This window comes from Trachurus japonicus, chromosome 24, assembly GCF_045865225.1.
Source record: "Trachurus japonicus isolate A0001 chromosome 24, Traja_1.0".
Lineage (NCBI taxonomy): Eukaryota > Metazoa > Chordata > Actinopteri > Carangiformes > Carangidae > Trachurus > Trachurus japonicus.
Window position 1 is genome coordinate 16,020,925 of NC_140930.1, and position 144,179 is coordinate 16,165,103.

Sequence of the window (144,179 nt, forward strand, 5' to 3'; positions counted from 1 at the left end):
CACTGCTAATGATTCCTTTATTAAAATTCGGCTATGTAGGAAATACTTTCCTTTCACTGCGATACTGATCCTGATAAATAAAAAACATACAAGAAATGAAGAACTCACTGCGGTAAACTTTAACAGTAATTTGTGTTTTTAACATACTGTATTTTCTATCTACCCTGTGTTTCACTCTACACGCACACATTGAACACTGTCTGCATGTGTGTCTTGCGCAGTGTTTTCTCTGCTCATAAAAGTGTGCTTCTGTGTTATGTGTGTACTTCGTGTTTGGTTTTATGTGTCTGTTCAGTCTGTCAGGCCTCATCTAGCCAGCCACTATTTCTGCTCTTGTAGCTGCATGACAGAGCTAATCCTGAAAGCCTTGTTCCTGGCACAGAACATTCCCTCTTGTCTCTGCACCGTTCCCCCTCGCCCAATTCATTTCTTGCTTTCTAAAACATCAGCTGTTATTTGCTGTTTTCTGTACACCTCAACCCCCCCTTGTCCTCCTCTGCCTCCACCTCCCCCCCGTCTTCCCTCCCCAGTGTGCATGAGGTATAGTGGTTGGGTGTGTGTATGCATGTCGTTCCATTTTGTTGTTATAGAGAGAGAGATCACCCGACACTGTAATTGGCATTGATGTGTGTGTATTAATGGAGAGGCTGCTTGCTAATTGGCAGCTGTTTGCCAGTGGTTTGATGCAAATGTGTTGTGAGCAACGGAGGAACTCTGGTGTAACCTTGAAAAACAGGGGAACAGTCGGCCATTGTGTGTGTGTGTGTGTGTGTGTGTGTGCATGTGCACATTTGACTTCCCACAAGTAATAAGAAAATATTTGATTCTTAAATGGACCCACATAGTGAGAGATGATGAAATTAAGTGAAACTAGATATACATTCCCCTAGTGGTGTGGAGACTGTGGTGGCTATTTAATTCACTTTCCATTTTGGAGCTAATAATTCAAGAATGCCTTTATCAATTTCTTTGCAGTTACTTTTGTAAATGATGAAAGGGCGCTCTAACCTGTGGGTCTATTTATGTCTCTGCTCCTCTCCTGATCTAATCTATACTAGATTCCTACAGTTGTCATTCAATGAGCTAACATGTTATTTCTTCTTGTTAGCTTCATAATTCATAAATGCCTTGAGTCCTACATGAAGTTGTTAGTGTATAAGGAAGTAGTTGAAATGTCTGAACTGTGGTGGTGCAACAATGTAGGTTGTTATCTACTCTGTTGTATGGTACAGTTACGACAGAAGTTGAAGCAGCAGTAGTTTGCTCTGTTAGCTCCTCCAAGTGCAAAAGCTGGTGAAGACACAGTACTTAATTAAGTCTGACACTAATGTGTTCAAGCTATCAATAGGAAAAAAAATGTATCAATTCAGATTTACTCAATAGTCACTCTCTTGGACACCTGTTAGTGGCATGAGCTGCAGCAACAAGGTCAACATTTTTTAAGGAATACTTTTTGAGAAACAGCTAAGCTTATTTGCTTTCTTACCGAAGGTTAAATGAGAAGATCAATACCACTCTAAGCTCCTGTAATGACTGGAAACTGGGAGAAAAAGATACCAACAACTAGAGCTGGTCACTGGCATGTTCAAAAGATAATCTGAACAAGTAATTGCCTTTTTCTTTCACAACGAACTCCATTCAATCTGTAATGTGTTTAATGAATATGCAGTGTCCTTCTCATTTTCAAGAGCCTTATGCTCAGTTTGCTCCTTTTACGTTTTCTTTCACCTTTCTGTGCCCTGGACAGACACACACAGGCCCCTACACATGAATACGCACACACATACACACACAAACATGCACTTGCAGCTGGCAGGGGGTAGATCCACGGTCCTTCAGCTTATTGGCTCAACATGGTATACAGCATTGTCCCATTGGTTTTGCTCCCTCCCTCTGGGACTGAACGTCTCACGAGGTCTGTCCTCAGTGCTCAGTGCTCAGTGCAGTCTGTGCTGATAAAACACAGAGGAGCAAGACTTTGAAAGGGAGAATCCCGTTCTGCTATGGCTAAGACTCAGCTCAGACGACAAGGAGCACAAGGCCAAGTCTTTATGTTGACAGAACGATAGCACTGAAAGGGAAAAGGTGAGCACTCACAGATTGACGGCCAGGCTTTACTGCAGTAATCCAAACTCCCCCTGTAACTCCCTCTAAGACACACGCACACACACACACACACACAGAATCTGCAGCCAACGCCATAGGCTGGACAGAGCCCCAGACTTGCAGACACAGAAATGCTGACCTGGTTGCAGCCTCATTCTCGTAACCCAACCATTTCTCTCCCCTGCCTCACCTTGATTTGGCTTCACTCTCTTTTCTCTCTTGTTTGGCCCACTCTCTGGCACCTACACCTCCTCTCTCTCCACTTCTCTCTCTCTCTCTCTCTCTGGCCAGCACTGCACAGCTCTGCAGACAAGTTCACAAAAAAGAAAAAGAAAAAAACTGCAACACTTCAGATTCGTAGGTGCAGAGGTAATGAAGCACTGAGCACAAGGTCACGATCAACAAAGAAAAAAAACAGTGCTTGTCATCAGATTTAGGCGACAACACACCCGGAGCATGATAAATCCTATGTAAAAATGTGTTCTTTTGTAACTTATACAGATTAGTTTTATCATCCTTATTTCCCCATGGTACTAATTCATCAATGTCTACAAGAGCCTCCCTGGACTACCAGTTAATACTTTGTAAAGATTAGTCTGTTCCTATTTGAAGGTCAAACTGAGTCAATATTTAAGCGAGGCTGAGAAACTGAATGGGGGAGGATCTGGATAAACTGTCTAAGGATCAGCTCTGTGTACACTTAAAGATTTGACAGTGACAGCAGAGATAGACAAGTTGCAATTCAAAGCGCAGGCCTGGGTTGACAGCTGTCCTTCACTCAACACATGACTACACAACTTATTATTTTTTTTTACGGTGGAGGAATCGCTAAATGCGTGTCCGCACATACTGATCGAAGTTTGTCTCTGCATCCAAGCTGTCTTCTGGGATATTTTAGTCACAACTGACTGTCACACTAACCACTACTGATATATTTGGTGTCCGTCGTGTGCTGAAAGTTGCACATGTCTATAGTTATTACAGAGAAGTCCCTGCGGTTGTCAGGATGCAGTTGATGTAACTTCCTGTTATGCCACACTCTTTCCAAAGTGTTTATTTCAAAAGATCTTTGAATTTAAGATCACATCAGATGTAATTCTTTGTTTGTATGCAAAGATAATGCAATGCATTACAAATGTGCATGGTGTTAAGGAAGACTTTTTGTTCAGCACAGCACCAATCATGCATCATTTGTTGTCATCACTTCAAAGCTCTACCTCATCTGACGCATGGATGAAAGCTAATCTAATAGATAGGTGGCTGAATGGGAGGATACACAATTTCCCTAAATAGCATCACAGCGACTGCTTGAATCGCAAACTAATTGCCTTGTGTCGGGGATGATTGCATTAATTCAACAATGCAGACTCAGTTTACACAGCAGAGCTTGGAGGTGTCAGGTTGCCAATAAAAGCAGAGTGTAAGTTTCACCCCGCTTTATTGGAATCGTGCAGTAGCCTTCGCCAATCACAGGGGATGATTGTGTGGCTTCCATTTACCATCAGGGGATACAGAACGATGGGAGTGCTCTGTAAGACGGCTCAGCATCACAGCACTGTCTTCCTCAGGGAGGAGGACCTCAGCCTTCAGTGCTCATGAGCCCATAGTTTCACTGATTCTCCCGTGAGTCTTCCCTGACAGGATAGAGAGGACTCCCAGTGTGATACCACGCTCCACTTCAGCAACACACACAGACATGGTCATGGTAAAGTGCTGATTTGATAAGGTGTGAATTGATTAAGGCTAAAAACCAACAGGGGGTGAAGAGGAGTCATTGATAACCTGTCCTGCGCTCACCATTGATTATTACTATCTCAGATAACAATTGTAAAATCATGGTAACCTCTCACTGACTGTATTGGATTTCCCCTCTGATTCCTGGGACGGCGGGGACTGACAGTAGCTGTGGTCTCGACTCATTGAGTCAGTGACATTGAACTGAGGACAAAGTGCTGTTAACCTCTTGTGTCTCATAAACCTCCGCCTGGCTGGTTTAAGTAAACTTGATTTTGGGCTGCAGCCTCTTTCTAGGAATCTGCCCTAGAGATCCTGTGTCACTGCAATGGCAACACTGGCTTTGCCCTTTTCCTTTAATAACGGCATCCATCTGTTCCACTGTATGTACGTGTGTGTGTGTGTGTGTGTGTGCGACTTGATGGTCAGCTTATCGCCTAGGCTGATTATTGATACCAGCTGTGCCGCCCCAAGTGGAGACAAGCTGACATTGTGTCACGTCCATCCCCGGGGCTGTTTAACACAAACATGCCTGTACATACACACACCCACACATACACACACACACCACAAGCCACAAACTGCAATTTCTCTCATCTCTATCTCGTTAGGGGCGTATGACCTTGTGACCTTGAAAGCTCAATCAAACATGTGGTGGGGGACGGATCTTCTGTTGCAGTCTAGTCTCAGAAATAACGTGTGACATCACAATCATGCTCACGCTTGTATGAGACGCGAGCTTTTTGATTAGGAGCGCTGCGAACGTGATGAAGGTTTTATGGTGTTTTCAATTTCTCCACCCTCCATCTCATCTCTTTTATCCTCCCATCAATATTTATAAGCCCCTCCGTAACCATAAGGAGTAGGAGCGGGTGGGTGGGTGGGTGGGGGGTGTAGAGGGACGTTTACAGACGCACCTCCAAGCATTGTTACCTCCTGCATGCAACACATCTAGCTACATGTGTGTTCGCAGTGGGAATGTTTGACATTGAAAACATCCTCATATGTAACCAGGCAGAGACAATCAAGTATTCCCTCAAGGGCATTGGCTCATTAACTTGCAATCCCTCTGGTGTATGTGTCTTTGCGTGTTTGTGAAGTTCTCACGACCGGCAACTTGTCTTCTGCTTTTATGTGTGATGATATTGTTATGTCCTATCACTTGTTAGCTTACTGCATACTTGTTGTATAAGGACACAGCGGTTGAATGCTGCAGGGAGGTGTGAGGTCATAAGCCTTAAACTCAGGTGTGCTATGATTCGCTTGATTAAGTACGGCTGTCAGTGAGGTTGGAAGGTCCTTGTCCCTCCAGTCCTTCTACGTGACAGGCAGACGCCCTGACTCTTTGAGACCTGCCGTTGTCCCCTGTGTCCCCCTGGGTTTCTCACTTTTTCCCCGACAGCACGGGGACTCTGCTGCTGTAGGGGTCGAGCAGGGCTGACTGTGATGCTGAGCTCTGTGCGGCTGCGCAGTGAGGCGCCGGGGGAAGGATCGGTCTTGAGTGTGTAAGAGTGTGACAAGGTCTATCTCTGTTAGGTCATCTGTAAGATTTTAAGTGGCTAAAAGCAACCAGAGGTGAATAGTCTTGTGTGGAAGGATACTTGCTGCATATGTGTATCGTTGGAGAATTGCTTGTTTATGGAACATCTAGTTTAGCTAAATTTAGAACAGCTGGAATCATAGAAATTACTAAAAAAAATGCTATGCTAATGCTATGCTGCATGATCAGAGTAATAAGATGCATGTAGCTATATGTATGGATGTGCATATTCATAAGCTTTATGCAAACATCTGTGTAATATATGCAAATTTGCATGTGTGCGTAGGTGTTACCACTTCACTCTGCAGTCTGCTGTCCAACAGTTCACTTCACCCTCAGTTGTTCCAGTGTGCCTCTTTAAAAGGTGTACAAAAATGTGTAGTAGATAATAAGGGTCTGTGCACAAATGATTTTGCCCAAAACAGTCTTGCTGATGTATAGTTAAGTCATTTGACTGAAGCCAGTGGACGCCACGCTAATGCACTCGCTGGCTCATGCAGTCAGTCATTGTTGCCATGTCGTTGATGATGCTGGCTCGTCCATCCTCACCTCTAACCTGGGATTAGCGCTGAATTAGCACACCGCTCTTGTGCATGACAGCTGATAGATCTGTATGTGCTCAATTAGCATGTTTCCCAGGGCTGTTGTGGTGAATGCTAATACATAGATAATGTAGTGGACGTTCTCTACTGATCTTGTTAGTCCACACAGTTGATCCCAAGATTGAGTTAGGCATAGGCATGCTGTAAAATATAGTTCAACCTAGGCTGTGTCACACTGTTCACTACATCTCATCAGAAAAAAGACTTGGGAAAAATAAAAAACCTGGTTACATGGTCACATCGACCCAGGAAGAGACAGTAATTGTACTTCCAGCAAGAGTACAGTGACCAGCAGGCTGTCATACTGTCATGCAAGAAGACCGAATCAGATTATATACTGCACAGTACATTTTCACTGCCTGCGCTAAGATCCTGAATCCATGTTCTGCTCTACTCTTATCCTCTGCATTTTCAGTGGGAAAAATTTAATTATACAGGTAATGAGAGAAAAAATTAGGACCAAATATTGGTCAAATTAATAACTCATCACCACATCACCTTAACTTCAAATGGGATTTTTTACTCCTCCTGTTCCCCCCCTCTGTCTTGTCTTTATGTCCTGCTCACTTTGCACTTTGGCCTTTTACAACAACAAACAAAAAGAAAAAAAAACAGAATACAGCGCTGCCTCAGTGGAAAGCCTTATCAAAGAACACAAACACAGCAGTCAGACGCTAAACACAACACACACACATATACACAATGCAGCCAGATGAATGGCCTGGCCCCAACACAATGGCGCTAAATTAAATCACTGATGTCAGAGTTGCCAAAAGCCCTCCCCTCCCACATCACTCCCTCACTCACATGCAAGGATTGACTAATAAGGACTTCTTTGTTTGCCTGTGTAATGTATTCAGGATCAGGCGATATCACTTGAGGTTGGAAGGTGGGTATGGTCAATTTCAGTTCATTATGCAAATCAGTAGAGCAACAATTGTTCTCAAGCCTCCCTGGTACGATTACTGAATTAATAATTTGTTCCCTCGTCCTCTTCATATCTTTTTGTGCCCTTCTACTCAATAGCATCTTCATTTCCTTGATGCATTCTTTGCATGGGCTGCGTATCAACAAAGGACAGCTTGCGTAGACGTAGACACGTACAGGCTGGCTCTCATAATCAGCATTGATTATTGCAATACACAGATATGGTGGACACAGAAATGCCCTTTTTTGGACTTTCTCCAGTTTGGGACTGAGTTGGCATCAGGTGGTGTTAGCAAGAGCGCAGGCACGGCCATTACTTCCACTGCAGCACCCCTGTCCCTGGTGCCGGCGGGCACCTGTCGAAGAAGAGTGTGTTAGCAAACAGCCCAAACAGGTGGCGACGTCAGTGTCACTCAAGCATGAGCAGCCTCTGCTGAACTGAGCTTGTCAGGGCCGGTACTTTCATCTGTGACCTTACCACCACAGACAGCCACCGACTGACTGACTGAACTCAACTCACTTGAGGTTTTTCGTGGGGGGGGGGGGAACAAAACACAGCCGGTGATAAAGTCGTCTTAAGGGCAGATCTTTGTAGCAGCTGGTTCAGGTGAACCGGAGGTTGATGGAGTATCATGAGGGAAGCCACTGAGTGGTTGGTGTTTGTTGAGGTTATGTTTTTACACTTATAAAGAGACCGACTGTGAGCTCTTGGCCTCAGCCCAGAGCCCAGGAGCTGGCGGGGGCGGAGGGTGTTCATAAATTTAGAGGTCTGGAGCTAGACAGAAACTGTAGAGCATCTAGCAGGGTGGGGATTTTAATGACACATTCAAGGCCTTAATTACTATGACGGCTTCTTTTAGTGATAATATAGCCACCCGGCCATGTGGGGTCAGGGCTCAGGACACTCGGGGTGAGAGGCCACGTACACCTTCATCTTGAACATACTGTAGGCTGGTTTTAAATAAAGATATTACGGCCTGTTGTGGCTGATACTCTGTGTGTTATGGTCGTGTCGGCGTTAACGTGATATCACCCAGTCACTGAGGCCTTTCCTGTATCCATCCCTCGTCAGTAGCTCCTCACTGTGAAGTGTTACTCCTGCATGAAGTCACACTTGCAGCTGTGGCGGCTGCTCCACTCCACATTAACATGGAGGGTATAAATAACATTTAAATTGTGGGACTCCTCCATGAGCAGGACAGAGTCGTCACCATGGGTACTAACGGACTGATTGCTTGCTCAGCTGTGGAATTATTATGTGCTGTTTCCCTGCAAATGCACCCTGTAGCTTCTTTGATAGGCCTTTTAAAATGGAGGACTGCTATTCGTTCCCCCTTTTAGTTAAATTTTGACACATTTCTTTGAATTGTGTCTAGAAATCCAATTGATCAAAGTGTTTTTTTCTTTTATTCCAGACCATAGTGGATAAACAGTCTGTCATTCAAGCTCCTACATCCTTCAGTCAGTCGTCCTTGTCCTGCAACTGGTCCATAATGCTGCAGCTCAGTTGGTTCCACATTACCCCTATCCTACCCTTGCTCCACTGGCTCTCTATTCTCCATGATACATTTTAAGGTTCCATTGTTTGTCTTCGAAGCCATTATAGGATCACCTTCCCCATACATTAAAGACCGTTTACCCTCCTGCCCTACATCCAGACCCCATAGCTCACCTCATCATCCCTCGCACACTTACCTTAAACACAGAAGTGATCTGGGTTTCTCACTCATGGCCCCCAGATAAAGGAATAACCTGCCCATGATCTGCTCTTTCCATCCACCGACTCCTTTAAATCCCATCTCAAGACACATACATGTAGCCCTTCTCATTTAAATAAGCGGTCTCCATCATTTAGCCTGTTACTTGTTTTTATTCTGCTAATTTGCTGCTAAAAAAACAACCCTGTTTTAAAATGTTCCTTATGAATACATTATGATTTGATACTATATCTACTATGGATTGATGATGGCCTTTACGCCGGCACGCAAACAGATGCAGGGGCGGTGTGTATAATGGAAAGAATGGGACTGTGTCCTGTCCGTCTGTCTCCACACAGACAGTCTCACCGCTGCAGCATCCCAGCATCACCAGGTGCAGTGGAGCAAAACCTACTGTGTGCGTGAGAGAGAGAGAGAAAGAGAGAGAAAGAGAGAGAGGGAGAGAGAGGAAGGGAGGCGTTGTCGCTGGGGGCCAGATGAAAGGAAGAGAGAGGGAGAGAGAGAAAGAGAGAGAGTGGGCTGGCAAGGTGGCGGGATTTGTGTCGAAGCCTCTGCTCTGTCAGACATGCGCAAGAGCGTCAGCAGCAGCAGCAGCAGCAGCAGCATCACCACCATCACCACCATCACCACCGCCGCTGCCGCTGCTCTGCGTTTCCGCCTTGGCTGAGCGGCGCACACAGCCGAGAGGGGAGGGGAGGGGAAGCCGAGAGAGGAGGAAGAGCGGAGAGCCAGCAGCCACCAAGACGCAGTGGGGGCACAGCACGGACTCTCCTCTGTGTGCGAATTATACACCGACGCACCAACATCCCAGCAAGCAGCACGCCTCCAAACTGAAAGACTAGAAAAAAAATATAACAACAACAGCAGCAGCAGCAGCAGCATCATCTCTCCACGTCAACAAGCGTTCCTGAGCGACGCGCGCCACAGCCTTCCAGCATGGAGACTGCGCTAAAAAACAAGCACTAAAAATGTGAGATTTACAGAGGAAATCAGAAGAGAGAGCGAGCGAGCGAGCGAGCGAGCGAGGGCGCGTGTGTATAGCCTATGTGGACGCGTGTGTTGCGTGTGTGTGTGTGTATGTGTGTGTGTAAGTGAGAGAGAGAGAAAGTGGCTATCCCCCTGTATCTCTTGCGGGTGATCTCAATTGTGTGCTCTGCAGTCTGAAAATGAAGAAGTTCAACATCAGGAAGGTGCTGGACGGCTTGAAAGAGGCGTCCTCCTCCACCCCGTCTGTCCAAGTGGGACCACAGGAAAACCATCTGATCCAGGAGACCCTCCAGTCCGAGCATTTCCAGCTCTGCAAGGTGGGTGAGACCGATGATGTTACACCATGATCCGCATGTCCCTCCTCCTCCTCCCCTCCTTCTGCTCCTTCTTTCTGATGCTGTGTTTGCCCTGCACTTATCCCATCTCAGGACACAGCAGGTGCAAGTGAGCTTCACAATAAATGAAATTATGGGCAATGGGCGTTTTTCTCTGTAGTGTAGTCTCCTGAACTGGTTGAAGGTTTATTTAGCGTTTGTTTGGCTTGAGCCTCATGTCAGAGAGAGGATCATTGAAGCCCTCTGTGCTTGTCCAAGGCATGCTACGTTGTATACCTCCCTACAATGCGCATGCTGTGAGCGCGCAGGATAATAAACATGACCAAGTTTCTATCTGGTGGCATGTTCTTGCTTGGATTTTAAATAAAACGTCTAGTAATATTGAAGAATAGGCGGTATTACCCTCAGTGGAAATACCATCGTTTGCTCTGTGTGTGTGTGTGTATGTGTGTGCTTGGCATGAACTGTCATATGGAGGGGTTGGGCCAGACTGATCCCCTCTTGCATAATGTGCTGGGTTTGGATTAGCAAAACGGTGGTTTCTGGTTGATGTGTGTGTGTGTGTGTGTATGTGCGCGTGTGTGTGTGTGTGTGTGTGTGTGTGTGTGTGTTCGCTTTTCATGTTATCTTTTCCTCACAGTGTCTCTGCATGCACCCTCTTCTCCCTCTCCCCCTCTTTTCCAAACATCTTCACACACTCCTGTTATCCTCATCATACACACACTCCACTTACCCCCACATCATTGATCTATTGGGGACTGATGGCGCCTGGAGAGAATAAGGGGGGGCGGGGGAAGGTTGGCCCCTCTGCTGTTTAAATTGGCCTCAACAATTAATGGGGTTTATAAACACTCATGCATTTTACATGTACATGCTTAGCATTTTAAGGCACTGCTATTTTAAATCAGTATTTCTCCAAGTGTTCCAAAATGCTTTAGTGTGGCCTTTTTTAATTTACGCCACTGCTGCGGCATTTGGATTGGAACAGGCTTGTTTGTGTTTTCCTTTCTTTCTTTTTTTTTTATTCAGTTGTTTTGCAATTGTAAAACTGCTGCTGAAACACAAGCTGCATGTCTGGTAGCTGCCACAGTTCATTGCCACTGATGGGCCACTTAAAGCTGTGTTGCATGGCGTAGTCTTTGTGTGCCTCTGGAGGTCAACATCATGGAGTCATGAGTCATATGATTGTTACTATTGGCTGCACTGTAGACAACAACAGCCAACCAAACACCAGCACTAGGTGCCGATCTCCAAATTTAGGGGGGGTTAACTTTTTAAAACTGTAATCATTTTAACATTGGTCAGGGGTGATAGATTAGAGTGCCTGAAGTAACAACTAGAAAACTGAAGAACAATAAGTCAACATACCTGAGGGCGTATGGGAATATTGTGGATTGGAGGCTCGGGGGCCCAGAAGAGACATTGCACTGGTTTGATTTCCACTGCAGCCTAAATATGTCTATCAGCAGCCAGGCATCTGATTGAAGTCTCTTTGAAGCCGACTCCTGCCTCCCTCCTGCACCTCCACAGTCTGTCTGGACAGAAAGTAGCTGTAATGTTTCTCTGTGAGGAAGGCAGGTGTTTCTGCTGTACTGAGTGCTTCTTATGTAACGTGCTTTAGCCTTCTGCCGCTAAATAAACAAATCCAACAGCCCACCACCGGCTGACTGATGCCATAAAGCTACAGTGGCACACTTCGACATGGGCTGGTGGACATAAAGACAGACACACCTCGCTCCTATAGAAGCCCCCTGCGACAAACAGTAACTAAAGTGTTTTTCACTGATGTGATTTCTGTATGTTTTATTTCCAGACTTTGGTGTCATCACGACTTCATGTGGGAGGAAGCGAAAGGAGATAAAAAGAGAGAAATGAGAGAGAAGAAATCTCAAAATAGGTTCATAATTATAAAAGGCTCCTAAATAGCAGAAGCCAAATATCAACCTGTCACGAATAACAGGGTGCCCATGCATAGAAAGAGCATTTGTTCCTCTCTTTCATTTTCTCTTCTCTGTGCAATTTCAGGCTTTACATTTTTTGTTGTTTCATAACATCTCCCACATCCATCTGGGCTGTTTGTTTACCCAAATCTGGGTGTGTGACATCCTCTGACAAAACAACACCCCTGCTGTGAAATGCAGATTGATATTCTGTCTAACACGTTGTCTTTTTTTTGTTTTTTGTTCCATCCTCCTGCCTATATCTCTCAGACCGTCCGCCATGGCTTCCCCTATCAGCCGTCGTCCATGGCTTTTGACCCCGTGCAGAAGATACTGGCTATCGGCACCCAGAGTGGAGCCCTCAGATTGTATCCTTTCAGTTGCCATTGAGCAATTATGAGGTGGTGTGGGCCCGTGGCAGCTCCTGTGGGGTATCTGCGTCCCTGGGAGGCAGCAGCAGGTAAGTGAACAGATGCCTGAGCTGTCATAGTCGGGTGCTGATGTAAGCGCGTTGGGCTTCAGCATATTTGTGGGGCGTGCAGGGGAGTTTTCAGTCGCATCCGAGAGTTGACAGTCCCCCGGAGCTCTGCATGTGCTTGTGAGTGTCAGCGTTGAGAGTAAAATATTCAATTTATGCTAAACCTTAAAGTCCAAAATCCAGATGTTGTCATGTGGTATGACAATGCTTTCCACATACACCAACACCTTAGGACACGCTGTGCTGTATCTCCTGCATCCCACATTTTCGCTGACATTGCCACACTGTCACACCTTCGCTCGCACGTTTAAAATCACAACACAAGTTCGCAATTTAGCCACATATTGTACACGGGATGCAGTCGAGGTAGTTTTGCATCGGCGTTCTTGCAATATGAGGACGTTTACATAAGCAGGGACAACAGCTTGCGATGAAATGGCACCGCAGGGAGTCGTATAGCTTCAGAGAACGCCCGCGAGCTCGCCTGTGTCAGGCTGCTTTTACAGGTCCTCCATGTGTTCTCCTGCCTGTCCGACAACCTTTGCCAGCTCGTTACGGTGTGATGAAGAGCTGTCCGCCTGTCTGTACCTCGTTCCCACCTGCTGGCAGCTATGGCTGTGACTCAGTCTCGTTCACCTGCACTGGAAAGGTGAGGATGCAAAGAGAAATTCTTGCAGGTGGAGGGGGGTGAGCATAAAATCTACGGAGCTGTGTTCACCAGACTTATGAAAAGACGTTGTCGGGCAGTTAACATACCATTTAATATGGTTTCTACTTCTTCTTAAAGGCAGCCTGAGACAGACAGAGGATATCAGGTTGCACTTCAGTTTATAGTGACGACAAATTGTCCCTAAAGATTTACAGATTCCACTGAGACCACGCATTTCTTCAACCAAAGCAGAGCAGATTCTGTCTGTGGTACATGTATATGAGATGAAATCCCTTCCTGTGGTGGAAGAGCTATGCAGGAACTGGTGAATAAGCTTAATGGGGCTTATGTCTTTGCTGGCTAGTACATTACTCCTTTGAGCTCCAGACTGGGTAAACTTAGTGTAAGGAAAAGCTTAAAGAAGCCCAGAACCAAACAGCTTAAAGATCAAAATGCATCCTCTCTCCGACTACCCCGAATTCGGATGAAATGATCTTGTCAGATGTTTCCTGCAGGCTGAGGCTGGTCACTTTGAAATTGAATGAACAGAGGAATCTCTCTTGTGTTTGAGTGATGTGGATCAGATAGAGTCTTATCAGAGTCAGGGGAAGGTGAGTTGGGAGTCATCCATTTATTCTTTGGTGCTGGTTCTTTTCCCCTGTCACTTGCTGTTTAGTCAGCCCTGTCTCTTTATCTGATGACAATGATACCAGCGTGGCACAGATGAAGGGGGTGGGGGGGCATGATGCAGATTTCATGATTCATAGTCTTTGTGTCGCCATGCTGCAGCTTGTGGGTTTTGCGCATGATGTGTTTTCGTTTTGGCAGGTTGCATGTTTTGTGAAAAACATCCTGGGACTCCTGTGCTGATACACATCTATGTCCTGGAGGTCAATATTTTTGCAGTTAATGGCGACTTGCGGCTATCGCTGTTGATACACGGTTGTGGGTATGTGTGCTTGTTTGCCTGGCTGGCCTGCCAGGACATTTGGCTGCACCCCTCTCCCATGGAGGATTACAGGAAGTGGCAGATCAAGGGCCTCTGCCTGGCAGTGTGGCAGAGTGAGTGAGAATTACAGCAGGAACAGGAGGTGCGTGTGGATGTGTACATGCGTGCGAGCATATATGTGCTTATGGGTCGGTGTGCGTGCGTGAATCCTCCAAGGAGACGGCTCATCCCTCTAGCCATGGAGCCAATCATTTCTGTGATCCCCCCCAAAAACTGTCCGGTGTTTGATGCTCACCACCGACTCTGCTGATGCCTCCACTGTCCAGCTGGGAAGATGACAATGTCCCTTTGGTGTTGTCTGGAGGAGAGAAAGAGGGGAATGGAGAAAGAGGTCGGCGGGAGAGCTGGCGGACACAGGACAGGGCCGAAAGACATGGAGGAGCAGAGAGGGGGAATAGATAGGAAGGAGTGAGAGAGGCAGGCTATCCCCTGCTTCAAGATCTAATGGCCAAGAATAGAATCCTTATTGATCTGTGTGTGGTAATGCACTGAGACAGATATGCGTGCGCACACGTTCATGCGCACGCACACACACACACACACACACACACGCAGTGCTCCCAGTTGTTTTCTCCATATTATCTCAGCAGTAAAAAGAAGTTGTGAGCATTTAGAAAAACAGGTTTCGCTGTGCAAGCAGTCCATGCATATTAACTTTCCGCTGGATTAGCAGTGTAATTTCAAAAATAAGCAGAAAAGCAGCATTTTAAACTGTGCAATGAAAAAAGAAAACGTCTCGGTTTTCAGCGTCGGGTAAAAAAAAATGTGTGATGAGAGGTGGGGCTAGAGGAAGTCGTAGGAACCTTCCAACTCCCTGGTTTAGTTGAAACTGTGGCACAATAAGCACACATGATGTTAAGGTTGAACATCAGTTTCAGGTTGTTGACACTAGTTGTAATGCAAAGCCAGTGGCAACAGATTTAAAAAAAACAGGGCGTCCAAAGCAATCAGCTACGTCCATGTATCAATCACACAACGTAATGATATTAGGAGCCTTTGTGTGTTGGTGATGTCGACTGAGATCCATCAGTCTTCAGAGGAAAGAAATGTAATTACTCCATGCACACAGCTTTATCTGTGAGGAAACACTTTCAGCTGTATAAAAGCTGCACCTTTTTAGAATTAAAGTATTGCTCATTCTGTCAAATACTTGACTTTGAATTGCATAATTGATCATTAGATATCCGTCCAAAAGGTATAAAGAAATGTTTTCTTAAACAGCAGGAGGTGCTCAGCAACCTGTAATGCCGGTTATGGAGAATCAATGGCTTTTGAGGACCAACCAAAATGTCTCTATTGACCCAAGTGTCAAAGACTGTGAAAATCTCCCTGTTTTCAATCAGTTTGATTTGGACTCACTGAATTGTTTGTTACTTGTGTTAAATGACACATACTGTGCAGCATATGTTGTTAAATATGGAACATGTTTATAGTAAGTTACTGGCTCACATTGTGTGTTAAAGGCAAGTATAATATGACTGGGTATATTATGTATCAATGTGTATGTTTTTGTGTGTGTATTTCCTGGGTGTTCAGCAGCTGTGTGTGGGTAACATTGTGGCGGTTCACCTTTCTTTACTGGTGGTGGCCACGAGAGATGGCAGCACTATAACTCAGAGACTCCCTGTGAGCCAGCAAGACGCAGATCAATAGATCAAATTGTCACTCCATGCTCTGCCAGATCATCTCATCGGCAGGCACAGGACATCATAGGACACACACACACACACACACACACACACACACACATTTCAGACACTAGGTTATTAATTCAAGATGCGTATGTGACAAAGGTAACACACACAGTTGTGCATTCACACATACGCACACACGCTAGCATTTGATGGTAGATGACTTATACAAATGTTAGTGGATGTGCACACACAAACACTGTATGTGTACTGACACACTGTACACAGACTGGCAAACGTTTGCACATGCAGGCGGACACTGGTGCACACATGTTTGCAGAGTCAAGTTTGACCACACACACACACACACACACACACACACACACACACACACACACACACACACACACACACACACACACACACACGTGCACGTCGCAGTGGCTGCCTGACATTGTGTCTGGCAGTTGCCCTGTGCAGCTTTTCATAGCACAAACTGTGACATATCTTCATCATTAATCTTCCTCCTGATTCACTCAGTAGCTCTGTTCCCCTTCAAGCTTTGTCTGCAGTCAGAGGAGAAGCTTACTGGGCCATGAGCTCATGGACTGGACCACTGAATGGGAATAATTTTGAGTGTTGCATCAGAAATTGGAGCTCGGTAGTAGATGTTGCAGTTTCATCGGTGTAGAAGATGCAAATGAAGGTGTTTAAAATCTCTAGAGAGCTTCACAGAGCATTTTGAATGCGTACTACTGGTTGTAAACAAATGTATTTCTGTGAAATTCCTAAAGGATTGTAGTATGAAATAAGCTTTTGTTTCACAGAGTAGTGTAGAATGTAGTAGTAGTACAGTGAAGTGCACTATATATAACTGTAACTATAAATCTGTGGTGATGCGAGGGATTTTGATTGTAATGAGTGATAACGTAACAGCGACTCACAGCCTCCCTGTTTTTGCACGTCTGTAGGATCTTCAGAGACAGAGGTTTAGATAATGATTGCATCGAGCTCTCTTTCCCCAGTCTGTGCGAGCTTACGCACAGTTTGTTTTTTCATTTATTTTTCTGTTTGTTTTGTCGCATCTTTATTCTCTCTCTTCTTTTTTTTTCCTTCTTATTTTCGCTCTCTTCCTCCGTGGGGCTGCCAGTTGCACGCTAACTCTTCTAGATGGCACTCTATAGTGCAGATCAGGCCTGAGGTTGTGTGTTTGTGTCTGCGTTCAGTTATGCAATGTGCCAAGATGAGGCTGACTGAGACAGCAACAGTCTCATCAAAGGAGTTAAGCCGCTGTTGTCACCACCGCGTTGCGTACCACACAGTCATGGTATATATATATGCAGATGATTTAAGCATGCACATGATGTGTGATCAATACATACACTTGTCATATCCTACAAAGTACAGCATGAGATGTTGTGTCTGTTCTTCTGTAGTGAGTCACTCCTGTGTCAGTGGTTAGTGTGTTAGCCAGTAGCAGTAGCATCGGAGAGATAAAGGATCGGGGTAAGAGGAGAGGTATCAGACAAAATGAAGAGGGATGTGAATTTCATCTCAGTTGACCTCATTTTACTTTTCACACAAGTGGGACAAGGATTGTGGAAGAGAAAGACTGGCTTGAAATGAAGTCATCTTATTGCATCTGATATGAGAGCTTAATGTGTGTGTGTTTGTGTGTGTGTGTGTAAAGAGCTGCTGGTACAGTTGGAATGGGAGTCAGCCTGTGTTTGCCAGATGGTATTTTTTAAAAAAAGGGTTAAATCTAGATTCCATGTTGAAGCCACCAGAGAGCTGCTGGTGTGTTGCTTTCATGTCAGTTCGGTGCACATCAACTTTACACCATTACCAGAACAAAGGACGTGTGCGTGACTGTGAATGTTGGTGCGCATGTACCTGTGCACTGTACTGAAGTACTCCTAATCAAAGACCCCTTGTGTTCCAGGTTTCATCTTTCATGCCCTCCAAAAGCACTCAGCATCCCCCCGATCTATCGGTTCTCAGAAATGGAAAAACAAATTTTGCTGCATCAGTACCACAACAATGTGTTTGCTGCTCCTCTCTGTCCAATATCCTGATAATGTGTCCTGCTTAAGTCCTTTAGCCTTGAGAAACGCCAAACGGGATCAAGGTCTAGGATGATTAAAGTCATGCTGCCATGTTGCTTCCCTTCAATAATTTAGTTTTCATTTAACTGCAGCTTTTATTTTTGCTCCCTTATCTCTGCTGGCTCCTGTCTCGCCAGAAATGGTAGTCCTACACGTGTTGAGTCTGCATGTTCAAGTGAGAGATATGACTATTAAGCCTAGTTATGTTTTACCAATCCGCTAATGGAAAACTACACTTACACACACAAAAACAACATCCATCCATGCACAAACGCATTCAGCCTTTTCTTCCTGCAGTGAGTCATCACAATTCAGGAAGCAGTGTGATATTTTTGTTCACTTGAAAGCAATGTTATTGGAGGACAAGAAATCTTGATGACCTGGAGAAAGGTTAACAGCTCGGGCTGCCATTAGAGAGGAATACTAAAGAAGTGCCGTCTGGAACTGGGTGTGTTTCTTGGCCCTAGCGTTTGAGGCTCTTTGTAAATTGAAATTTTACCCATGAGATACAGCAGGATGTTTAAAAATCACCATGCCTATATTTCACCACCCTATAGACCCAAACAATAGGGAGCAAGCTGTAGAGTAGTGCGTGTGTGACGCACAGCAGCAATGCCTGAGAGGTCACCAACCTGTGCACTAATTATTCCCAACAGACGGCCGGTCACGCTTGAGTGGCTCATCGTAAATACACAGTGTCATGTGGGCTGGAGAGAATAAATGGGTTCAGATCTGCACACATAAACTCAGAGGGCGTACTACCTACTGCACTGCTCCATGGTTGGCTCCATTCTGACTGTTTGTGGACGGGTGAAGCTACAGTGTTTTGATCAGGCAAATCATGTTGTGTTTGCCGCTCTGGCATTGCTTGTCATAATATTTTGAAGCGCTAATTAGATGGCATTAATTGAAAGTAAACACAAAATAACTAAAATTACATTCAAAGTTGACGTGAGACTTGATGAGGGACACTGCAGCTCTGTAGGCATCGTGTTTTTTTTTTTTTTTTTTACTGACGTGTAATCCTTTCAGTTAGAAGTTGCTGAAAGCTGTGGGTCTTTGAATAGTGGTAATTAACTTGGCGGTGGAAGTGAGGAAGCGTGCACATCGGAGCTGCTTGTGACAGCTGATGGTGCACAAGAAACTTCAGCTGTGAGCGGTGGACAAACTTAGCAGAGTTTCCATGGTGACACCATGGGAAATGTCTCAAGAGGGATGTTCACCATCAATTCATCCTACTATATTAAAAAGGCTCCCTAGATTACTACAATTTGGATCTTATTTTCAAAGTTTTCACTATCATTACTGTTTGTTATAACAACCCTGCTCTTACCAAGTTAATTGAAGACCATCAGGCAAGCTGTAAACAAACCCTTAGATCAGTCGGAAGATATTACAAAGGCAAAAAAGTAAAATTATTAACCACACTGGTTCAACTGATTCTCAGATTGAGGACTGAAAATTAAGATTGAACTGCCATTAAATTAAAGATTTAATTCAACTGAGAGCTAATTCATGTTTATGTCAGTATAGCTGTCATTATTTTCCATGGACTAAGCTGTAGCATGCAAACCAGCATGCAAAAAAAAACAGGACAACCATTTGAATATTTCTACATTTTGTTATTGCTACATAAGCCACCAATGTGAGTTCAGTTCATCATCAGTCTCCAGCTGTTGTAGCACTGAGTCACTGGAGCACCCAGTTTGTCCTGAGGAAATAGGGCTGTTCAGAGGGACTATTATAACCCCTTGTATTGTAAATGCATTGATGTCTGAGGCTTTTACACAGACTGGTAATTAAACAGATGTTAATTGGCATTGGCTCTGTAGAATTAGCAAAACTTTACAAATAGTCCCTTTTAAACCAATGAGCTGTTTATATCCTGTCTTTGTAACAATTTCCCATTGATCCCAGATCTTAACAACTTTGATTAGTGCAGTTTTATCAGAAATACACGAGGAACAATGGCCTGTGAAATACAGTTATTCATTTACTATTTAGAAATGGTGGTGGTACTGAGTCAGAGCTCCATCTCGGGTGTAGCATTCTTGGAAGCAAAGTCGCTGCACCCCTCGGCCTTGCAGAGAGTGACAACCAGGGACACACAACGCTGTCAGCCTGTTTTGATTTATGACAGGGTTTACTTCAAACAACTGCTTTTTCAGCACTGCCGGGGCCACTTGTGAGGGCCATGTTCCTACTGTATTGATTTGCACTTATATTAGTCATGGTCAATATGCTGCTCTACTGTAACACTGCTCTCGTGACCAAAGGGTTTGACCACTGTCCAGTCCCCACACCACAAAGGTCCCTCATCATCAGGTCAAGTTTCCAGAGTAAATGAGCCTGTGTGTGCACTCTATTGGATTTGCTTTGATGTCACTGTGCAGCCTCTGATACAGACGTCATGTTGTGTGTACATAGTATCAGGTGACACTATGCATCCTATTGAGTGGAAATTGTGGTTCATTTGTAAGTCTTAGGCTTTAATTATCAAGACACTTTCTTAAACTCCCTGAAGATTAGATGGTAGTCAAAGCATATTACCAGCTACTTCTATAAAACCGTCGGAACTGAAACCGACTTTGTCTATAAATGAAGCAGTGTTGTGCAGATTGTAAAGTATAAGTTGTTGCAACTTTCCGTGAGCAGATTCTGGTATGTGCTGATAGCTCTTCCCTGTCCAGTGAAATGAATATCATTTCCCCCATTACGTGCCGTAAATCCAGCGTTTCAGTGAAATGTCCCAGTCACCTGACAAATCATACATGACAGTGACGGAGAGTTCGGCTGTACGGGATCAATTCAAATGCGTTTTTCGAGGTTGAATGAGAATGTGATGCCTTTCAAGTACACACAGTGTGCGCTCGGGATTGTTGAGAAGCGACATCTGGTCTGCAAGCATGAGCTCATCCACAGGTCTAAGAGTGAAGCCGTGTACGTATCCTGCTGTCGAGGAAGAAGAAGGAAGAACTGAAATACGCAGTGCTGCCTGCATTTGTGTATGAAAATGTCAGTGAATCGCTGTTTGTGTTTTTTCTCAAGGTGACCTGACCGAATCAAAGGCGGCCGCCCCTTGACCGAATGAAAATACTGCATTTCACCGAGCTAAATCAGATAACAATGGAAGAGCGTCTTCTCAGGTGCTCGTCTGAACGTAATGTTTGTGTCAGTGGCACGATGACGCTCGATGGTGGTTTTGCTCGACATTTTCGTCGAGGTGTGGAAGTGTGGCAGTCGAACTTGCGCTGTCAGGTTTGCACCGTCCCCTGTGGTGCTTGTAAGGGGACTAGCTTACAGAATGCTGTGAACCACAAAGAGTTTGTCGTCTCGCTTTTCTCCCTGCCCTTCATGTGACCTCTAGGTCTCCACGGGGCTTCACCACTCAAATGACTGTGAAGTACTTCTCCCTTTTTTTCCCCCTCCTCTTACCTCATCTCCTGTCGTACACCATGCTGCTTTATTTTTTTTCTTATCTCTTTCCTATAATTCACATTGCCAGGGATATAATTGTCTAGTTCTTTTTAGAATTGCAGGGATTTTCTAATGGGATTTACAGATTTTTTCTGTATTTTATTTTATTTTTCTGTGCTTTCTGTCCCCCTGCTGATTCTCTGCAGCTCATTATTTTTGTCAAGCTACTGTAGGTAATCTTCCACTCTGTCCCTGGGGACTGTGCTCCCTCCCTATTTTAATGTTCCACATTTTTTTTCCTATCATTTGTTTTTGTAACCCTTCCTCTCCCAAGTGCCACAACCAAACATGCAGAGGCTGATGTGGCAAGAGGTTATATGTATTTAATGTTTAGTTATAATTAATTCTCAGACATTTCTCTTATCTCCCATGTAAACACATAGGTGGCATTAACATGAACCTGACATGAGAAAGAATGACAGAGCTTTTGGCTTTTAGGGCACACATTTATGCAGTGAGGCATGTTACAGTAATATCTCATCAGACATCTATGCTACAGATGCAGAGGGAGCACTTTAACTATTAGGATCTTCTATCATAATGATGTGGTGTCTATATAAACATCATCAGGCATAAAAAAGAAGGTTAAAGGTTTGCCTGCTCTCCATACGCTGCACTGTAAGTATAGTGGCCGCTTGTCCACATACAGTACATATGAGCCGAGAGTTAAAGAGCAAATGAAAATCTTAAATCCTTTTAAAATCCAGATTACAGGTGAATCATGGATTATTGCTTTGTCATTTAATCTCTGCGTTGACATCACCTGGAAGTGAAGGCAAGCCAATGGTTTAAGTCTGCCTCTGTGCATCTGTTGGCCTCTGTTTGAAAAACACGACAAAAGGTGAGAGGCTCTGCTTACTGTTAAAAAAATAAACAATTAAATCGTTTTCAAGAGCCCATATTGTCAGAGAAGCTCACACTGAAGACATTATATAAACTGGATCACTGTAGTTAGTCATAACCATCATAATTAGGGCTTCATCTCATATTTATTCATTATCTTTATTTATTTATCTGTTGTGTTGGTTAAACATTAATTAAAATACTCTAAAATGAGAAACCATTTCTCAGGATCTAGGATGTGTTTAAATAGCTTCTTTTGTTTAACCAGTCTGAACCCCACAGATATTCACTGACAACAACCATATACAAAATAAAAGTAGCAAATTCTCACATTTTACATCAAAACCTTATCAAATCTGTATTTATTGATAAGATAATTGACTGATAATTTCTGCATTAATTATTGAACAATATCCTTGGTGTGTCAACTCCATTGCTTTAGAATTGGCAGTCCATTTTATTCTCGCTCTTCAGGATGTCATTTTCAGTGCTGTTTGATGTGATACTTCATGCTGCTTGATATTGTGTCGGTCAGGTACACACTCACACACTGGGACATGGTTGAATTGTGCTCTTGCAAAAGCCTCTTTCCTGAGCTGCTGTGTGTTTGCAGTAGAAAAGATGTGGTAAGAAACAGAAACTGTTCTGGTCTGAGAAGTGTGCATGCGACAAACCCTGAGCACCTAATGGCCATGGGCTGTGTAAATGGTTGGTTATGACCTTACTAAAATCTAGACACTCAGTCTCTGTCTGACGCACATACACATACATACACGCTCACACACAGCTCTGAATGCACAGTCACACACACACACACACACACACACACACACACACACACACACACACACACACACACACACACACACACACACACACAGAGGAGGAAAAACAGAGAGGTTCCCAAGGTACCAGTCCTTGAGGAATTGCCTGTCAGTGTGTTTGTGTGTGCGCTGAGATGTGGGTGTGTGCATGTGCCAAGGCTCCTGCAGACAGTGACAGAGCTGTATGTGAGTTCAGCTGCATACATACAAAAGCTGTGTGTCCTTTTACCTGTGCTTCTGTATTTATGTGAAAAAGCCTCAGAAAGACCTTAACATCCATCCAAATGTGCATCCAGGTGAAACAACTGTTACAGCACACACACACACACACACACACACTCGCACTCACACACGTCTATTGTTTCATCACTTTAAAGCTCAAGTCCCAGACATAGTATTATACAATTTGAGTCTGACTGTTCCATTTCATGCTTTTTTACCTTCTTTGCTAAAGGCTAATTTCTACATACTCAACTAAACCAACTCCAGCTGGAGAATATTAGTGTCTGCTGTAGCTAACAAGCCCAAACTGCCAGTGAGGCCATGTGGGTAATGTTGCTTATAGGCATATTATGGAATACATACCATAACTTGTAGATATTTCACTTGCTACTGTTTTAACTGCACTAAATCCCCTTAAGCAGAGAGAAACACTTCCCTGCTTGCAGTGCACTCTCCTTGTTGCACGCTAAATATTAGCTATTGTTTACCTTAAGATTGAGTCATCTGTTAAACTCATGACTGTGCTTTCCCAAGAGATACATTTCTCATTAAGGTGGAAAGACCTCTGAAACTGCTTGGCATATTTTCAGAAAATGAATGGATGTGAGGCTGGGGAGGGGGGCATGTTGGGAGTTGTGGTTCTGTGCTGGGCTATGACATTTGTACTGCTAGATGGCTTACTGTACAATGATTCAGCAAGACGAATTTACCCAATTTTGAACCCATTTAGGTCTAGGTATGATGTCATCGAACTGGATGGAGTCAAACCAGCATTTAGAGACTAATCTCACATTTATAAATTCTCCATGAGGGAATGTTTGCTACATTTACTTGATTGTGATATGTTAATGTTGTTTTTGTTTCTGCTGCCCTCTAATGGTTGTAGAAATTGCCACTACAGGTTTGAATAATGTAAATTTCGAAATGTCATCCAGTTGCACTAAGGAAACAGTGATTCATGAATCATGTTCTTTTTTAGGAATCTTTTACGTGCCAGTAAACAAACGGGTACGTCAAGATGCTTGGACCGGCTTCAGCCTCAGTGCTTGTTAGGGACAAGGTTTGTGTGTGAGTGCTGGGCTGTGCCTACAAATGATTTTTGGTGTAAATACTCTACCATTTAATTTGTCTGCTTTGACTGACAGCCCATCATGGGCTCACAGTGTGTAATCTTAGTAGTGGTGCTTCCACCTCTTGCTGACAGTAGCATCACCAACAAATGTTCTTTGAAGATCCACTCGGTGACTGCTGCCAACCTAAATAGACGGCAGTTTTGTGATGGTCTTTGCTTGACTACAGCCGTTGTCCTGGACCAACTTTAGCTGACTGAGGCTGTGATCCTGCCCAGGACTTGGCTCAGCCTCCGCCTGTCAATAAGAGCTACGCAAATCTTGACGTCTTGCCTCCCTCCACCCTGCTGGTAGCTACGATGATATTTACCCCGCTGTTGCTCCTCTGTAGGCTGCCCTTCAATATGCCGTCACGCCGAGTGCCTGTAGGGAGGACGCGCACACACATGTCGCATGATGTGATGACTCAGGCCTTAATGCCCAGCCACATGGCTGTCATGCATGCCGCCCTTCCCCCCGTCCTCAGCTCTCAGCCTGTTGGTGTGTGCGATATATTGTAGGCTTATATCAAAGTGTGGTTGATGCTGTTTTTGTCCAGCGTGTGTGTGTGTGTGTGTGTGTGTGTGTGTGTGTGTGTGTGCATGGAAGAGGGGCTGTTTGTGTTTTTCTGTCTGATTGAAGCAGAATGTGGATTATGTTGTAATATGAAATGTGTGGAAGGTGGGGGGAGGGGCAAAAGGGTTGAGACTGACATTTTAAGATTGAGGGGACGTATGGTGAGGAGGGAGGGTGAGGGAGATTAAGACAGGAGTTACACTTGAGTTTGTCCAGAGACAAAGAACTACAGTTTGCTTTAGCATCATCCAGAGTGGGAGTCAGCATAGTGGGCGGGGAGGGTTGCATGTTGTTTTCTTTTCTTTCTTTCTTTCTTTTTTTTTTTTAAACAACACCAGAGATTTCTAGCGTAGCATCAACCTGGTGCGAAACTGTACAGATACAAATACCTAAAAATGCTGCAGATGTGTCCTTGGTTTGTCATTCAGTGCAGCAAAACCAGGGTCTGAATCCCTGCAGCTACTGTATAGGAGACCAGAGAGGAAAAGCAACAGGAAGATTGGAGGGATGAAATCACTGCAGACTGACGAACTTGCGTCTAAGTTTAGAAAAGTGAAGAGGAGGAAGAGAAATTAGAAGGAGATGAAATGTACCGTGGGAGTGTCTGCATATGGAGTGGGGCCAGAGTGGTCGCAGCCATTCAGCTCCGTGACTCAGAGCCCTGATGTTGTGTGGGCGGGGTTTGCAGAGATTTCAAGGGCAACAATTGGCTCCTGACCCAACTGTAATCAGACTGCTGTCCAAGCAGAACCCACCACATGTTTTCTTTTTTTTTTTGTTTTTAGCCCACTGTATGAGCTGAAAGAAATGTCAGACCCCTAGGAGGTGGGAGACGCCCACCATTTCTCACCCAGCACACAGAGCACTGCAGAGTAGACCCCCCTCCTCAACTGTCCACAGAGCATCCTTTCTTCATGCATTTTGCTGCTTTGATTCATAACAAGGACGGCGTGTGAAGGAAAGGACAACCTTGCAGCTTGTACGTCGCTGCTTTCACTTCAGTGATGGAGCAGCTAATTTGTTTGATAAACCAGAAGCCCTCGCCATCCCGCAGACTCCGGCGGGAGTGAATGATGAACAGGCAGTGCGAGAGGTTTCGGCTAGCTGCGCCACTAGGCCCCCATTAAGCCTCGATTGGGGTCTATTGGCCTGATTTCTCTTCCTGTCTGGTGCTTGGCAACGCTTTTGCTTTCACATTAGATGCGGGTGTCGATGATTGCTGATAACACGATGAAGGAGGACAACGGTGAGCGCATTAACCCTGGCTGCCACTGCTGCAGACCTGACAATATTAGCATCCAGAGAGATAACACATGCTGTTAACCCCTTCTCGCTCTTCCTCTCTTAAGTCACAGACAATGAAGCGAGGACTGTCTTTAATGTAATTGGCCACGCCGTATACTTAACAGTAATAGCGTTTTGATGTTGTCTAGTGCTGAAATGACATTGTGGGAGTGATTTCACTTTGCATCTTTGCAGGTCTCAGTGAACCGATCAGCATCTGGCCCTGGTGCTCAATTTTAGAAACTGTTGCTGCAGTGCCATGCATTTTTAATGGCTGAGGCCATTGTAGTAGCCTGTGTTCTGCGTATGTGTGCATTTACTGGCCGTGTCTATGTATGTGCATATGAATATGAGTGTTGATGTGTGTTTAAATATAATGTATGTCCTGTGTGTATATGAGGCAGCTTGAGTGCCACTGTGTAGAGAAGAGCCAGGTAAGAAGCACTTTTGCTCAGTTGTCCACCGTGCGTGTATGTGTGTGTGTGTGTGTGTGTGTAAGCCTCTGTCAGCATATATACGCAAGCGTCTGTTTCCATTTGTGTTGGTACATTGTCTTGTTTGCTATCAGTGATTTGGACACTAATGTGATGTGACAGTTTTGGGCCTGAAACACGCTCCCTGAATAATTTTGAATAAAACCTGTGGGGCTCAAATTCCCAGAGGTCTCTCTAATAATGCTTACACGGGTTTTGTGCAACTCTGCAAAATTAATTTGATGCTTTGCCAAAGAAAAAACTAAACAAAAGAAGAACTGGCAAAATCTTATGGAAAACAAAGTGAATGTAGCCAACCAACCTTATAGACCCAGTGTTCATATTTTGTGGATTATGTAGTAAGAAATATCATCCACCTTGCTCTTGTTAGACATGTATTGATTCTGCTGCTGAAATCCTCTTTTCCTAATAAATATGCAATATCATCGCTGCATACCAATAGGCTGAAAGAACTCCAGAAATATGGTACTAGATGCTCCATAATCTGTACAGTAAAGAACAAGCAGGAAAATATGTATTGCAGCTTTAATTAATCCAGGCTAATATAGTGTTAGCCAGTACACAGCGTGATCTTTTAATCCTTATCTGACTTTGTTCTTTGACTGCAGAGGGCAAATAGATTAGTTGAACTTGAAAGTAGTAATCTTGGATAAATGCGTGCTCCCTTTCTGAAATACAGTATGACTGGAGAGTTGAAGTCATGATCAGCTGTCATATTCCCTCGACATGTCACTGGTTGTCACAGCTTAAGGCCATCGCATGTTTGACACCAGCGTGGTAAGAGGTAATAATTTAAGACCAAGTGCCGAGAGAACCAAGTGCGTCTTATCAGGAAGGATATTAACTGTGTGATGCAGCTGTGCTAAGAGAGTGAGAGATGATGACACGCAGCAGAAAACTGAACATGAATGACATGCATCCATTAGCTCTGTAAAACTACTTCACTTACCCAGTGAGGAATTATTGTAGTTGGCCGTTGTTTAAAGGGATAGTTCAACGTTTTGGCAACGTTTTGGCCCATTGCCATAATCTCTGTAGTCTATCTCTATATGCGCAGGTCACAACTTCTCCAAAAAAGGGGGTGGGCGGGTGGTATCGAGGGCTCGTGGTGGAAACAAAGGAGTAAGCTCCAGGTATTGCGGGGTGCTCTTGAAGTTGAAAAAATTGAGAAACGAAAAAAGCGCAAGGCTTGCTTCAGGCACTCACACGCACGGAGACAAGGTGTTGTGTAAAAGGCCTTTAATTAATCAGGGCATAGATAAAGATAAAAAAGACGCCGACCGGTTTCGACCGACACGGTCTTCTTCAGGGCGTGGGTCAGGGATCAGAGACACAGGTGGGAGTCCCTTATATCGACTCTGTGGGTGGGCCAAAGGCTGGCTGCTAATCAAAAACAATAGTGATGAATTAAAATAGTTAAACAATAACATGTGTGTGCGTATCAACCAAAGAATATAATAGTCAAAGAATATAATCAAAAAAATAATATATAATAATAAGGGCTATGTTTATAAATAATGAGGACATGCCAAACAAATAAGAAAAGTATGTCCACACTAAATAATCTAGAACAAAAAGAATACGGGAGTTGTTGGACTGTGTATTTTATGTGATTGCTGAGGGACAGGGGACTACTGTATCTAACGTTACCTGAGCAGCTTGCGTCTCTGCCTCATGGATCTCAAAACAAAATGCACCGCCAATTAAAGGTAATTATTATCTACGCCTATGGCTATAGAGATTATGGCAATGGGAAAATTTGCCAAAATGTTGAACTGTCCCTTTAAGGTTGTATTAGATTTTTGTTGGTTTTGTAAATACTTCAAAAATGATCATTGAAAAACAGTGGAGCACTTTTATTAAACCTATGATAGATGTTTTTAAATAGATACAGGACTTCACTCATACTTCCTGCTCCGTCTAAGGTTGGAGATGGAGATACAAAACTACCGCCATGTAAATCTCTTCAGCCTTACTGAGGAATTGTGGGATTGATAAAACCTGCAGAGAGAATATGACCAGTAGATGCTTCAAACAAATCTGTGCACACACACACAAACGCACACACTGACATTGCCTTCCTGTTTCTAAGAACAGCACCGGCGTGGTGCCAATACACAGGAATCACTTTACTGCAAGTCATGTTATTTCCACAATCTGAAGCAAACGGCTCCACCTGCAGTGGAGTTACAGCTCCAGTGTTTGTGTGCAATGCATGCATGTGTTTGCTGGATATCGGCCGTCATGGTCGGGTTACCTAGCAGACATCCTGGAAGAGCAATGGAATAAATGGGTAGAAGGAAATAAGAAGAGAGAGATCAGACAGAGAGGCGATGGAGATAAAAATGACAGAGATGGTATGAGCGAGAGAGGCGGAGAGGCGACAGAGGGGATTAGCAGCAGAGCGAGGAAGACACTCTTTCTTCTTCCTGCTCTCACTCCTTTGCACTTTCTCTTGTCCTCCATGTACACTATAGGCACTTTGCCTGACACACAGTGATGAAACAAAATACATCCTGGCCTGTGTGCTCTCCACACTGCACGACACATGCCTGTAAGTGCACACACACACACACACACACACACACATACACAAACACACACACACACACACACACACACACACACACACACACACACACACACACACACACACACACACACACACACACACTCACAAACAGGGACAATCCTCTTGACTTATGTAATGCCTTTGTTGCACTATGCACTCACTCTATCCCCCTCCCCCTGAAGGCCTGTATATGGTGTGTGATGTGATTACGAGTGTGTCTGTCTCTTCTCCATCCTCTCTCTCTTCTTTCTTAACCTGCCTGTTTTAATCCCTGGCAAGTGGCAACCACAGAAAAATAAGGTAACGCACGACAAAAATGCGCTGTGGTATTTGTGCTCGAGTCATGGGCACAGTTTTATGTATTGCACAGATGGACGTGTGAGTCATCAAAGTGTTGCAGTTTAATTAAGGGCATGGCATGTTTGTCTATGTGAATGTGTGCTCTTTTTTATTAATCCTGTCATTCAGAAAGAATATTTCTCTCCCCTAAATTACTTAATCCAATCTACTGCATCATGCACATGAAACAACAGTCACCGCCATGCAGCTGTTTTTGCTCATCAAGTGAAATGACTCACCTCTTTAGAACACAACACAATAGTCTGATATTAGTTGTTGTATGTGCAATATTTAAGGTAGATAAGTTTAATACTATATTATCAAACAATGTAAAGTATTTTTAATCTCTGTGGCAGGCTGAAAATGTTTTGAAAAGTGTCAAAATTTCTCTCATATTCATCCATTCATTTATACATCTATTCATTCTCTATTCTTATTCTTATTTACCAGAGCTTGTTTAAATCAGCTTTTGTGGCCTGAAGCTCTTTGAATCTTTTTGTTGCGCACAAATGTTAGATTCCCATTGAATCTCTTATGGATATTTATCCCCAGACAATGATTTGTAATGATTTTGGTGAACCTTTGGTGACCTTTAAGTCTCGTGCCAGTAGTAATATGAAAATGTGAGGGCTAAGATAGATTAACGTCAGCTCTCACTGGGCAGAATAACAGCCTGATGTACTCCAAACAGGCATGGACACAACAGAACAGTGGACATCAGAAATTGCGCATGGTTATTACAACAGGGCTGTAGGCGCCTTCAGTCTGCACACTTTTAAATGCAAAGGGGCTTGACGACTGTATGTATATATATATATATGTATACACATATACTGTCTGTCATGCCCTCAGCTATGTAGACATGCAGAGTATGATTTCAGATTCATGCTCCAACTGGAAGAGAGAATTTGGATTTTAATGACACCTTAACCCTTCATCTAGCGCTCACGTTAATAACAAATATGACCTCATGCCCCCAGTTATTGTATGGCTTCAACAGTAGCAAATCATGTGTGATATTTGTTCCATCAGACACCCTTTCATATTTCATTCTCTGCTTTGTTTCACTATGCAGCAGCAGCAGCAGCAGCTTCTCTTGTGTCATTTCAGGTTTTATTTGTGTGCGTTTTTTTTTGTTTTTTTTTTGCACTTGCACTTTTGGCTACCAACCCAGGCAAACATTGAACCTCTGTCTTCCAGTTGAAGGACAGCTTCCCTACTGTCTGTGTCACCTTGACGCCATTTGACTCTGGTGTGTGTCAAAAAATCAGGGTGGAGACAAAATGCAGATGCTTCACAAAGTGCAGCACACACAGCAGCCCCCCGCCCGGCTTCTCTGTATGTGCGTGTGTGTATGTGTGTGCATGCTAGTTCACTCACGGCCCTCTGGTTCAGTGCTGGAGATACTTGGCCTTCTGTCTTGTATTAATCAAAGAGCAAAGGACAGCGCTCAGATTAATATTTTATATGCTGCATGACACTTTTGGCAAAGTGCCCTTCTCCACTGTGCTGTTGGCAAAGTGACAACCATACAATGTACCGACGGTGTGTATAATTAGTCGTATAGCAGACACAACAGAATTCATGCCAGCAGGGAGTGCTGTATAGATAACGCAATCCATCAGTCTTAATTCATCTATAGATGTCAGCGTTATAGGTCTTTAAAGTCATCGCAGTGCCAGTGTTATGATGTGACTTCTTTTATTTCATTAAGAATATACCGACAGTAACCGGCACCACACTGTCAAAAAGACCATGTAGTTTTTCCCCTTCTGTTCCAGGTGAGTCTGTCTCAAGCTCATGTTTCATTTGACCTCTTTACTATCATTTTCTCTGACTTTGTGTGTGTGTGTGTGTGTAGCACATAATGCCCAGACGATCTCCGAGCAATGATTTCTTGTTCAGCAGTCAGTTTTCTTACACATAGATATACCAGTTTCTGAGTATACAGCCAGTCAAGTGTTAATGGACGTCTTGTGATATACTGACTCTTGCTGTGCTGGCAGTGCACACAGATACCTGTCCTCGAAAGCAGGGCTTGGCTCTGCACCGGTTGGCACAGTGAAATATATTGGAGGCCAGCAGTGGCTAATCTCCCGTGGTCCTACCTTTGAAAAGATTTGTTTGATATCAGTGCCAGAGCTTGCATGTGTGTGTGTGTGTGTGTGTGTGTGTGTGTGTGTGTGTGTTCGTGTCAGGAGGGAGGAGGGAACAAGTGATTGCACACACTCTCTCACACACACATGCATACACACTGCTTTGGGGTAGGTTGGGGGACATGGTGAGGATAGCTCCAGGAACAGGCTAAATGGTTGTGTTGGTTTGTTACAATGTTTTTTAGTGTGGTAAATGGTGCAGCATTTATTTCAGTACACAGCTATCTAACCAACGACACCTGCAGATCCAGAGTACAGTGCAGTACAATACAGTACAGTACCTAGCCTTGTTCTAATTAGATTAACGGAAGTGTTTGAGAAAGCTCCTCACTCAGGATGCTTTTCATTGCCTTTGGAGCTTGTATTAAAACAAAGACACATAATCTCACAGTGTGAATGTGTTAAAGGTTAATTTTGGCATTAAGTTACATTCTAATAAAACATTTTCCTCCCCACCACTTTGAGAGGGTAATACATAAAGCCATCTAAATGCATATGCTGGCTCCCATTCGCCGCCTGCATCCATTATTCATATACAGGAGAAAACCCTGTCACAGACTTTTAGTCCTGCAGTTGCTGGTCGTCTCAATCCTCATCTCTATTTCTTTCTTTTTCTCTCTATTTTCTCTCTCTAGATAGCCAAACCATGTTTCCTCTTAAATTATTCGGCCCCTTGTCATTTTAAATGTCCACTTGGGCTTTTGTCTTTGAAACTGATGTACTTTCCTCCCTCTGCCTTATGGTGTTGTTTCTCTTGGTCCTTAATTTCTCAGTTGTGTAAGGCAGACATTGATCGTAACAGGGTGAAGGATGGAAACCTTGCAAGTCAGAGAAAATGACTATATTACATTTTGACATTAAATTATAAACATATACCGTAAGTGAGTCCTCACTCGCCTCATCCACATGAAATGCTGAAATTGATCAATGTAAAGGACAGTTTAGTACCTGCTCCTCTCTGCGGTCTTTGCTGGCATTTAATACCCCACTGTTTGCACTATTTGATCTGTCTGCTTATGGATTGAACACTCTGTTTTCATCGTCAGTATGTGCAGTCTGAAGACAACGGCGGGCTTAATGCGTGAGGCGAGAAAGAGCAATGAGCTATGTGTGCAAAGGAATGATGAGTGTCCCTTTTGAGACTTGAGCCGTGCCGTGGTTCATATTTCATTTATATGAAAGATTTCACTTGTTATGTAAGAAATGTGAGGCATACTGTATATATGTACAGATAAAAAGCCTATATACAGTAAGCATACATTTAGAATCTTGTTTAGTTTAATATAAATGAAGAAAAGATGATTTGATTACATGCAAATTTCACCAGAAGGACGACACTTAATGAATGCTAATGTTGCTCTGTTGTTTAATAAGCCACTGCTTGAGAACACATTATCTTAATCAACTTAAAATGGTGATAATCTGTCAGTATTGTGTTCACAGCTTGTTTCCACCACTCCCAAATTCCTAGAAAATCAGTCATTGCAGTGAAATTTAACATTAAATGGCTGCACACAAGAGATGCCTGATGACCAGTACTAGCAGTGATAGAGCCACATTTAGTCCAGATTGTTTTTAGACTAATGATTTAATCTGGACTCACTTTTTTTCTATCACATGTGATGGATATGGACATTGAAAGGCAGAGAAGCAGGGGAAGTAGTGCAGGTGGGAATTAATCTGAGGCCAGCAGGTGAACCTGTGGCTCCAGAGGCGACAGATTGGACCAACCGACTCTCCTTTGCTACGTGATAGATTGTATCTGTTATGGGTTCCAGCACAGCACCAATTTGTTTGCTTATATTGCCAACTTCATGTTCTTTCCTCTCTGGTCTGAATGTTACTCAGACACACTGCAGTCACAGCTGGTAGAGTCACCAGAGACCAGATGAAGCTTGAAACTGTAGTAAAGTTAGGACCTCCTGAGGGCAGATTTCATTCATTCCCTTCAACCTTTATTTATTCTTGAAAAACGACAAACAGATGGACATCGTAGAACACAGTTGAAAACAGTCACATAATTTATAATCATGGTTTTAAATTGACCTATGGGCACAAGTGCGTTGAGTTTTAAAGTGTGTTGTAAAGTGTTCCAGATATGTGCAGCACAAAAGCTAAAAGCTGTTTTTCCAAAATTAGTATTTTGCATAGGGGACTCTGAGTGTTAACCAATCAGCTGAGCATGTTGAGTAATTACTGTTGGAGTAAGAAAGTGATGTATGATGGCAATTTTCCATCTAGAGCTTTATATAGATGAATGAAAAACAATCTCTGTTGCCAAACATTTATAGATTCAGAGTTCAGACAAATCCTCCAACTTAAGCAACCGTACAGGTTATTAGACCCTTCCCCCTGATAAGAGGGAAACTCATTCAAATGTTAAATTGTTAAAAATAAAAGTTCAGTTAGGTTTAGGCATAAAGGCAAGGCAATTTTATTTGATTGAATTTGTCTCAAAGGGCTTTACATGGCATCATTACAACATCCTCTGACCTTAGACCCTCACATTGACTGAGGAAAAACTCCTGGAAACTCTTTTAACAGGGAAAAATTGTAGAAACCTCAGGGTGAGCAACAGAGGAGCAATAGATGTTGTATACAGACAAGAAAACAGTTTTATAGCACAGAATATGCAACAAGAGTTGAGGAAAGCAACAACAAACAACATAAGAAATGCTCCTGAGCTGTGCTTGTTAGGGCTAGAGGACCCATGTTGTTGCAGTTACATTTATCACCACATGATTAAGATTATGGTTCAAAGAAAACATAATAATATAGAAGAATGAAACGAACAGTGGTCTCCATTGTTTCCATTATTGTGTTAACCCCCTCCAACCTCTGAAGTAATCTGACTTCCTCCTTTGCTCCTGTCAGAGCTCCTATGGCCACTGCAGGGCTTTGTCAGGGTTAACCTGTTGGTTTGGGTTTCTTTGAAGACTGATGCCATTAAAAAAAATTGATGTGTGACTCAAAATTATGCTGTAGTTTTCTTATGGGAGGAGTCTCCCGAGTTCTCGCTATAATTGGCCGAGTGAGGTTCACCGGTGTGTTACAGGCAGACAAAGGCGGTGTCCTTGTACTCGTCCACTGAGGCAAGACTCATGTTTAATACATTATCACTTTTGCACCCTGCTGATTATGCTCGCTACGTGAGAGATATGCAGCAGTTCTCACTCAAAACCAGTGTGAACTCCACCACTCACCCAAATCCAAATAGATCATTGACTTTAATTTGGCATGAAATTGTCCACTAGACTTGTTTGCTTGCGAGAAACACAGCGCATTGCTGCGTCTAAATGGATAAAAATCGTAATCCTTGTTTTTCAGAATCGGTTCAGGACAGGACACGATAAGAGTAAAGTCACATTTTAAAGCAGAGACTGCAGCCCCCTGTCACTTGCAGCGACATCCTTGTGCCTCGCTGTTGTGTTCAGCAGCATCGCCTGTTGGAACATAATCCTTTAACTGGCTTTGCATCGCTATCACAACAACGGAATTTCTGATTTTCGTTAAGCCGCTGTCTGTCACACAGTTTGACGGCTGCAGTAACATACTGTAGGTAAAAATCACGTCTTTCTCTCCTACCCAAAGACTTTCAGGGCATAGAAAGGTCCAGCTGAATCGTCTTGTATTTTCTCTTTTGCACTGACACAGTATCTCCCTCTCTGTAGTGAGTCCATTCACTTGTCTCTTTTCCTTTTGTCGCACTTTCCTCCTCCTGTCTCTTCCAATTTAACCACCTCTACCCCCTTTTCTTTTTCCTCCCCCGACATCTCATTTCATCTCATTTTCGCTCGCTATGCTACGCATGCTTTTGCAGGGGGTTTTGGCCACAAGCTGTTCTGCTGACTCTACATTTGTTCCCTCATAGTTTACCCCTTTACTCTTCCCCCGCTTCCCTCCTATCTCATCCTCGCTCCTCCTTCTCCGCTCCCACCCCTCCCCTTGCCCCTTCTTGCCTTCATTCCCTACAGCCAGCGATATTTCCAAACCTCTTTCCCCACACTTTTATCCCTCCCCCTCTTCTCTGTCTCATCTCTTTTCAGATATTTGCCTCCGAGTGGCCGTACAGTAGCTCAGTGCTGAGTTGTCCTGCTAAAATTAAATGATGTCCTGGGTTATTAACACCCTACTACTGGGCAGAGCTGGCCAGGCTCCAGGAACCAACAATCCACATTATCCCTACAGCATACTGTAGGGAGGTTACAGTTTTTACTGTGCATCACCACTGTGCGTATACCTCGCCTGTGCTGGCGCTGACCCAGACTAATTCACAGACAATATTTCTTAATAGTGTTGTGGTTCTAGGACAACTGACCACATAGCCTTTGGTGTCTTAGCTTTGTGTTTAATCCTAACATGTCAATGAAGGAGACAACTGTATAAGCTGTTCAGAGGATAGCTGTTTTGTGTATTATTTTTACACCAGTCTCTTATTCTATTCCACATTCAACAACAGAGACATGGAAACCACTAGAAGAGTCATGACTTGGCCCCTAATCGGATTTCTCTCTGCAAATGGTCATTGTCAAGATGTCATCTATGAATCTTTGGGATGGGTGGTATAATAGATATACTGTATGTGAGTATCATAGTGTGTGTGTGTGTGTGTGTGTGTGTGTCTGTGTGTGTGTGTGTGTGTGTGTGTGTTGAAATGCTTTCCAAGGTAAATGTGTGTGGAAGCTGAGGCAGCGACAAATACTCAGCGGCCCCATTGCAGTTTAATTGTTTGCCTGCATAATAAATCAAATGTGTCAAGGGAGATTATTTATACAAGGACTGTGTTAAACAAATGAATCACCAATTTGCTCAAGTCTTAGTTTTTCTCGGTTGTGTGTGTGCTATCGCTATTTGTTGGTGCCTGCAGGTTTGACGTGTGGTTTTTTTGCCCGTGTCTTGCGTATGACAAAACTTGTGTTTTTTTTGTTTTTTTTGGTCACGTGTGACTCTGATTTTCATGAGGAAGCGTGAATCTCACAGCCTAATGGTGTCATTGATGTATGTGGTTGCTACTTGAATGCTCTGGCGGAGGAAGGAGGACAAGAAAAGAAAAGAACATAAACAAGTCACACGGCTCCTTCACAGGGACAGTGTGTACATTTCTGCAGCTCAGAGGGCGAGGACCTGCGTCCAGAGAGCTGCTTTAGGTTTGCATTGTGCTCCAGCACCTTGGTGGGATGCTAGTCACTGTTCCTGCTGTTGCTAAGCGACAGCTGAAAACCGGTTTAAGGCACATTTTAGTTCAAGTTGAGACGTTTTCAGATTTCACTGACCGGTGTGCTGCACAGCGGAGAAAAAAAAAAAAAAGCCCTGACTTCTTTATCCAGTGTATGTTTTTTTTTTCTATAGACCAAGAAAACCATGTCAGCACTGTCGAGTGAGATCCCTGGTGGACACACAGGATACAGTATACTTTGAACCCGACGGTGCTGTAAAAACAGAAAATCACTCTGGATATATGTTGAAATGTAGGTTTTGTGAGGGAGTATGGAGGCTGGAATGTGTAAGAATAATATTATGTGTAATGTGTACTGCTGTTGAACTGTTTGGGACTACGGATGAAAATTAGCATCTTGCTATAATCCGACATATTTACATGTTATGTCCATTAATGTGCACTGTCCCATTCAAATAAACAAATAAAATAAAGAAAGAAAGAAAGGAAGAAAAACGATTGATTAATTGCTGTATTTAAAAAGCATTTAGACGATGATTTTCACCCTAAATGGTGTATTTCAAGGTGCTTTTATTGAAGAAGGGGGGAAGAAAAAAAAAGCATCATCAAATGTGCCAAGTCAGGGTGGGTGAAGAAAATTGCTGACTTCAGAAAAGGTAAAATGCCTGGTAATAGCTGAGAGTTGGCCACAGCGCAGGGCTGGACCGCGGCCTGGAGGAACGGAGACGCAGCTCCCTCAGCAGCCTTTAAATGTGATGCAAACAGCCGCAGGCAGCCAGAGGGAGGCCGGGAGATGGGTGACATGGGAGCGTTCAGGCAGGTTGAGGTCAATGGGGGGCTGCAGCATTATGGATGATTTGCAGGATATCACTTCTAAATAGGAGCTGAGTAATGCGTGTTGTGAGGTGAGGCTTATAGCTGTGCCTTTTTCCATTGTCTTAGTTCTATCATCCTTATATACTTTTTCCCTCCCATCCTGTCTTTTATTTCTTTTACTGCTATTTTTGCAGTGTGTCTCTCTTCAGCTCCCTCTGTTCTTCCTCGCAAATTCCATCGCCTCATCCCTGTCTCTGGTTCCAGTGCAGAACAGCCTGTGCCCCGTGGCCCCGCCCCGCTCTCTGGCAGGGTGATGTATAAGTGGCTAGCTTTGACGTCACTTCAGGCCTAACGTCATAGCAACCCAGTGCTCCCAGGCTTGCTTTTTCTGGTGCTTTCTCTCAGTGCCTCTCCCTTATATTATCTCCTCTTTATCCTCCATTAGTCACTTCTTCCTCTTTTACTATCGCCCCCCTTTGTGATATCTCCTCTGTTTTTACTGTTTCCCCTTCTCCATGTCCACTTCTTCATCTTGTCTATCATTTTTCATTGCTCTGGCCCCCATTAAAACGCACTCTTGCCTTTCTCCGTTGTCCACCCTCCGTCTTGTTCTCAACCCTCTGGAGCTTTGTGGTCCAAAGCTGCATCCTCTGCTTCATTTTTCTATTATTTCCACTCACAGACATACAAACATACAGAGGCATGACATGTTTGAGCTACAGTAAGCTGACAGGCAGCGAACCAGCCCTTCTCCCATGTGGAATACTGGCTCTTCCCTATTCAATTACACTTATCAAGATCAGTTCTATTCCTGGACAATGTGGTTTCATAAAACCTGTATTCTGTTTCCCACTGTATGCAGCCACTTCTCTCTGTGACAACTTTGCTTCGTCAGATGCCCAGTGACTCACCTTTGTTTGTCAGGAAAGTCGCCTTTGGCTTTGACTATAAAGAAGCAGTATAAAAGTGAATGAGCAGTCAACTTTGACTTCCAGAGTATAGCTCAGGAAATTTTCATTGGACTTGACAAGATGTGAAGCTGACCCACTTTCTGCTTTAGCTCTCCGTCCTCCTCTCTCTTCCTGTCTTCTTGTCTTGCTCCCATCGCTGCCCGCAGTCAGTCTGTCCACTTATAGTGTAAGTGTTGGTGCATTGTGGGGAGATGGGGTGCGGGCACCGAGATACAGACCTTGCTTGGTTAAAATGGGATGAGGATCGCACTTGTCAGCAACTGTGACACATCTCCTACCGAGGCTGTCCCGTGTGGACGGAGCTGAGGCGCTTCGGAGTAGCTTTGGGTCATGTTTGTTAAAATGCTGGAAGAAATGTGACAATGGCAACTGAGATGTCGAGTAACTTTTCTTGTAAAGTGTTAAAATTCAGGAAAGGCCACGTTGAATTGCAAAGAAGACACTGATGAAGCTCTTTTCGTTCCTCACCTCGACATCACTTGTCAGTCACAGCGGGGCCAGTAATGTGACATCTGTCTGTTGCCGTATTAACAGCAAAAAATTCATCACTTCTTCTGCACCAGAGTTGTTCCAGGTGCACCAAACATGTTTTCCCCTCAGGAAACATTGTGGGTAAAATCTATATCTATAAGCTAAAGCACCTTCAAATTGATTTAAGTATCATAAAAAAAACATGATCCTGTTCATTAAAGGCACTTTGTGTCTTCCATTGGCTTTCTTTGCGTAATCTTGTGAAATATTTTTGTTAATGTAGTTTTCCCATGTCAAAAGCCAATGACGTGAAAACAACCCACAGAAATTGAAATTATGTTATTTCCCACTCAGGCGTGAAATCGAGGTAAAGACACACTGCCAGGGGAAACATGTATTTTATAGGGAACACATTCTGACACAACAGTGGTAAACAGCTAACCAGGGCCGCAGGTTCACGAAAACAAATTTAAAAGCTTCCATGCACAGGGTTAAGACTGAATTACCATCAGATATTGAGAGCAACAGAAGGAGCATTTAAATAAATAACACAGGCAGTGTCAAGACATACAGTAGTTGTCTCTTTTGGAACCAAATTTCATCATAATGATGATTTTTAAACTCATTTACAAAACATTTATGTACATTTATAATGATCCATAAATAATTTGCATGTGAAAGTCAGGCCATTGCAAACATTAATTAATGACTCATTTGTAAACTTAAATAATTAGTTATGTAAATAAAATGTTTTCCAATGCCTTTTGCCATATTTTTCATTAATTACATTGTAATTTGCTCAATAAATCTAATTTTGAATATTCAGGCTGACTCAGTCATCAGTGTGAATTGCTGAGATAAACCTTCCCGATTGTTCCAACTAATTTGTGAGAAACTTTTCGGTAAAGGTTGACCACAAATTAATTTAACTTTTAAGAGATATCTGAACTCTTGAATAATTTACCTCAGAGGCAGCAAAATCATTTGTCGAATGGAAAAGCCAAATGGGCAGTTGTCAACTTTATGTTCAAATGTAGTGCAAACTTTTTACTGAATTTCCAGGAAATCGGCAAAGGAAACGTGCATTTTCTAGTAGGTACCACTGACCTGCTGCCATTATCCATTAAAGCTGGAGAGGATGTCAAGACATGATGCAACTAATTTAAATTTTCTTGTGTTTTTATGACCATGTTTTTATGACCATGGACTGGTAATAACCAAGTACATATGTGTGTGTGTGTGTGTGTGAATGTGATGTGTCCTGACTCCTGCCTGTGGGAGAATGTGTATACTATAAATGTTTTATGTCATGGAATTAACAGCCTCCTAATGTGTTTTGCAAACTAACACGTATAGATTTTAATTCAAAGCATCTAATTGAATAGACAGGAATACAGAGCAGGGATCTGTACAACTACTCTATGTCCTCCTCACACTGGATTAAATGGCTTGCTGCTGGCCTGCTACATTTCTGTGGTAATTATTATGGCAACATTCACTTGAAACACATGAACATATGACAGAAACAGTGTTTTTGTTCTTTGATGGTGTAAATTTATTTTGCTGGGTTGCTTCTTCTTTTTTTTTTTTTGATAAACGTGTATGTGTGCTTCATGATAATATGCTTGTGGGACGGCTGCCTGTCTTCAGAGAGAAGTCAGTATGAGCAGTTTCAAAAAGCTCAACCTTAAATCCTCTCCTCTCTCTTTTTCTGAGGCCCTGGAAGATTTGGTTGCCTGGCAACATTAGGAAAGAGTTTCAATTAAGTCACTTTGAGTTGTATGGACTGACACTGGGCCCACACCGTTCTGGTTAACACCACACACCTGAGGGTTACATATTAAAAGGATGCTCAACAACCTTCTGTAGATAGGGTATTTGCTCCTCTGGATGCTCTGCCATAGACTAAGACAGGTTAACTAGAAAAAAATTGAGGCATTTCCTTCTGACACAGGCATGAGCATAAGAAAAACTGTATATAAGTAGGTAGCCAGCTCTGCTTAATGAACAATCTGTGATTCAGTTGGCACTTAAAGGTGGTAGACGGTTGTGTTTTTGTAAATAGACTTCACATTCCTCCCTCTGAGCTTGGGAACAAAAAAAAAAGAACCTAAAGCTTTTGGATGTACCATATAGTACATCATGATCCTCATTAAATGAGCTGATGTAAGCTTGCTCTTCCTTACTTGCACAGTTTGACCTACATGGACATCAGTGTTCCTCCACAAGTCGGTAACAGTTTTGCCAACAGCACTAACCCAGAGGATGGCGGCCATACTAGGTCAAGTGGAGAGAGCATCGGGGTCCACTGTCCTCATCCACTGGCCCTGACAGTGATTTGGTGTGCGCTGATGAGCTGTTTTGCATCCCTCTTAAAGTCAGAGTACTGTTTTAAAATTAATTTATTCATTTTAATTTCTGCCAGTGTATGAAGCTCTAAGCTTTGACTGCTCAGCGCAGCACTGACCCTCTGGTACTCTTCATGTTTCACATTATTTGAGACACCACTGCTGAGACCTTCAAACATAATCACTACGCCTCCTCTGTGAGGATATATTTGGGTTTTTCAATTCAAGCTGTGATTGATTATGAGAAACTGAAGTCTTGTGTGTGGTGTTTGATAAAAATGAGTACGAGTGCTTTCTGCCCCCCCTGTTTATTTTAGCTTTCTTGGAAGTTTCCAAGACGGTTTCTTCATTTTTCCTTTTTATTGTTCCTCAAATCCAGTAATAATCATGGCTGTCTATTCACACTGTTATTTCCAAGTGGTCAGCTTGTTTGTATGTGTTCAGGCATCATTTACCCGTCTGCTTCAGTTGCTGTGGTAAGACTCCAGGCGTACGTACACTAACTGTTGGTGTGTATTTGCTGTATGGAAGCAGAACAGCAAGCTGCGGGCTGGATGAGGACTGTGCATCGTTTCAACAACATAGAGGAGGTTGATGCACATCTGAGGAGAGGCTTAATGATCTTCTATTGGTTTCCGGGGTACAGATGCGTTTGGAATAAACTATGCATAGTCGTTATGCTGCAGTGTTGAGCATTTGGGTAGCTTCCCCTCCCATATACGGAGACTTTGAGACCAGTGAGATGATTGTATCCCAATACTGAAAAGGATATATGAAGGGCTGCCAGTGTTCAAGCCTATCCCATGCGGTGCAGTCGGTGTTTCTTTAGGAAGACGAGGCTACACCTGGGAGCTGCTGGTGAACATAAGAAGTTTCCAGATTATCCACACAACCATGGCTACTGACTCAAATGTCATCTAGAGGAAGATACTGATCATCACTGACTCACTTGTCGGTGCCCTCCTGGTGTCATAGTTAAGGTCTTCTTAATCCTCCTGGCGGCTTACCGGCTGAAATCCAGTGGAGCTGGTGGATTCTCTCTGGTCAGAGGCATCATGGCTCAGAGCTGTAGTCCTTTAATTGCCTGTCCAGGAGGGGGAGGGCAAAGCTTAATCCACCTGAGGAGTTGAGGGCAGCTTTGCAGGCAGCACAGAGACCACTGTACCATGCTGATATCTGACTGAAGGAGAACCAGCATGTGCCATGTGAGACGATCGGTTTCAGACTGAACCACAGCCTTTTCTGATTAAAGCAGCTTGAACTGAGAAGCACGAAGCTCTCAGACGTTATTAGCTCAGAGTGATTTACAGCATAGATTGTTTGTTTATTAGCAATTATGAATTCTAAGGTCAAGATTGTTGAACATGTGTTTTTGTTTTTTGTGAATGAATGAAAGGCCAATATTCATGACGCTTTCAGCTCTGTTTTAAACTCCACCACCTCCTTAGAGAAATATCTAGGTTTTTAGCGGCTAAATGCTGTTTGTCGAATGTTTAGTTTCTTTTTCGTCTTCAGAGAAACAGCTGCAAATGATGCTGATGACTGAGAATGAACAAAAACTGTCAAACTGTGTGCTAAGAGTCAGTTGAAGAAATTCTCCCTTGATTTATCAGTATCAGTGACCCCTAACCTTAAGACGTAGTCGTTTAATCCATTGTCTCTACGACAGTATTGATTATAGCAGCTCTAACACCATTGGTCTGGCTGTGCTTTCACACAACTGCTATATGAAATACAAGCTCTGGAATGAGATTGGGGCCATTTGAGTACATTGTGAAGAAAAAGGAAATGCATTTATATTGCGTGTTTACATAGAAACGTCATTGTGTATTCAGTTTGAAGGTAAAATGAAGGTTCAGAATGAGACACACGTTTGGCTGAGGGCGAACAAGGTGTGTGGTGCCGGCTCTGTTGATGCGGTGGCTTTATTCATTGGGATGGTCACAACACACCTCAGGAATGATTACATGCATTACAGCTTAATAAATTACACTAGTGCCTGTCTGGGGGCTGAAGGCACAGTTTGCACTGTGGGAGAGGAGGACTTGATTGTTGGCGCTTGAATTAGATTCTTAGCTGAGCTCCGCTCGTTCTGCTCCCGTCGCCGTTATCAACATGCGATGGGGTTTCTTCTGTTTAATGGTTCATTAATGAAAGAAACTTCTCTCTCTCTCCCTCTCTCCCTCTGTCTTTTTTCTTTTCTCATCATCCACCATTATATTTCCTGAGTGTATGTAAATGCATGGATGATCCTCTTACTGCATGTCTCACACTGTGTTCTGCAGGCAATTTACAGTACCTGGTCACATGGAGAAAGATACCACCCCCTACACTTAAACACACACACAGCCTCACACACTCACACATGCACACACAATAATGATGAGCAATAGTGTCATCCCTAGGGTGTTATACCTCTCTGTGCCCTCTGTATGAAAAACTGCCCCCCCACCTCTACCTTAATCCTGAGAGTCATGGGAAGAATGAATGGATATAATCAGTAAGCTCACCCATTCACTCTCCCCAGGAAGAGAAGCTCGTTATTCTCTGTCAGTCCTTTCTCTTCTACCTCTTCCTTTCTTTTTTCCTCCACCATCCATCCTTCCACCCTGTTCCCCCTCTCTCTCTCTCTCTCTCTCTCTCCTGCTTCTCTGTTTAACCATATCCTCTCTTGCTTTCCCCCCTCACAAGCACTCTCCACTGTCTAATATGCTTCTATTCCTGTAGAACAGCAGTCATGTACACGCTTCAGTATTTCCAAATCATTATGAACACCTGGATTGCGTGGTGGGTTCGGTAACTGTCTCCAAAACCTATTTTTCTGAATGCTTCCTGCTAAAACTGAGTCTCTGTGGTGTAAAACTGTGGGGGCTCAGAATGAGGTGTTGAAAAATTACAATATTTTCAAGGAGGGAATGTGATTTACAGGCAGGTGGGGGGTCTGACAGGGTGTAGCTCTGCAATGTGATACGCTTTCCTTGTTGTAGGGGATGAATATGGTCAAGCTTTGTGGGCAGACCGTAAAAAAATGTCACTGTGGATATTCCATTTTCCCTCCCAGTAGGTAACAATGTAACATGTCATGACCTTTGAATCAGGTTTCTCGAGGAACAAATGACCTTGAAATGCTGAGGCACGTTCCAGGCGCCATATTTAAAGATAGTCACAGTGTACTGTATACCGGGCTGCTGCATAAACAAAAAGACACACGGGCGGGACTGATGTGGTGATACTGTAAGTTTCTCATGTGGTGCTGCATGTTCCTTGACGGTGAATCTCTCAGGTTTGGTCGTCCAGGCGTGGAGTGTTACTGTCAGCATGAGAGCGGAGCCGCCGTCATCCAGCTTCAATTTCTCATCAATGAGGTAAGTTATAAGATACTCACGCTGCTCAATTATGCTGCTGATGTGCATGTACCCACCCGTAAGGCTAGTGCCATCTTATGAAGTAAGTAACTCCATGGGTAATAGTGTTACTGGGAGAAAAAAAAGGATATTATTATCCCGCCCCAGTTTTCTACTTTAGTCTCTTAAAAAAGACTTAGGGGCTGATTCATAAATGTTCATCCCTGGTAATCGCATTTCACCCCTAAAATGTGCAAAAAAAGGTTCCTCCTGTGTGCCATTGGAAGAGGAAGGGTGGTTGAATGATTTAAGTAGTTGTGTGAAAAATCTAACTTTTCTTATCTCTTCATCTCTTTCCACTCTTTTTCCATATTTTAACATGGTGAAGTGTCATCTTCCCTATGTACTGCCAAAAGTAGAATCAGTCATTTGACCAATTTGCCCTGGAATCGGCGAGGCTGGGTAATGATTCTCAATACTCTTGAGTACTGCGTGTTACTGCGTTCGTCGCACTGACTCGTTAAAACTGTCAGGAATGAAAAGTTGGCACTGAAAGCTCGATGTTTGCTAATTTTAGACAATACATCATCACTGCTTCTGTTAAAATCTCATTGAATATAGATGCTTTTTATTTAATTGATTGCAAAAAAAAAGGTTTGTGGGAAAAAAATGTTCCTCAAACCAAGAAACTGCAAAAAGGGGTGGTCACACTTTGATATTTTATTGGCATCAGAACCAAGAAATCCAGAACAGACATTCACCACATTACTGACATTTTGAGTCTGTCTTCTTTCTCTGGGTAAAATCCATATGAATTAATTTCATATATTCATAAACAGTGCGTGGGATTTCTCGGTTTTCAGCTTTCAATTTGATAGACTTGTCAGCAGGACTTGAAAGAAGTATGCTAAAATTGTTACATATCAGCAGCAGGGTTCAAAGTGTCAAAGAAGGACACAGCATGGGAACTGCGTTGTATAACGGCTGTGATGGTTGTTTGCATCTATCCTTTTAAAATCACAGATATGAGTCATCCCACAACTCACCCAGCCCTTATTAAACAATTGCTCAGCTTAAATAGACACTTCTGCTTCATATGTCACATTAAGCCACAGGCCACAATAAAGAATTTAAAAGCGATTTGTTGAGTGTCTATTGACAAGCTGGAAATGTGTATTGCATACCTACAGCACACTCTGATTCATATTGAAAGAAGCACAAGTTTGATTTACTTCATCTTTTTAAGAAATGCTGTACTTCTCACACACATGCACATGCACACACACTGATTTCAGCGTCTGTGTGACTGTGACTCAGCAGCTCAAACAAACCCAGAGGAAGATGGAGAAGATTTTTAGTGCCTCCTACACACACATGCACGCATATACATCTCATGAATCATCCTGGTTACCTGGGAGAAAGCTGACTGATTTAAAATCAGCTTGAGTTTCCAGGGAAGTCTGACTCATAACGGTCAAAGACAGAATGTGCTCTACATGTAATTCAGTAATAATTTCTGTTTTGCGAAAGCCTTTTTTTAAACTCTTGAAATATGAGATGAAATGTCTCTTCTCCTCTGACAGGGAGCGCTGGTGAGCGCTCTGGCTGATGACAGTGTCCACCTGTGGAACCTGAGGCAGAAGAGACCAGCTATCCTTCACTCCCTCAAATTCAACAGAGAGAGGTAAGAGGTTCACGAGCAAAAAAAAACGCATATGATGTCAAAGTTAACTGGATCTTTCTGCAGCTCTGTTTTCTCTCAGTTTCTCCTCCTCCCTCCTCAATTAGGCCGTCACACTCGCTCTAGTGCAACATGCACTGTGGCAGGGGCAGTGTCACAGTTTACTGCCAGTGTCAACTGTTGCATTTCGCTGACTGTCATACTGTATGCAAACAGAAGGCTTTTCATTTGGCAAAACACGCGCCTCCAAATCTGTGCACAGGGCAAAGGAGGTGACGCTGATGCGCTCTCTCTCTCTCTCTCTCTCTCTCTCTCTCTCTCTCTCTCTCTCTCTCTCTCTCTCTCTCTCTCTACCTCCCTGTTGGCCTCTAACTAAACGCTCATTATTTGGGTCACTTACTCTGCCTTTGAGGCTTTCCCATCACTGTGGCACAGGTGTGAGTCTACCCAAACACCTGAAGGTTTGCAGCGGGTCACACATAAACACAACATACAGTAAGCATAAACACACACAAGGAAGTAATATACAGAGATGCCACCATGTCAGGATGGGGATTGAATCATGAGGCTTTTAGGAACCATTTCATAGGCAATTTTACCTGTTTTACGGGTAGTTTAATTTATGAAGTATGAACTGTGTGAAGTTGATATTACTAATAATCATTTTTTTTGTTTTAGACCATATTATAACCAAGCAATATGCAACTTGCACAGATTTCTAATCAGGTTGAACACTTTGTTGCCTTGAATCTTTTTTTTTTTAGAAATGTATTATTGTCACATACTGATCTGCTTTGTGTTGTGGACTGGACCATTGGGAAAACTCAGTGGAATTTCAAGTTATTTTACATGAAAATATAGGCTAGCATATATTGTGAACAGGATAAGGCTTCCTTCCTTTTTAAAGATTCTGCAGACATGCCTCAGATTGTAAATGTCAGAATGTCCTTGAAGGCACCAGCACTAAGAGTTGAGAACCGCTCTTGCTTGCAGCCTCAATATTACATGATGAAAATGTAATTTAGCAATAATTGAATAGATAATGCTAATATGGTTAAATGGAAAATTATCTGCCTAAATGGAATTAAATCAAGTCAAACAGTATGCTTTTTAAATGCCATGTTGGTACAGTACAGTATGTGACACACGCAAATATGGAAGCAACCATGACATTATGAAACATTCACTCCAACATCGGAGGAAGAAAAGTGAAAAGAGAGAATCACCTCACCTCAAGGAAGCTGGTGTCCAATGTCTCCTCCAGCCACTAATGCAGTGATTACCCATCAGAACCAATCATATCACTGGCCAGTGATCTGTCACTCTGAAAAGTGGTGAATGGGTTAAATGTCATCGCCAATGATCTGAGACAACGCTGACGATATGGACAGGTGCCCAGCAGCAGCTTTTGGGGGAGGAGGAGGGAGTTGTGTGTTCTTGTGGAAGCGCTTGACCGCCTCTGACATTTAGAAAGCACCACCAACCAACGCATCAACGCATAGACACAGCAACATAGGGGAGCAGAGTTAGGGCATCTCATGCTGGTAGATGAGGAATAGCAGAAGAAAGTAAACATAAAGCAGCGGAGAGGAGCCGAGAATGAGGGAGGTGAGGATGAGGATAAAGAAGGGAAATGATGGTAAGCGAAATCGAGAGTAAAAAATAAGGGCAAGAGGAAGAGCAGGAGTTGGGCCGTTCTTCATTTCCTGGTTAAAAATTCAAGAGGATGAATTCTGGCTTTCACTCCTCATCCATACGTAATGAGCACGGACCGGACGATTAGAGGAGAAAATGCAAATATTTGGGCCTCATGAGTGAGGCAGGCTTACCGGTTGATCTCTGCATCAGACATCAGTCTGGCTGTTCGACCACTCACAAAAGTTAGATCTGAGGGCTTGGCTGTCTCACAGAGTGGCGGTGACTCTTCTCTGCTTCTCTTCAGTAGGCTACTCATGTAACAGCTTGGAATCACTCGGCTTAGTAATAGCAATACATTTGCATTTGCATTAAGTCTTTCAGTTTCCTGCTTCCTCCAAAAGACATAAAGCTCATGAAAGCAGGAACGTAACTGTCTGTGTTTGTCTATGTATTCCATATGTGTAACATGTATAGTATACATGCTACACATATGTATACATTGTATACCAGCTGTATCTTATTTGATGCCTGTAGTACATGCAGTTGTCACGTCATATAGTAACAGTCAAAGTACAGGAGCTGGGATGTAACAATCTGACAAAAAAAGTGATATAATTGCTGATTGAATGTAGATGTGTGTTATTGCTGGGAGTAACATCCTCAGACATATTGACAGGCCTCAACCCGTGAAGACCGAGCCACTTTATGGGCTTTTGAGGTCTGTCTTTCAACTTCTAGAACCACATGCTATGCTACGCTGCTCGGCCTCTCGGGACCACAAGGATCAATAAGAGCTATAGATAAATGCATGGAATTAAAAGCATATAAATAACAATGCAATTTTACATTAACTTCATGTGTGAGAAAGTATCCCATCTTGACATGTAAGCAACGGGTATATAACTTCTATTTGCACCACTCATCTATCATCTGGCTCGGAGCAAGTGGTGTTTTGCTTTTAATGCAGTTGTGTTTGTGTTATGGGCTTTGCTGATTCAGTGTAGCATGAAAAATCCGTCTTGGCACCAAAGTTGTTATTCAAGCAGAGTGCATGAAATTCTTCATATGTATCTTACATCAGTATGGAATTATGTTCAAGTGTTTGTGGAGTAGCTCTCCATTTCCCCTGTTTGTTTAGTGATACGCAACCCAGCAGCCCTCCATAGCTATTGTAACAGTAGTTGCCCCAAAGGAGAAACCTCTTAATTTAATGGGACCATCAGGGTTTTGTTGGGCCCTTCTTATTTCAACTCTCCTGTCACACAGTTTAGTCAAGTGTCTCGGACTCTGATGAGCTTTTAAGATCCCCTCTGGCTCAGAAAGCTGCAAATACTGTATCTTTTATATCTGCTTTGTTTATTTTTATCGAAGGTGTGCATGCCTTTAGATCCTGGCTTTTTAAAACATTTGTTAAAAGAAATAACAGAAGGTTACATTTCCAGATGGCTATTAGAGGATCAAAGTTTGAAGTGTCACCTGAAGTTAAGAATGGTTATTGAACTGATGCTAAGAATTGCAGATCGTTTTGAAGACGGGCGTGTTGCAGGATTGACTCAGACAGATCTGTAAAACCTGTAAAAGTCTTAGTCACCCACTGCCACTCGATCCCATCCCTCACTTTTTCTTTCTGCCTTTGCTCCTTTGTTTTTCTCCTCTTTGACTGTTTGTTCAAAGCTTGACTTTAGCTTGTCGGGGTGTAGAGGACAGGGCAGCCATTTCCTCAGTCAACAAAAGGACGGTCACCCAACCAGAACTGCCACGACAGACTCCTAACAGGGAGCAACAGAACAAAAAGAAGTCAGAAACAGAATCAAACGCTCAAGTTCCTACCACCCCAGGTACATTGTGAGTCACAGAGTTTGTTTCTGTGTGGATACACAGAGATTATTCTCGGGTTTACTGTATGTGCCTTAAGGACTAGTGCTAATTTTGAGAAATTAACCATGCTGCTCTGTTGCTTTGAGGTAGATGTGGAGGTTGATACCTTGTTACGTACGGAGCTACAGCATTGAGATGATTAGCTTAGTTTAGCATGAAGACAGCTACACAGTTTATCTATTGTGTTCCAAAATACAGCCAGCAATCCTCATACTTCCTAATTAACATCTAATTTGTTAAATCTATACACAAACAAAAATGTAAAGATGACCATTAGTGATTTTAGAAGGGATTGTGTGAAAAACAACTATTTGTCCACCTTGCATTTATGTGCTTTGTCTCCGTTTGTGGTGACCACAAGAAAAGAAGAGTTCCAGTACACAGCTGTGCATGAAACCACAAATTGTTGTTTTTACATTTGTAGTACTGAGTAAAGAAACAAGACAATATTAATTTGTGAGCTTCAAGGTGGTTGTTTTTCATGTCATGTTCATTTTGGGCCACTGTGGGCTACCAATAGGGCAAGACTGCTGCGGCCCCCACACAGGCTAACATACAGTATAAAGGGCCCCATTGTTATTGGGTGGCTTTCTTGCTAGCAGCATCTTTCATTTCTAACTTTGAAAGATTAGCTTAGTTTTTTCACTTTCACAAGGTTATACACAAACTAAAAAATAGGTAAGGCTGATGACAGCGCAGGCCAGTAAAAATAAAAAAGATTATACTTGGTTCACTGCCAAAAATCTAAATTGTGTGTGTTTTACAGCTAGCTTTTTATCAACTGCTTCTTTTCTTCATGTAATTCACCTTCTGAAATCTGTAGGCAGCATGTCGTCTTGGGGCCCGTTCCAATACTGCAAACAGATCCCTCTTTCTCACCTTCCTTCCTTCTTTCTCTCATTCCTCTGATCAGAATTTGAGTTGATGGGTGAAAGCAGTGTGGCGGAAAGCCCTCCGGCGTCAGCATCCATTCACATCAGATCACAGGCCCAAGGAGAGAGGAGAGAAGGGAGGAGGAGTTGAGACAGACTGGGCCTCAGCCAGAGAGCAGTGAGTCAGTCTGTGGGTAGGAGTGTGGGGATGCAGGGAGCGCAAAAAGAAATCCTGTCGAGTCATTCTGGCGTAGGATGCTCTCGTCACCTCCTGGCCCTCACAGGAATGCACTGCAGATGTGGATGCTATCGTCAATGCAGGGTGATATGATGGGAGATAATAAGAGGAGGGGGGAACATGTATACACACTCATACAACACAAATGAGACCTGATGCTCTTTTACTTGCTCATTTGTAGGATTTTTAAAGAAATTTTGTCATTGTCTCTTGATATATTTGTGTTTAGCCTAGAAACAGAGTTTTCTCAAATATTTTGGTGATTCAGGTTACCTCAGGACTGCTGATCTAGGATTATATCCCCTCAGAGACTTTTATTTCTTTTTCTCCCTTTTTCACTTTGACTTAACCTTCTAAACGTACAAACACATATATTGAAAAAACTGTGATGGTGAACCAGTGTCGGCTTTTTTACTTTAATTATAATAAAGGCACATAAGGCTGGGATCGATGTTCTGCAGGTGCACCCTGTCTGTATAGCCGAAAAATAGTGTGAAAAGTGCTGGAGAGATGTGTTGCAGAGGCAATTTTGTGTGTGTGTGCAAGTGTGTACGCAGTGTGTTATCAGATTAGATTCTTCTTAACTGAGCCCCTGTGGCTAGATTGGGGTCTCTGGCCTCTTAGATTCTCCGATTAGACTCCGCTGTCCCATCTGGAGCTTTGCCAAATGGATGCTGTATGCCACCAACTTTTGCTTGTGCTGATGTGTGTTCTGTTATTTCTACAGTGATTGGCATTTGTTAATCAACTTTTTTGTTGCTTGATAATCATTCTTATCTGCATTGTCTTTGTCTGAGAACCCATTTCCAAACAATGTCGACAGAATATCTGCCTCTCAGATACTTGTTTTAAAAGAGAGTGCTGACCGGATACGATAACAGAGGATTAACATCTGCAGCTTAGTCTATTTTACATTAATTTAGTAATTGATATCTTTGGATTAATTACATTTTTACATCATAATACAAGTCAGTGGTATTGTACAGTATGCGCCTTATTACTTTTTAGCTGCAGTGACGGCGACACACTTTGATAACAGAAACCGGATCCTTTCCTTTTTGCAAAGCATTATTGTCTAGTCAGCCATTCTGCAGTAAGCGGTCAGTGCTTTGCTGAAGGACAGTTCAATAAAAGTTGTTCACAAAAAGGAACCAGAAGGAGGCCGTTTAGCTCAAAGTTTTCAAACTGATAGTTTTAAAATGGCAGATTGCTTCATTTGTAGCAATGATCCTCTTTGATGGGAGCATCACAGAAAACCCTGTGTTGCAAATCATGAGTTTCCCCTCTCGCCAATTCATTTGCAGTGAACCATGCTCTCATACGTCTAGCCCACAGTGCAGTCAGCCTCTGAGTTGTGTGTGGCAGGCATCTGTCATGTCTGCGGCAATGTGTTTTGCCTTGAGCCTGCAAGCTAGCTGCTGCCTTTGTGTGTCGTGACCACTTGAAGCTGGAGCTTTCACCAGGAGACACGCGTGTGCAATACAAGTGTGAACACAGTGACGCACACACATAAGAGCACTTGCACAAACCTTTGTATTTGTACGCATACAATCATACACACACACGCACACACTTACAAATTGCTAGCAAATTTGTATAATTATGCTCCTGATGCTGCCACTCAGTTGGCCTCTCTCGTTCCAGCTCTCCGAGCACACACACAGATCAAGCATATTTATATGCAACATAGATTTACATACAGTATATATGTAATTACACTAATTTCAATCAGTGGCTGGGAAGCATGTATCCGTGCAAATGTATGCACACAGACACAAGCATGGTACAGGCACAGAAATAGTCATTTGCGCACGCAGTGTTTGTGTTTTCGAAAATCATCTTCCTGAAAGCTAGCACATGGACACACTCCAGCCCAACATACATAGACAAGGCACATCTGTTTGTGCAGATGGAAAAGGACATTAACTCCAGTTGACAGTCTGCCTACTGGATATAAGGACGCCACAAGTTGTCATGAAAAGTCATATTGCCCTTAGTCATCTTGCCTGGTTAAGTGAGTCTGTATGAGAGTGTGTATCGCAGTGATCAACTGCTCATGTTTCAGTAAGTCAGCTCACACTGTCTTCTAAAAAAACATGTTCATATGTGACTAATTAGCATGGGGAAATACATGCTCCCTTGGTGAGCTGGGAAATCCAGGCGACTAATTTGGCAAAGCAAATGTCGTATGAAACTGTTTTTTGCCAGAAAAGCCATGTTGCTCTCTGATGAGATTTAATAAACGAGCATGCCCAACTCCATATTGGATTAAGCCGGGTCATACTCCCAGCTGTACGTGAATGTAGGTTAGTGTGTGGTGTGTGTCAGAGTCCTGCTTTGTGAGTGTGTTTTGTGTCCTTTTTGTGCAAACTTTGGGCTGTGTGGATGAGATTTATGTCAAGGAGCCCAGTGCCTGTGCTCGGAAATATGAATATATTCATGTGTTAGAGCAGAGCATTGGGGCAGAGAGGAAAGGTGTGTGTGTGTGTGTCTCTGTGTTTGTGTCTGTGTGTAGTGTAGAAGCTGCTACTCTCAATACAGCCCTGGAGCAATAGCGTGAGATTCAGAGAAAGAGAGGCAGAGAGAGAGGGAGAGATAGAAGCTGTCTGAGCAGTAAACCACACAGGAGGGCTAGCTACCTAAAGTCACCGCAAGGACATGTTTATGCTAGCTTATGTTTTGCAGTATGTTGCATTGTCTGTTTATGCAATTGCAACATGTTCCCACAATATAACATTTTAATATGTACAACTGACATCCTTTGCCAATTATTCTTTGGAGGAAATTTCTGCCCACAGGGCTACTAAAGGTCGCCTAAGGTCAGGAGGAGATAACTGGTTAAATACTGGAAAAGTACCTGTGGCCAATCTTTAGCTTTAACTCAGCTCTTCAGTATGCAACAACAAAGACACACAATCTCTTTCTGAACTTAACCCGGTTCTTTGGCGTGCTCTTAATTGTAGAGATCTTGATCACGCTGTACTGTAGTTGCCTGTTGCCTGGGGAGGATAGATATTCTAGGGAAAACAAATGAAAAACATATTTGCTACAAAAACAAATTTGCTAATACAAGATAATTTTTTACGAGAGAGGGTTGTAGTGTAACGTAATTTGAAAAAAGTCACTGAAGCACTGGGGAAGGGGTTATTATGATCTTCCTGTAATACTACATAAGGCCTGGGCTTAAGTACAATGCCAGTTTTATTAATTTGTCTCTGTCAAGATAACATTTTAATCTGATTGTAAGAGGAAAAAATGTTTTATTTTATCTTGGAGTCATATGTTTTTTGACCTGCTCTACAGTATGTCTATATATCTGTTTTTAACAGCAGATATAACATACAGTAGATTTCAAACTTGTGTAAGTCTGTAAGAGGTGGTCTGTAGTGGAAATACTCCAGTATGTCTTTCCTGTAAATAATGAACAAAGACAGTGCTGTCACACTGTTACTGATTTATTTCCCTTCCTCCTCAGGTGGGTTTCTCAGCTGAGGAAACTTAGGGGCTTTGTGTCCGATATGCGGTTCACTGACATCCACAGGTGCAGCTCAAACCAGCGTGCCGACTCAAAAGGATCGCTGGGGGAGCTGGACGACCTTGAAATATTAACAAGTCGGATTACCAAGGTTGTACATTATTATTCCTCAGACGGATTCAGAGGTTGAATCAGAAGATGGATAAAAGGATAAAATGATGAAAAAAGGGATGAGAAGATGAATGGATAGCCACCGTTGAGGAGGGAAGGGTTTCTAACCTCTCATTAAACTTAAGTCTGATGGATGGATGAAAGGAGGAGGTTAGGGGGTTGATGATGAAAACAGGAGAATTATGGGTGTCTCATTGCCCTCATGTATCCTGTAGGTCTGCAGAGAAGCGGCTGATTGAATGACTCAAAAGTCTCTTTGGTTTGCCACTCTCATCTCCGCTGCCTCGACCTGACGGAGTGGTAAATAATCCTCTCAAAGTTTTGCATAATTTGTCTCTGGTTGTAATAGGACGTCGAGTGATTTTCAAGAAGCGCCTGACTCTCGGCTGTCTGTGTCTTTCTTCCTGGTGTGTCTGGTTTATCCTTTCTCTTCTTCTCTCTTGTCGTCTTCTATACTCCCTCTTTCTTACCCGACTAACGCTCGTCTTCTCTCCCTCTCTTTCCGCAGAATAACTTTTTGCCACCTGCCCTTCCAGAGTAAATGGTTGTACATCGGCACAGAACGGGGGAACATCCACATCGTCAACGTGGAGTCCTTTATGCTCTCAGGCTATGTCATCATGTGGAACAAAGCCATTGAACTGTGAGTGTCACTGCCCACGTGTCTCCCTCTCATTCTGCCTCCCACACATTTTGCCCTCAAAGTTCTTTGCATTGGCTCTCGTCTCTTCTCCAAATGCTGCATGATTTATATGCTGCTGAATAGTTTTTTTTTTTTGCCACACAAGGAGGGGGGTGTTCACATCCAAAGTGAATCACTGATTTGTAGATCAATATTTGAACTCTGTAGGGCTCAAACTCATATTGCCAGCACTGCAACACTGATCTCAGGGTCTATTGACTCACCTTGCAGCACTTAAGTGAGGTGAGGGATGCAGTGCAATCAGCGTTTTACCTTTCAAAAGGTTATTGTCGTTTAAATGTAAAAAAGATAAGAAAGAAATCATTAGTCAGTCTATCGTTTCCAGACACAGTATCGGACTTCAGGTAGAGAGCGACCTGTCTGCTTCGCTGTTTCAATGGAACTGTCAGCTTGACAGGCTCCATTTTGGTTCCCCGCTGTAGAGACTTAAATTATTCACTGGAGCGTTTTGCTTTACGCTCATCCCCTTCTGTGTGTGTGTATGTGTGTGTGGTAGGGAAAAGAGGAGGAGGGGTGGAGCGGGGTGGAACAGGTGTCTGCCGAGATCAGTGTACGGCACACACAGACGTCTCGTCTCGTCGACAGGGCTGCAGGGAAGGAAAGGCGAGAGTGAGTGGTGGGAGCGAGGGAGGGAGGAAGGGAAGGAGGGAGGGGAATGTATGACAAAGAGAAGACGGGAGGGGAATGGATGAGACAGGGCTTTTGCCTGGGGGGAAAAAGGACATGCAGAGAGGAAGAGTGATGGAGAGGGATGGAGTGGTGACAGAAGGATAAATGCAGGTAACAGAGGGCAGAGCAGAAGATGGCAGAGAAGAAAGGAGACGTGCAGATAAATGAGGATGGAGAGGTAGATGGAAAAGGTTTCCAATTAAAGAAAAAGGGCAGAAGAGGAAGGTAAGGAGCGATAATGATGAGATAGAGAGGAGATAAGATAGAGAGGTAGATACTGGTGTTCTTCCTGGCAAGGACAAGCTACAACTTCCACTCCTTTTTCCTTTTTTAAAAAAAACAACATTTTTTTTCACTCTCCTTTGCCTTTACAGCACCTGTCACTCCTCCTCACCCTCACCTAGACGTCAATGTGTTTTGACTACGCCCATTCACACATTCCAACAAATCACCTTTATTCCAGAGCTGTTCATGACGTGACCATGGGGCAAAGTTACTGTATCAGTATCTGGAGTGTTAGAAATAGAGGGTGGGTTGAATAAAGGGAGTTTCACCATTAGTTTCTTAGAACAAACGCAGCATGCACAGAATGTGGAATAATAATAATAATATACATGAAAATATATTTCTCTCACAGATGCACAAACAGCAGTAAGTTCATGTGCAAAGGCTCTGGGCTAACCACCAGGGGCAGATGGGGGTTAAGCATCTTGGTTGTTGCTAAAAAAGTAGATCAGTCCCATCTAAAATACAGAAGTTTATTATTATAAAATTAGAAACTGAATGTTTTGCCACTTTCACATCAAACAAAAGGTCATGCAGTCTGTAAGTGGAATTTTACATGGCCTCAATATCCCCTTCTTTAACGCTGCAAATGGCAAAAGCAGTAAACACTCACCGTGCTGCTTGTCCGAGATAATACGAATCAAAATTTCCATTTATATTTGCAATAATACAATGACATGCACTTTCAAATCGGAAGCGGTATCTGTTATAGCTTTATTGCTAATTTTAAAGTCGTAAAACTTACAGACTCTTCCCCTTTCTCAACTCTTGTTACTTTATGCTATCTCACAGGTCCAGTAAACATCTCTGCATCTGCTCTCTTCTTTGCCCTCTCCTCCATCTCCACACAGTCCACCTAAAAATAATCATTCTCCCTCCCATTGTCTCCTAATATTGTGCTCTTGCCGCCCCTAACAGCTTTGTTAAGCCACCAAACTTTCTTTGATGTGTTGTTGTTTCCGCCCCAAATAGTAGCTCTGCACAATTAGTTTGAGGAAATGAGGTTTCCATATCTTTCAGTTCAAGCCTCAATCACTCACACAGCCATTCTGCGGGATATTACGGCTTGAAGATGGCAGTGGTGCCAGGAATTGATTCTGGGATTTGTTACAGTAGCTTTCTGTTTGCATATCAGTTTGAGTGTATGAGTGTGGCTCTGTGGTTTGCTTTGATGCAGATCAGAGAGGTGTGAGGTGATTCTCTTGTTCTCCTGGGTCTCTCTGCCAGCTGTGGGCTTAGAGGAGGGTTGCTGTGCCCGTGCGAAAGCCTCTCTCTCATTGTTCTGTTCTGTTGCGAAGTTAGCACTTGATCTAAATCAACTGCAATAAGAGCTGTAACGATTAGTCCAGTGACAGAAAATTAATCAACAAAAGTGTTCATGATTGATTTGTCGTTTAACAGGCAACGACTGCGGGTTGCTGTTTCTCAAATCAGAGAAACTTCTGCAATTTAAAAAAAAAAACTTTGCTTAAAGCGAGAGCTCTGTTCTATTGTGATTGTTGTAATGAGGCTAGGATATGGTCTGCACCGGGGTCATCTTCCCTCGGGCCCTGCTATTTGGAGACAAGCTGCGGTAGCTGTGTGTGCCAGTGGCCCCAGGCCTACCCTGGCCCAGTGCTCTGTCTGTTTGTCTGACTCACACCTCTGTTCCCAAGCTACTGTACTGAGAAAGACTAATACACACACACACATATCCTGCTATAGCCAACTGTGTGGCATGGCATTATAGTTCAGTTAGGGCTGCAGGCATTAAGGACATTGCAATAAGGCCACATGTAAATCTGTGTTTGTTCACGTGACGCATAATTTGTCTATGTGTGTTTGCGCTGCACTGCATATGTAAAAATGTTTATATGTGTGTAGCTGGCAGCATCTGTGTGTGTGTGCGTTTTGATTTGATTCAGCTAGATGGTCACTGGGCACAAAGAGCCGGGGAGAAGTAGGACAGGAGTGGTAAAATGTTAACAGCTTACTATGACACATAGTTCACGTGAACATGTTAGCCCAGGGCCTCTCCTGTTCTGTCCTCTTTTATTTGCTCCCGCTCTCCCACTCAGGACCCTCAAGCTATTGTAAATACTTGTTTGAATTTTTCATGCTTCTACGTATGCTCCTGCACACTGTGGTTTTAGGCATGTGTGAATGCTGTCAGCTGGTGCTGCAGTGCACTAGGAGACTAGTGTCCCTCTGCATCAAGTATCAGACTCCAGGATCCTTGAGTTTGGGCTGCAGGTGTATAGAACCAGCACAGTGACCTTTCCTGGGGGACACAGCCTTAATCCGACACCCTGTGTAGTTAGGATGGTAATTAGTCACTTTTCTGATTCAATTTAGTTCAGTACAAAGATTTGTATCAGTAAAAGATATCATTGTTCATAAGATCCTGCCTCAGTCTTCACTCTAGTCCTGGATTTTACATTAAATATGTCTGAAGCTTGTTTAAACCTTTTTTTTTCAAGTCAGTACAAAAACTGAATCGTTGTATTTCAGTAAGGTTTAAGCCAGTGATGCTGTGCATCACAATTTGAGGCTGTCAATCAGCAATAAGAGGAGTCTCAATGCTAAATGTTACTGGTTTGGCCAGTTTCTGGATTCTGTATAAAAAATCTGTTGTGGAAATCTCCACATATGCTCACTGAGATCAGGATAGAGCAGCACAGCACAGCGTTACCCGCTGGTGTTATGTTTTTTCCCCCTAATCACACACACCAATCATGTATGATTGCCTGAAAAATCATACGTAATGATAACAAATTCCAGATATAGCATTTCGTCAGCATTAACACACACACAGTCACAGTCGACTGAGGTGACATGAGGCCACATACCGTATGGCTCTGCTGCAAACAGGCTTTTCAAGCCACGTTGCCGCGGAGACGCTGTCATGGTGACTGCGCCTCTGCTGCCTCAGAGGGTGTCACCCGTGGTGACAACAGATGTTTGGGGCTTCACCGTGCATGTGTGTTTTCAGTGCACATGCATGTCTGTGTGTGCAGTTCAGCCCTGAGTAGGTATGCTGGCTGAATACCTGTGCTTTTATTCATACATGCATGAAATCAGAAGTCAGACCCTTTTTCTGTAGTTGACATTGATGATGTCTGGTGTGTGTGTGTAAGAGGACGTGGGGGCGTGCTTTCATTGAAGACATGTTTTCAGATTCAATGAGGTGTTACTCTTCCTATTGCTTAAACATTCCCCCTGCACTGTCTACACACCCAGACACAATGGCTTTATGTTGTGTTTGTGTGCGCTCAGGTCTTTGTGTAGTTTAGTTTCTGTATTGCAATAAAGGCATCATTGAGTGGGGGGATAACTGATCTACATTCGATGCTGTAAAGGTTTATAGTAGATAGCTGTCGGGACTGGAGGAGCTAAAGACAGGAGAGTTTTCTATCAGGCATTTAATCTTAACTGTAGCAGTTCTATGTGTCTGTGTTTGACATGAAAGACCTTGAACCCATAGCTGAAATACAGGAAGAAATGATACGATAAGAATAACTAGATAAAGTATCATTTCCTGATGGAAATGCGTGTGACTGCTGAAAGCAGCTGAACGCTGTTGCAGAATTAGCAAATAGTGCAAGCAGTGATCACCATACAAATGTTTGACCAAGGTCGGACTCGAACCCACAACCTCATGGTCAATAGACTTCCACTCTGCCTCTAGGCCACAGTGCACACACAGTTGCAGAGACTGTTGTCTGTTGATGAGCTGCACTCTGTCTCACTCTGACATCAAGAAAGCTTGAGAGTCAAGCTTGAATGACTTAGAATGAAAATTTCTGTGAATTTCAGGCTGAGAGCAGCAGTTTCAACATGAAGCAAGTTATCAGAAGTCAACAGAGGACAAGTGTGGCTACAAAACTGGAGAAAATAATTTGTCTAGAGTTTAATTTGCAGAAAAAGTTAAATATTTTAAAAAGTATAAATAGTTCAAAAGAGAAAAGTAATGCTGATAAAGTTCAAAAAAAGCTGCACGTTTTGATATATGAATTGTTGAAATAGCACAACACCTAACACACTAACCATATGGCCACAGAGAACCTGAGTTACAATGAGCTTTATACTATGAGGAATCAAAGACTGTCCAATGACAGCTGAATAATTGGAATCAAAAGTCAAGCAATGAAGTGAAAAGACTGAGGCAGGAATTGAACCCATGACCATATGATCACTAAACCTTTACTCTGCCACTCAGCTACAGAGAGCACACTGCTTTCAAAACTGTTGTCATTCATTGTAATGTGATGATGTGCTGCAAACTGGTGTGAGTAATCAAGGAGATAACAAACACCTGTAACCAATTGAAGGCGGGGGAGGAGAGCAGAATTCAACATAACATAACAAGAGTTCTTCCCTTGGATTCGAACCAGTGCCCTGAGGGTTGGCAGGCATCTACCCTAACCCCTACACTACAGTGGAGTTGTGAAGAAGATAGGTTGAGACTTTGATGAATGTGAGATTTTTTGTGAAAAAGTTAAATATTTTAAAAAGTATAAATAGTTAAAAAGAGAAAAGTAATGCCGATAAAGTTCAAAAAAAGCTGCACGTTTTGATATATGAATTGTTGAAATAGCACAAAGTATGAAGGACTAGAAGAAGACCGTAAAAAGGCGGAAGAAAATGGCCAAACAGAAGAACAATAGTGTGACTGCTTCAGCAGTCACACTAACAAGTATGCATAGAAAACATGCACTTATAAACTCACATACCCAAATGTTTCTGTCCCTGAAGCCCTTTTTACTCTGTATGCAAAACGCAGAGTTATTAGCAGTACGCAGGCAGAAATGTGTGGTCACAGGAGCGTGCTGAAGTAGTTAAGCAGGCGTGTGTGTGTGTGTGTGTGTGTGTGTGTGTGTGTGTGTGGGTGGGTGGGTGGGTGGCTGGGTTTGTGTGTTTGTGTTTGTGAGTATGGATGATTTTTGGGAGCCTGTCTGCGCTCTGCCCATCCTGCCTCTGTTGCCATGGTGATTCCTTTATCTCCAAACCTGAACGTGTATTTGCGGACTTTGTGAATATGTTCACGTCAGATTAATTTACTGTATAACAACAGGTTTTTTATTTTTTATTTAAACAAAACAGATTTGTTATGGAGTCTCACAGGGGAACATAAAATCCTGAAACAAGAGGAAAGAAACCAAGTGGGACCGGCGAGTGAGCCTTTTATGCATACAAGTTGCATTTTGTAATTCAGATGGAGGGTAATTGTCACGGGTGTATGTTTTCCAAGTGGGGCTTGGTGTTAAGATGTGTTTTAATTGTGCCGTCATGCAAATGTGCGTGTGTACATGTGCGTTGTGCTCTGGACGGCTGTTAGCAGAGAGACAGGCAGTGAACAGGGATTAGATAAATCAACAGCTCCAGCTGCAGCAGAGCTTAGGTAATAAGGCTCCAGCACTAACAGGCTAAATATAGAGACAACTGACTGACTCCCTGCCTGCCCACTAACTGCTACCTTCCAACACATACACACACGCGCACAGACAGAACATAACTGAACAGACGGGGTTAATATTCACCCCCTAATAATTGATTTCCATCCAAAATATGTTTTTCATCATCTGCATGCCCTGCCCTCTGCCGACTGACGATGGATAAAAGCGTTGCTAAATACGTGGGCCTAAAACAGACATTACTTACATTCGGTTGCAGCTCTTTCCTCATCCTCTCCTTGTCAGGCATCCCTGCCCTTTCTCCCTGGTTTGGGGGTTACGTTTCAGGCTCTAATAGTCACTCTTTTTTTTTTTTTTTCAGCCGTGACCTTCTCTGGCGCTCCTCAGCCCACATCGTATCTTTAAGGCAGGGCAGGTTAGGTAAAATTCTGCAGCCACGTGGCGCAGAGAGAGGAGATTTGACATAAGGCTGTCTAGAGGGTAAAGCATAGACAGGAGGGGGAGAGGGGGGGCGGGGGGGGGGCAGCCGAGCATTTTGTGCCATCGTCTTCGCTGACATGCAAATGGTCACACACACACACACACACACACACATGCACCGACACGCTGGCACATACACATGGCCATTGGGGACTGTCTGGCCTGGCAGAGCCATCCATCACAACCTTGAGTGAGCTTATGTCTTTGAACAGCCTTTTAAAACCTTGGAGTGATTGGCAGCTCTGTCCTCCCTAGTGGATCTCTTCCTCAGGTTCAAAGACACTTGCGTCCCACCTTAACCCTCTTCATATCACTGTGCGATGGGACTGAACTGTACCCTATGTCTGTGAGCTTGTTTTGATTGTTACCATGTCTCAAAGAGAAAATCTATTTGTCTCTTCCTTTGTCTTCCCTTACATTCTGTTCCTCTCATCAGGTCCTCCAAGGCTCACCCTGGACCAGTTGTCCATATAAGTGACAACCCAATGGACGAAGGAAAGGTAAACAATGACTTTTTTTTGTCTGAGATAACAATATTTTGTCGTGTTGCAGCGAACCAAACAAATGTTAAATGGAAATTCAGGGCAATTACATAACAGTTCTGCCCTGTGAAGGTTATGTTTACATTCAGTGTTTCTCACCAAAATATATGTTAGGTCTTACAATCTCCTCCAAGAACATTTGAGCTTTTATCTTTTCAGATATTTTAACTACAGTATGCCTAAGTTTTCTTCTTCACTGCCTGTGTTCATGCATCACTACTACTCAGCAGAGTAAACCATCCATGTGCATGCACATGATATAAACAAACCTGGGACCCACTCACAAAAAAACAAAACAAACCAAAAAACACTTCATAGTGCAACTAATTGTAAAAAAAAAACAAATGTTCCAACCAGTAGGCATTCAGGTCAGTTTTTAACATGAAAGATTATTTCAATAAAATGCCCACACTTTTTACTCTGTTTCTGTACCTGCAGCACACCTTGTTTAGCTTTCAATTGGTCATTTCCATTGCACAGTTAAAATATGGCCTGTAATGTGCATTTGATATGCTTTTGTGATACATATTAGAATTTTCAATTATCCAGACTATGTGTTATTTCTATAAATAAGTTTTCAAAATCATAAAAGAAAGTCTTACTCCATATAAGTTCTAAAAAAAAAAAAATATCCTTGCATTTTCTGTTACCATCTCTTGTGAACCCAGGTGGGCAGGTTTCTCCCTGAGCCACTGGCATCTACTTACACCTGACTTCCTTTCATGCTGTGCGTGAATGTCAAATGTATTACTTCTTTTTCTGCCCATGATGGGGTCTATTCTATCTCCTCTCTGTCATCTCTGCTACCTATCTCACTGACTGCCTGTCGCTCTTCCTTTTCCAGCTTATAATTGGATTTGAGTCTGGGATCGTGGTCCTGTGGGATCTGAAATCAAAGAAGGCCGACTATCGCTACACTTACGATGAGGTAGGCAAATCCCCCTATTTCCTTTTCTTCTCTAACCACTTTCAGTCACTTCCCCTCCCCGCCACTTCTGATGTACAGAGGATCTTTCAATACAGAAACTGGGAATTAAATCACATATTCATGAGCCGCTCCGATGCCGTTGTGCATGTGTACGAGTTTATTCCTAGAACAAACCCAGAGCTAGAGATAGTTTACTACAGCTGACAAGGCTTGAGAGTTGAGCATGTTTATGTAGATGACATATTGTACACTGTACGTACAGTGCACACACTTCTTCAGGAGTAAGTCTTTTCTCTCATTTGTGTTTTAAAACTGATGATGGAACAAAAAGAGAGTGCTGACTGGGAATTAATAGGACTTTCTACTTCCTGTGGGGTAGAAGGTGACAGGGCTGTCTTTATGGCTGCTCTAATGTGTTGTTTAATGAAGATAAAGCTTTGGTTTACTGGAGAGTTTTTTATAGCAAGTTTTGGGCAAACTTGCTTACTCTATTTGAGCAATCTAGCAGCAAGAAGAATGAGGAAGCTGGTCAAAGTAATTTCTCAATATTAGCTGTTGGAAATGTGAAATAGTAGTATTTTGCAAAATCTCACATTCAGTCTATTTTGTCGGTGCCTCTGTTTTTTGCAGTAGGGCCACTTGCAAAGAAGAGCTCATGAAATGCATTTTTTTAACAGTGTTATGATTTATACAGAACAGCACCATGTGTTCCTGTCTCATGAATGAAGTTGCAAGGTTGCATAATGATTTTTACTTGCATATTATGGTTGTAGAAAGGGCAACTTCATTCCGTGAAAGGTCTACCTCTTTTTTTAAGGCACTGAGTCATGTGGTTTTATTGGCTTCCCCAGAGGCAACAGTGTGTGTGTGTGTGTGTGTGTGCGCATCTATAAATAAAACAATAAATAAAACACAGTGTCAGAGGCAGCTCACATTCTCTCTGGATCTGGCATGTGTCATAGCAAGGGTGTGTTTTGGTAATTTAGCCAGACTGTGGTACAGTATATTGATAAAATCTGTATTTCCTCTCATAATACATTACCTACATCCATTACAGTTAACATCATAATCAATATATATCACTGTCCAAGCTGTCTGTGATCCGTTGCACTCCATGCCTTATTTCCACATCCAGTTTCTGTGTATGGATTGTTTCATTATGTATTATGAGGGTGATGTAATGTGTGCCAGATTGTGGGTTCTTGGTACTTTTGGAGTTGGATGTCAAAGAAATGTAGCCAAAATACAAACACAGCAAATGTATGTGTTGGTCGTGCTCTTTCCAAGCAAAGCCTGACCTTTCATAACCCATAGTTTACAATATCAGTGGAAATTTAATATGACTACGAGTAGGAGAGCTCATTCATAAACTTGTTATGGAGGCTTAAGCCAGTTGAATGGCTTTTAGGCACCAATGTGCACACTCAAACACACACAGTCATCATGTACGTGGTCATACAGTGAGGTCCATAGTGCTGCGACAAAGAGCCAAACCACCTGTATAAGACAATTAGATAGTTGCAACGCTCACGCTGGTTCTCACCTCACCGTCAACGCTGCGGTGCTGTAAGCACGCTGAGATAACAAGACTCACTGAGGTCTTCATAGACATAAAAATTAGAGTGTTTTGTGCGTTCGCTGTCTCTCTCACTCTTCCTGTCTCTGTATTTGCTCTGTCTCCCTCTCTCCTCTCAGATAAGCTAATATCCTCCCGCAGCTCCTAGGGCATTACAGCTCTAGTATTGAATCTCCCAAGGGAGCTCATCTCCTCTATCCAAACCCCTACAGTTACACCTCTCCAGAGACTGGGGTTGAGTGGGTGGGAATTTACCAATGGTGGGGTGGGGTGGGTAACTGCTTTGCATTTCACTCACGATGGTTTAGACTGACGACGCAATGGAGCCTGCAGCACACAAGCGCTTTGTCATCTCTTTTGTTATGTCTTGGGGTTATTCTCCTGGTGGAAAATCCCAGCGTCAGATATCTTTAAAGTTTAATTTGGCCCCAGACCAGCCCTGAAGGGCACTGGAGACAATTCCTGGGTTCTGCTGTGCTGCATCACTAGTGAAATGTGGTTATGATTTGCTCCATGACTTTTTTTAATAGTACTGTTGTGGACAATGTTGTAGCCAACACCGATTAAATGGACTGAGGAGAGAGTGCCATTGGGAGATGAACACGCCAGTGGCTTTGTGGTGGGAAAGAGTTGGAATTATAGACAAAATGTTGATTTCCATCCATCCATCCATCCATCCATCCATCCATTAGCTATACTGCTTATCCATGCAAGGTAGGGGGGCCTGGAGCCAATCCCAGCTGACATTTTGCCAGGGCGGGGTACATCCTGGAGCAGTTGCCATTCTATCTCTCTGCAACATATAGAGACAAACAACCTCACTTGCTCTTTACTTAATATAATGCACTTAAAATTTCCAAGATTTGATGCTATGTAGGCTACGTACTCGATTTTCATATGCAATTGTAGGCACTATTTTATAGCTGTGTTGATTTTACGATGAGCAAGAATGTTCTGGTCTTCATCTGTGTATCAACAATATATCAATACATACCGTATTTCTGCAGATTTATGAGCTGAAATCAATCATGTTAATTGGGAGTGATGACAGAGACAGTGAGGGCTGAATGATATCCCAACATTGAGAGGGTTGCTATGGAAACATGGGGCTAATTTGATGTAAAGATGGAGATGATTTACTTTCCTGGGCTGATTTCTGTCATTAAGCATACATTTATGTACCATTAATTATAGGTAATTTGTAATGCATGGATTAGCTGGCATTTGCCGTCATTCACTGACATTGTGCGTACGTGCAAACTCCATCTCTGTAAAACCTCTGCAAACAATACTGCTGTGTGAAATAACTTTTTACAGCTATCAAATCCATTGTGAGCTTTATTCTTCCCGTTGTGCACCCTTTTCCCTGCTGTGTGCTTTCATTCAAACACTATTTGCCTAGGAGCTCGCCCGCCACGTATCAAAGTTGTCGACTGAAATGAACAAGAAAAGGTTTCCTTCTTCTTCTTTTCAGTAGCAGAGTTAAGTCAGCAGACCATGCAGTGATGGATTCAGACTTTGGAATAAGCATGGCGTAAAGCACATTTTAGTTTTGATGGAAGTTCGTGAATGTTTAAATAAGTGAGAGGCACTCTGCGAATTTCAAAGGATAGACATAAGCGGTGGGCTGGTCGCTGTATTCTCGGTGCATTTGTGACAATTTTTGCAAACTTCCTCACAGAACGACAGCAAGTGGAGTGTGCGCATAAGGGAAGTAATGAAATTGTTTTGACTAAAATGAAAGCAGCTGTTTGACTGCGGAAATGTCAACAAATTGGAGGAACTTAACCTGGCCTTCAGACAACAATGAAATTTTCTGGCAGAGTGCAGACGACAGACGTACAGCACAGAAGATAAAACTTGTGTTTTTACAAGCTCTCAGAGAGCTGAGAGAGCATGACTTCCACTTTGTGTCTTTCACTGGATTGTCTATTATTAGGTGTGGATCAGCAATATGGGTTTCCAGTGAGTGTTAGCCAGAGAGCATCCGTCACCCTGACCCTGCGCCACTCTGCTCCGCCTGACTCAACACCTTAGTCTGAGTCTGGCCCTGATGAATGGCTGGAGTTCCTACACTTCCCTCCTGTTTATCTCCCCTTGCTCACTCAGTGCTTTGTATCTTTTTTGAATGGATTGCTTGGAAATGAAATCATGGCCAACTTTCTTTTATTTTCATGTCAAAGGCGTAAACACAAATCCAATTATTCAGCAGTTGGTGCTCAAAAACTCTGGATCTAATTTGCAGAAACTGTTGGGAACCTTTGGAGAGACTGTGGCAACCATAACGTATTTGTGTATACATCTAAGTATACACAAATGCAACTCACAGCATGGTGTGTAAAATCTGCAGCAAAACACAAAAACTGGGGTGAATTGTTTGCTTTTATTTGTGTAGGAGCAAGGCACTGCTCTCTGGGCTATCACTGAACACTGAATGCCATCAGTAACATAATAAAAGGTTTAAAGTAATTCCCACAGCCACTGCACATTAATTACATTAATTTCCAAGCGATTGATCATTCGAAACAGTTTCAGCTACTTCAGCTATGGGAAAATTTGTGTTATCACCATATGTAACGTGTTAATGATGCACCTGACAGCATTGTGAAAGCTGGATGCAGATTTAGTCAGATAAAACAATTTGTCCTCAACTAATTGGTAGCACTTATTCAACTTAGTGAATGAGTGATGTCCATATAGGACAGTGCATTACCAGAACCTATACTCTTTTTGGTAGACAGCTCAGTTGACTGTTTGATATGTCCTTGTGCTGTGAATCCCTTCCATCTGGTTGTCCAATAAGATTAAAAATAAATGGTACAAATAATTTGCCAACTCAAGACAGAAGCCTGGCTTCGTTAGGAAGCATTTTCTGTCCCAGACCTGTTGTGAATACAGACATAACTGAACTATTCATAGCTGATGGATCATTTGTCAAGTCTGGCACAATATCCATTAGTGGGATAGAATATCACTCTTTATATGATGGTCAGTCTCTGTGGGGCTCTATCCATCACGATCGACAGGATGTTACTCTTCATAATACTAATGTCACAGGAGTCCTTCTTGGGCAAAAAAAAAGGAAAACTGAGGTGTTAATTTTGTTGCGTCTGATCCATAAAGCTGGAGATCATATTTTTAACAATGCTAGACACTCTGTGGAGCCAACACTTTACTCAAGAGTGAAATATTGGATTGCATTAATAGTCTCTTGCTATCAGCACAATTTCTTCGCCAAGAGAAACAAGCTAGTGCTAATCAAAATATCCTGTTGTCACAATTATCATAGCAAACCTTAAAAATAGCAGTCTCTTGTCACTATATTTCAAACCAAATGCTAACATGAGTAGTACGCAAATACATGGCTACAATGTCCATTACATTTTTTTTTAACCAAATTAAAATGAAAAGTTTAGTATGTTATCAAGCTAAAATCTGAACAATAGCAAGAATTAGCAACTGCTGGCTGCACACTGCACAGCATATGCAAAGTGCCTTTAGCTAAATACTAACATGCTCACACTAAAAGCAAACGCATGGTGATGCTGATGGGAATATAGTTTTACAATAATTTAATCAAAATCAAAGAGTTGGCCATCAAAATTCTGGGTTTATGGTAGTGGGATCATGATAATCCCATTAGCCTCTGAATAAAAGTTCTTGAAATCTCTCTGTCTACGGTTTCACTGGTCTCATGATCACAAGTTTTCTTGTTTATCAGTGGCAGTGGATTAAAGCAGTAGCCTAATGACTTGAGGAATCTGTCTGACTTCGATTGCAATGAATTTCACAAAGTAAAATCAGGGACATCTTGGTTGTACTTTAACATAATAACAACATTACATTTTTTGCTCCTATCATAACAGATGATAGTGCATCATCTTTTCTAATAGAGCAAAAGTCTTAATTGGTAAATTGAAGCTCATAGGGGGCTCTTTGTCTCTTTCAGGGCTTATATAATAACCACACGACAAAAACAGAAACAGAATGGATTTCATGTTCCAAAACAAAAAGATTTCTCCATGGAAATCACTGTTGACATACTCGCCCTCAAATGCTTATTTTTTAGATTAAGCCTTTTTTGGTTGAATGTTTTTCTACTGGAGCGGGGTTACCATTGCTGTGGGAGCTTGTGTGTGTGTTTGTGTGGAAGTGTGTGAGGCACTTCAGGGCTAAGCTGTCTTTGTGCCCCAGTGTGAGACAATGTTGGCAGAAGCTATTCTAATTAGGGCTGTGATATGCATGTTTATGTGTACGTCTATTTTGCTTCAGCAATCTCTGTTTGTGTGTGTGTCTCTCTTTTGTTGTGTGTGCGTGAGAGAGATTCTAATAAATGTTGACTGAATTCTCTCATCCCCCAAAGACCAATCTGTGAAAACTGACCTGATATAATAAATCATGAAATTAGTCTTTTTAATTGGTATTGTTTGAAATGATGAGTACCATGTGTTTCAATTACCCTACTCATTTTCCAATTAAGCTCAGTGCATTGTTCCCTCTTGGGACTGTCACAGTGAACAATGCACTGATAGATTTCTGGAGCTCAATCTCTCCTTGTCAACTCATCTGAATAGAAAGTCTGACCAAAGTGTGATAACTTTTAGCATTTAACATTTTCTCGAATGTCTCAAGATCAAATCCTTCATCTCGGCTGCAGTCAGCATGGAGGAAACACATCTAAGACCCTCTCTCTGCCAGTATCCAAACATCTCTTCTTTATTGAAACGTCATGTATAAATAAAATTGGAACAAAGATGCAGGATCAAACACTTCATGCCGGTGGTGAACCCAGATCCCCAAGTATGTCTAATTATAAAGTACGTCTTACACAGTCAAGGATAAATCGCTACAGTTCCAGAGTGTGGGATGCTAAAAATTTTTACAGACTCGGAAATTTGTTCACAGTGCATTCACGACGCCTGCGGGAACTACGTCCGCACCACCTGGCACTTCATACTGGTGAATCACTTCTGGCAACAAATCATTGACAAACTATCTTTTCTTCTAAGACATGGCATCCCACAGTCTCTGCTCCTTTTGCTCACAAGGACACACACCTGCCACCAGCTTAAATCAGACACCTAAGCAATTACTCACCATGCCTCTCATTTCTAAGAAAAACAATCATTGTGGATAGCAAATTGGAAAACTCTTTGAGGTAGTAAGAGGGAATGAGTCATTTACCTGCGTAACAAGATAACTTTAGTCTGTGTGAGTCTGCAGTGAGATGTCGCATAACCCTAGCTCTGAGTCATCAAGCTCACGGTGACCTGGAGGAAATCCCATTGAGATAACCTGAGGGTAATGAGACCTTTGAAAATCCTCAGACCTGTGCATCCAAAAACTTGCACCCGCCTCTGATTGCTTCTTGTTTGGACACAAACTGTTTTATTAGCTTCATCACTGTGAGTTTAAGATACGGCCTATCGAAAGGATGACAAAACTGACCAGCAAGCAATACATGGGGTTCATTACACTCTGCATCATGTATGCATAGATGCATGAGCTGACACTGGTTCCCCATTTTGTTATATTTTGAAAAACTCAGCATGTTCAGTGACACACAACACCAGTCATGATTAATGACACACTGATGGCAAAATTGATATCTATATAAATAGCAAGTGCAATTGGAATATTTCGACTTTTGACTGTGCGTTCACATTTGCATCGACAGTGAGGGAGTCATTCATTTCAGATGCAAGACAAGGTGCAGCATTTGGGAGACAAGGTGACAAGGAAAACCATTGGCAAGTTAACACATCAACAATAAATGGAGCTCAAGCCACAACTGCATATTATTGAACAGTGCAAATGTGGAAAGAGGCAGATAAATTCAAATAAGGCTGTACCAAATTCTAGCCGTTATGTCATCATGTCTTAATGAATATTTCCCTGACAAAGCACTGGGCTCGTGGTGGGATCTATTACTTCTGCTGCAGGTTTTCTGGTAAGAGAACGCACCCCGGGTGAAAATTCATGTCACAAGCCTTGTGAAAACTGCTTCGGAGGCGGGTTGTGAGCTCCACACAGATTTGTTGCACATCATCATATTTACTTAATGTCAAAATGTTCGCTAGGTTTAATTATGAGCCATGAAAAGGGCATCAATAAGCAAAGTTGCCCTTTACTGGTGCACACTGGTCATGATGTGTTTGTGTTTTCTGTGATTGCTTGTCAGCAGATAAATCATCGTGAGCCGGGCTTACAACAGTAGCAGGATTGTTCAGATGATGAGAGGACAGAGAAAGCAACGTCTCTATAACTCTTGCCTGTCTTTCCTTATTTTGCTCTTTATTTATTTGTTTGACTCTCAAACAATTTTCTCCTTTATGTCTTTATGTGACTTTTTTCTTCTCTTCTGTATAGTGGTCAGTTATATTGAATGTTAAAGACAAAATGTAAATAGGCATTCATGAAATAGAGTTCTTAAATTTACAATCATGCTTATACAGTAAAACCTTCCTCTTGTCATCTCTGAGTAAAATGACCAATCCAATCCGGCTTATTTCACATCCAGCAAATGGCTCCTATAAAATGAAAAGCTTCTTCTAATGTATGCATTCATGCCACAGGAAATGCTCTGGAGTCAGGGGCCAGACCTCTATTCTCACTTTCACCATCTGTTCAAAAGTATATAATCCAGAGTCGCTGGTGTTTAACATTAATATGAACATTAGGTCCCGTATGGCGGCGGCAATGCTACAAACTCTTAGCGTATGGGAGATGGTGGCACATGATGTTTTACCCTGCTGGACCACTGACCCCCCCCTCTCTCTCTTTTGCATCCTGCCTGTCGTTTCCTAGGCGATCCACTCAGTTGCCTGGCATCACGAGGGCAAGCAGTTCATTTGCAGTCACTCAGATGGAACTCTGACCATATGGAACATCAGAGGCACGGGCAAGCCCATACAGACAATCACCCCACACGGTAAGGAGGTGGACACACACACACACACACACACACACACACACACACACAAACAAACACAAACACACACAAACACACACATCCTGCTTCACAATGGTGTTCACATTGAAGGTGGGAATTCTGCAAAAGTAAACAGGGTGTAATTCTGCTACTCAAAAGTGCATTTTCTAATCTAAAATGTGTTCAAGTGAAACAGTCCGAGCCAAGACAATTGCAACTTGTGATGAGGGGTTGGTTGCAAGAAGACGTTGATTTGTATTGAGAGGTGTAAAGAAAAAAATGGTTGGAAACCACTGGTCCGGATACATTGATTGACAGGTGCATCCATCCTTAGGTTTGTTAAGTCCAAACCACTTATGTACCATTTACAGTACAGTACAAGTTTTACACTATACATTACCAGTGTTTTCAGCTACAGTAGCTCTGCCACTCACATGAACCACTCTGGAACCGTTGCTCGAAACTCTTCCTCCATCATCGTTTCCTAATTTCAGTCAGAGGATTATTGTCAGTTCAATTATGCCCGGCCTCTGTTTGCTTGACTTTGTGTCTGCGCGCACATACATTAGTGCTGGTGCTCTGTTTATTTCCTGCAGAAAGCAGCAAGTCTGCTCTTTTGAAGATGTATTTTTAATCCATACTCCTGAACCCCCACCCCACACAGCTACTCATCCCACAGAGCACATTGACTGTTCCCCCCAGATGAAGGACCTGGAAGAAATAGAGTGTGTGAGAGCAACAAATGGACAAAGAGAGTAAGAGAGGAACAAAGGAGAGCTAGAAAAAAAACAAAAACAACTTCTAACCAGTTTCTCAAGCTGGTTTTGTGTGTAGGGGACCGCAGAAAGGATTTCACCACACAGGCTTTTTAATTAGTTGTTTCTCCCACTGCTGCATGCATAATTAGTTTGGTATTTAATGGGCAATTATGCAAATTCCTTTGACAGGTTTAAGTAAGGCTTATAAGTCTTTTTTTAATTGTCTTTTTTAGATATCTGGTGTTTAGATGTAGTTATTAAAAGTAGGTCTTTATTATACTGACCTGGCTTGTATGTACAGTATAACCTGCCTGCTCTTCAGTAATAATAGTTCAGATACTGTATATCCAGCCACTTATTGCACATTCTGATTCAAAAATATGTTTAGGTAGGCACACACATGATGGATGGGCAAATTGTGCTCACGCGGACCTCCCGTCAGGTGTGAATAGATGGTTTCTGTAAATCATCCATGAGCGTCACACCTTTTTTGCACGTCCCTGCCCCTGCATTTGTCTTTCTCCTCTCTGATGAATATGCCTTTATAATTGTTTTGCTTCTCTTTTAGAGCTGTGTTTTAAGTGCTGCTTCTAGGGGTTTAAAAAAATGAGATGACAGGAGAAACAAGAAGAGAGAGGAGGTGAAGTAAGAGTGAACTGGCAAACTGAAGTAACTTCTGTCTGTTCTATTTTAGGAAAACAGCCCAAGGACGGGAAGAAGCCAGAGCCTTGTAAACCCATTCTCAAAGTAGAATACAAAACCACTAGAAATGGGTAAGGTCCTTCATACTCTTGTCTCTCACACACATACACACACACTATGACATACTGTACATTTACACACATTCAAGGGTAAGATTATGTTAATATGCATATAACTTAGACACCACTAACTCTGTCTAATGTCACTCCAACAGAACTACGATATCCGAGCATCAGATATTACATTAGACTGTTATTTGCTGTGCAAGTGAATATATTGAAATGTTTTGTTAAATAAGTTCAATTTAGTCATTGTTTTATAATAATTGTTGAAATGGCAAGTCCATAATGTCATTATAGCCTTTCTCAAAGTGGGTGCCGTCTGACTGCGTCAAGGGTGCCGTGAAAAAAAATACCTCTTCTGACATTTCATAGAATACATTCTCTTTATATATGCAAAGGGACGGTGTCCACCGTCTACTTTCCATTCAGATCCTATGGAGCTCGGAAAAAAGCTGTCGGAGTTTCCTTTTTTTGTCGCGGCGCTCAGAGCGCTCAGAGTTGAAATATATAAATATATATATATCAGTTGAGGAGCTGCTATCAGGCCGACCAGGAGATCTCCCGGTTGGCCGCCCAGCCAATATGCTCCAGCATACCATCGAGCAGGTTGCCCTGCGCGGTTATGCGGCCTTTATGACCAGCCTCAGTGTTAAGGCTAAAGTAAATTAATCATGTTCTCATGATAATCTTCAAGGTTTCCTTGAATTAATTGATATCAACAGTCCAACCATTATTTATACCACTTAATGTCTTTTTACATCTCACTCATGGTTGCGATAGTGACGCAGACTCTCATCAATCCAGACTACTAAATGATTTTTGTTTAGCCTCCTGTCTTAATCTAATTCTTTTTGTTCAGATATAACTGAACTTTCATGACCAAACATATAAAATAACCAGCAATGTTTGTTCGTTCTTAAATTGTAGAATGGCGCAAAGCCTCATGGGAAATGGGAAACGCGCTAGAGAAAAGTCAGAAAGTTATCATTAAACTAGCGGCTACGGCTAAAAATAGAAGGACTCACGGAAGCTAAACAGCAAAGTTTATCAGTCCTGCCCGTGTGTCACGTTATTTATAAGTTATATTCATTTAACAAGACAACACAGTCCGTGCTAAGTGGGCTGGTACGTCGGTACCTGGTCGGTACGCGGTACCGTTACTTCTGGATTTTAACCACTTGAGAGTCGGAACCTATGGGCACCGAAGCATGTTGGTGAGTAGGACAAGACCCCAAACCGTGGCGTGTGCAGCGCTGTCAGTAAAATCCATTCGCAGAGCAGAGTAGGGAGGGGGAAATATACCTGACTGGATGTAATGTTATGGTCAGCAGCGTTAATGCTTGAGTGGCACTAATTGCAGCTCTTTCACCCCATTCAGCATTTCTGTAGCCTACTTTTAATACAAATCCATGATCTAACTGGTGCCCACTTCTGAATGAAATAGCAAAATATAGCTACCCATATTTCTTATTTTTCTTATTCTAACCCTGCCCCACTCCACCCCTGATACAGTAGTAGGTAGGCCTATATCAAGCGGCGCTGGCGGCTCGTTTCGGCAGCGTTCAGAGAGAGAGAGAGAGAGAGAGAGACACGGCCGTGGGTCACGGGCACTCAGAGCAGTAGGGTCCGTGTCCACCGGACGCTATGAAAAAAATGCGTCGTACCAGGCTCACGTCTCACATTGATGGTGAGTCACAGCCTCCTCTCTCCTCTTCCACCGGTGGAAACTCTCTGATTGTTCGCAACGGAGTCAGAACGGAGCGGAGACGCCGGTGGATGTGAACGCGTGCCTGCCCGCTGCGCGCATGTAGACCTCTCTCTCTTCCTCTCACATTGCGGATTATTGTGTGTGTATGTGTGTGTGTGTGTGTGTGTGTGTGTGTGTGTGTGTGTGTGTGTGCGTGCATATGTAGGCTACAGAGGCACCTATGCATAAATACTGTAATGCTGTCCCGTCTAAATAAACAGGACATTTACATTTAGGCTATGCAGTGTCATTTTGAATTACATTTTACACAGGGGTGCCATGAGATTTTATGCACTTTTGAAAGGTGCCCTGACTGAAAAAAGTTTGAGAAACGCTGGTTTAATGGCTCTTCTTAAATAGAAAGCCCTGAATACCAAAACCACAGTTTTTATGCCTATGCATTTGTGTGTCTGTGTTGCAGGGAGCCCTTCATAATCCTGTCTGGTGGTCTGTCCTACGACACGGTGGGCCGACGGCCTTGTCTGACGGTAATGCATGGGAAGAGTACCGCTGTGCTGGAGATGGACTATCCTATAGTAGATTTCCTCACACTCTGTGAGACACCATACCCTAATGGTAGGTGTGTCTTATGGTGTGTGCATGTCTGAGCATTGTATTTGTATAGAAACCGTCATCATGTTCTCCATTCTGGCAATGCATTAGACTCACACAGACACACGCACACACACACCTTTCTGTTTTTTTAATTATGTTGGATTGCTTGCCCTTGTGTTTGTGTGTTTCTGTAATAAATATGAAATTTCCCAAGGGGAAGGATCCTATTTCAGTTTCATTATCCGACACACAGAATATTACATTTTCATTTCATCTTTTTGCACACAGTCTCTTTCCATCTGAATTAAATTATTATCTTATTTCCTGTATTGAGGGGTAGGAGGAGCGGGCTAAAACAAGTTGGTGTGGAGATGAATGGTATAGGATCCTGTGTGTATGTAATCTAGTATGTAAACTGTGCTGAGCGTAGGGTTATCTGGTAGATATACATCAACAGGAAGGATTAGTGAGTTATGTAACAATGGCGACTTCATTATGTCACTGGCAACCTGATGCGACTACCAGCTGATTTCATCTGGTAATGGACGTTACTGGGTTTTTGGATTATACAGTACATGTCTGGCTGATTGTGTTGCGTGTGTGTCTGTGTGAGTGAATGTGCGCACTTAAACCACTGCTAATGTGTAGAGGAGGCTGATGATCCATGATGATGCGGTCTGTGATGATGCAATGTGCACACCATGATGTGTTAGTAAAATGGCATGAAGACAAAGAACCAGTAGAGAGGTGCAATATTCAGACAAAGACGATGATTGAAAAGTGAACTTCAGTTCATTACAACAAGAAAAAAAAACTGCCTTTCTCAAACTAAACTAAGTAAATTCAGACAAAATGCCCCAAGCTGCTGTATTACATAATATCTAATAATAACTTTATGAAACGAGATACTTTAAGCAAGACAACCACATGGAATTATCTCCCATCTCTGCATCAATTTCCTTAGGGCAAAAGCTTAATGGGGTCTTTCAGCTCGTTGTTTTGGTTTTCTAGCCATGAGTTTCCTCTGGTAAACATAATTTTCTCAGTTCAACATCAAGAAAAACCCTTAAATTAGCTGATTTGTGTTTTGTTTGGATCTTTAGCTAAACAATAAGCGAATAAACATAATTACAGTTGCTATTCCAAGCTCTGAAATCCTAAAAACTGACAGAAACAGCGGCAGTGATCAGATGTTGCCAAACGATTCTCAACAGAATGTGAATCACTTGTAAAAACCAGCACCGCTGAGGTGAAAGGCGCAAGACAGTGAGATGTGTAGTGACAACAGTTGTCAAAGTGTTTTAACCTTGGTGTACTCTGACAGCCGGGGACCCGCCACGCTAAACAACAGATTGTTCCCCCGGCACCATTTTACACCCACACACACACACAAACAAACGTACGCGCTCAGATCAGTACATATTCCCGAACAGCCGGGTGTGTGTGCGGCTATTTAAAGATCAAATATCCAGAAGGAAACAAGGAATCAGAAGCAACTGTCTATAGGCTACATAATGCAAAGATGCACTTTGTTACTGCAGTGGACCCAGACAAAGCTTGAGGGTGGCAGCCGGCAGGTGATTTGAGGTTAGAAAGGCGATCTTGTATTTCTTTGCTTTCCCCTCAGTTTTGTCAAGGTGCCCTTTAGCAAGGTGTTTAACCTCCAGCTGCTCCAGTTAAGTGGCTGTCAGCAGAAAACCGTTCAGGGTAACTTTTCTCTGGGCATGTGATTAGTGTCAATCTGAGAAAAAAGGAGCAATCTTTGCATGCATTCACGAAAAGATGTTCTCAGTTATATCTGTATTGCTTGATATGTGCAGCCTCCATATTAGTATTCACATCTAAGACAACCATACCTAGTCTTATCACTTTTATAAACCTGGAGCAGGATAGGAAACATGATGTACGTGCAGTTTATCAAGTAGCATGGTGAAATCTGTCCAATGCTGTGCCACTGTGGATGATGTGGTTCCTTCATTGCAGGAGTTTAAAATCTATTAGAGGGCTACTCGTCTTCAGGACGGTGTATGAAATTCCACTTCCCAATCAGATTCATACAAATATTTAACCAGAGCAATATCCCCCACAGTTATAAATCACGTACATTAATACATTTTCAGCGTTAAGCATTCCTGCCCTCACGTCTTCAGGGCACAGATATGATAATAACATTTGCCATATAAAGTCTGGGAAAGTCCTCCCCTGTGGTTTGCAGATTCCAGGGGAGTTCTCTCTCAAGAAATTACAGAACTACTTAAAGTCTGGCCTGATGAATGGCTTGTCTCCGTGCATTTCTCTGTGCAGATTTTCAGGAACCTTATGCTGTGGTGGTCCTTCTGGAAAAGGATTTAGTGGTGATCGACCTTGCACAAAATGGGTGAGTCTTATATCACATATCACAATTGACCTATTAGAGCTTGTTATCTTTATTATGTATTATCTTTATAGCCTCTCCTTTATATCATGGTATGACTTACTCTTATTCTTTAGGTTGCACGCAGTACTGAATGGGACTAATGCACTGATCCAGGGCAGACTAATTTAATCAAGAGCGACTCTGCTCTCTTGTTCACAGTTACCCCATATTCGAGAACCCCTATCCGCTGACTATCCACGAGTCTCCTGTGACCTGCTGCGAGTACTTTGCCGACTGCCCTGCGGACCTAATACCTGCACTTTACTCCGTTGGCTCGCGGCAGAAACGACAGGGCTACAGTAAGAAGGTAGAAGCACTATATAGGAAACCTCTGCTATACAGTATGTTCTGAAACGAAAATTGTTCACTGATAAGGAAACTAAAATAGAAACAAAAACACTTTAGTCTTTCTCCATTTTTGTACACTTGGATGCTTTCCCCTAGACATATTTTACTCATTGGCATGTTTAACTGACCTGCTGTGCAGTCAATAAGTAAATTCCAGACCTGATGTGACCCTTTAATATAACACCTGACCCAGAGTTATAGGCGCAGGTTTGTTGCTGCACAGCTAAAGACTCAGTATAATAAAGATAAGCACTGATAGTTTTATGTTCACTCCTCATACTCTATTTGAATCTTTTGATGAGACAAAAGGGTTTACTACTGTATAAATTGACTCTGTGCTTTTTCTAAACAGAAAGATAAAGAAAGACCTTTGCATATAGTTTTGCATATAAACATCTATATTCAGTAACATATATAATTTAGCCTGAATTATAACCAGCCCTGTTCAAACTCCTGCAGCTACTGCTCCATTATTCATCAGCTGCCTGTTAATTCTACCGCTGCCTGTATATTTAGGATATAATAATATTTGGGGTGTTGTGTATTTCTTATTTTTTTAATTTTTATTTTGGCGCCTCAGGTCTTTGAGATACACAGTTGTTCTCCCTCTGGGACCTGAGGCCTCCTCCCTGTTTCTGTACCTCCTGCTTCTATATTCCTCCTTCTAATAATGAATGCAGCCTTTCTCCTGCGCTGCACACAGCTGTGCCTGGCTGCATCTGGTTTGCGCCTGTGGTCACCGCGAGATTGCAAAAAGAAAAAAAAAAGTTACTGGTCATACCTATTTATGTTTGTGCTTGGAGAGTTTGCTTGCGTTTGCATCTGCGCCCTATTTCAGGAAAATAAAGCCCAGAGTCATAATGTTTCTACAGTTTGTACCAAATTACATATTGGAGTTTTTTTTTTTTTTGGAAAACTTCATGGGAATTTGTCATGAAACTGCAGACCTGCAAAATAAGTAGTAGCTGTAATGCTAGAGAAATCGCTAACTGCTGTGTCATCTTATTTAAGCCGAAGCAGACTTTTACTTTGAAAATCAACCAAAATTGTAACTGCCTTCTCACAAAGTAACTCTTTGAACACTCCTCCTATCTATTCTGAAGTTGGAACTTTCTTTCAAGTTGCATGGAGCAACACCATAAAAGAGAAAAATGTAAATGTTGCACACTATGCCGTCTAACCATCCTGCCATACACCAAGGGCAACACGCTTATATGATATAGGACGCTTTAATACATTACTCCACATAGCACATTAATTTGTATTAGTGGTGCTAAAGTATATATCTCTATATTTCCGTGAAGCCAGATGGAGTATATAATAGTGTCATATTACCTAACGATCCGCCACTCCCTCTGCACCCCTCCTCTCTCCTCTCATCCTCTTCTTTCATCCCTGTATCATCTTAGACAGACCCCCTGCTCTTTCAGCCATTATGTATGCCTATGTTCTTTTCCCCGTCACCTTGTTCCAGCTTTCTGTCGGAAATGTCAGCATGTACTGACCCAAACTCACTGGCAGGCTGCTGCTTTTCCCTTTTCCTTTTTTTTTCCTTTTTTCTTTTCGGTAAGCGAAAGGCCTGGCTGAGCTGCGGGAGGGCATTCTCACATAAAGATCACCATGAGTCATCCTGGTGACCTTTGTATGTGTCGACGTGTTCAAAGCCAAACCCCCCCCACCAACAGACACACTCACACACACACTCTCAGATGGCGACACACACACACACACACTCATTGAGGTGTATAATCTATAATTGCAAGACATGCTGAGAGGCGCACACAGAGGTTTTCTGCCTGTTTTCTTTTTTTTTTTTTTCCCAGGCACGCTCACACACACATTCACAGTTTTATCGCGTCATCTTTTCTCTAAAAATCAATGTTTCTATTGACACACTGTTTATTGACAAAGCTGTTCTCCTTCCTGTACTCTCTCATTCTCTCTAATGCAATGTGTGTGTCTGCTGTCTATCCAGGAATGGCCTATTAGCGGTGGAAACTGGGGTCAAGGCACGCAAAGCTACCCAGAGATCATCATCACTGGGTAAGACAATACTGATTTCATTAGCATTATCATTATCGTCTTGCCGCAACTCAATTACTTTCACCTCTCCTGCGCTGTCAGGTCAACGTGGCAGAGGAGCATGTCTTAAAACATTTACTGTCGGGCCTTTATACACTCCAATCATGTGCACTTTGCAGCATTTTGATGTTTATTATCCGCACACTAAGCTGTCAACAAGAGGAGAGGGGGCGTTTTAACACAACACACACAGTGAACAAATGACATTGAGGTATGGGTCTGGTCGTAGGAAGGTCTCGCTCCTCTCCTCCCTCCTACATGTAGTATTACTATTCTGTCCAGGTTTTTCTCTCTTTCTCTCTCTAAGAGTGCAGCAGCCTGCAAAATATTTCCCTCCCAATACACTCAGCTGAATTGGCAACAAAAACAATGAGGGGTAAAGAAGAAAATGACAACCAAAACACATGTTATTTTCTGACAGTGTTCTCTTCTGTGACATTCAAATGGGGAAGCTGTCGGACCCGTCGCCTGTTGAGCGTGATCCTGTGCACATTTAGGCCATTATCAAAATGTGAATTTACACTAAATGTCCAAAATGATGTCAACATATGAACATGTTTACTTCTATGTCATGCCAACTCTATGGACACTAATGTGTTGCCATAGCAGCCTCTGCTTTTCTGGGCAGGCTCACCACACCGTGATTTTGGAACCTGTTCAGCAGAGATTTGTTCCCATTCAGTCACAAGAGCTTTAGAGAGGTCGGCTGCTGATGCTGGGCGACAAGGCCTGGCTCAGGTGTCGCTTTGGGTTGAGGTCAAGGCTCTGTGCCGGCCAGTCAAAGTCTTCTGCACCAAACCTGGAGGAACCATTTCTTTATGCACGTCACTTGTGTGCGTAGGAGGCACTGTCGTGTTGAAACAGGAGGGGACTTCCCCTTAAACTGCTGCCACACAGTTGTAAGCAAAATTGTCCAAAGCATCAATGTATGCTGCAGTATTAATATTTTCTACAAGTGGAACAAAGGAGCCTAAAACATTAAAAACAGCCCCAGAACATAGGTACAGTTTGGCCATAACTGAGAAAACCATGGTTGTTGTAAATTGTATTCTGGACAAAATGTAACTCTGTTGTGGTTTTCTACATGTACATCAGATGTTGTAGACAGAGTAATTTCTAGACATGTTGCTTGCAAAAGTGCATGTTTAACTTTTATCTGTGAAATTGTAAGACAGCAGGTTGCAAATTTAAACTCATCTCACGGTCTTTTCCCTCTTCTGTCTCTTTCTTTCCTTCGATTCCCAGGCACGCTGATGGAACCGTGAAGTTCTGGGATGCCTCTGCAAGTGAGTCCTCTCGGCTCTCGCTGAGGTTTATTTATTTTTTTGCAACTTTTAATTAATTATTGTCTGTAATTTTCAGACAAACAGCAGACAGCAAAGGACATTTTGAGCTTTAATGAAAATTTAAAATAGAAATGGTGGATAAAGGACAGGAAATCTCATGGAACAACTTGTAATGTTTTGTCTTGCAATAATTATTCATTATGTTAAGTTCAAAGCACCGCGTAGCCTCTGATGTTTGGAGCCACATTTTATATCAATGTCTGATGACGCTGGATTGCAACTGATATTTTCTGACATGTTTTTTTTTTTTTTTTCTAGTAATGCTCCAGGTGCTTTATAAGCTCAAAACAGCCAAGGTGTTTGACAGAAACCGGTCCAAGGAAGACAAGGGCAGCACGGATGTGTCAGATGAAGACCCCTTTGCTATTCAGATTATGTCCTGGTGCCCTGAGAGCCGGATGCTGTGTGTGGCCGGGGTGTCAGCCAACGTTATCATCTACCGCTTCAGCAAGCTGGAAGTAACAACCGAGGTGGTGCAGGTGGGAAATCTTTCTTTTTTTATTGTTATTATTATTATTAGTTAATATTAAGAAAATTACTGAAAACACATCTATTTCCCTTCTCCTTTCATTTTAAGACTCTTGCACACACAAGCAGGGGATGTAATTGTAGTTCTTCAACAAGACTTATATTTTCCTGTTTGTTATTGTTCACCCTCAGCGCTCACTCTTTGCTGCTCTAAGATGCCGTGAGACATATGCACACAAACACACGCACACACACACACACCCACACAAAAAGATCTGCCGAGTCAAAGGCAGTATGGTTGCCATGCCAACAGACGGAGCAGTGAACAAGCAAAGCGAGACTGTCATTATCATCTGCCTTGATAGCGACGTAAGTGCTTATGGGGGTGTTATGGGAGTGCGTGTTTAACGGCATAAAGAGGAATTGTGTTTAATCTGTGAGTGCAGGCTCACCTCTCTTATGTTACAAGTCAGACGGATGTTCACGTACACGTTTAGTTTCAGCCGTTGGTCATCAGAGCAGTGGGGTGTTAAATTGGTAACCAGTGAGATGCTTTATTTATTTATAAATTTGGCATCATTCTTTGTGTTGCTCTCGACTTTGCAGAGATCACTTGTCAATCAAAGCGATGTACCCGTGGGCAGCACTGTGATGTGTTTTTACTTGCAGGTCTGTTAATGAATTTTAATGTTCTTAGCTGGTTCATTTGACATGTTTTACTGTAAATATCCACATGTTTTGTTCCCCCAAAACAAGAGGTTGCCTTGAACATGTACTGTAGGTTTTAAGTGCCTTGCTTAAGAGCCCTTTGGCAGCTGCAGCTAGCTATTAAAGGAGATGGATTCAAATCAAGCAGCTACTGTATAGCAGGTAGCAGGAGACTCACAGCTTTTCTGTGGGTGACTGCCACTGCTGATGGATGCGTCAGAGAAATTTCAGACACTTTTTCCTACGCTCTTAAAAGTGCGACTTGGATGCGAATCAGATATGCGACGGCAGCGAGCTGTAATTAGGAGAACAACCTCCCTCTGCACAAGGTCAAACACCTCCCTGTAACCTTGCAGAAGTGAAGGTAGAGGAGGACCGAGACAGGCGGGAGTGAGGATCTGAAGAAGGGCACTGATTGCTCTTCACTCCCACATGTCAGTAGGGGCTAATGAGACTGACAGAATGCAGAAAGAGAGCACGCTTTGTGTGTGCGTGTGTGTGTGTTTAGCTGATACTGTATGTGCAGGCAGAGGTTGCAGAGAAGTAGCCAGAAGGAGGACTTTAAAGGAATGGGATATTTCAGTATTGGAGGACCTCTTTGACTCTTAATCTGCCTACACACACACACACACACACACACACTACATCAAACAAGTCTCTACCGTTAAAGTACTGTGAATGCCATCCACGGTCATTTGACTTTTACCTTCCTCACCACAGTTTTGAATCCTTATTATGAGTTTTCATTATGTCATTTTTAATGAATCAGATAATATATTATGTCTTGTGTGTGTGTGTGTGTGTGTGTGTGTGTGTGTGTGTGTGTGTGTGTGTGTGTGTGTGTCTTCTACAGCTACTAGAGGTGCGAATGCAGTATGAGCTGAATGACATAGAATCCCCAGACGGCGGCGGTGGAGGGGGGGAACAAACATCGGCGCTACCTACGCCCGGTGCCTCCCCGCAGACAAGCGGCCCACCGTCACACCCCTCCACCAGCAGCAACAACTCTGACGGAGGCAACATGCCCTGCCTCAAGTATGAAACACACACACACACACACACACACACATGCACACATGCACACACACACTCAGAAACACTTGCATAACCTCTCATAAGCACCGGGAATGCTTGCACACACATACTCATACACAGAAGACTCTTGCCTTTTGCCTCAAGCACACTTGCACAGACTTAGTCAGCGCCTGAAGCATTCTCAGCCTGAGCCTCCCCATCAGCCCCTTGCAACCACTCAAGCCAGACCCTCGACAAGCGCAACTGCTCCAGGACTGCAGCTGCACCACTTCTCTTTCTCTTTATGAATTCTATTTTTTTTTCTCTCCGGTTGCCTCTGCCCCCCACCTCTCCTTTCTGTTTTTCTTCCACTCTGTCTTCTTCTTCTCTCCAGAGTGCGCAGTACTCCTCTGAAGCAGTCTCCAGGTTACCAGGTAGATTTGGTGGTCCAGTTGGTGTGGGTGAGTGGAGAGCCCCCTCAGCCCATCACAAGTCTGGCGCTCAATTCCTCCTACGGCTTGTAAGTACACACATATACATACACACACTCAGAAAGATCTTAGTCAAATCAAATGGTCGTTTCTGGACAGATACTTCTAAAATGGACACATTTGCATCTGAAATCAAAATATAAAATGACAAAATCCAAAAAGACCATTTTATTCGGATAAAATGTGCAAAATGGGTTTTGATATAATTCTGTGCTTGAACCAGCAGGAAATTGTGGAGATTTCACTTTGTCGCCAATGTTTTCAGCTTGAAAGAACCAAATCAAATTTCATATCATCACTTTTATCTTTCTGCCTTTTCATCCTTGTTTGTCTGAACACACCCCCCACCATTCCCTGCTGCTTCCTCCACTTTCTCGCCGCCTCTCTCATCGCCTCCCCAGAGTGGTGTTTGGCAACAGTAACGGTCTGGCGGTGGTGGACTACATCCAGAAGACAGTAGTGCTGAACTTGGGAACGGTCGAGCTTTACGGCTCCAATGACCCCTACCAGAGACAGCCCCGGTCGCCAAGAAAGACACGGCAGCCTTCTGGAGGTAATGAGGGAAAAAGGGATTAGAAGGGGAGAAAAAAACAACAACTTATAACAAAACTTTTCCAAACACACACAACTGAAAAAGTTTGTTTCTATTAAAGTGAAACTACAAGACCTAACCCGCTGTTATTCCATGTCCACAGCTGACTAATCACACATCCGAGCTCAAACAGCTAAGTGGCTGCTCACCAGACTTGCAAGTCACTCTGGGATGAGCAAGACATTTTTTATTCCTTTACACCCAACAAACATAGTTATTCACTCAAGTCCTCATATTTGGTGTATATACTCACACACAGCTGTGAAAGGACTTTCAATATGTTGTATTACTGTTTGTTAATGTCCACCTACTGAAGCCAAGTCATCTGATATGACCCTGCTTATCTGTTCTTCCAGCAAGATAAAGCTGTTTTCTCTAACAGTTTGAAACACTGTACATGATTCATTATCTTAATTTTCTGCAGTTTTCTTTAGTGTCGGCATTCAACCCTTTAATCCCGCCAGTAGACAAATACTGTGTCTGACTCAGATGTTACAATTGGGGGAAATTGCACATACCACTTGTCAACTAAAATGTTATTTAAAATTCAAGTATTCACATTGCACTTCCACTGTAGGACTGGGTTAGAATGATTGAACATTATGACTTGTTTTTGCCCCTGGAGCTCACTAACAGTGATTACTCAGACTCCAGCCCCCCCACCCCCCGGCCCAGAATCCTTGAACTGATCTGTAAACCAATCCGAATGTAAGAATGGATGAAGCCGTAGCATCTTAAACAATGCTATCCTGACTTCATGAGGTTGACACACGACAGAGCAATTTTATAACGCAAAAACACACACGTCAGTGGGCTTTGGTTGACTTTCTCTTTTTGTCCATCTGCCTCTCTCTGTCTCCGTCTCTGTCCCTCTCCTTCTCATTCACACACACGCACACATACACACACACACACACACACTCACTCTCCCAGCCCATCCCTGTTACACACATCGCCACTGCAGCTCCACAGTACCGCTGATAGATAATAGGCTGCTTTCGGTATGAACACGCTGCCACCATGTGTTGGATGACGGCAGTGCACCTACGCAGACTGTGCCGCAGTGTCATGATGATGCACTGCCCATACTTAAGCAAAACTTGATGGATGAATTAGGAAGCTGGGTGTGTGTGCATGCTGAGGGCCTTCTTTTTGATATTTATGATAGTGTATGCACACACACGCACGCACAAATGCTCCCATATACACAAGCACATGTAAGTACACACAGAGCAGCTGGTATCACTGACTGGTGAGCAGTGGGCTGGCACCTGTCAGAGCTTGGCGAGTGTGAGCAGTAATCAGGCATCCAGCTGTGTTTCTCTGCCAGCAGGGACTGCTGTCTGCTTGGCTTTCTGCCTCACAGGACAATGTCACACACACATACACACACACTTACACACTCCAACACAAACGTGCAAGCAGCGAAGAGAGGAATTAGTCTTACAAATGGGTGAGGAATTATTGAAATTGTGCTCAATTATACACTTAATGTGTCAGTGGAGTACGAGGGCTGGTGTGTTGATGAGTTTACTTGAGGAATGAAGAAAACACGACAAATGGAAACTATCTATTTGTTCATAATGGTCTTGTTCGGTCTTCCAAAAACTGCTGTAATCTGAAGTTCTCTCAAACTTGGCAGTATGTAAACTGTGTGGTCTCTCCTGCAGGTTTGTGCGACATTAACGAGGGCTCAGCCACATCAGAGGACCGCTGCAAGTCTCCTACTTCAGGTAACATGTCCTTCAGCGTCAAAGATACCTTACAGTACAACACTTGTGCTCTCTAGATGCAAAATCCAAAGATGAAACCAGTCAAAAATATATTCTGTAAACCTTGGGTTTAAATGCAAGAGAAGCACTGGTTAGGGAAGAAGATTAATGTTTCAAAAAAGCCTCTACTTTTAATACGGGTTTATTGAAACTGTAGCTCATCGAACTTGAAACTGTACATTTACGGATTTTTGTTTGAACCATAAAATTGTCTGGCTGTCAATTTGCATTCTACCTCAGTCTTTAGAAATGCACTGTTTGACTTTAATACCTTTCATTTAAAGGTTTTTGAGTGTATTCCCCTATTTTTGCATGCATTCTCTTTCAGTAGAGTTCAGTAGACAGGAATACATTTATTTTAATCTCACCCAGTATCCTCGAAAACTGGGTTATAGGCTGTAAATGTATCCTCCTCTCTATGATGCTGATTCAGTGCGACAGCTAAGAACCATAAACAGAAAAAAGCTGTTAAACAAAACTTTGCAATCCGGTAGAGAAACACATTAATTTGCATTAACTAGGGTATTACTTAAACTAAAAATGCTCAAACGAAAGCGCCTTGGGTATATTCACATATTCAGAAACTGAAATATAAATAAAAGATCAACAGTTAAACATATCACTTGCAAAGTTGATGTGAATTAACTTCTGACTTGGGGTTTGAGCTAAACATTGAAACATGTCTGGGTGCACTGCGCTGAGGCTGATTCTTCATCCTTTATCATAATAAGCCACTTTTATATCAGTGCAGTTAAATAGATGAAAGCAAACAAAACAGATTATACTGATGGAAGACAGAAAAGAAAACAATTTTCATTGTCAACTTTATATCACTTACCATATTACGCGCCACCTCTAAGTGCAAATATTTATCCCTGTGATGATTGTGTTGTGAGTTTGTTGAGTTTTGCGGCTGTAAGGTGCACTGTTGCTCTGTCACTCGCCTCCCTCTTAGTCGACATCATTAGAATTTCAGCTGAAGGTGCGTGAAGAGAGGACGGCCCAGATCCATTTCATTAGTGGTAGCTTGGCATTAGCACGCTGCTGAAAATAAGGAGCTTTTTTAAAAAGGTCAGATAGAAAACAAATCTGAAAGTCTGGAGTCCTGCCACTTTTTCCAGGTATGATGGTCCCAGCCTCCGTGTCTGGTGCCACCAGACTGTGGTTTGATACATCTGTCTCCTCTGCATTATTCATTGGACGGAGAGTGATAAGGTGCCTTCCTGCAAAAAATGTCTGCCTTAAGAAGTCATTTAGTCTAGGGCTAAGTGTTTTTTTCTTCTTTCTTTCTTTTTCGGTAAGTGATAAAGTCTACCAATGGAAGAAAATAATTTAAACCTCTTCGTTTCATGCAGTTTCACCAGTTTTACCTTGAAAAAAAGCTGCAGTGTGATGAATTAAGATTCCATTAGTGCCAGAATAGTCTCACTTTATTCAAGAAATTCTTCGAATAGTTTGATTTGCATTTAAAACGGCTTTAAATGACAGTACCTCTTACAAGTGACAGTGCTAAACCACTTACAGTAATAAGACGGACAGAAGTGGTTCTTCTATGCTTTCATGTGCAAGTTAGTTCAGGTGAAACAGGAAAATTGATTTAATTAGTAGAAATGCATTAGAAATTTAGATGTCATGGACCTTTAATAGTTCTAAGAGTAAAAGAAATTAGAGCCTCCACCTAGCCTGCTTTATACAGCCAAAGTTATTTTGTCATGTAAATATCATATATATTTAGCAGGTGGTAATTTTATACCACATTATCTTAATTGAAATGAAAAGGGTGGGTTTCCTACCAAGGATAAAACACTCGTCATGGTAACAGGGGTGGCTTGTACAGAATGTAGCAACAAGCCAAAGGGTGTTTCTAACTGCACATTTACTGTACTTTACTTTCCCCCTTACACCCCTAAAGTGTTGACGTCAAACAGCAATCTACAGCAATTCTACAATGGAGGTGGTAGAGGAGGTAAGATTGGCCAAAGATTTTCATCAGAGGCTGTGTAGGCAGGACAAACATGCTCCAGATTTGTCCCCCTCTCTGTATTTTTTTTCCCTTTGTCGTAGAGAAACTGTCTCTGTCGTTCGTGTCATAGTCACCACAGTCGGAAGAAATAGAGTTAGTTGATAGAGAGCCGGATCCGCCTCTGGGTTAGCTTCTGTTCCACTGTCTTCTAGTTATCAATGTCCAGTCATAAACAACTGTAGTTTTCTCTTTTTCTTTCTTACTTAAAATGACAATGTGCTCGTATTTTGCTGCTGAGCAGAGACAGAAAACTTTACAACAAGAACTGGAAGCTCTTGGAGCAGAGGCTAACCTGGAACTAGGGTGGGACTACAGCTGTCAGTAGACCTTAGTCACCTTACAGTACACACATTGCATGCTACATGTATGTAGCACGAGTGTCCAATTGTAAATGTGCCTGCGTTTGATATCTGTCCCAATATGATTGTCCATAGTACAGTGCAGTACGATTACGTCTCAGAGCGGAGGGCACCCCATCTGTCCAACTGTGTCTTTATGTATTTGTGTGTGTTGATGCAATGGATAATTTTCTTTTTTCAATTTTTAAGTAAAATGAAGCATTTCCTGTTTAGATAAGGGATGCAGAATCCGAAGTGACGATGAATAGGTAGTGGCTGTTCTATCAGTGACAGGCATTTTCAATTTTGCTGTAACCTGTCCACACAGAGGCCAAATGAAGCATTACCTCATTTAAAAAACAGTACACACCCTATTACAACCTGATTATTCACCAGACTTGTTATACACTGACATGGAAAGATCCCTCAGTTATTTTATTGGTTTATGGAGCGTCGTGGTGTCCTGTCATTCCCATCAAAGCTCTGCCTGGCTATAGAATAAGTGAAAACACCTATGTTGGTGTCCCGAGCCTTTAGATTGTGAGGTAAAGGGATGTCAGTGTACAAACAGAGGAGTTGTACAACAGAAAGCTTTCAAGTACAAGCATCAGACAATCAAAAGACGCAAATGAAAATGAAAACAACAAAATGTATTCAGCCTGCTCTATAAGATTTTCCTGTGGGCATTTTTTATTCTGTAAGGTTGTTTTTTTTAACATACTGTATAAAGTATTTTACTCCTTTAACCTCAAGAGAGAGAAATAATATGGAATATCCTCATCCATACCCTCAGTATGAAAAGAGCAGTGATCCTCATCCGAAAACCCAGAGCCTTAAAGGAAAAATTGTGGCTTTAGAGCGGAATGGAGAAGCGGGATGAGGTGACAATGGTGGGGTTTGATAACAGATGTCGAGTTAACAACTTCACTTAGCACTGCAATATCTATTTCCATAATAACTTTGACCATCTTTTTCACTGTCTTCTTCCATCTCCTGTTCAATATTTTCTGTTTCTTGTTACCTCCTTGTTCTTGGTGCATGCTCCTGTGGCATGAGGGTCCTGAATGGCTGTGGCGTTTTCATGTATCTTTACTATTCCTCTCTTCCAGGGCATGGTGCACCCAGAGGTCACCTCCTTTGTTTTGTCTGTCACAGCATGCCTCTGTGAAACACAGGGATGTCCTTATGTGGTGTCTCCTGCGTAAAGCATTTTGGCTCTTCTAGTCAGTGAAACAATCCCCAGGCACTTGTTCCACAGCCTTTTGTCATTTTCTTTGTGTATTTAAGCTTTATGCACAATCCTATCCCAATGCTAGTTACCTAGCTTTGCATGGCATCGTGTCTTAGCTTAGACATGTGTTTGTAAAGAGGGATGTTCTCTTTTTTCCAGCAAAGATGTCACGGAAATTAAGCTTGCCTACTGAGCTAAAGCCAGACTTGGGTAAGCCCTGACTTCGTGTCTCCAAACAATCTGTATGATATTGAGTTTATCTTTCTCACTCCAACTGGACTCCATCACATTTCATTAGTCCAGTTTTATCTGGTTATTAGCCTCAAAATTGGCAAGCTGTGCAGATTTTCTTCTAAGTTTGCATGAGACAAAAGTAGCACTGATCTAATCTGAATTGAAACTCATTCAACTAAATGATATTTTTTGGAAATAAATTCAGTGTGAAATTCTCTCCAGTCCTCCCACCTTTTGACCTCGGTGGGGGTCCTGTTAGAGGTCAGTGGTGCTAAGCTAAACTTTGCACACTCCATCTCACTGTAAGGCTTTCTTTAACCTTTGCAGCTTTCTCTTTCTCTTTCTTCTCCTGTGTTCTTCATATCTTTCCTTTCTCTGTCTGATTGGTTCCCAATTAGAAAAAAAAATAAAGCCATTTTTTTCTTCAGGGGTGCACAACTTTACCATGGATGGAACATTTTGGGGCATATTAAAATGTGCAAGTGCCAACATATTTATCTCTATGCTTGTTTGAGAGTCTGAGCGCTGTTCTCCTAACCAAAGTGCCTGATACCTGGTTATTTCATACTAAAATAACTGATTGGGGATGGAACATTTAAAAATCTTGGTTCGTGGAAATGTGCAAATGTGTATTTACACTGGATTTGTTTCTATTGTACAATGTAGGAGAGTTGTGATATTGTAAATCATATTGTAAATCGGCATCAATTAGGTTTGAGCCTGTCGGCCATACGGACACCAGTCTGTGATACATTTACCAGCTGTTAAGAATCAACATTGCTCATTATTATTCAATATCCTTCAGAGATCAGTCATGAGCAAATACAGTTACACAGCTGGTATGTCTTGAGTCTGTTTTAAAAATTTCAACCCACACTCATTTGTCTTCCGAAGTGTTTTACTGTGAACTATGAGAACTCATCACTTACGATCATTTTATTCTGTAAGTACAGCACAGTGTGCACATTTGTCCTGTCTCTCTCGTACCGCCATCGCTTCCTGGCTGCTTTACCTCTCTTGTTTTCTCCTCACTGTCCTCCTGTCTGTATGCCCGCCGCGGGGTGCCAACCCATTAGACCACCGGGACAACTCCTTCAGCCGCTCTCGCTCCTCCAGTGTCACCAGCATTGACAAGGAAGCTCGAGAAGCCATCAGCTCCTTCCACTTCTGCGAAACCTTTGCCCGGAAGGGAGAAAGCACTTTGACACACTGCCTGCATGTGGGCACGACCCTGGGAACTGTGCTGGTTTTAGCACTCACATTGCCACCTGCTGGGGAGCAACGACAACTGCAGCCAGTCATCATTTCACCTACAGGTGGGTAATGGGATCATGGAAGGGAAGAAGCAATGAATTGTGGGGCAGATAACAGTTTTGTACGTAGCTGTGATAAATGGAGACTAGATGGACTAAATTGTGATTGATTTTTGGATGTTGCAATTGGGTGCAATTGAAAATATTAGAGTTTGTATCATCATTAAACTAGACCAACCAAGGTCAGAACACTGAAAAGAAATGTCCATTATTTACATCCATGCTAACATTTTCCTGGAGTCTGTTTCTTTCTGTTTTCTTCTTTAATTGCTACATTGATCATTTCTTGGTGTGTTCCTACCACTTGTTGCTAATTTGTAAAACAGCAAGACACTGAAGGACCTCATTTGGTGTTTTTTTAAGTAAAAATTATATTATCTTATTGACATATTTGATGGGTGGACCTCACTTCTTCAGTTGACAAGCATCTGAATCTCTTCATTTATAAGTTGAAAATCACAAAAAATGGAGTCAGATCATATAAGATAAAGGTAAGGTATGATAACACATTTGTACTAACAAAACCCAAAAATGCAAAGAAGGAAATTGCGAAAATGAGATTCTAGTAACAAGTCTTTTCTATCCATTCACCAGGCATGTTGGTACGGCTGAAGGGCAGCATCATGCGCATGGCTGTCCTGGACTCCACAGGGTCCCAGGTGCCTCCTGCGTTTGAGCCGTGGTTTGAGCCCAACGTCACAGCAGACGGTGAAGAAAGAGAGAAGGTCCGTAAGCGCCGGCCCGTCTCTGTGTCCCCCTCCACCTCCCAGGACCTCAACGAGAGCCAGTATGCCGTGGTGTGTTCAGAGAAACAGGCCAAAGTCATTTCCCTCCCCTCCCAGACCTGCATCTATAAACACAGCATCACAGAGACCTCCTTCATCTTACGGGCAGATGTGGTGCAGATGAGCCAAGGCGTGTGTTTGGCTTGTTTCTGTGCCAACGGCCACATCATGACCCTCAGGTGAGGAATGTGTCAGGCTGCATGAAGGGCCGGGAGGAGATAGTTGGTTATTAATAAAAATGTATCAATCAACGTCAGTTTGAATAAATCAAGTTCTTGTTTTTAGATTTAAGTAAACATGATCCACCTTCGGTCTTGAATAGTATGTTTAGCAGAGAACATCATGACTCTCTAGAGTAGTATCAAACATTTCACAACTCGAAGCCAATTGGAATAAATGTGGCATCTTGTAGGACGTAGAACATATACAGAGGCTATAGTCCTCGCTGCAGCGGTGGCTCTTTGCTGTGTCATTCCCACTCTCTCTGTCTCCCCATTTCCTGTCTCTCTCCAGCTATCCTGTCAATTAAAGCCCCCCCTCACCACAAAAAAGGAAAATTGGTAGAAATAAACACTGTCACCACAGAAGCAAGCAGAATTTACATATTATGTCCTCAATTAAACTTTTCCTTTTGCTCAAGTCGTCATCCAAAGTCAGACACAAACAAACACTCCTGTGTGCCCATGAGGGCCTGCCATTGATTACATTCATCTTTTGACCCCAGCGCTAAATTACACCATCAACGCTGCACCATTACCTTTGTTTTAAATTTCACCTCGCTGTGATGCGAGTGTAGTAATAACCAACACAGGCATGCACCTACAAAGCAGGTTGATTTTCATGCAGTTGGTGGAAGGGCATGAGTGAATAGCTATGGTATTAGCCTGTCACTCATCCTCATTAATCTTCATTTCCCTAGAGGAGAGAGACACAGACAGAGCAGCCTTCCATATGGGTGTCTGACAGAGCAAGGGTGCCCAGCTGTCTGCCTGTCTCGTTTTGTGTGCCGCGTCTGTGTTTTCCTCTAAGGAGTGCGTGACCGATGTCATTACTGTTTCAGTTGACTGATGTATTCTAAATAAGTTGTTGTGATGTTCTGTGTTTTGGATCTAAAACCACTTGAATCATTTCTGTGTCTCCTGTTCTAGTTTGCCGGGACTGAGACCGCTCATGGATGTAAACTACCTGCCTTTGACAGACATGCGGATAGCCAGGACATTTTGTTTCACCAACCTAGGTCAGGCCATGTACCTGTGCTCCCCCACTGAGGTCCAGAGGATCACTTACAGCCAGGACACCTGCGAAAACCTACAGGTCAGTCAACACTTTATATATTCATACAGCTGCAATGAAAAATGTTATAGGAAACACTTTATATGAAATACAATTGACATGATCGTGTAGAATGACTAGAGGAAATATCTTTAGGGACTGTGAGTTCAAATGTATATTTTACCTGTGTGTGGGAGTCTGTGGTGGACAACAAAACACTGAATTCATAGACACCAACAGTCAAACCGTATGTAGCAGTGTAATGTGTTGGTGTGTTGCTGTTTCAGGAGATGCTGGGTGAACTTTTTACACCAGTGGAGACACCAGAGGCACCCAACAGAGGGTTCTTCAAAGGCCTCTTTGGCGGCGGAGCACAGTCACTGGACAGAGAGGAGCTATGTATGCCAAACCTAGTCCAGATACAGTGCAGTCCCTAGTTGATGCAAAGTTTCCTTCACACACTTCTCCCTGTTTATCTTTCCTTTCACCCTTTTCATCCAGTTGGTGAGGTATCGGCTGGAAAAGCATCTCGAAGCCTGGCCCAGCACATCCCAGGCCCAGGTGGCATTGAGGGCATGAAGGGGGCGGCCTCTGGTGTGGTCGGAGACTTGGCACGTGCCCGAATAGCACTGGATGAAAGAGGCCAGAAACTGGGCGAGCTGGAGGAGAGGACAGCTGCCATGATGGCGAGCGCGGATTCCTTTTCCAAACACGCCCATGAGGTAAAAGAAAAGTTCAACATATGGAGCGAGTAGACAGTAAACCCCTTGTATGACAATAAGGCTAGCTGATCATGGTAGTGCACACGTGAATGGTAAAAGGAGACTGATGACATTTTGTAAATAGTTCACTGAGGAATAATCTTCCAAAAGCAGGTGCCACTGGATATTCATTATGTTTTTTCAAAACTATTAGTCACTAATACTATTTGCCCACTAGAGGGCAGTATATGTCTACAGAAGGTCCACAGTGCTGTGGACCTACTCTCACTTTGTATTTCATATATTTTACTGACTCATTTTATTATGTATAAAATGGTGGGTGAAAGGCTAGTTGTGATGAACATTTAATGGGATAGTTCAACATTTTGGCAAATTGGCCCATTACCACAATCCCCATAGTCATAGCAGTAGGTTCGTTACCTTTAATTGTCGGTGCAAGCTATTTTTAGAACGGCAGAGCAGATCCGCGAGCTGCTCAGAGCTACGCTAAGGAGGCTAATGGGATTTCTTGGTTTCCCTCATCAAACTCAATCAAATACACAAACTCCAAAACGCTCTCGTGGACAAGTTGTGACCTGCACATTCACCACACTATGAGACAATAACGGAATGTTATGAGACGGAGTTGTTTTCAAATACAGAGACTGCTTGCCGAAAAACTGCCCCCGACAGGAACGCGCATCAGCGGTTTTGCATGAATTTACCTTGAATTTACCTCCTTGAGGGAAACCAAGAAATCCCATGAGCCTCTGTAGTGTAGCTCTGAGCAGCTCGCAGCTTGGCTCCGCCGTTCTAAAAACATCTTACACTGACAATTTTAAGGTAACGAACCTACTCCTAAGACTATAGGGATTATGGCAATGGGTCGATTTGCCAAAATGTTGAACTCTCCCTTTAAGTCTTGAATTAATCATAAGAATGTATTGTGCACCGGTCGGGTAGGTCTTCCTTATACTTGATCTGACTCAAACATTTCCTCTGTTTTCAGATGATGCTGAAGTGCAAAGACAAAAAATGGTACCAGTTCTGATCAGTGACGGGGGAGGAGCAGAGCTCCATGGACAAGGCTTTCACCTTCCATTGGCTCATGTGGACTCATCGTGACCCACCCCCCTCCCCCTCCAAACCCGTCTATCTGTCCATTCATCCATCTCTCCAAGCCTTCTTTACTGAGACACTTGGGATTTTCTTCCCTAGCACAATGTTGAATACTGTTCTTACCTCAGTCTTAAGGTGGAACTGAGGGGTAGACAGGGGAGAAGGACAACCTCAGAGGAAGCAAATAAATGGTGTCTTTTTTTTATGTTCTCGTCTGTTTGTTTATCTCTGTTCAGCCTCTCTTCCGAGGTAGGCAGTTGGCCTACGCACCTGGAGATTCTTCATTCTCATTTGCCAAAAAAACGTCCTTTATTGTTTCCTCCACTTGGAGCCCACCGTGGGCAGTATTCAAATCCATGAACACAGCTGAAAAAAGACAAATACTTAATGAAGAAACAAAGACTACAAAAAAAATCTTTAAATGTAAAAAGAAGGGGAAAAAATCTAAATACATCATTATATATACATAAATCTAATAAATGTGCAACGCTGTATCCACTTCCGAGTGACAAGTACAAAAGAAAGGGATAACTCATGGAGGAGACAGGAGCAGGGTGGGAAGGCTGAAGGAGGCGGCGATGGGGATCCACAGGAAGCGCTGTGACCGTGACAGACGCCTCCTCTATGCAGAGAGTCACAAGGATAAAAAGCAACTTATTCTGATGTACACTGGATATCTCGTCATCTCGCTCAACCTCTAGACTCTCCTCTGTATCTTACAGACTTTCATATCGTTACCAACAGTGTGTATGTGCGTGTGTGTGTGTTAATTTCTATTTTCTTGCCATTCCTCTATTTGTTATTTGTTGGGTTTTTTGCTCCGTCTGTATTATTGGAAAATCTCTTATTTTTCTATTGTTGTGAAAGTGGATGATATTTGATTTGTTGGAAAAAAAATAATATATATGTTTTTGTGGCTTTTGTCTATCTAACAACTCAAATTAATTTCTCCTTATGAAAAGGGCTGGAATCTAAAAGGAAGGCAAGGATATAAAAGGCATACAGTATATTGTTTAGTTCTCGCTGACATGATACGAACCATTCACGTTTATTGTTTACCTGAGGATTTCAATTCTTCGCTTATCTGATGTGATATAAACTGCCTCCCTCACCCTCTAATGTCATAAGCTTCCACAGTTTGGCTTAGTCTCTGAGTGTGACTGTATGAATGCTGATTACATCAGTATTAATAGTCTAGCCAGATTTGCTGGTTTCCAAATTTTGGAGCACACAGGAGTAAAATTCCTGTATATGTGCATCCATATATGCAGGATAATAGAAACATGGATTTGTAATCCTTTAGAAGTATAGAATTTAACCTTTAGTACTGTTTTTCAGTTTATTTTTCAGTATTTTGTTGACAGTTGTCTTTATGAGAAAATTGTCTGTGTGATTCCTTTGTTTCTATTTATTTATTGAGGTGCAAGAGACAGTTGTGTTTGGTGTCAGAAACTTTCACCCTCATTAGTATCTTGTTTCTATATCCATGTTTGCAGTAAAGCTCAAATGTGGTATATCTCTCTTTCTACCAGGCTTTTAACCTTTATTTGTATATAAGTAAATAGTTTGACAATCTAAGACCAACTGGAAAGTAAATGTCAAGGTTGCTCAGGCAACGTAAGAGGAGAGAGGCCATATTTTTTCTGACGCCAAAGAGTTGCTTTAGCTTTTCCATTGCATTATCATTTGGCTCGTCACTTCATGAGTCTCGACACCACGAGTTATACAGTGATATGTATAACTCGGCGTGGCCTCACCCATGGAGTGTAGACGGGGAGTATTGTCATCGTCATCACCTTTCAGGGTTCAAGAAATGGAGCAAGTTGCAATGGAACTCAGCCATTTATAGTAATATTGTATCACAATATGTCATTAAATGTAACATTTGGACAAATGTTAAATGTTAAAAGTGGCCTAACTGTTGGATGATAAGGCTGTTTCCTTAAAACAAAACAAAAAAAACCTGGACCATTACACTACAGCTCAGACACAACAATATTTATTGTATTCATCTGTGTGTGCGTGTGTGTGAATGTGTGTTTGTATTTATGTCTGTCTGTGTGTTAGGGAGTGTTCATGTAAATTAAGTGATATGATTTAAGGGGTTATGTTTTGGTTGTTTAATAATTGGTGTTGATGTCCTAGTCTCTCACCAGTCAGCTGTCTGTGTCCAGTTGAGTGTCTGTTACACTAACTAAAGCCACCGGTGATGATAAAAAGATAACAATAGTATAGTCAGTCAGCATTAAAGGATGACCTCTGAATTCTGGTTTAATTTAACAGTCGCATGTTGAGTCTCTGCACACATGCTTCAACCCTCACTCCTTTTCCCGTCTTTGCCTTTGTCCTCTGACGTCTCTCTTCATCCTGTGAGTCTTCTGGTGACTCCATTGGTTCCACAGCTACAGATTTGGCCTTATGTGTTTAGTGAGCATCATAGTGTGGGTGTTGGTAGGTAGCTCTGTCTTTTCCCACCCATGGCGATGAAGAAGAAAAATAATAATTCAGGAAAAAATAAAGCTAGGTTATATCTAGAGGTCATCCCTGAAAACCACTCCAGTGTCTTTCCCTCCAACCCAACTGTTATATGTTTCTTGTTTCTTCTTTTTCGTTTCCAATGTTATACTTGTTTGTTTTTTTTTTGTTTTTTTTTCATTTTTGAATGATTTGTTTCTTGTCCATACACTACAGTATGCAGTATTCTTACCCAATACAATCCATACACTCAAACAACAACAAGAGGGAGTCCTGTCGATCTGCAATATGCCATCTTCTGTCCTGGATTCAACAGTTATCAGTGGGTTGCAGTATTTTTCTCATTGTAGCCAATTTTCTTGTACAGTTTTATGCAACTTTCACATGGATGTTTATGACTTTATCTGCTGCCACAAAAATTTAGAAATTCTGTAGATAGAGATTACTGTGCAATGGAAAATAAAAGTGGAAAATGTATTTTTTGTCTTAAAGCATCTTTTAATTTCATAGTTGAAGATTTGACCATGTTCACATAACTGAAATAACAAAATTTTGTTCCACTGTAGTATTTGGGATGGTACTTGGGGATATAATGGAGTACTTAGAGTAGGTATGAATACACAAAGAAAGACAGATACTGTACTGTAGGAGAGCAGCCTGAATATGGGAACATAACATGCTGTATTAGAACACACACTAGATGGCAGCAGACACATGCAGTTGCATCCACATGTGATCAGTCTGAGCAGATGAAACATGGTGTGGTCAGCAATCCTACTGCCCAGCAAGTTATCTTTAGATGATGGATATTTGACTTATTTATGGACAAAAGAGAAACTGGTCATAGAATTTGATATGAGAGAGAGATGTCGGTTTGTTCCTTTCTTTAGTTTGAGTAATACGTATTTTCTAACAGTCACTCTAGCTTGGTTTCTTAGCTGATATAGTCTACTTATACTGTATTTCTACCTTTTCTTAGAGCAACACGATCCTGTATTGATTACACTAAGTGACTTCTAAATGTGCTCTTTGGTTTCTTTGAGCTCTTGAAGGTCAACTATTTTCAGAAATAAGAGTTTTAATTCACCACTGACTGGTTCAGGACATTTTAGACTTGCAGTAGCCACAGAGAATGACAAATTACCATTAAGTGGCTCTAATCAGGATTTTTGATAAAGGTTGTATCTGCTGCTAAAAACATAGTAATTATCCAACATTGTCGAGCTTTTGCTAGTATCTTCCACTTAACAACTGCCTTACAATAGACCACTGCTATGAGGAATAGGCCCCTTGAATCAGAACTACACTCGTCCTAATTTCACATGCCCACTGAGGTCAGTGAATTCATCCGGCGGTGTATTTACAGAGACTTATGGTGTGGATCAATTACTGTTGAAAGCAGAGAGGCTTCCAGCTTGGCTGATGATTTCCTCTCGAGAGATTTACAGTCTGTGACCATACATTGTCCCTTAATGTTTCCTGACCTCATGTTGTGACTCATTCCTGGTGACTTGTAAGTAAAATTCAGTGTGAAATGACCAGTTAAGACTTGAAACCAGACAAAGCAATATATTTGAAGCTAAAATACCATTAAAAAAAAGACATCCTGGTTTCTGAACCAACAAACTCTTAAGCAAATAAAACTGGCTGCTGAGATAAAGCAGGTCACGACTGGATGGCTTGTCTGTATCTGTTTTTAGGATTGATTTAACTAAAAGCAGATACAATATAGGTCCACAAGCTGATCATCCCTGCAGGACTGCACTGTGTAAAATTGTCATCACGTCTGCTAATCCGATTTGAGGACAAATTGGACTGAGTTGTGCTTTCCTGCAGTACCAACAAATTGACAAGCAGCAGCATTATTTCTCCTTTTCTAAATACACTCTGTTGAATTACTAAAACCTTGTATTTGCAAAAATCTGCATTTAAAATCCACAATTCAATGAAAATACATTCACAAAAAAAGTAATCTTGTGCATCCATGAAATGGTTATGACTCTCTCCTCCTCTTCCATATAATGAAAAGGGGTTATGGCCTTGTGGCTCATCATCATCTCTTCTTTACATAAACAATACTATCAGATAAAGTGATGTCATAATTTTATTAGGAGGAGTGCATGTGTTTTTCATCAAAGATAAGCTTCTGTGGCTACTAAAGGTTGAAGGGTAATTTAATGGTAGAGACAGAAGAAGGGTGATTTAGTACATGATGTTGATTTGTTCAATTTGACTGAAGCCATGAAGAGAAGGTCACAGGGGAGAAATGTTTGCTGATATATATTGTTTGATCTATTGACCTTGTTAGCGCATGCATGAAAGACACACAAAGATATAGGCTTAGGCAATCCAGAGCTGAACACGCTCCTCTGCGAATGACACGTCAGTGTGACTGTTGCTGTGGTGACTGGAAACATGACTGACCTGAGCCACGTATGCGCAACTGGAATCAGTGTGACACCTGGGGGGAGAATGAGCTGGCTGTTGATGTCTGTTTTAGCTTAATTCAAACCACCCCTAAAGTCAGATGTTTTTTTGTTTTTTTTCCATCTCACTGTTTCATATTTAAGAAGAGAAACCATGAAATGAGAAATAACAGACACTGAGAGGCTTTACTATATTTTATGAAATAAAAATTGTTGCATGATGTTCATTGTTAAAGACAGCTGTATCTGACACGCTATGGTTTTGCTGGGCAAAATATAAAAAACAGGGGCATAAACTTTTCATTTTCAAACTAAAATATATTAATGTCATATTATTTGTTACTATAGAATATTATTTATTACTGATGCTGGTATTTTATTCTCTCTAGATATGTTGAGTTAAGACAAGCAGCAAAAGACTGAGTTTTGCTTTTAGAACAGATATGGGTGGGCCATTTGTTCAGTTAAATATCTCTTCATTGCATAATCTACAGACCTTTAGAAATAGCCCACACACTTAAAAAAAAAAAAAAATCTACAGTAGCTGAAATATAATAGACTTTAAATTGGGGGTTATTTGCACCACAATACATTCAACCAGACTAACAAATGCTGAACAGGCTCAGGCAGGCGACGTCACACTCACACATGACCAACTAAGGCAAGCTGCAACAAAAAAAATCCAATACACCTTTTCTTGACCTAGTTGTTGCGCTCAAACTCTGCTGTATTTCTTTTACAAGCTAGTCTACCCACCAAACGTAGCCTTTAAATAGTTCACCTGCCAGCAGTCCCATTGTGTTGCCTCTGCAAAGCTTTAATTAAGTAAGAGTGATTTGATGGAGCTTTTTTCATTGCGGACATTTTGACGTGTTGCTGCAAGAAAGGCACAGGTGTAATTAACAACATTAATTATGGCTGCATTCTATAAAGCTGAGCCAGATTCAGTGCTCAGCTAACGTGTGCGGTTGCTAACTGCAGCAGCTTCCAGGGACACTTATTGGAACCTGGCCACAGCTATCATCATTAACTAAATTAGCTACACCTGTGCTTTTCCTGCTGTGGCAATTAAGCCCAAAAAAATGTCTGCGGTGGAAAAGGTCGTTTAGTTAGGCTACTTTGTTACCCTGCAGTTGTGTGTTTTCTTTTAAGGAGCTATGTCAGTTGTTACCTAGTATCACGTTATGGCACAAACTGGAGATAGCTGAAGCTGAACCCGCTCTGCACTGAGATGTCAACATCAAGGTAGGCCAAAGCATTAGCTGCTTATGCTAACATCATGTATAGACCAGAGCGGCATTTTTATGCAAATGAGAATGACTGATGCATCCTGGGTAATTTAGGGGCAGCACCCGGCATTTTTACATTGCACTCAGTGGCTTTTTGTGTTTTGATGGAGCGTAGACTAACTAACAATCAATTTGAATGTTTTATTTTTTGTTTCTTTTGTAGCACTATGTCTCATAATTATTTTGACACCCTCTTTGAAACCCACCGTTCACGCTATCTTGAAAAATTACAATTAATTAATCTACCGGTAGCCTCCCACAGTGATCAATGACTTCACACAGTGGCCAGAAATTTCTTACCCAGACAACACGTATTTGGTCGAATCACCGGGTAGGTTTTGGCTAAGTGTTGTCTGTAAATAGCCTGTTAATAGCCAACTTTTTGTTAGTTAGTTTGTCAAGCCAGTTAGGCTGAACTTTTCAATGGAGGGATGCCGGGCACTGCCCCTAAATTACCCAGGATGCATCAGTCATTCTCATTTGCATAAAAATGCCGCTCTGGTCATGCTACTGTAGGCTATGTGAGGAGAGGGTTATGTCTTTGCTGTGTAGTTTGTGTTTCTGAGCTTTTGTGCAAGGCTTGTGCTTTCTGTTTTATTCAGCCACAATTTGCTTGTTGGCTGCTTCTGTGACACTTTGGCTGTGGTTTTGGTGGTAAATTGTCATATAGCCTACCGGTAGTCCTACAATATAGGACTAGTGCTCTCCTGGTGCCCACTGGCATAGTGGTGAAACAAAGTAGCTTGAGCCAAAGTAGTTTGGCAACATGTTTGGCTATTTGCCATTATAGAGATGTTCTCATGACTAGGCCTGTCTTAGCACATTCACATCCGTAGCCCATTCAGAAGGCTCTCCTATTGGTTTCATGGGAAAACTGAGCATGGTTATTGTCAAATATTGATATTTTCACAAGCATTTCTCGTTTAAGTTGACGTCTAATCTGCACAGGCCTTTGTATTTCAACTATTTATATCATAATTGCATCTGACTGCCAAGCTCAAGCTCTTTAAAAAAAAAAAATCTTTGTTTTTAGTTACTGACTGCATGAAGGCTGTTTTGCCTGCTGCACTTCAAGTGGTATTAGTCCCTTCACTGGTTGGCAGTGCTTTGTGGGTGTCTGACCCACAAGCAGAGGCTGCTAAATAAAGAGGACAATCTTGTCATAGTCAACAGTGTCTAACAGGGAAAAGACACATGGTGGTCTGGCAAAGTAGATAAAATGGTTCTTTAATTCAATGCTCCCTGCATGGTTGAATTGGTCTGGGATTGAGGCTTGTAATGCACTTGAGTGTATGAATGCAGGCACTCATTAATGACTGGAGGAGATAAGTGTCATAAGTGTTTTAAAATAAGATAAGATTTAATTTTATATATCTGCGTCCTGATGCAGTGGCTAAAATTGTATTTGCTGCAATACAGTGACTTTTAATGTCTCCATAATAGTTGCTTGTTGCAGTTGTTATAAAATACTGTAGGGAGGATCAAGTTTGAAAACATAATGAGTATCTTGATTTACTATGCCACTAGCCTATATGCTGAGGGCATAAGTATGACATCATGTTTGCTGTGTTTGTACAAGCAACTAAGGAGAATCATTACAGCATTAAATTATGCCTCTGGATACTGTTTCATTTCTAGTTCTGTCAGGAACAATATGCAACATACTCCTCTGTCTGATTTTAACCAATGTGCAGTTGACACTGCAAAAGCGTTGCTTGCTCTCATAATTAAGAGGCAGAACTTGAGCTTTTAGTCAAGGCTCATTTGGATACATATGTTTCTGTTTGGTTTAACTGTACCCTGTTAACATCCAACCTGCACATAACGGGGAAATGTGTGAAAGGATCATTTGCTCCAATCTGTCAAACTGAGAAACATCTGTTTTTGGAAATGAGTACAAAATAATTTGCAATAGTTTTATCTTTCTCCCTCTCTCTGTGTTCATAGGGAGAGAAAGGGTGTCTAAAACAGACATGGGTGTGGTTGAAAGTCTGACCTTATAATTTTGAAATTGCCTCAACTCAGTTTCTCGCTCCTCGGTGGAGCGAACAGAATGAGGGCTCAGTAATGGAGCTGTGACTTGTTGGCCTCTGGTCTGGTCTATGCTGCCTTCTCTGCCTTTGGAAGATATTGCTCCAATTAGACTATGAGCAAAATCAAATGCAATTCAAATGTGCAGCTATACCCATTTTACGTCGTCTGTTGGAGAGGGAATGGTCATGCATATGAAGACCGTCATGAAATGCATACATTACAAAATGGCTGCCATCCAAATCCTCAGCCTGTGCGACCAAATTCAAATTGCTGTAATGTGTGGTTTTGAAATACCACAGCACTAATAAACACAAATTGAGGTCTTGTGTGCGTGTGTGTATAATTACAAGAGGCACTGAAGTGGAGCTTAATCATTCTGGTTCTGTGAGCTGGGACTAGGGGATAGGAATGCTTGTTGTAGTCTTCCTGTCATGACTTGCCTTCTGTAAATGTTGATGTTGAATCTGGGCTATTTTTAGCACTATATAATCTTTCCTTTATCAGTGTGGTTGATCATTCCTAAATGGCTCTTTAGACTTAACTCTATGATAAAGTTGGAGTAGGATTAGTTGCTGTTTGACACCATACTAGCCTATATAAAAAGTTAAGTAATTGTGTGTTTCATTTTGACGCTGCATGATGATTAGTTGTTTTCAAACATTTGTCTTGTTGGACCCTAGCGTTCATGATGTCAAAAGTGTAGTTCATTTTGCTAAGGGAGTGAAGGCACTTAAAAAATCATGCCTGTCTTTTAGGCCCATCTGTGCAGGGATTTCATTTGTTGTCTGCAAAATCCTTGGACATTTCACTTGTCAAAATATTTAATGCTGTTTAGGGTAGAGTGGCTTAGCTTCTCCTGGAGAGGGACCATTTCAATATGCACGGCATGCCGTGTTTTAGCATAAAAGAAATGAAACTTTAATGGCTGGTTTGAAAGCAGGCACAAGGTAATTCAACTGCATCAGATAGTTGTACCATCATTAACCCGTAACTGCATTCAAGAGAGTTCGCAAAGTTTCTTTTTAATCATGTATGTAATTAATTTTTACTCCCTCCTTTTAATTATTGCTTTAATGTTGTGTTATGATTTGTTGAGGATTAGTATGAAGAGGAATACATTCTCCAGAGACCATGCAGTATGCTTTTAAAAACCTCTCTCTCCCTCTCTCTCTCCTCTCAAAAACTGATGGGCACTCAGGTAAAACACACTCGGAGGTGCATTTGCAGCCACACTGGAACATCTGGCAACCACTTCCATGTCCTGGTTACCATAACAAATTTATCAAAGACATCTAATGTGCCATAATATATATTTGATCATACCAGGGGATCTAATCTGGGTGTTACACCTCCATCAATAATTAACATTCTCAGCAAGGTGTCTGTTTATATTTCCTTTGTGGCAACTGGAGACTGTCCATATCACTTAAGTTAGCATGCATGGAAGGACATTGTTTGTTGCTGACGAGCAGCTTTTACTATACCACTGAGTACCATTTGGTGTGGGGAATGATTAAATGTTTCTTGTTTACAGAAGTGTGTAGAGTAACAAATACCCTGGTCCCCTTTCAAATAGTTGTTCAATATTCCCAGGAGACCCATAATACAAAGACTCAGTCCAAGGACTCTTGTGGGTATAATAAATACCCATGATCACTATCCAGGCCATGTATGGATACCCTGTCATAGGGTGAGATGTTATCATTTCTGTTGAGTTAGACACAGAACTCATGTATCCCAACTGTAAATGACTGTAATTTTCCAACAGGGAACAATGGAGAGTTTAAGAGCCTTTGCCTTGTGTGAGCTGCTGAAGCAGGCACCATTAATGATGATCGAATCCTGGAACATACCCATTCATCCCCAGTTTTTCACTGACTTGCCGATCCTCTGCAAGGGAGACCAATTTCTTTCAAATAGGTTAATTAACTCTTTTGGCGTCCGCCGTCCAGGTATTGGGTAATTATGGCATAATGGAGAGAACAGGTTAGCATCTATTTTTAACCATTCTTTGAGTTGTCCTTTTATCAAAATAAAGCCAATCACCAACTGGGAGGAAACCCATTCATTGTCCTAATTTGTGTGCCCAAGGATGGGCTGTTCCAAATCTGGATGGTAACTTGCTGTTTGGGCAACCTATGGTCTTTGAGGTTAGGAAAAGCTGTAATTAGTGCAGCCTTTGCGTTTCTTCAGTAGTATAACGAAAGCAATAATTTGGAGCAATATGACTTGTTCCGTCTATGTTGTGGTGACGTGCTTGTATTTCCAGAGGTGTGGTCTTGAGGTGATGGTGAGACAACCCAGGAGCTATGTTTATAATTAGCTTGACAAATTGTTTGACATGGAAAAGTTTTCCCCCACTCCTTGTTAAGTCACAAAATACAGTACAGGACTTTTAACAATCAGTGACTTTTAAAAAGCAACTTTCCATTTTAAAATGGTTTTAACACTGGTGTTATCGCCAGCTGTTACTTTGAAGTTTTGTCTCGCTGGTCCATGGATGCATTCTCCAAGACAGTAATGAAAATTGTCTGGGGACAATAAAAAAAATGCTAGTGTACACCCTGTGCTGGCTGGAGAATTAATTTAAGTTTCAGGCTCTGCAGATAAAAAATTGAGAGGCAGGCTGTGATTCAGCAGTGACCTTCTGCTTTTATAACGCACAATACAGGGGAGTTGACTAAAGCCATTTTCTGGCCGTCAGGACTTTTAGCAGTTTGAGTACAAGGCTACAGATGGGCAAAACTGAAAACTGTAGGTGTGAATAGTCAAAGCTGGTCACTGCATTTCCCATAATTGGGCAAGCGGGCTGAAACATTGGACAGAGGAGAGGATGATAGTATTTCAAGAGGTCCATGTTAATGTTAACTCTGACTTCACTTTACCTATTGTTGTACCATTTCAGTGCATTAGTGTAAGTTTTTTTGTTTTGATGCAATCAGTCTGTCTCATTTTACTACCTCAGTTGAACTTGGGCGGTAGCCTATAGTTTATACAGTAGAGTTTTTCTTTTTTTTTTCTCCCAATTGTAGTGTTGAACATAAGAGTTGGTTTATGTTCAGAGATTTTTATTTCCACTGGAGCTGCTGGCAGGTGGTTGGGGTCAACTAAAAGCATGCACAGTACAAGTGACTTGCATCCTGAAAAGAAACACTATTTTGTTAGCACTGTGGTGCTCCAGACAAAACAATGTGAGGTTTTTAGTCTCAAATTACCACTCAAGATGAACAATTCTTGTTCCAGGAGAAATGGGCAAACTGAATCAAAAGATTAAGCTGGCCGACTAGACTAACTTTGTGGTTAGTTTTCTGAACAATCGAAAATTGTTTAACAATTTCTTAAACAGACACTGGCTGATACTGTACCTCATAACATATAATCACAAGTGTTTGTGCGCAGGGGGACTTCACCCTTGACAGGCCCACAGGGTCGAAATTAAATGGCCATTAAATAACCTTCTTCTTCTTTGGCGTTGGGATTTTAAAAAGCCGAATGAACAAACTGGTACACAAACGAGGCAGATCATTTGGATCATACTGTATAAGCACCTCAAAAGACACGAACCACCAAGTACACATACTTACCTGCGTGCCCTCATTCACTTTTCCTTTGTGTCCTTTCACATCACACAAGATAATTCTTTAGTGCACTTTTTCACAACACATGGTTCAATGGAAAACAAATTAACAGTATGTGGTAATGCGTGTTATCCTACCACTTCAGACCCATGCATCTTTGGCTGAGCATATTCCCCCACTGGAATTCCAGAGATCCAGGCGCTTCATCTTGGAATTTTTCAAATGACTGCCTGGCAGCTGCTGGTGTTTCCACGGCAACTGTGTGATTGGGAAAGGGGATTTGAATGGTGGTTGTCAGCGAGGAAAATTGAGCGCTGCCACAGGGATACATTTTGCCCTGTGAGAGTTTACGTTAAAATGTGGGTCAATCATAAGCTTCTATTAAGTCTTCACCCTGGTGAAGCATATTAATTTGCATTTTGCTTGACTTGTATTCCATTAAGAGAGGTAGGCTGCTCGCTGGTTTCTGGAGCTGCAGAGCAATGTGTGATGAATATGTGACAATATGAAGCGGGGGGTAAATAAAGAACTTCTACACAGGAAATTTTGAAGAGTAAAATTTACTCAATTTGAGTAAAATTTTACTCCCAAAAAGATAGTATTTGGTCCCAGTCCAAAAAGAGTAAAATTTACTCTTGTCATAGAGTTACATTTTCAGAGTTATTTCTACTCCATCTAGAGTTCATATTTTACTCCACAAGATTAAAATTTACTCTATTTAGCATAAAGTGAGAACAACTCCAACACCATTTCACTCAATACAGAGTTGTATTTTACTCTGTACAGAGTAGTAACTGCCTCATAATAGAGATATAATTCTACTATTAATGGAGTTGTATTTTACACTGTTCAGAGTAGTAACTGCCTCATAATAGAGATATAATTCTATTAATGGAGTTGTATTTTACTCTGTTCAGAGTAGTAACTGCCTCATAAGAGAGTTCTTTTTCTACTATTAATAGAGTTGTATTTTACTCTGTACAGAGTAGTAACTGCCTCAAAATAGAGGTCAAATTCTACTATGAATAGAATTCTATTTCACTCAATAAAGAGTTGTATTTAATTTTACTCAATATTGATTTTAAAAAATGATAACTCTGGATTAAAATGTTTGAAATAAAAAAGACCAGAAATGAATATTCAACAGTGCACGACTTGTATTTTTCTTAAATGCATAACACATGAGCACCCATAATATACAGTCCATACCGTTTGGCCTTTGTAATATGACAGCATTGTATAATACATGAAAAATTCAAATGCCCTCAAAACCTGCAACAAAAATCTCCATGAATAAGACTCCATGGACAGAGTAATCAATATGAGGGAAAAAAAGTCGTTCATGGTGACAAATTCCCTATAATTCCATAATGAAAACAAATAGAATATTGCAAACAGGTATGCACATTATCACCACGCCATCAGCAGCTGCAGATAAGGCTGTAAAATATTGCAATAGCCATCAGCCCAGCCAAAACATTTAAGCCCAATTGGTGGGCCATCACACTTTGGACACAATGTGCTCTTTGAAAATCGGGTGGATTAGATAAAAAAGAGGAGAAAATATAAATAAATTAAATATGAGTTATGGGCAAAGAAATTCAGAAATCCATTGTTCATCCCCAGTGCAATAGTTACAGCTTAGCGATTCTTTTATCACAGTAAACAGTATGGAACAATAAATGAACTTGAATCATCATTGCTGTATGACATCTGCATATCAAATGCTTTGTAAAACAAAAGCTCTTTGACATCAACAACATGAGGTCCTTCTGCAGTACACACAAACTTTAAATGCATAAAAATGCTCATCCATACACACTGTACCAAGAACACATTTCAACGGGTTCCACCCTTCCCCACTTCTCTGTGAAATACTGCTTCTCTTAGTTTCAGAATTTAAGACACCAAAAGGATTTTAAATTTTTTCAAAGCACTGATCAATTTTACACTCAACCTCACTTTTGATAGGTTCCTGTAAAGATAGACACTGCTTCACAGATTCTTTTGCTTGATTATGGATATCATCAACAATCTCTTCCATTGAAGTAACCAAAGAGTTAATGATTGTTTCGCCTACACCTGCCACTTTAAGTTCAGCCACTGTTGCAGCACAGCTGTCTACAAGACTCTTATTAAGAAGGACTGGGTCAGAAGGGGCACTGTTTGATGGAAAGTCATCAACAAAACTTTCGGCTAAATCTTCAGGTTGAAGAGGGGCCTTCACCAGGATCATCACAAGGTTCATGTGCTTTTAAGATGCTTTCGAAACCCAGAAAAAGTACCAAAGAAATTTAGAACAACCAGGCTGACCACATTTCAGACGAAGTGTCTTTCCTGAACAAAGTCCATGGATCAACTTAAAGTGCTTGATTAGTGAATTGGCATTTGCCTGAGGACCTTTGCAAATAAAACAAAACATCTCTGCATCAAATCAGTGCAGCATCCGAGCTCCTATCTCTTTGACCCTGGGATTCACCTTGGTGGTAATGGCAGCATCAATCTGGTAAACAGCGGTTTTGCAAGAAGTGGTAGACATTGGCCAGATCCCTGTTGTACGAGGTAGCGAAGACGAAATGAGCTTTGAAAAGCTCGTCAAAAGAGGCAAGAGAATCTGGTGACTGACACGGGATTGCATGTTTGTCAATCACAATGAAATATTTGTGTACGGCGCTCCTCTTGGTCCCCACAGCCAGTAGATAGGGTTGACGGCTCTCTGTGATGCTGTCCAGATGCCCCTCAACACTGGTCCCAGTCTGTGACAAGAAAACTTAATTAGTCTTGCTATTAAAATTAATCTGTTGCAGTTTAAGGCCCCATCATCACCACCAGAATCACTTATTGCCACAAAATGCAAGATGAACCATTACATTTCCAGTCTTATATTTTTTATAAGGCCGGGACTCGATTAAAAAAATGAATCTAATTAATTAGAGGCTTTGTAATTTAATAATCAAAATTAATCACATTTTAATCACATATAAATATTTGACCTTGAGAACAGTGAGAATACAGATATAAATGGTCTTTCCTGCCACTACACAATGATGATTACTGTATTTAACTACTTAAATCGATCAATAGCATAAAATGATTTTGTTGAACTCAGCCTGATGTAAGCATGAATAAAAACTTGGTAGCAATCACACAGGCAGCTCCATGTTGTCCCTGTGTGATGTTCAGGGACAGGTCAGGACAGTCTGAGGACAGGACAGCTCTGAGGTTGAAGTTTATAATAATGAAATGCACCGTGAGACAGTGGCAGGTCATTAGCTACGTCTTGACCACATGTCAGCTGTTCAGCTGCAGCAGAGGAAACTCCGCTGTTGTCAGCTCCACCGCCATGAGCGCCATTTTTTTTTTAAAATTAAGCTTTTTAAATTCTACTAAATGTAAAAGAAATAAACATATTCGTATCAGCGTATCTGAGGCCGATGGTGATAGATCTGTGGGGAGCCAAATCAGATAAATATCACAGGGCACTCGCTGATTACAGATGAGCATGGTCATCACATGATTTCACAAGAGTATAGTTTTATGGTTTAATATTAAAGACAGAACAGTGAGCCTTCTTAAACTTTTAATTAAACTGTAACATTACCTTGATAAATTTCACTAGGTGTTCAATGGCTTGTCTGGCGGAGAGCTTTCCTGGTCTCTTGTTGCGGCCATGAGGTGATGGTGGCATGAGGTGTATAAGGAGCAAGATGGAGGACATCTCACTGTCCCATCTGAAAATACAAGCAAATTCAGAAAGACATTTTTACTACAATGTTTATATTTTTGTTCCAAATCCATTTCCCTCTTCCATTATTATTATTATTTCTTTAATTCGAGTGTACCATCTTCCAGTTCTTCTGTTGTGGATTCAGCTTTATGAAGGAGATCTTCAAGGTCGCTTGTCTGGGTGAGGCCACGGCTTTGTTCAAGGACTTTCTGCCTGTAGTGAGTAGGCCACTTCTCCAGGAACTTTGCAGAGATGTCATCACCAAACATCAGACTGAAATCCTGCTCTATCTGCAGACAAGATGGAATACAGAAAACAACATGGCATACATTGTTAATAGGTACACCAGGGATGACCAGGGATGTGGTCTGTTTAAACTCATTTTTCATTTCAGCTCCATTTTAATGCAAGGCAGTTAAGAGTGATATACCAGTCCGTGATGTCAAGAAATCTGGAAAGGTGGTGAATATTTCAGAGGACTTCACTGGGTCATGAAACCATTGCTTGGCGATGGGTGAAGGTCTGTCTCATCTTCTCCTTGATGATTGCTTCATCAGTTGTATGCTTCATCAGTGCGATGGCCTCACGACAATGGGTTTTCTGTGGTTAGCTGGTTTTCCTTACTGAAGGGGGTTCTGTCACCAGAATCTGGACCACCTGTAACAGTGATCAGTAAACAGTGACATGTAACAGTGGAAACCACACACTGATGCAATACTTTCTTTACTTCTCAAAAAAGTTGAGCCACTTTCACCCCTTACACAGATGACCACTCATCTTTTTGCTAAACACACCTGCGATGCCCACCACTGTAACAAAAACAAGGACTATGCACATTAAAAATGAATTTAACATGTGAATGGGCTTTATGCACAGCTCCACTATTTCCTGAATCTAAGCCAGCTCCTTTATTTTCTGTCTTACATTATTGGACAAACTGATTAATCCAGGTATGTCTGACCTCACAACAATGATCAGGCACACCTGAATTCATCAGTTGGTCCAATAATGTAAGACAGGAAATAAAGGAATTGGCTGAAGTTCAGGAAGTAGTGGAGTGGTGCATAAAGCCCTCATAAAAAAAAAATCTAACTACACTCAAAATCATGTACCTGTCAGTGGCTGAGGGTTTCTTTTCTTTTGTCCTTCTGAGGCTTCTTTTTGAAGCGTTTTCACTCTCCATGCAAGAAATCCACTCCCATCCACTGGATTGTAATACTGCTCCTAAAAACCAAGAAAGTGTTTTACTTTTCCTCCTTAAAAAACTTAACACATGTCCTTGTCTGGAGAATTGCTAAAATCAAGATCAACCAGTCTAACATCTGCTGTGTTCAACTTGTTGAGGTTAGGAGAAAGGGTCAGCATACAGAAATGTTATTATTTAGTTGAAATCTCACTCGTTTTTTTGATCAATACCAGAAGTAATGAGTAAAGAGGTTAGACTTGTTTTATGTACTTACATAGCCCAAAGTGCCCTGGAGATCGGCCAGGTATGGAAACAAGGCAGTGATGCCCTTTGCGTAGTCCTCTTTAACACGCCTTGAAGGACTTGTCCTACAGCACACACGCGCGCACACACGCACACGCACACACACACACACGAGATCCAATCAAAAGTAGTGCTATGCCGATGCCTTCAGCACTTGGTCTGCACCAAATAAAACCATAAATGTTAGGGTCGGATATTAATTACATAACATACCCATGTTCACTCGCCATGTGTGCAACCAATATCTTCACCATGTCACGTCTTCTGGAATCTGTTAGGCTTTTTTTCCGAGCATACTCTGCAAGGATCCTCTCTCCTCCAGGTTTCTCCCTCAGAATGTTTTCAATGTTCTAAGTGTGAGAGGGAAAAAAGGTGAGGGACACAGGGATTTGGTGCCCCATTACATTTACAGTGACAAAAATGTAAACCATGCCCCGTACTGCTCTGCAAATTTACTTGGCTGTTTCCCCCCCTTACCCTTTTTATCAGAATCACCATCTTGATCTTGATCTCTCCATCTGCAAAGCTTACTACCTGAGCGAGACGAGTCACGTCGGCTCTGTTTCTTTGGGCAGGACTAGGCTGCAAAATGATGGTGTCATCAGAGTCCCCTTCATTATCTGCACCAGAGCTGAGAAAGGAGCTGTTGCTGCTGGCAATGGAGTGGCTTGTAGAGGGGCTCACTGAATCTAGCATGTTGACATAACAGGTGTGATAATAATAACATGTCATTAGCAAGAGGGGATCATCTGTAATAAGAATAATGTAAAAGATCACAATAGATTAGGATGGATCCACACACCGAGCTAGTTATTCCTCAGATGCTTTCTTAAATGTCTGAAAAGGCATGTTTATTCAAAATGTGATGCAACGTGGATAAGTCTCTCTTTACTATGTTGCATTACAAGGTTAGCCAGGACTGCATGGATTACTGTATAAGACTCCCAAGTTAACAAGTGACTCACCCTCAAAATCTGAGCCCGTGGGCAAACAGACCTCAAGCACACCCAGGTCTGGTTTCGTTACAAGAAACGCAAACGCATCCTCGTCAACTTCAGTGTTCAAATCATCATAGACTTTTAAGTCCAAGGTAGGAATTTCAAATTTCTGGGAAACTGTGAAGACAAAACAATATTGCACAAGATTGACATTCTGTTGTGCCATTAATCTTATTTTTATTATAAAAGGTCATACATCTGTGTCACTTTAGATCTGAACCATTTAAAAACAACGATTTTATACTTTAGCAATAAAAAAATAAATATTCAAGATTGCAGACCTGCAAGCTCATAGCACAAGTGCCGCGCTATATGAGCTTGTAGATCTGCCTTTAATTTTTTTTTTTTAATCATGAAGATTTTTGCAAATTTTTGAATATACTTTTACAGCAAACATTTCTAACTCAAATCATTCTTTTTCGCAGGGTACACGAAACAACATTTAGAGATGGGGGTCCAAAATCAAATAAATATACTTCTAAGGGTCCTTGACAATAATAACAATAATAATAATAATAATAATAATAATAATAATAAATGTAAGACAGCATCACTAATTTAAACATGACACTCAGTAGGTTGTGCAATTTGTTTCACTCACCACACTCCAAAAATGATTTGAAGGTCAGTTGCCCTTCATAACAAATGTATTTCTGGCGGTCTCGGTATTTCACTCTTACAGCCTGCATCCTTTATGGGAAATAAAAAAAATAAGAGTTACTAAGATAATATAGAGCACCACAATTCATGCATTGAATGCTACAATTAGCTTAAGTATTACAAAAGCCCTATCTACAGGTAGGCTTGATACCACTCTGCATTTGCATCTAATTAAAACTCTTAAGTGTTTTGAAGCTACATGTGAAGCCAGATAAACAACTACTAACAGCAAATAAATACATTTTGTCAACATTTATCTTATCTCAACAATAATAGATGATGACTTTGGCTCACATAAAAGTGTTATATAGCTATAATTGGAAAATAGACAATGTATTGATAAATGGAAGACCAGAAGGCAACAAAAACAAAATATGGGACTTGTAATGGAAATCTATGTGCAGGCAGAGATCAGAGATGGTGTTTTAAATAACCATGCTAGCGTTTCACCAGCTCTCATCTCTGCCAGTCAGCCTCTAAAACTGCCGCCTCTCTCGAGTGCAGGCGCACTGCACGTAGACACACGTGAGAATTTTTTTTTTTTCCCCTGTTTGAGACTGTGGCGGGCCCAAACGAGGAAACACTGACGTGATTACATACACACACTGTCACACAGGCACCACTCAAATATGCTCGGAAAGCGGAAGATCCCGCGATTCAAATGATCTAGTCTTTTTCACAAACGGTTCAGAAATTAATTCATGTTTTTGAAAAAGCTGTCCGAACATGTCTTCGAGGATACGCTCCTTAACTGACTCAATTCAGAGTAAAATACACATGCTTGCTAACCAAACAGCAGGTGAAAACGGCCCACATTAAAAAAACACTATAGCTAACCAAAGAGCAATTAAAACGGTCGGTGCAGAGCGATAGATATAACAGAGTGGCGACACTCCCATAGGACTCCGTTGTAAAAAAATGGCGGGCCGACTTCCGGGTTATGGAGCCCTCAATAGTTCCAAACATTCCTCCCGCGGCGCTGGACCACGTCTGTTTCTATGGCTGCACAGCAAGAAACTACTGAGCTACGTTGACGAAATACCGACCAATTTTAAGTTATAAAGTGGTAATAATCTTTCCCAAGTACAGTAACCATGTTGACTTAACAAAATAAAAATTATTAGACTGATCGGTTCATTGAAAAACATTTATTTATTTACGTAACTGTGGTGATTTCAGTCCGTAGCCCAGAAGCAGCCCTGCTCACTTTTCATTCAAACAAACTAATGCCACTGCCACAGTTGTTAAATTTCATCAATGAGACCAACATTAATCTCTTCAAAATAATTTAACAAGCAGCGGTGTAAACCTCTAAAAGCACGCGGATACGTTACTTGGCTCGTTTTCTCCGACGGGAGGACGGACGGTCGGCCCCGGCAGATCAGCTCAGTAGAGCGGCTGCTGCTGCTGTGACAGCCGCCTCCCCTGGTCCCCGGTCGGGGCTCACACAGACTCTGCACTTCTCCCAGAACAAACATCGGTGCAAGTTCCTAACAAACGTTATGAACTGACCACAGACTCCGGATTAAACGGTGACTTTCTTGCATGAAAAAAAATATTAAAACTGTGACGTGTTGACAGCGCTAAAGCCAGGTTTTGGCAGCTTTACTGCTGTGGCTCGGTTGCCGCAAAATGGCGATATCGATGCTAATTTCTGTTAGCCCGTCTATGAGGTTTTGCATTATACGTTAGCATTAAGCTAGCGGGCTTTATATTTAGGTGATACTGGCTGTGTGTGTGTTTTGAACGTTGTTTCAAACTGTGTGGGTTTCATTGAACATCTTTTATGCTTAAATATATATATTCCCGCTTAATATATTGCTTTACTCCTCTTCTTATGCCATTTTTACTGTAGGGCAGGCTAATCTTCACTTTAGAGTGACAAATAAAACCTTGAAGCAAGAAGATTTTGCCTTTTGTTTGAAAACTGACATTGATGTACATACAGTAATTCAGTAACAGTTGTAAATATACCTTTGTACGGTTTATTTTTAATATTTACCGTCCAAAAGCAAGCTCAGTGCTGTCTGTCCCATAGCAGAACATGACAGCGGCAGCCTCGTTTGGAACTATTGGGAGCTACATGAACCACGTGACCGCGCTGGCGGCGACATCATAGGCTGTCGCCACTCTGTTATATCTATCGCTCTGGGTCGGTGTAAATGCCTCAATTCAGAGTAAAATACACGTGCTTGCTAACAGTCCACATGTCGGTTAACTTAGCTAACCGAAGAGCAATTAAAACAGTCGGTGTTGTAAATGCCTCAATTCAGAGTAAAATACACGTGCTTGCGGTCCAGACACAAAAACCCACTTAGTAACCGAAAAACAAGTCTGGTAAAACGTCATGACTCCTGAAACAAACATGCTTGCTAACCGAACAGCAGAGAAAACAGTCCACACATACTAGACTGGTCCATAAAAAAAAATCTAACACACTTGCTAACCTAGGCACAACTCAATTCAGAGTAAACCCTCGATAAAATGGTCAGTAAAAATTAAGCTCAATAAAACACACACGTGGTAAATTAAGCTAACAAGAGTGAGGCTCGGTTTAAATTCACATTTAACAGTTAAGTTAACATTAGCCTATAGTTTGTGTTGAAACTAACGTTAGCATCGACATTTGCAGTGTGTGAGACCCACACACTCGCCAGCTGCAATGTTACTCACAAATTACCTTTAAAGTAAGCCAACAAAAATTCTGCTGACATTTTATCTGAAATAAAATCGATTTTAGTACTTTGCTGACTTACCTGGCTTACCGCCGTCCACCACTGCCGTTCACCTCGACCTTCCACTGCTGGGATAGAAAATGGCGGCAGAAACGAAACCTAAGAAAAATTAGTGGGCGTGTTCTTGAAATTACTCCAATAGGATTTACTCTATTTTTTTCCTCCTACTCTAGTGGCCATTGGAAATAATTACTATCCAAAATGAATAAAAAATACTCTTTTAGAGTAAAATAATGGTAACTCTGAGAAAATTACTCTCTCATTTTTCCTGTGTAGTGCTTGCAGGCTAATGGCTGCAGATGTCATTCTGCACATTGCTTGCCTTTTGATCACTGTTTCAAGCAGCTCACCGAATGAACAGTTTGACATGTGCAGGAAAGAGCAGTAAGTAATAAAGCATAGTGATGCTTTGCATTAACTGGCACTTAAATATATGAAATAGCATTTTATTCTTAATTTTGATTAATGCAGCTATCATAGTGCCTTTGCGATTTCTCTGCTCTGACAAACCAGTGACAATTGGTCTGATCATAGTGATCTCGGCTGCAAGTAAATATCATTACTTCCAAAATGAAGCTACATAAAGTCACAATTATATTGTCATGTTATTAAATAATTAGATTTCAATACAGATATTACATCTGTATCTGTGTCTCTCAGCCATTTCTGAGACTAATGGCTTTATTTTGAATGTTATTTGCATGGATATTTAATTTCAAGCTTTACATAAATCACTGTACTGGAGCTGCAGATTCACTTATACATTCTGCAAAGGACTGTCATTAAATCTAAGACTCGGATAAAATCTTCCAGAATTTAAACTGTGACAAGCACAGACACTTCCTATCAGTCTGAACTGCACTGATCTGTAAAAAATGTCACTTATCAGTGTGCCTGTGATGTTAATGAATATTTTATTCATGTGCTGTGTCTAATGGCATGTCTCAAACCAGTGCCCAATGAATACTTTGCAGGGGCATTAACAAGCAGACGGATCAGGTTAGAAATCACTATTACAAATGTTAGGGCTGGGCTACAATGACAGTTTGCGTGAAGCATTATCATCCAAACAGGCATGCAATTCCTTTCTATTTAAACTTATTACTTATTACCTTAATTGTGGTTGACTTTTTTTTTTTTTTTTTTAATCTTTCTGTGGCTTATCAGATTGGGATATTTTCCTTTTTTTCACACAAATGTATCAGCTGTGATCCAGGTACTAATACAGCAGATACTTAATCCCATCTACTTTTGGGAAATCTAAACATGAAATTGTACCAAGTAGAATGATCAGTGCCCTTGGAGTGCAACATTGTTTCTTTCTCATAGAGGTATACAGTATTATACTTGTTCATGTTTTAGTTGGAAAATAATCATGGTTGTCACATGACTATGATGCGATGGCATTCTTTTGTATGGCACCCTGGCAGTCCTCTTGAAATGGTTTGAAATGCTATTTTTTTCCAATCCAAGATGGTAACCACACTCAAGTGCCACAGGGGAAGTTTTTTTTCTTCTTCTTTTTTTTCTTTCTCCCACTGATCAGAGCGAAGCGCTTCAAGATCATTCTTCCAACCGGAGATTTGCCTGTAGACATACACATACAGCATGCAGACACACACATGAACATACACACAAATCCCACAAGCATCAACACTTTTGGTAATGAATAGCTGTGTTACTCTAAACGGCATCTCCAGAGAAATGGTTGTTATGAATGAGAGTAGTGTGTGTGTGTGTGTGTGTGTGTGTGTGTATGTATCCCAGCATGAGCTCCTCTAAAACTTCATCCCCAGTGGATATGGAGTGGTGAAGAGCCTGTTTGCTTACCTCAGCACAAACCCAGAGAGAAGGCAGGAACAAGCCTTAGTGAGCTACTGATCCACTGCTGCTATTCATGGAAAGGGCAGGATCAGATTTCCAGCACCAGGGAACCTTTAGTATTCTCATTTCTTTCTCCAACAGAACCCCTTGAGTTGGCCTAACAAAAAAAACAAACAAACAAAAAAAAAATCAGGATCTGACTTGCATTCGGAACTTTAAAGCAGAAGTAAGTGATATATTTGTGTTAATATAAGTCTTAAATAGTTATATCTTCCGACAGCAATCACTTACATAGAGTGTCTGAAACACGGGTCTCTCAGTCACTCTGCTCTGCTCTGAGCCGAAGAGAAAACATTTATCGTATCCTACAGTTTTTATCCAATGAGGAGAGAGAACGGCATGCAGGGCTGTGTGTGCAGCCAAGGAACGCCGTGAATGTGGCGACGTAGGGACGAGGACTGTTATGGTGCGTTCAAGGAAACTCGTATTTTCCGACCGTGAAGTGGTACCAGTTCGATCTGGTACGAGTTCACCGGTCGGAAGTTACGAGTGGCCGTTATAGTGACTTTCACCGGTAAAACAGGTCGGAAAAACACGAGTGGGTTGCCTGAAACGCTACAAAGTCGTAAGTTCTGACTTGAAGCTGTAATTTACGATTTCAAAAGCCTGCCTGGAACGCAGCATTAGCGAAAACGACCGGACCACTTACTTCTGCTTTAAAGTATTTGTATTTTGGCTTTAGAAAAAAAGAAAATCTCCATAAATGCCCAGGCCATTAATTGTTGTAGGTGTACAGTAATACTGACTTTGTGACTCCAGAGATATTTGTTCAAGCAGAAGATACAGGTACCGTCCCACATGTCAACACGATGCTTTTCAAGGTTGATTCAACATGCAAATTAACAAAAAAGGTGCTTGTACTGTAGCTCGCAGCCTCGTGAACAAATAATTCCTTTCACATATTTGCCAAACCCCTATCTTACCGCTAAATTACTGTCACAGAATTTTAAGCACCACAAATACATCTTTCACCCCAGGCAACCCAACACTTAGGGGAGCTGAAGTCATTAATGAAGTAGGAGAAAGGAGGCTTGAACACAAGTGGAAACATGTGTAAACATCATCAATGGTTAAAAGCTTCTGTGAGACTTGATTTTTTCCAAACAAGGAACTTATATTTTTCATGTCTTTCAGAAGACTTTTGCTTAAATCTTTTCTCTTTCTGTCTCTTTTCACATTAACAAGGGAAAACTGATGTCTACATTTTGTGTCACATCAGGAAAACATTTCAGATTAGACTAAAATCTAATGTTGACAACAATAATTTAGAACAGTGATTAACCAAGTAAAACAAATGGACAGTGCATTTGCACATTGTTTGACCACCAGTGTGTTCTTTGAGAATTAGTTTTCAACTGAATGGGAAATAGAAAATGTATTCTCATTTGTCTTTTTCTGTCTAAAACAACAGTTTGGTTTCTTGAAAACCCACAACCTTGAAGTGACTGACAGCGCTGTCAATGTATGATTGACGATGGAGGTGTACAGAACTATACTGTACTACTGTAGTGTACAGAAACACACCCGACGATATGACACTGTGAATGAATTGAGGCACAACAGGCCTGTAAGGGTGCTGATGAGGACAGCTGCTTTTGAACTGAAAATGAAAGGGAAGTGACAAAGGAGAAACTATCCAAAAGTGACTTGTGTCAAGGCTTGCTACTAGTAGTCTTTTACTCTAAATGAAGCCTGGTGGTATGGATCCTCCAGTTGTATTATAGGAAGAATAGTGTGACAAGGGTAACGAGCAGAGGAAGATGGGTGATTGGCCATAGTGGCTTTTAAAACCACTGCCAACCTCGGGGCCCAGTTTAGGAAATGTTTGTGCTTTGAGGTGTGCATGTACAGTATGAGTTCAGTGACCAGTTTTATTTACTGATTACTGATAAACATTATATTTGGACAGATGTGTCCATGTCATACACATCATGCACAAGTGCATGCAATCAGGCCCCTGTGCAACATAGGCAGGAACATCAAATCCCTGTTTAACACACACAAACATGACAGTCTCTGCAGGGAGACTGTCAGAAGAGCTTGTCTCACTTTGTGATTGCAGCTGTGTTCAATTTTGGCCTGAAATGGGATATTGTCTCCCCCACACTCTTTTCCTGTTTTAATTAAATGGCTTGCAGAAGACAGGGTAGACCTGACTGCTTAAAGATAGGCAAACAAATTAATAAGATTTCTCCTTTATTTGAAATTGTATTTAGAGATGGAAAATGAAATATTTGTGCACTGTTCAAAATGACACTGTGTTCTGGCACACAAGCTACGTATTTGCTGTTAATATGTTTCAACATAGAAGCTCGGTGGGATGTTGGGAATCCAGTGGGCTGGTTGATATAGCAACAATTATTTGTTAGAAGCCTCTCATCTGATCTTTTTAATGGTGAGAAATGGTCACACAAATTTGAGCCGACAGAAACTGATCACGCCTATATTCTCCGAGGCTGAGGGATTACATTTGGAGGTATGACCTCATGATGAAGTCAAATGGGGTTTTCTTTAAAAAAAAGTGATGGCAAGGGATGGAACATTTCCCAAAACAAACGGTTTGGTTTGGTTTGGTTTGGTTTGTCTCATAAGCGTAGGGCTAACTAACCCAAGTTTGGCTTTGGCTCGGAGATGAAGGGATTTCAGAGTTTCCCTCATCTCAGGGTTAACTTACTCTGAGTTTTCACATAACCCACTTCTGGAATACCCCCCAGGTCTTCTCTTGTTTTGGTGCCTGCTAACATTTTTTTGATTATTGGAAAATTATATTTTCATGGTTTTAAGACTCAGCCATTTTATTTCTTCCACAAACTAAGACTAAAATTTAAAAAATAAATAAATAAATTAAATAAGAAATTAAAACAGTACATTTACTGTAAGTGTTTGAGTTGGTAAGTTTGGCCTGTGAAGGTCCTGAAAGCCCTGAGGGTTTCCATGTTTATAACCAATGCAAATGAGTGATTAGGAAAAATATTACAAACATGAAAGGAAAAAACCTGAACAAAAAGAAGACAAACATTATGGCGTACTCCACATGTCTGAATGAGATGCTGGTGTTTTTAAAGCCTTTAAAAAAAAAAAATCACTGTCTCAAATAAAAGGCAGGAGTACTTTGGTGATGGCAGTTTCTGGCTGTCTGTACTGATCTGAATCTCTGGAGAAAATCGCTGGCAAAGAAAAGAGTCCAATATGAAAATACACTCGTGCACAGATACTGTAGGTACACACCAGCTCCAAGGTACTGTAGAATGTAGGTTGTCATTTTTGTATTGAATATTTGACAACTTGCATGTCAAGATTCTCCCTGGGGAGGAGAGCAGCAATGGATCAGGCACCCACAGAAAGTCCTTTTTTAAAAGAAAAGAAAATCGCTCATTTGGATTCAGTTTGTCTGGAATGAACACACTGACTGTAAACGTTCCTTGAAAAGGGTACTTGGATATTTGTGTGCACAAAGGAGTTTAGACTGAACATTTGTTTTAACAATGTGACATTACTAAATATGATTGCAACTGTAAAGTCTGAAAGATTAATCATGTTATGTATTGGTTTTTCTCCAAAATTGGCACCACAGTTAAATGTTTTGTGGTGAGTTTATTTTTCCTTTATCTCTTATGCATTTTGCAGATCATAAAATGTTTTTGTTCTCCGTCTTGTTTTTTCTTTTGTTTATTAATTCTTATCTGCCTGCCATTAGTGTTTTATTGTTTTGCCTATTTATTGTGTTACAGTACAATTTGTTTGTTTTTTTGGCCTTCTGCTCCCTCCAACACCTTCTGGAAATATAGAGCCACTTTGGCAGGATGGGTTTGTCAAATGATGACCTCACAAAGTCACCCCTTTTCCCTGTAAGGACACAATGCACAGACATGCCACTTGGTGCAAAACAAATTTGCTATTTGTGAAGTGCAAAACAAATTCACTATTTGTGAGGTGTTAAAGATAGAACTGCCATCTCTCTCTGTCGTTTAGTTGTCTTAACATGGGCCTGTGTGTGTCTTGTGTATAAAAAAACAGAGCAGTGTCCCTTTTTCAGCTCTTCCCTGCTGTCAGCAGAATGTGCTGTTTGGCCCCTACTGTTGTTTGCAGCAGCTCGATTCTGCCTGTTCTGGCATAGCTCTGGGTGAATTTAATCGGGAGTGAATAACATCACGCTCATACACCCAGCAACACACATCTCCAGACTGGCATCACACAATGGGTTAGAGGGTTGATTGGTGTCTGTCTTCAGCTAAGCACAAAAGCTGGTTTTGTGGCTTGCTGTGATAGAGGAAGCTGGAGCATGTTCCTCATTGATAACACTGTATGGTGTAATAGAATCATTCATGGCGGATTTGATGCACAAATGTTTCACCAGCTGTTATTGTCACACTGCAATGTATCGTAATGATCCCATTATGAGCAAATCAGATGCATTTTTTTTTATCCAAAACTGTGATATTGTCCCTTGACATGTTTTCTGTGATCCAAAGGACAGGCCAAAGCCTTATGTAGTCCTGGCAGTAACACTTTTGATACGCTGCAGTGGTTTGTTACCACGGCAACAAATAGATCAGGGTATTTGCATCAGGCTGCTTGACTATGTACCGTACCTTGTTGATAGCTTGTGGTATCAAATCACCATACCAATGTAAAATTATATTGTCCCTTTTTGTTGAGGGCAGATTTATCAGGCTGGTAATCAATGAGTGGTTCTACCAAGTAGTTGTGGGCTGGCCCTTGGTTCCCACTGCTTGTTACCACTTTTGGCATAAAACAACATTTTCACTCCATATCATGGGTAATCCGTTAAGACCAAACCATAGAATAAGGCTAAGGATTAGTTTGCATTAACCCTTTATAGATGTCCTGCTGTGTAGCATTGACCTGCTTCAGGAATGAACTACAGAATAACAACTTGTTGGGTGTCAGTGCTGATTTCTTGCTGGTGTTTCTCTTATTGCAGACTTCACTTGATTTAACACTTGACTTAACTGACTTTACACCTGCCTGACTGGATTAACGCCCCGACCAGTGGTGGTTTTGACTTGCCTGGCAGTTAACTTGCATCCCGCCTATACCCCTCCAGCTTCCTACTGTATATTGCCACCATCAGCACTTTCACAATCCCTCGTCATTTAATCTCCTTTATGCACTTCATTAGCCTGCTATGCTAGCTGGACTGCTCCAGCCCCTTGCCCGCCTTACTGGTTAAAAGTGGTTAAACTGGCAATCCGTCAATCTGAGGCTTTAAGTATGGAGAGATGTCTTTTCTTTCTCTTACATGCTGCTCTCACCCAGACTCGCATGACTGCCCGTTTTAGTGTTTTATCAGCACTTCCTGATGTCTGTATTCTGCAACAAAGAGAGACGGAGACACTGAATCAATTACTGAAGGTATGCATGGATTCACACCATCCATAAGAGTCATGTATTAACAATGGCTCAGATAGAGACACAGTCATGTAGGTCACTCATGATATTGCTTGGTCTGCTCTTCTTATGACCAATTATTTCAAATTAGTCAGCTTCCAGACTGCCAGGGTCGGTTTGTCGCATATCTTTGCTACAGATGCTAATTTAATGCAATTCATGAATCCTGTCATGTTACTGTGTAGAAACAGATTTCACTTTTATAATATCAAAACATTTTCTTTTTTACAATGTTATCATTGTCAGCACAACAGGTTTTTGTCTAATCACAAGTCCTTTGTCTGTATCTCGGCTATGAATGTTCCTTTTTCAAATAAAATCAGATGACCCATTGACTGTTTCAAAACTATTGGGATCAACCATTATGTTACTCAAGGTTGGCAAAATAATTAAACATCAATTCTTTTAATTATGATTTTGTTTGAGCACACTATAGCAATGTTTTATCATTTATGTGATATCTGAGGAATCAGGAAATGTTTCAGTATTTGAATTACGAAGTATTTGAAAGAAGAAAAAAAAAAGGTTACTCTTGTTCAGAGCTTTTTTATCCCATTGTAACTATTTTATTTTATTATTTAAAGCTATACAAATATAACAATTGCAGGTTGTAGTTCAACCTTTGTTTTGTATGCTTAAAAGGTTTGGATGATTGGTCAACAAAAACAACCAATGTAAAGAAATCACTGCGTGCTAGATTAGCATTTTTTTGTTCCTTACATGTAATTTGTTCTCTCCACTGCTGGCCTCATATCCTGTTTTTCTAAACTGTTTTTTTTTCTTCCATGTATTCCTCAGGAGTTTTAAGTGCAGCTCCACCCCAGTCGTAAAAACCATAATTGTGACCCTTCAGTTTCTGTCTTCACGTACTGACTGACACAGGACATCAATCATGTGTCTCAGCATCTGATGGGTATCAGAATGAACAGCTTTGAGGTACAGGATTAGAGAGAACCACTATGCAGCGACATGACTTCATGTTAATCATGGTTGTCCCTCAGGATGACGGGTGTGACAGTATTAGCAATGGATTTAAATTAAAACCTATGCACACCTTTTCATCAGCGTGGTGACAGCTGCTTAGTCAGACCAATTAGTGTAACATTTTCCTCTCAGCTTGGCCTCAGGTCCTCTGGACCAAAAGACCCCTGCGGATGACAAATATTAGAGGGTAGAAGGAGGGTCATATTGGTGCAAGGGAATTCTTTTGCTGACAGATCTCTTTTGAAGTCTGTGCCCAGCTTTCAGACCTTCCTTCACAATTCTGGCAATCAAACTTTTGGCCTGCTCTGTGGCTGAATTCATTGTGGTGACCAGCTTGTAAGAGCAATGCCCTCAAGTGGTGCTGCACAGTCGAATTACCACATATCAACCACCAAAGCAATAAGGTTAGTCTCCTAAGGCCAAAACTTAATTCAAAGCTTGTCACTATCTGCTCATTTTATAGACGGATATAACCCTAATAAACATAGTTTGCAGGGAAGTAGTAGTAAACAACAAGGCCATTTGTTCTATAGGATATCTTTCTCATTATTTGCCACCTGGCCAGCACACCCTGACTCTCTGCCTTTCTACATGAAGGAAACTTCCTGTATGAATGTTGGCAACGGGTCTAAGTCCTGATGTGCAGAATTGTCCATCATGGATGTTGGTGATGTGTCAACAGATGCTGGAGTTGTTTGTAAATTGTATAAATACATGTAGTGGTGGTTACACACATGCAAATGTGTTTACAGACACATGTTTGGGGAGACGGTGTACATGCACAAGTCAATTTCCCACTATGTGATATTTAACAATTGACATGCATCTGAGTCCAAGTCGGTACAGATTCGCTAGTCTGATTAGTGTCACTGCCTTGCCACAGAGCTCATGCTAATCAGAGCAATTAGGTAACAGCACGCATCTTAATTTATGTGGCTGGAGCCAACACTGAACCTCCTTTTTGAAATGCAGTACAATGACAGTGATTGTCAATTAGAGACGTGGTATCAGGGATGTGCAATGCCACAGATGGATAACGCCATCATGATCCCTCCCGCTAATTCATAGCCTGATTTGCATGATCCATTTAGGAAGCATTTATGAGAATGGGAAATGGCTGTTGTCAGTGATGAGGAGGCAAGTGGGATAGAGATTTAGAGGTGGGTGTTTTTTTTTTCTTGCAGCTTGTTTATACCTGCTATAATTTGTGCAGACGGATTCTCAGAGTGAAGCAGTGAGGATTAAAATAATTAAGTAAAATAAGGGAAAATGCAATTTAGATTGTGCTGTTTTTATAATAGACGGCATGTGGTTTTGCAAGTGCTATGATCAGCCTTGCGTCAGTTTAACAGTTAATTATAACTCATATAATTAGTTTGTGTAGTTGCCTTTTTTAGCTAATGAGCTGCCAAACCATGAACAGAAAGTAGGGCAAATGAACATCAGATCCAAACAGATACTATCAGGTCATCCGGAGGTTAACATGAGGTACCTTGTAGTAGCATACCTGTAGTATTTGGTCCCTAGAGATGAGATTAAAATAAAAAGAAAGAAAGATTAGGCTGTCAGCACTGATAATTTATGGTGATTATTTATTTGGCAGGGTGATAGACATACTGGTAATTATGATTAAAGCAATTATTTACACTCTAGTTAAGATACACTTGCACTGCATTGTTCAAATAGTTGCCTTGGACTGTTTGAGTCCAATTAAATCGCTTGAGTTTTCGTGTGTGCGCGGGGTTTCTCCCTGCTTTGTTTAAAGTAGACAACCATCCTGGAAGCCAGAGAGTAGTAGCTACATACTAATTGTATATAGAACTCTTCCTACTCAGGACTACATCGCTAGTCTCAACAATTGCTTCCTCCTCTCCATCTAAACTCTCATCCTTTTCCCTTGTTTGAATAAAGTTGTGCACAACTGTGTCAAATATGCATCTCCCTTGAAGCTTAGAGGGAAAAGCTCATACCACATGCAAGAAAATCAGGCTACAGTTATGAGGGTGAATAAGATATAGTGTCTTGGCTCTTCTTACTTCATGTCACTGTATGCTATTCTTTCCCCAAACCATGCAGTTGATCTAATTTGCCCTTTTTAAAAATGCATGTCTCTTCTTGATCCAACATTATTTCCTGTGTTCTTGTTATAACCCCGTATACCTTCCTCTTCTCTGTGGCTCCTTTCATTTACCGTGGTAGTTGAACTCAGCCTGGGGATATCTGACATCAGTGAACCCTGGCTATTTCCGGTATCTCCATGTTAGTGGAGGCGATTGAGATGTAGACTCAGAGTCTCAGTTCAACATTATAGGCAAGGGTACAAGCACAAAACCAGCTTTTCTGTTGTCAGCAGATGTTTCTTGTGCTAGACTGCCAAACCCGCTGTTTGTTTTTTGATAGTATTTGAAATTGTCCAAGACGCCAGGCTTGTTTCTCATACCTAAACATTTAAATTGTGCCCCTCAGACATGGATAAAGATTGATGGGAATGTTGATGGCCCTGGTTTGGCATTGCTCTCTCTGGCCAGTCTGAACTGAGGGGAGTTTGGTCCTCAGGAGCCCACGTAGACCAGGAAGTTGTACTTGACATTGATCTGTGCTGAAATAAACTCCTTCAGCCTAAATATCTAGTTGAAATTGGTTGTGATTTGAGTTTTGGCTGACCTATCTGGCTTGGATTATACCTTTGTACCCTAACCAGAGCTCTGCAAAGTTGAAATGGGATGGTTACCAATGGCATTTTTATATCTTTGCAAATAATTTGACATAGTTTTAAGTGCACTGCTTTGAACTGGGCACTTGGAAATTAAAATAATAAACTCTAATGGTTCTTAACCCAGCTTGGACATTCCACTTGGAAGCCGACACTGAGGTCAAAAACTGAAATTAGTAGTAGCTTCTTGTTATATACAGTACTGTCTGGAGCAACACATCACTTCCTGGACAGATGAGGAGAGATCTTTGCAGGATATGCCTACAATCTAATCCCCCAATATGCTTTTCCAAGTATTCTGATATATTTGAGCCTTTGTCTCTGGCTTAAGATGCATACAATATACAATTACGCTTTCTGGATGGCTGGTCAAAATTTGTCTGGGTCAAATTATTCATTGCATTGCTGAGAATGTCTTGTACAGTACATACCAGCATGGAATGTGGATCAAAACGGTATGCATTTAGATGCAAATTTCTGTTGACAATAAGTATTCTGTCCAAGAGCTGGGTGCGTACACCAAACCCAATTTACAATAGATGGCAGAAGCTCATATTCAGTGAGAAAACATGATATGGTAGCTCATAGCAATGGCAATATCCTTTTTTACTATTGGTTTTACTATCCTACGCAAGGAGGATAGGGTCTTGTCTGTCTTAGAATAGTTTTAAATAAAATATAAAAATACCGTAATAGATGTATATAGTAGCAAGTTGAATTGTAATTCCAAAAATAAATGCAGATTAAATATCTCATTCGGTCATCTACTGTTACATTTAGCTTTCTAATTGTACACAGTTTAAAGTGACGAATGGGTTAAAATGGAGAATACTCAAACTTTGGATTTTGCCGTCGTCATTCACTTTGCCCCGATGGATTAAAGTCTGTGTGGAAAAAATGACTTCTGAAACACATGTACCAGACACACATTTAGTTACATCAAGAGCTGATGTGTGAAGAGGAGCACCTCCTAATGTGACGATTTTAGCACATCTGATGCTATAATAGAACTGCAACAGCACATTCTGTACAGTTACATAACTAGTGTTAATGCAGGTTTTTCTCCTGCCTTTTTCACTTTAGGTGTTATATCCCCCCCAGTGCTTGTAATATTAAAGTGTCTTTCGAGTTGAGCGGGAATGTGATTCAGTGGATAGAAAAGCAAAGCAAATGAAACTAAATTATTAATTTTTTTTTTTTTTTTTTTTGGTATAAATCACTACATTTTTGCCCTTACTTTTGGAGAAACCAATTTGACAGTAATCCATTAAGTTTCTTCTCCATTTTAGGTGTTGTAATATGGTTTTTCAGGTCTGTCAGATCATTGTGCTGAAGCGAAAGAAGCATGGCTGGCCTACAGACAGAATAATTTATTTAAAATCTTATCTCTGCCACTGTGAGACGTTGAGTTAAGAGGGCTGAAATATTACTCATTCAAGCAGGGGTAACATACAAGGTAAAATCAGATATCCATGCTCATTAGAGACTTTTAATTCAATTCAAAGTCCTTTCTGCAATGAATGAGGAGAAAATAGAGACTATTCTCAGTCTATCACTTCTGATTTAAAAAATAACCTTGGTACACAGAAATGCAGAGATGTGTATGCAGCACACAGTAGCCTATTAGACTGGCATCCTTCCACCTTTACATAGTTGACATTGCTTCTATTCCCATCCAAATATCATCCATTCAGCACTTTTGCTTTTACAACTTCCCTCATGTTGGGATTTCAAGGACAGGACTGGCTGTTAAGATGACGGGGATAAAGAGCTTAAAATTGAGAATACAAGGAGATGGTTGAGAGGGGTCTACAAAGGAAAAATTGGGAGAGAAAAGGGACAGACAAATGAGATAAGGAATAGCCAGGGAAGGGGCATTTTGCTTGCCAAGCTGGGTAGCAAATGGTGTGGGTGTGACTCACAGGGCATAAAGCTTTTTGCAAGCATTTTGTCATGTGTGGTGTCCAGGGAGAGCAGGCACATAAAGCTCCTGGGGACCAGGGTGACAAGATGAACTGTGGTCTGACAGCTGTCACATGTCACCTTGAGAGGACAGACGGTGGCACCTTGCTGATGTTCCTGTGAAGTGGTCCGAAAAGACCACCCCAGACTTGTGAAAACACTACTGTAATTCCAACTCCAAAGGTAGCACTCAGTTGAAAAAGCCTCTGAGGACGTTAAAGCAACACTATGTCGTATTTCAACCTTAAAATAATGTTTCTAAACTTATTGAAGTGGTAGAAAAATGGATGAATAGGATGAATGGTGCTGCTGCTGCTCCCTGAGTGGGGTCGCTTTGATTGAAACTGCACTATGTAACTTCCCAGCGCAGGTAGGAACACCGGAGTGAGCTCCAGAGACCAAGCTCAAGCCCAGTCTCCATGCTCCTCTCACCCACACACAAGCACCCTGTGCTGGGCTGCATGGCCGGCCAGCCTCCCTCGAGCTCTGGAGCTTTGCTCGGCACAGGCCTACCGGCAATGACTAAGCACTGATGGCAATGGCGACGGCGTTGGTGTTGCTTTAAGTAAACTTACTCAACGTTGTATTACTTCAATGAAGAACCCAGCATAGAATATTTAATGAACACCATTGTATGTTGATGAAGAACTTTTAAAAATGACAATGAGGCCAAGTGTTGCCTCTGGATCTCTACAATACTAATCATGCCAGGACCTTGTTCAACTGCATTAAATAATGTTGAAACAATACATAGGGCTTAGGGTTTACAGTACAGTCAGAAAACACAGTGAAGTTTGAACACACCCACATCGAAAAATAATTGAGCTGAGAATGGACCGACACCAGTGGACCAAACCTGATGTAAGCTGTCACACAGATGGGGATTCGGTGACCCTCTCTACTTTTGTTACATAGCCATTCCTCAGCTGCATTACATGGTGCAAAGAACACATGTCTCCAGGCAGCTACATAGATGTATACATGTCGCTTATGCATCACACTGTTAAACTGTTTTTATTTTTAGTTTACAAATGTGTTGCTGGGTGCTACAAAACAATTACTAGTTTATTCGCATGCATGCATCATCTGTTCAACTTTAATCCAGTCAGCTAAAATCAGCCACATATCCTCCACCAATCCCTCTTGTGTATCGTGTGTTCTTACTGTATGTATGTACTGTAGACACTGGCAGCTCTGTCCATTTGGGACAGTATCAGTTGGCGCTTAGGGGATCTTGAGCCAAAATGCTCAGCCATCCATACAAGGCATCAGAGACAAAGAGACAGCTGTACACACCTGGGCCCGTATTCACAAAGAATCCTAAGACTAAAAGTAGCTTTCAAGGCCCTTACTGTACAGTAATAGCCTGTGATCGGTATATTTCACTGTCCATTCATCACTAGGAGTGAATTTTTTTTTCCCCCTCCTCCTTTTTTCGAACAATCAGAGATTAAAAAAGAATGAGTCATCTAGCAACAGGGTCAACCACACCTCCCCACTAAGAAAAAAGTTTCTGTCCACTCCTTGCTCAGAGTTGCTCTCAGCTTAAGACAGATTTAGGAAGTTCCTAAGATTCCTTACTACAAAGTGTTAGGCTGAGTTAGGAGCTCTCTGAGAGGCCTCTGAAAATCTTTGTGAATGTGAGATCTCTTGTCCTCTCTCTGTTTCTTGTCTCAGAATCTCAGAAGCACCTGTGCCTCACCACTTCCACACTGTAACAACTAACCAGCCATCAGACAGAGGGGTTGCCAGTACTTGAAGGATCAATGTTCAGGATTTACTGGCATCTAGCTGGGAGGTTGCTGATTGCAACCAAATGAATAACCTTCCCTTTCCTATGGTGACCTTCGGGTAATAGTGAGAAAAAGAGTTAATGGAAAAAAACCTAGATATGTAGAACTACCACTCTGTTGTGTTATATATTACGGGTTTGACACAGCAAATTACCTTTTTAGTGACCCTGTTTTGATTTGAAGTGCATTGTACCGTAATAAATTAGACCGCAAGCCTAGGACTGATTAGCCCTTTCCCAGATGTGTGTCTGAACAGTGTCAAGGGAGATGTCTGTGTGATATCCAATAGACATATAAAAACTCAAATAAGTGAGTTAGTAAATCATCATGGTTTCTCATTTTTTGGGTCTAGGTATTGGAATTGAATTGATTTAGAACTTTAAATGCAAACTAAATCTAAAGTCTCCTCAACCTTAATCTAAATGCCAAAACAAACCTTGATAACATTAATAAGGTCATCTGCTAAATTTGAAAAGCACTACCTCCGGACACAACTACTTTAAACTTTTACAAATACTGACCTGACATGTGTCTTCGTAAACGTATGGTGTTCATCACCCAACGGGACAGTTGGCAGTGTGGCATCCGTAACTCATTACATTAACAGATGTTTACAGACCAAGACATGTTGTGCGCACAGCCTAGCCCACCTGTTGGTTTGAAAATGAATGCAATGTGACTTCAAGGCCCACTGTATGTGCGGTGCATTAGAAAAATGTATTTACATACAGTGTGTCTGTTTGCCCAGGGTCCCTCCTATTTCACAGGGATACATGAGTAATGTGTTGTTCCCAGCAGCAGGCACAACCTCATCTTATTGTTTTTTTAACACTGTTATACATTTGCAGTGTTTGCTGTATACATTTATTGTTTTCAGTGCACAATAACTGCACTCTGTTATAATAAATCTGGCAAATGTGTACATTAATGGGTAATAAGTGGAAATTGCATTAAATGTCTATACATTAAGACATAAGTTATCTGCTATTCATTCAGATATTAGTGCTACAGCCACCACTGTAATAGTTTGTTTAATTTAATCTTTCCATGCAGAAAACATCACCAAATTTAGCTTCATGATTCATTTTGAATTGGTCTGTTTTATTAACTTTTCATTAACCACACACAGTAAAGCTAATGTATTTATATTATACACTCCTGGCCTAGATATTCTATATGGCTTCACACTAATCATATCATGCACACACAGCCATAAGCACACTCATACACACAGCACCAGGCGTTGGTGCCTGAGGACACTGCAGTTGCCAGCGACTGTTAAGGTCAAGTAAGCAGAACCAACTCTGATGCAACCGCTCCAGCTGCACTCGTCTCGTAACCTAGCATGAGCAAGTAACAACAATTACCCCCGCCAGTCCAGTTCACTCCAACAATTACCAACAAGCCATGCTTGCATTATATTGACCTACTGCACTCTAATCACATTGACACTCACTACTTCCTAGCTCTGACTACAAAGCGTCTGAATCAGGATATGCTTTCATCCGAGAAGACTGTTTATGTTGGTGATGTCACTTTCAGCTTCCTTTTCCTCTGCAATTACCTATGTCTGTGGCCTTTGTTTCCGTGTTTAATTCCCCCATTCATTTGAATCAGGCCTCCGTCTGTTGCTTACCATAGAGTCCTTATGGGAGCAAATGAATGGATTGCAGGTTTTAATTAGAACAGAGCAGACCTTGGATCAGGTCAGTCACCATTAGTCTCCTCCCCTCTTTCTCTTTGCCTCTTTATAGCCGCTGTAAAGCACAGACTCAAACCAGCAGGCCATTTTTCATGCTGGTTTGTATAACTGGATCATCTGCAGGAGAGGAGCAGTTTGCCATATTAATACTTCCTGAGGTCTGGTGTTTATTAAGCAGATAATATCTAGTCACTGTGTTCACTTTTGCTGATGTATGAGGAAATACTTGCAGTATTTGTCTTTAAAGAAGATGATTGTAAATTCATATTTTTCCAATTCAAAAATGTTTTGGAAGAGTGTCAGGGGCCCCAGGGGTCATGAAACTTACCCTCTTTACAAAAAGCCATAAATAAATGGCAATAAACATAAATCTCTAAGACCACACACAGACAGTTTTAGTTTCCCAAAGCAGCAGTTATTTGATTGATTTTCTTTTTCTTTTCTTTTTTTGGAATTCATGGAGTGACACTGAACACTGCTACTAGATGCCAAAAGCTTACTGTAGTCGATATGTTTCTTGGCCTAAACAGACGAGCAGTGTTTTGATTCATAATGACAACCTAAGAGATTTAATATAACTTATGTTGACAACATGAGCATTACTCTAGTTCTGTAAATGTCTATGCTCAGCTCAATCAAAGGCAATGAGTATATGAATGATTATATGATATGACATGTTTTAATATCAGAGAATATAGCTGAGATGAAATCAGTTGGCTTGTATATGGGGAGTATGTGAAATGCTGTTGTGTACCTCTGACTTAAGAAGCAGCTTAGCTCTTGATGTTTGTTTGTTTTTTCAAATCATTAATAAGCAGGATATACTTCTATCCTCTCATCCCTTCTCACTCTGTGTGCTGTCACTTCAATGACCACACTTCCTTCAGGACCGTCTCCTCGGCTTTCTTTTCATTAGGAAGTAGAGTTTAGTTTTTTTTTTTCTATTTTTTTCTATTTTGCTTGAAGCTCACCTGTCATCAACGGTTTGTGTTCATCTGTGAATTGGGGCTTTCATGCAGCCTCTCTGATGTTATGCCAGATTTTTGTAAAAGGCTAAGGAAAACTCTAATAAACTGTTCAAAACATTTCTATTTCTTTCTACTAACTGAACAGAGCTGCAGCTCTTTGAACTCCAAATAATTCTACAGAGTTTCAAAATGACATGTTGACGATGTTTGGTTGTTATGTGCGGTGGTGGAGATTTTTTGGGGTCAGGGTTGTAGGCCAGCCCCTCCTAAAAACATCATCCAGATAACCCTTTCTCCTGACCTCTCCTTGCAGAAAGCTTTTAGTGTCACCTCCCCACAATGAATCTGTTGAAGATTACTGATGTTCACAAACTACCAGGATCATTGGCTTATTTGAGCTGGAGACAGATGTTAAAGTTGAAAAGTTCAGCTGAAATAAATCTAAGGACAAAAGCGGTCAAAAACCATCTTGTTATTTAAACGGCATAACTTAGGCTAATGTGGCAGTCTGGGTAGGAGCTAAACAGTAACAACACATACTAATGTCAACAAAATGGGCTGAAGCTACTGTCCTAATCCTAACATCTAATCTGTCAACACTGACAACATGGATTCTGTGTTTCAAAGTACAGTTTTCCATCAGCTTCTCATATGTAATGTTTTGGATGGAGTAAGTAAAACTTGACCACAAGCCAGAAAGTATTTCATTGTTGTTACGTATCTGTTTCTTTGCCTTCGTTGTGTTTAGAGCGGAGTTAGACAGCCGATTTACATTCCAGCTTGATTCACTGTGGAGCGTGAAGGCAGTTCAGGTCAAAATCTGCTGCGTGCTGTTCAGACTTTGTAAAGCCATGCCAACAAGAATGTTACATGGAATATTTGACATATTTACATTCCTTTTCAGAAAAAAATGTCTTTTCTTTCTCAGGTGTCTTGAAAAAAATCAATAAACCATTATGTCTTCTGAATTGCAGAAGATGTAAACACAATAAATAGTGTTTACAAAGAGTGATGTGTGAGTGAACATCTCTGCCCCAAACAAACCCCCAGTTTATGGGAGTGAGTTGCTGTTTTGTTGCATTTGGTGTTTCAGATTGCAGCCTTTTAAGCAATGAATGGCTCATTTATCCATTCAGAATTAAAACGGTGTGTGTGTGTGTGTGTGTGTGTGTGTGTGGCCCTGAAAAGAGCTCTCTGCATTCTTATCTGGCAGCTCTGTAAACATAGGCAAGATCTTTTAGAAAGTTCGTACATTTGGGAGGAGGGGGGGAAAGGTGACCTTGTTTTCCCTGGTTACACTTCAGACAGAATTTCAGGACACTGTTTGTTTGTACATAGTCTATTAGTCCTCGAGGCCTTTAGCAGAAGCCTTTGCATCATCTGCCAACTCATTATGCAGCCCATAGAGTTCCCTTTAGGGTTTGTTCCCTCTTTCCCAAGCGGGGTGTGCTAGTTGGTCAATGTTTGTTTACTTGTTTGTATGCTGGGACATTCCCTGACATGGATGCAGAACCCTATTCCATTTTTTATTGGCCTTGTCACCAGCAATAGGCCACTTTGACTATGTGCTCTCTAATAATAGACTCCCCCTGTACAGATTAACTGCATGAATGCACATAGAGAACCAGAGTTATACAGTATGCACAGTACAGTAGCAGAGTGAAATTTCACTTGTGACACCTCTGCTTATTGGAAGGTAGAGAGCTGTTTCACAATGACTAATAGAGGAGATACTTGTATGGAAAAAGGTTTCTAAAGTACTCGGCACTGGACAATGGAGCCGGTTGAGAGAGAGAGAAGTTAATTATGGTTAAAATAAATGGACAGACAAGCTTGATTACGTACTTTAGGAAATGGGCTTGTAGAATTATCAAGGGGACAGGATGGGTCACGTTGTGGCTGTGATGTTATCACTTAAATGTCCAGCAGAGCATGATTGATGTGTCTAAAGGCAGGAAATATTACTTCAAGGATGAGACATCTGGACCATTGGTCATTTGGCTTCTAACTGTAATAACCTTGATGGAGGAAAAGACACTTTTAATAATGATCGGCTACAGGCTCAAACGCAGAGTGTCCTTCCACAGCCTGAAGTTGTGTCAGATTTTTCTCAATATCGGGTCTGGAAATGTCACATTTTACAGTAACTGGAACGAAAGCAAAGAAAATCATTTCATTACTTCAGCAAATGGATCCACCAAAGTCAAGGCCATTAGAGACAGTGAAGTAATTACATGCAGCACTTAACACTTGGATACAATAACACAAAAGCTAAATCTAGAAAACTGAGCAGAATGGGTTGGCAGTAAAAATAAGTAATGTTTTATTTGTTGACTGTACATGTATGTTGCCTGCTATTATGAGCTATAGAAATACTAAATAGAGGGCAGGGATTGGGGCCAGATGTATAAAGTCACACTTATAGACACACAGACTGTGCTAAGACTGCTTTTGCAGGAGATGACAGTGGCTGTCAGGATGATTTACTTTTTGCTGTTGGGATGGAAATCATCACTCCTAAAGGTCTTTCCAAGTCATGAATCCATCAAAATTATTGGAATAAAGTCGTAGCAGTAGTAGTAACCTTACAAGCGTTGGAGAATAGGGCCCAATATAAAACCATTTATGAATGGTTGAGTTGACATAAATCATGCATACTGTGTTTACATGCACATGTCTGAGTGTGCATTTCTTTAACGCATTGTAATCTCTGTCGGCCTTCGTATGTGCATGTTTAGATGTCTCCAGCCATTTGTCCTCCCCTGGGCCCTGGTTTATTTATTTTCAAGGCCCAGATGTAACATGGCTGCCATAACAGGCATTCTATTAAGTGTGCCTGGATGGGTCTCCCACAGACTACTGAGCAGTCATCAGGTCTGTGCTGCTCCTGACTCAAAGTATTCAATCATGCTTACATATGTGGCCAACTGGAGAAACATCCACTATCTAGTAGTCCACTATTATTTTTATGTATGTATTTTTGTGGCAAACGGGGCATTAGGCTGCAGTGACATGTGCAGGTGTCATGTCAGTTGGCTGGGGAACTTCATGGATCACTCTCCTTTCCCCACTGTTTATAACTGGTGTCCACCACACACACAGCAGTGTTTACGCTGACATCCAGGAATAGAGGGGAGAAGGGGGGCGCTGAGGGTAGGGGACGCAGACGTCAGGCAGACTGCAACTTTTCTTCTGCCACCTGGGTCCTCCATTACCCATTACTGGCCGCACGCTGCACATTGCCACACAAGTCCTTTGCAGAATTACTCGGCAGTATTTAGCTTCAAACTGAGTTGAAAATGGACATACAAATGGGAGACAAACTGAAGCAAAATAAATGAGAAATAGCATTTTTAGATGTTCATACTGGATATGGAAAAGGTCTGACAATAAAAAAAAGGGGGGGGGGGGTTGGTTATCAGCCACAGTGAAAATTAAGTTAATATGAGCATACCTTGTTTTTGTAAATGCAACCATTTAAGTAATTCCAGTCAAAATATAGGAATATATAACATGAACATAAAATCCACCTAAAACATTTATGTGAAGAAAATATTGACAAGTGAAGCAGTGTTACATGGTAAGTATGGGTTTGCGAATCATTCTTTGTTTTTTCACAGCCCTCTCCCACTATTTGCCTCACCTCATTCTCCCTCTCTGTCTCTTGCACAGTGAAAGGCTTTACTCCACACACACACGCATGCGTGCACACACACAAATAGTGGAAGGCAGCTGAGCCTCTTTGAGCACCAACAGCTGTAATGGTGTGATAAGGTAGCAAAAACCCAAGGCCGGGGTTTATTTTTTTAGGCATGGTCAGAATCCCAGTGCGGCAGAGGTTTTGTACAGGCCTACTGAGAGCCCATGTTTATCATTTCTTGAACCATTTCACGGCCCCAAATGAAGACCAATGACACAAGCTGAAATCTCCTGTACAGCTGCTTTATCAAAGGACATCTGGATAAGAGACAGAGAGGAAGATGGAGAGAATGGTAAGAGAGAAAGAGGAAGGAAGAATATTTCCTGGTGAAATCCCCCCCCCCTTCCATTTCCACCATGGTGACAGTGATCTATGTCTCCTGGTGGGCAATATAGTTTGTTTTTCTCCCCCTGTTCTTTAATCTCAGATAGACTATAGATAGAGAACACGCCAGTTCGAGGAATGATGAGGAGACCCCCCAGTAGTGCTTCATCAAGGACATTCTGCAGGGAATTCAGTATATCACTTCTGAGTCGGTCTGTTTCACTGAATCGAAAAGGAAAAATCACAACTAGACTTCTAGGGCCGTTTTACAACACATCTGGTATATTTATAACATACTGTAGATGGAAACATACTGGACCAATTTCATGCAGTATTGCGGTCCAGTTATCCCGCTCATTCATCGGAGAAGAAACATGGGACTACAGTCCAAATGTCATAGTAAACAAGCATGTTCAGTGTTACAGTGAGAGACAGTTTTTGGATGGGAGAACATGGTGTGTCATAGTGGCTTGAATCAGAGTAGATATGTATACTAAATGATGTATTGTAGCCTGGTATTAAACAGCAGTATGTTTGTTATGACTCACTATAAACAAGAAAATCAGCCTTTATTGACGGCAGGTGGACTTAAGAAGTTAACTTAACTGAATGTGAATTTAACTCAAGGCTGAGCTTTGTCCATTCTTTATTTTGTAGTATAATAAAACAAACTGACTGGACATAAAACAAATTGAATCAATGAGGATCACTGGGATTGTGATGCTTATTTCTGCAACCTTTCAGGGCTGTTACTATTTATTATTAAAATGATGACTTTGATCTCCCTTTTGAAGATATCGCTCAGGTGCAGATGAAACACTAGGTCTGTGTGATGATCAAAAGTGTTGGTCTATTATAAAACAGAAAAATGGGGGGTGTATTACTTTTTTAGTGATATTCAGAATGCTGTTAGCAACACTTCTGTCACAGATGACATCCTGCAAACTCTCTTTTATATCTATTAATTAACTAGCAATTATCTTTTTATTGCAACTTATACAAGATGAATATAAAACCTGTATTGTTTTAGAAGTCAGATGTTGTCAGATGTTATCTTGCAGTGTAATCTTCTTTTTATGTGGCCGATGGTAAATTAGTCAATTAGTGTAGCAAATGCCCCTTTTCACGATATGCCACAATTCACAGAGATAACGGGTGTCACCATGCCACCCACACTTTAGAAAGTTGAGGCTTAATCATCAGGCCCCACTGCCCAGTCAGTTTTTTTTAAATACTTCCTGTCCCTTATGTGGCAGGATACATTTTTTTTAATTACAAGAATGGACACACATGGATACCCGCTCATTGACTCAAAAACACACCCACACGCACAGATTCCCACAAAACACTGTGCATCCTGACACATTTAAACCCTTCCTGTCTCTATCTCGAGCCCTAATGTAGCTCCAATTACCGCCAATTACCGCTCTCAGCGCTGGTGGATAGCAAAAAGATTAACAGTGAAATACCAAAGTCATTGGGCTGATTATTGAACGTAACACTCCTCTGTCCCAGCACGCTGTTCCTGTATTGATTTTCAAAAGGCGACGCTGCTGATCCATGAAGGCAACATGGTGGCATATATTAGAGCCATTTGAGCCAATTAGAGTGATGTATGTCTCGGCAGCCGGTGGTAGCGCAGTCAGCGACACACTCGGATGGAGACGCTCTCCGTCATTTTTCAGAGTAATTAGAAAAACATCACACGCCATGACAGGCGGGGGAGGGATGAGTGTGTAACCTCTGGCACACTGTGATACTGCCACAGAAGTACACAAAGTTGCACAAACACCACGAGGGAGAGACGGCTAATGGCAAACGCTCTTTAACGTTGATTTATGGCACAGATTTTGCCGTAATGCCTCACGTCGTTTATCTTCATTTAAAGGGAATAGATGTCTTATTTACAAGTCAAATTACAGATTATATACCTGGCAATATTTAGGAATGGCAACACCTCTGCAGCCTCATGAGTTACAACAACATCATGTGTGTAGTGGATGCTCTGGGGCAACTTGCAGGTGCATGCGTAGGTGTTGGAGCACAGACTAAACAGCAGCTTAACTCAGGCAGCCAAGCTTTGTAGGCCTATTTTAAAAAGGACTGGCATGGATGAGAGCTGTGAGTGTGTATGTGTGTTGCGCACACATTCTATTTCTCTCTCCAATGCTCCCATGAACATGATCATTCGTGCCCAGTTAAATCCGTCCCTACAGAGTCACACACAGATAAACACCAAGCTGGTGTTTGAATGCTTGTGTGCATGCGTGTGTGTGCAACATATGAAAGTGAGGAACCATATGTGCCACCCACTACCTGTCTGCTCCCCACACTTCCACTTCAAAGCTTGACCAAGGTAGACGAGGAGGAAAATGAAACCAGACAAGCCACTTCTCATCTTGTAGGCACCTACTGTATGTTTTCATAAGGCAGACACAACCAACACACACTCATTCTGCATGGATGGTATGATGGGTACTGTGTGTGTGCTGCTGATGCAGATAAATGCAGGGTTGAGTGTGTACACACAGCAGTGTTTCTACTGGACAAAGTCACAACAGAGATTAAAAAAAAAAAAAATCAAACAGGCGGGACAGCTGAGTCCCCTAAAACTGGGTCTCTGTGAAGGGGGGTGGGGGTGGGGGGGTTAGAAACGCTGTCTACATTGCCTGCACCATCCGCTTGCTCCTACATGACACACAGCAGATCAAGACAGATGAGAGAGAGTGGGGCGGGGGGAGAGAGAGAAGATGAATTATAAATGGCTTCATTCCAAAACCTTATGAATCCATTTTGATTTGGAAAAAAAGAAAAACTGAAATAAGCACCTGTATCACAGCTCAGTTCCTTTACACATTTGTCTGTAATGCAATGTGTGTGGGCATTTGGTGAGAAAGCAGACATGTACCATCTAATGTGTGTTGTGCATCTACTGTACAAAGTGAGGGTAGATGTTTTATCAGCAACACGCTTCCCACTGTTCCTAGTCTGGAGTCCTTGCTACAAGGCTGCTGTTGCACATATAGATACTGTACATGACATGTTGTGATGCCACTGTGAAGGTGCTTTAACCAACAAGGACAAGTTGGTAGCGTAAGAACAAGAGCAGCCAGCTTCCCATCCACAACTTTAAAGGCCAGTCATTTTTTGGATGTAAGACCCAAACCAGAGGCGCCACCAAAATAATAAGAATAATTCTGAAAGTAACTCAAACTGAGCAGAGACAGATCTCTGGGACATTTCGGGTGTTCATTTGTAGCTTCGTCAACATGAGGTTTTATTGGGGTAATAATGTGCTCCATTAAAACTGGTAACAGAATGATCTCATAGAATTAGTGTGTGTCTGTCTTTAAGTAAGTACCAGAGATGGGAACAGAGTGAGACTGACACACACATAAACACAGTTGAACAGAAGCAGGCTCATGGGATGACGGGTGGCTCTGTGTACTCTCTGGATGACATATTAAATCACAACCATGTCCCCTGCTCTAATAGAGTGACTGTGTCCTGTTTTATCTATTTACCGCTGTAGTATCTGCCTCTGTTTGGCTATCTGCAGAGATAAGGCCTATTTAGTAGCACTGTCCTCAGCTGGTTTAGATCATGCTTGATATTAAAAGTCTCATATAAAGGGATAAGGCTGATAAGTAATGTGTGTGTGGCCAAAGCCTGGTGAAGCTAAAAAAAAAAACGCTTAAATTGAGCCATAACATTATCAGCTGACTCTAGATAGAAAGAGAAATATGCAAGACTGAAAAAAATAACAACCACATAGCAGTTATAGTAAATAGTTGTAATAAAGCAACATGTGAACATGAACATACACTGTATTTTTGTTTATAGCGCTATCCTTCCTGCTTTACATTTGCTTTACAGCTGGGAGTGTCTCCCCCTGTTTCTTCATGGTAAAATGCACCATAAATTTATATTTTAAAGCTGATTAAATTGAATTTCTCTTCCTGGGAAGGTATGCCCCCAGACTCACCCAAAAGGTTTTACACCTTGTCACCTTTGTCCCCCCTGATGAGTTTGCATTGTTGTAACATGTCTTCCTTGACAGTAAGTAAACTGAGACATCCACCTGGGTGCTGACCGTCTTGCTCTTTCTTTCTCGGGGCTTTTCTTAATCTAGACAGATTCTGTTTTTCTTAAAACAGAGCACCAAAGGGGGTTTTAATCATTGGTAATTGAAGACCCTGCTGGGAGTAAATGAGCCTTAATCTGACAGCTCAGTGCGTACCATTAGCACCAGGGGCTTAGGCATTTGGATGGCACATTTAGTGCGATGGAGATAGAAGCAGGATTTATAGAACTGTCGGTGGCTTTGCTGCTGTGCTGGAGAGAGTCGTCCCACATCTAAGTTGTGCATATCCCCTGTGGGATCTTTAGGCCATGCTAAACCTATTTTGAATAAGCTTGTGGGTTAATGCTTTAGAGTTGTGTTTTTTATGCACCTCTGTCCCCGAATACACGCCTGTTACATACAGCTGGTCCGACCATACTGTAAAACAAACTTCATGCTGTTCTCTCTGGGAGTGTTTTCATCAGTTCAGATGAAACATAATTCAATTCATCACTGATCATATCTCATAGAAATTAGATCCACTGGTCCCTTTCTACTCTTTCTCTCTTCCCTGAGATTTTTTTTATTTTACTGGGATAATACATTTTCAATTCAGAGTTTTGTGCCTTATCTTCCTTTCTGTATGCACCGTCAGAGGTGAAACCCTTCTGACTTACTTCCCATTTGACTGATAAGACCAGAATTTATATTTCTCTCTGGTTCTGTGCCTCAGTCAGCTGGCAAAGGAGCAGGATTGAAAAAAATAAATAATCTAAAGATAGAGGGGCAAGCATGAATTAAAAGATAAGATACAAAGTTTTCCAAACACTGTTTATTTCATTTTCATCACATTTGGAAAAGGTTATAATAAAGATAAGGCTGTCATGTCTGGAAATATGGCTTTTTGAAAATGATTTTCTCTACAAATACCAAGCCTTAGTAA

At 41.7% G+C, this 144,179-nt stretch overlaps 1 protein-coding gene and 1 pseudogene across 5 annotated transcripts; one reads left to right on the forward strand and one right to left on the reverse strand.

Moving 5' to 3' along the window:
• Positions 1 to 9,107: 9,107 nt before the first annotated feature.
• Positions 9,108 to 96,750, forward strand: stxbp5a (syntaxin binding protein 5a (tomosyn)). 4 transcript variants are annotated; one of them, XM_085771661.1, is made up of 28 exons: positions 9,242 to 9,597; positions 9,787 to 9,931; positions 12,160 to 12,257; positions 44,723 to 44,804; positions 46,367 to 46,467; positions 55,245 to 55,379; positions 62,703 to 62,766; positions 63,653 to 63,736; positions 72,120 to 72,243; positions 73,696 to 73,774; positions 75,934 to 76,088; positions 78,372 to 78,444; positions 78,643 to 78,790; positions 80,807 to 80,874; positions 82,159 to 82,199; positions 82,518 to 82,738; positions 84,289 to 84,470; positions 84,844 to 84,969; positions 85,342 to 85,493; positions 87,203 to 87,265; positions 89,217 to 89,270; positions 91,056 to 91,105; positions 92,164 to 92,446; positions 93,038 to 93,407; positions 94,377 to 94,542; positions 94,788 to 94,899; positions 95,002 to 95,222; positions 96,211 to 96,750. In XM_085771661.1, the coding sequence occupies exons 2-28, from the start codon at positions 9,794 to 9,796 to the stop codon at positions 96,250 to 96,252; spliced, it is 3,432 nt and encodes a 1,143-aa protein (XP_085627787.1). In that variant the 5' UTR covers positions 9,242 to 9,597; positions 9,787 to 9,793; the 3' UTR covers positions 96,253 to 96,750. The 4 variants fall into 4 exon arrangements, with proteins under 4 accessions (XP_085627790.1, XP_085627788.1, XP_085627789.1 ...); XM_085771664.1 differs by lacking the exons at positions 89,217 to 89,270; positions 91,056 to 91,105 and having other exon boundaries at positions 9,108 to 9,597; positions 92,207 to 92,446; XM_085771662.1 differs by lacking the exon at positions 89,217 to 89,270 and having other exon boundaries at positions 9,189 to 9,931.
• A 13,806-nt stretch (positions 96,751 to 110,556) lies between these two features.
• LOC146961739 (uncharacterized) lies at positions 110,557 to 114,440 on the reverse strand (annotated as a pseudogene). Its single transcript, XR_015035273.1, has 9 exons — positions 114,304 to 114,440; positions 113,816 to 114,027; positions 113,552 to 113,688; positions 113,310 to 113,403; positions 112,962 to 113,073; positions 112,280 to 112,506; positions 111,965 to 112,135; positions 111,724 to 111,854; positions 110,557 to 110,878 (listed from the first exon to the last, which is right to left on the reverse strand). The product of XR_015035273.1 is annotated as an uncharacterized LOC146961739 (transcript).
• Positions 114,441 to 144,179: the final 29,739 nt, after the last annotated feature.

Coding starts and splice junctions, on each gene's coding strand:
- stxbp5a (XM_085771661.1), top strand. CDS start 9,794: ATGAAGAAGTTCAACATCAGGAAGGTGCTGGACGGCTTGAAAGAGGCG. Junction 72,244..73,695: donor ACAGACAATCACCCCACACG/GTAAGGAGGTGG, acceptor GTTCTATTTTAG/GAAAACAGCCCAAGGACGGG. Junction 85,494..87,202: donor GACACGGCAGCCTTCTGGAG/GTAATGAGGGAA, acceptor TCTCTCCTGCAG/GTTTGTGCGACATTAACGAG.